Below are 108,771 nucleotides of genomic sequence, written 5' to 3'. Positions count from 1 at the left end.
AGTTCCTTTGGACCCTCGACTTAACTGATCAAGACAGGTAGCATCGCCCAAGAAGCGAAAGCACAAATTGCTATCTGCAGCATCGTACCGAGAAACGGCTGCGGTCTTTTGGTTCGGAGCCAAGGGGGAAGTCTAAACCAGGGGTTCAATGATATTGCGTCGATCTGGTTGACATTTTCTAGACCTCCTGCATCGGATAGAGAACTGTATGGCCGCCCTCAGTAGATCGGGTTTGCACTGTGCGGCGGCGCGGTTACGTCCGCCCATTACCTGCACCTACTTGTCAACTCGTTGCAGTAGATCACCGGTAGAAAATCAGAGCAGAGACTTACCGTACTGCAACTCGCACCAGGCTGCATACAACGTAACTATTCTAAGAATCGGGAAAAGGTCTTAATTTCGAATGAATCCTGGCAAACCGTCGGTATATTCTGAACCTTGAGATGCACACGTCCACTGCTAAGCCCGTGGTAATCTTAACACAGTCATGCACAAACACGTTCATTCACGTTAGCAAGTTTACAGTAACGTATTTCCCTAAATCTGGACAGCTACTAAGCACGGATTGTTCTTAGATGATAACGCTCGCCATACTATTAAGTTTATCGGTGTCTAACGCACTCAAGTTTTTAGTCACCGATCTGCTTAATATGCCACATGAAATTACTGTCTTTTCTCACACACAAAATTACTTAAAAAACCGTAATTTCTAAAACCCACACCGAAATAAATATGCCTGAACTTTAAAACACTTCATAATACAAGACCGTATCATTGAAAGGCTGGGCTCCGACTTCTTACACTCCTGTAAGCATTCTATACCTCCAAGAGGAAAGACGCGCGAAGAATACTCCGTTCTGAATGGTTAGTTTTCTTTAATGCCAGTAGAAAAACATTATTTTCTCGCATTAGTCCGCGCTTTCCATGACTAACCAATCAACAAATAACATCTTCCGAGCTGTACTTTTTCCTGGAATAAATAATTAACATTCTGATATTTTCTATAAGATTTCGGGATTGCAGCCGGATCTCATCGACTTCTTTCCACGATATTTCGGCTGACAACCTTACAGCCATCTTCAGGCGAGTGTTTGACACTGGAGATTGCTAGTGCAAGTCGCTTTATTTATACTTAATAGTGCCGCAGGCGCGCATGCGCAAGTTACCGTAGCATGCGCGCCACCTGTCGATTCCGAGGCCCTCTACAATATTACTGCATCTATGGAGCGCCAACGAATGCGTGAAAAAAGTAAAACATGCACGCAGATGTGTCCAAAACAATAAAAGGAAAATTTCACTATTAAATTTAAATTTACTTGTCGCTCGACATGTCAGAAGCCATAAAAAGTTTTCTTTTGGTTGAAATTAAAAAAATCAACGGGTCCCAGGCCTTATTCAATAAAAAGCCGCCATCACGATTAATGAGATTTTCCGCTAAACGTATTTCGACGGATTCCTTCACAACTGAATCCCAGAAGGATCTCTATGGGGCCAAGATTTTCGTGGCCGAATAATCCATAGTATGTCCTGTGGAAATACAATGTTCGGCTATGGCCGACTTGTTGTTGTTGTTGTTGTGGTCTTCAGTCCTGAGACTGGTTTGATGCAGCTCTCCATGCTACTCTATCCTGTGCAAGCTTCTTCATCTCCCAGTACCTACTGCAACCTACATCCTTCTGAATCTGCTTAGTGTATTCATCTCTTGGTCTCCCCCTACGATTTTTACCCTCCACGCTGCCCTCCAATACTAAATTGGTGATCCCTTGATGCCTCAGAACATGTCCTACCAACCGATCCCTTCTTCTGGTCAAGTTGTGCCACAAACTCCTCTTCTCCCCAATCTACATCTACATCTACATTCATACTCCGCAAGCCACCCAACGGTGTGTGGCGGAGGGCACTTTACGTGCCACTGTCATTACCTCCCTTTCCTGTTCCAGTCGCGTATGGTTCGCGGGAAGAACGACTGTCTGAAAGCCTCCGTGCGCGCTCTAATCTCTCTAATTTTACATTCGTGATCTCCTCGGGAGGTATAAGTAGGGGGAAGCAATATACTCGATACCTCATCCAGAAACGCACCCTCTCGAAACCTGGCGAGCAAGCTACACCGCGATGCAGAGCGCCTCTCTTGCAGAGTCTGCCTATTCAGTACCTCCTCATTAGTTATGTGATCTACCCATCTAATCTTCAGCATTCTTCTGTAGCACCACATTTCGAAAGCTTCTATTCTCTTCTTGTCCAAACTATTTACCGTCCATGTTTCACTTCCATACATGGCTACACTCCATACAAATACTTTCAGAAATGACTTCCTGACACTTAAATCTATACTCAATGTTAACAAATTTCTCATCTTCAGAAACGCTTCTTCAACAGCACTAATAAAATCTGTTAAAGGTAAGGTCCTAGGTGTCGGTGCGAAGTTCAGACCTTTCCCAAGTACCGACAGTGTCACGTTGTCTAAATCCTTATCCGTGAAATTTACCACAGAGCGTCGAAAAACATCTTCTTGTCGTGACGTTGCTGAGAGCCGGTATAACTTCGATGATTGTCTTAAAGAATACTCCTGACGGACCCAGTCTGATTTGGCCCATGTTACACCATCGACCCATACCGAGGAGATGGAAGGAAGATTAGATGCAATCTCCATATGCAAATAAAACAGCTCTTTCGAAACCATGTCCAGTTCCCGGCGAGTAAAGCGCATCCTCTCCTTCACAAGGGCTAAACTTGCTGAACTTCGCAGCGGCGGTCTTGATAAAATGTGTCACTCTGGCGAACTTTGGAATAAGGCCATTATCCCGGCATTTCAGTAAGAAACATAAAGCACTTAACAGTCTCACACGTTTGTTTCGTAACTTATCCAACTTCTGGATGTTAGATGCCATCTCCTCCCCGAAGAGGTATTTGATGTGACTCTTGAAATTCAAGAGTCACATTCTGATGTTTTGCTTATACTTTACGTTATTAACTATTCTGATTTGCACTCGAATTAGCTTACCTTTTACCATAAACTTACTTAACATATTATTATACAAAATTCCCCGTCGTCTGGATTCACACTGTCTTTAAAACTTCCTCACACTAGTTCGTACAGCGTTCATCAACGGAACGATGATCTATATATTTACTTTTGACAACATTCACGTGTCATTCACACTACTAAAAGCATATACAAAACTGAACAAACGTAAATAAACAAAAAAGCCTTCAAGAAAGAAACAGAACAATTGACAAAAATATTCTCTTGGCCTGTTTCTTGAATGTCTCTGTGCACTACTGGAGTCTGGTGGTCAAAATTCTTAACTACGTTACAGTTCAGACCATCTGTCACTTTGCGCGCGTGAGTCATTCTCCTGATACACAGGCTCTAGACAGGAGCGATATAAGGCGCCACGCTTCAGCTGCTCAGAAGAAGCGGCTACTCAGGTAACAGACTATCTGTGGTGTGTACGTATTGTCTTTTTTGTTAGAGGAACACCTCCTTCTGGCCAAAAACAGAGATTAGTCACATCACCGTCAGAGAAGATCTTGAAGATCGGAAAAACAAAATCATTTTAGTAGACTGCAAGAAAATCCACATCGAGGTCCCAGCGTTAGTACCGCTTGTTAAAAGGTAACAATGGCCACACAGTGTTACGAACAAAAAGTTGGCTGGCGCCAGAAGAGAACAGCAACGAAATTCTAAATTCAGAATGGAATATACAGGGTGATTCAAAAAGAATACCACAACTTTAAAAATGTGTATTTAATGAAAGAAACATAATATAACCTTCTGTTATACATCATTACAAAGAGTATTTAAAAAGGTTTTTTTTCACTCAAAAACAAGTTCAGAGATGTTCAATATGGCCCCCTCCAGACACTCGAGCAATATCAACCCGATACTCCAACTCGTTCCACACTCTCTGTAGCATATCAGGCGTAACAGTTTGGATAGCTGCTGTTATTTCTCGTTTCAAATCATCAATGGTGGCTGGGAGAGGTGGCCGAAACACCATATCCTTAACATACCCCCATAAGAAAAAATCGCAGGGGGTAAGATCAGGGCTTCTTGGAGGCCAGTGATGAAGTGCTCTGTCACGGGCTGCCTGGCGGCCGATCCATCGCCTCGGGTAGTTGACGTTCAGGTAGTTACGGACAGATAAGTGCCAATGTGGTGGCGCTCCATCCTGCTGAAATATGAATTGTTGTGCTTCTTGTTCGAGCTGAGGGAACAGCCAATTCTCTAACATCTCCAGATACTGTAGTTCAGTTACAGTAGCACCTTCGAAGAAAAAGGGACCAAAAACTTTATTGGCTGAAATGGCAAGCGAACAAATGTACAACTAAATGAAACTTTATAGCTCCCTTAATTCGCCGACAGATAGTGCTTAGCTCTGCCTTTTGTCGTTGCAGAGTTTTAAATTCCTAAAGTTGTGGTTCAAATGGTTCAAATGGCTCTGAGCACTATGGGACTCAACTGCTGAGGTCATTAGTCCCCTAGAACTTAGAACTAGTTAAACCTAACTAACCTAAGGACATCACAAACATCCATGCCCGAGGCAGGATTCGAACCTGCGACCGTAGCGGTCTTGCGGTTCCAGACTGCAGCGCCTTTAACCGCACGGCCACTTCGGCCGGCCTAAAGTTGTGGTATTCTTTTTGAATCACCCTGTATATCGCAAGGATTGGCTACACGAAAATGGTGTCGGCTTATTCATTGGCACAAAGAACTCGGTGGCATCTAGTGCAGCACAGACTTTAGGTAGAGTGGGGTTTGTGTTTGACCTGTGCGAGCCTGGGCTTATTTTAAACATCCTTTTATTAACAAGTGTATATCACAACAAGGAAGCACATACAAATGTAAATTTTTTTTGCTTGATAACGAAAATATATTCAAATGGATAGTACCAGAAATAAACAATATTCCGTTTAGATGGTAAAAACTAATACTTACAATTAGCCCAGAAACATAATGATGGAAAAACATAAGCATGTCCAAATATTTTTCATCCAGTTATCTAATTTAGTCCAGGACACAAGTGGGCACCAACAAACGAGAATCAGTATCACCACATAATAACCGAGCAAACAGGTACACAATCTTGCTGAATAGCTGAGACAAAATCTCCCACTGAAAGATCTACCTTAATCGACTGTTGACCCCCAAAAACAAACTAGAATCAGTATCACCCCATAATAACCTTACAAACAGGTACACAGAATCACGTTGAATAGCTGAGACAAAACCTCCCACTGAAAGATCTACCGTATGCGGCCGTTGATCACCACCAGCTACCACATCAGTGGCGACGACTTCAGAACTACACAAGACTGACCAGAGAAGAAAATGTTCCACAACAGAGAATAACTTATGTCTACTGAAACGGTGTAGGCAACGAGGAGCTGGGAACAATAAGGCACACGGTAAACGCTCAAATAACATCTGTGCCATGTACGTACTTCATTGTTTTAGCACACTTCCAGCAAGCATGAGAGCTTTAACACATACAGTCAGGCAGATAATAAAATTTTGTAATTTTAAGTTGTGCTATTTAGCATTACTTGATTTTAAGCTCTCCAGTGATTCAATTTCCAGCTGCATTGCGCAAGCACATACTAACTAAAACAAATAGGAAAGCATCTTTATTATGTACTAATAAAACTAACACCAATGGACTTTTAACCACCGGCTGAGACCACACAGTGAGCCACACTTACAAAACACTGAAATAATACTTCGCAGTGATCAAAATATGCTTAAGCAAATTTCACGACAGAACAACCAGCTGATTTCAGTAACAAGTCGTGTGCACTAATGAATTACTTAGAACGGAACGCTCACAGTATTCGATAAGTGGGCAATAACGAAAATATGTACAAAACGTGTACACTAACGGCCAGTTTATCTAAATGGCAAGTAGTGAACAACTACAATTAGTCTGAATCCAAAACTCACCTGTTCCAACCAAGCAAATTAAACAAATGGGCAAAGATAAAAGCCATGAAACGGCCCAGCCGCCTTCCACTAACAGAATATTTGTAGCATAGCAGACGAAACTCTTAATAAAGAATGCCATCTTTTAAAATTTTATCTTCGTGGGGTTCCACATCCTCGATGTGTTTTTAGAATGAAATCATGATCCAAGTAGGCTGTATTGTGGGTACAACCTATTTCGACCATGTTTTCATTCTTAAAGAATAGCACTTGCTTTTTTGCCAATTTAGTAAACAAATATACAGTGAAGCGTCAAATAAACTGGTGTAGGCATGCGTATTCAAATACAGAGATACGCTAACAGAACACGGTGCTGTGATATAAGACGACCAGTGACCGACGCAGTTGTTAGATCGGTTACTGCTGCTGTAATGATAGTCTGAACGTGGTGTTACAGTCGGCAACGAGCGATGGGACACAGCATCTCCGAGGTAGCGATGAAGTGGGCATTTTCCCATACGACCATTTCACGAGTGTACCGTGAATATCAGGAATCCGGTAAAACATCAGATATCCGACATCACTGTAGCAGGAAGCAGATCCTGCAAGATCGGGACCAACGACGACTGGAGAGAATCGTTCAATGTGACAGTAGCGCAACCCTTCCGCAAATTGCCGCAGATTTCAACAAGTGTTTTCATGGGATTTCAGAGCCGAAGGTCCACTCGTGTGCCATTGATGACTCACGACACAAAGTTTTACGCCACGCCTGGGCCCGTCAACACCGACATTGGACTGTTGATGAGTGGAAACATGTTGCCTGATCGGACGAGTCTCGTTTCAAATTGTATCAAGCGGATCGGGTATGGAGACAACTCCATGAATCCATGGACCCTGCTTGTCAGAAGGGGACTGTTGAAGCTGATGGGGGCTCTTTAATGGTGTGGAGCGTGCACTTTGAGTGATATGGGACCCCTGAGACGTCTAGATACGACTGTGATAAATGACACGCACGTAAGCATCCTGTCAGATCACCCGGATCCATTCATGTCCATTGTGCATTCCGACGGACTTAGACAATTCCAGCAGGACGATGCGACACCCCACACGTCCAGAATTGCTACAGAGTGGCTCCAGGAACACTCTTCCGTGTTTAAACACTTCCACTGGCCACCAAACTCTCCAGACGTGAACATTATTGAGGGGTGCCTTGTAACGTGTTATTCAGGAAAGACCTCCACACCATCGTACTCTTACCGATTTATGGACAGCCCTACAAAATTCATTGTTTCAGTTCCCTCCAGCGCTACTTCAGACATTAGACAAATCCATGCCACGTCATGTTGCGGCACTCCTGCGTGTTTGCGGGAGCCCTACACGATGTTAGGCTGGTGTACTAGTTTCTTTGGCTCTTTAGTGTTCATAAATACAGTCTGAAGCAGGACGCTCCAGTGGGTTCGATACAGACAAGAAATCTGAGATTGTCAACACCCTGAAGACGTGCTACAGGCACAATTCAGAATCTTCACCTATTACCACATGTACAAGACGCAAAGGCCACAAACGCACATAATAGTAATGTTAAATCTAATTCTCGAACGTAACTACCGGTAAACACGTCTTAACAAGTGGTTCAACTATAGCACAGAAAACATGCACCCCACAGCACGAAAAGATGCTCACCAAACAAGGCCATATGCTTCCGTCTCTCCACTCTGCCTGCGTATCTGGAGGTGACGAACAGTGGTGTGAAACTAAGGCCATATTGAAATTCGAGCACTGTCTATGCGAGCTATGTGAATCTGGCAATCAAGCCTTCCGAGACTCCAGGTGGTGCCTGCAGTCATAGGTCACCCATAGGTGCCAGTCGGAGCTTCTCAATGGCCTTCCTCCAGCTAGCGGAAAACAGCAACTGAGACCGAGCCAATCCTGCGAGGCATTAGGTCAACGCACCAGGCCGTTTGCATGTCCCCTGGTGGGAGGCTGAGCGGAACGTTGCTTGGATACTGGCAGAGAGGTCACACTCAGGTTTCGATTAGGTATCGAAAGCACGCATGGATGGCGAAGTAACAATCTCTCCATGGGCAATATGACACTAAACCAATCAAATATAACACTCTTTTCACCAGTTGCGACATAGTCGCATATACGAACAGTGATCCAATAATGTCAAATGTTTTTTATTCCAGTCTTTCAAAATGGTTCAAATGGCTCTGAGCACAATGGGACTTAACTTCTGAGGTCATCAGTCCCCTAGAACTCAAAACTACTTAAACCTAACTAACCTAAGGACATCACACACATCCATTCCCGAGGCAGGATTCGAACCTGCAACGGTAGTGGTCGCGAGGTTCCAGACTGTAGCGCCTAGAACCGCTCGGCCACCCCGGCCGGCTATTCCAGTCTTTGATCACAATATCAATTCTTTTGACGATGACCGGTTTCAGTGCGTAATGACCATCCTCAGATCTTTTCTACATCATGTCCTATAGTGATAAGGCCATAATGGCATCGTCAAAACACATAAATGCTGTGCTGACTGTTTTATATGTTTTGACGATGCCATTATGGCCTTATCACTATAGGACATGGCGTAGAAAAGATCTGAGGATGGTCATTACGGACTGAAACCGGTCTTCGTCAAAAGTATTGATATTGTGATCAAAGACTGCAGTAAAAAACATATAACACTCTTATGCTCCATGTCCCAAATGTGTGATACAGGAATTCACTTGAGGAACTTCATAATGGCTTCATCGTGCCTCAAAACCAACACAACACGAACAAGCCTACTTAACCCTCCTCGCCGCACACTGCTTCGCTATGATTTACTGCACCGATAACTGTCATCTTCTTCCCACTAACGGATGTGGCACACAGAATCACCAAGCTTTGTGTTCTGCACGATCTAGCAGTAACCGAACTCGCCTCCGTTTCTTGCCTCTGGCTGTAAGCTGCCGTCTTTTCCTGCACTTTTATTTTTTTGGTCATCAGTCTACTGACTGGTTTGATGCGGCCCGCCACGAATTCCTTTCCTGTGCTAACCTCTTCATCTCAGAGTAGCACTTGCAACGTACGTCCTCAATTATTTGCTTGACGTATTCCAATCTCTGTCTTCCTCTACAGTTTTTGCCCTCTACAGCTCCCTCTAATACCATGGAAGTCATTCCCTCATGTTTTAGCAGGTCCTATCATCCTGTCCCTTCTCCTTATCAGTGTTTTCCACATATTTCTTTCCTCTCCGATTCTGCGTAGAACCTCCTCATTCCTTACCTTATCAGTCCAACTAATTTTCAACATTCGTCTATAGCACCACATCTCAAATGCTTCGATTCTCTTCTGTTCCGGTTTTCCCACAGTCCATGTTTCACTACCATACAATGCTGTACTCCAGACGTACATCCTCAGAAATTTCTTCCTCAAATTAAGGCCGGTATTTGATATTAGTAGACTTCTCTTGGACAGAAATGCCTTTTTTTGCCATAGCGAGTCTGCTTTTCATGTCCTCCTTGCTCCGTCCGTCATTGGTTATTTTATTGCCTAGGTAGCAGACTTCCTTAACTTCATTGACTTCGTGACCATCAATCCTGATGTTAAGTTTCTCGCTGTTCTCATTTCTACTACTTCTCATTGCCTTCGTCTTTCTCCGATTTATTCTCAAACCATACTGTGTACTCATCAGACTGTTCATTCCGTTCAGCAGATCATTTAATTCTTCTTCACTTTCACTCAGGATAGCAATGTCATCAGCGAATCGTATCATTGATATCCTTTCACCTTGTATCTTAATTCCACTCCTGAACCTTTCTTTTATTTCCATCATTGCTTCCTCGATGTACAGATTGAAGAGTAGGGGGGAAAGGCTACAGCCTTGTCTTACACCCTTCTTAATACGAGCACTTCGTTCTTGATCGTCCACTCTCATTATTCCCTCTTGGTTGTTGTACATATTGTATATGACCCGTCTCTCCCTATAGCTTACCCCTACTTTTTTCAGAACCTCGAACAGCTTGCACCATTTTATATTGTCGAACGCTTTTTCCAAATCGACAAATCCTATGAAAGTGTCCTGATTTTTCTTTAGCCTTGCTTCCATTATTAGCCGTAACGTCAGAATTGCCTCTCTCGTCCCTTTACTTTTCCTAAAGCCAAACTGATCGTCACCTAGCGCATCCTCAATTTTCTTTTCCATTCTTCTGTATATTATTCTTGTAAGCAGCTTCGATGCATGAGCTTTTAAGCTGATTGTGCGATAATTCTCGCACTTGTCAGCTCTTGCCGTCTTCGGAATTGCGTGGATGATGCTTTTCCGAAAGTCAGATGGTATGTCGCCAGACTCATATATTCTACACACCAACGTGAATAGTCGTTTTGTTGCCACTTCCCCCAATGATTTTAGAAATTCTGATGGAATGTTATCTATCCCTTCTGCTTTATTTGACCGTAAGTCCTCCAAAGCTCTTTTAAATTCCGATTCTAATACTGGATCCCCTATCTCTTCTAAATCGACTCCTGTTTCTTTTTCTATCACATCAGACAAATCTTCACCCTCATAGAGGCTTTCAATGTATTCTTTCCACCTATCTGCTCTCTCCTCTGCATTTAACAGTGGAATTCCCGTTGCACTCTTAATGTTACCACCGTTGCTTTTAATGTCACCAAAGGCTGTTTTGACTTTCCTGTATGCTGAGTCTGTTCTTCCGACAATCATATCTTTTTCGATGTCTTCACATTTTTCCTGCAGCCATTTTGTCTTAGCTTCCCTGCACTTCCTATTTATTTCATTCCTCAGCGACTTGTATTTCTGTATTCCTGATTTTCCCGGAACATGTTTGTACTTCCTCCTTTCATCAATCAACTGAAGTATTTCTTCTGTTACCCATGGTTTCTTCGCAGTTACCTTCTTTGTACCTATGTTTTCCTTCCCAACTTCTGTGATGGCCCTTTTTAGAGAAGTCCATTCCTCTTCAACTGTACTGCCTACTGCGCTATTCCTTATTGCTGTATCTATAGCGTTGGAGAACTTCAAACGTATCTCGTCATTCCTTAGTACTTCCGTATCCCACTTCTTTGCGTATTGATTCTTCCTGACTAATGTCTTGAACTTCAGCCTACTCTTCATCACTACTATATTGTGATCTGAGTCTATATCTGCTCCTAGGTACGCCTTACAATCCAGTATCTGATTTCGGAATCTCTGTCTTACCATGATGTAATCTAATTGAAATCTTCCCGTATCTCCCGACCTTTTCCAAGTATACCTCCTCCTCTTGTGATTCTTGAACAGGGTATTCGCTATTACTAGCTGAAACTTGTTACAGAAATCAATTAGTCTTTCTCCTCTTTCATTGCTCGTCCCAAGCCCATATTCTCCTGTAAGCTTTTCTTCTACTCTTTCCCCTACAACTGCATTCCAGTCGCCGATGACTATTAGATTTTCGTCCCCCTTTACATACTGCATTACCCTTTCGATATCCTCATACACTTTCTCTATCTGTTCATCTTCAGGTTGCGACGTCGGCATGTATACCTGAACTATCGTTATCGGTGTTGGTCTGCTGTCGATTCTGATTAGAACAACCCAGTCACTGAACTGTTCACAGTAACACACCCTCTGCCCTACCTTCCTATTCATAACGAATCCTACATCTGTTATACCATTTTCTGCTGCTGTTGATATTACCCGATACTCGTCTGACCAGAGACCCTTGTCTTCCTTCCATGTCGTTGATCATTGCTGATTCTTCCGCCTTTAGGGGCAATTTCCCACCCCTAGGACAAGAGAGTGCCCTGAGCCTCTATCCGCTCCTCCGCCCTCTTTGACAAGGCCGTTGGCAAAATGAGGCTGACTTCTTATGCCGGAAGTCGTCGGCCGCCAATGCTGATTATTTATCAAAATTCAGGCAGTGGCGGGGATCGAACCCGGGACCGACGTTTTCGATTACGAATCAAAGACGCTACCCCTAGACCACCTGCACACCAGGAACAAAAGACGCCACATGCTCTCCAAGTTCAAAAGGTCTCTGTACAGCTGTTCACCCCCTGCATTGACCATTACGACCGTGCACAGCACGCTGTGCAGATCCATGGCGCTCTTCATTCCATGTTCCTCGCTTGCTGGCCATCAACGAACTCTAATTGTGGCACTCACTGTGACACGTTCCACAGTTGACTACGGCAAACCCCCTCCGTAGCCACGCCGACAAAAGACAGGTCTGGGCAGACACTGACGCTGCAACACAAGTTGTCTGCCACCGAGCCAGTGGCACGCGGTGCTGGCACAAGGCGATGTCACCTCCCACGCTCCGTACTGTCGCTTCATCTCTGATACAAGAGAAGTAAAAACCTAGATGACAAACAAAAGCTGAACGAAGCGAAAATGAGCGTAAAGAGAGCAATGAGAGAGCGTTCAATGACTTTGCAGGTAAAACTTTGTCAACCGATCTGAGTAAAAACCCCAAGAGGTTTTGGTCGTATGTGAAACTAGTATGTGGGTCAATATCATCTATTGGTTCATTCAGTGACCGTACTGGCACCGAAACGGAAGATAACTCGGATAATGGCGAAATACAGAATTCTGTCTTAAGAAATTGTTTCACCGCGGAAGGTTGTAACATGGTCCCTCGTTTCAATCGACATGCAAACGCCGAAATGGCAGATATTGAGATAACAGATAGAGGAGAAGAAAAAAAAACTGCAATCGCTTAGTAGAGGAAAGGTTTCAGGACCAGATGAGATTCCAATAAGATTCTACAAAGATTATGCGAAAGAACTTTCTCCCCTTCCAGCAGTAATTTGTCGTAGATCGCTTGAGCAATGAAGGGTACCTAGCTACTGGAAGACAGCGCAGGTTGTACTCGTTTTTAATAAGGGCCGTAGGAGAGATGCACACAATTATGGACCTACGCCGTCAACATCAGTCTGTTATAAAATTATGGAACATATTTCATGCTCAAGAATTATGAAGTTTTTGGAGAATGAAAATCTCCTCTATAAAAATCAACATGGATTCCGCAAACAGAGATCCAGCGAAACAAAGCTCGCTCTGTTCCTCCGTAAGATCCACAGCGGCGTATTCAACGGCGCTCAGGTTGATGCCGTGTTCCTAGACTTCAGGAAGGCATTTGGCACCGTCCCACGCTGCTATTTAGTGAAAATATACGAGCTTATCGAGTATCGGAGCAGATTTGTGACTGGATTGAAGACTTCCTTGCATATAGAACTCAACACGTCACTCTTAAGAGAGCGAAATCCACAGATTATTTCCGGAGTACCCCAATGAAGTGTGAGAGGACCGTTACTATTTACAATATATGTAAATGTTCTAGTAGAAAGCGTCGGATGCTCTTTAAGGCTGTTCGCAGATGACAAGGTTGTCTACAACAAAGTAGCAACGCCAAAATATAGTAACGATTTTCAGAATGACTGATGAATGGTGCAGGCTCTGGCAGTTGATCCTGAATGTAAATAAGTGTAACTTATTGCGTATACATAGGAAAAGATATCACCTACTGTACAACAAATCCGTTGATGACAAACAGCTTGAAACAGATCTGCCGTAAAATGTCTAGGAGTAACTCTCCAGAGAGACCTTAAGTGGAATGACGTCATAAAACAAACAGTGCGAAAATCAGATGTCAGAAGAATCTTAAGAAAATGTATATGACCCAGGAAGGAATGAGTAACAAGGCGCTAGTTCGATCGATTCTTGAGTATTGTTCATCAAATTTCGATCCTTACCACGTAGGAAGGGGGGGGGGGGCGGGGGGGTCGCTTAGTCGGCCCAAGAGCGTTACGGAGATCCTCAAAAAACTCCATTGGCAGACGTTACAAGAGAGGTGTTGGGCATCTCGGAGAAATTTCGAGAAAGTACTTCCCGCGAAGAGTCGGACAACATATTGGTTCCACCCACTTACGCCTCGCGGGCTCCACCAGGAAAAAATTCGAGAAATTAGAGGCAGTGCAGAGGCTTGCTGACAATCATTCTTCCAAAGCGCTAATCGCGAGTGGAACAGTGTTGGAGGGCTCAGTCAGTGGTACAAAAAGTACCCTCCGCCACAAACCATTACGTGGTTTGCGGAGTATGACGTAGATGTAGCTGCCATCCCGTGACGACTCTTTGGTCAGCCAAGCCGATACAGAACAAGTATGCCCACTGCACCGTACAAGACCTTTAGTGCTTCACAAGGCCCCCAGTGTTGCCCCAAAAGTCTTCAGCTGCTGCCACAGCGACCGCCAGTGCTGGCCCAAATCGATATTGTGGTGTCACCGCTAGACACCACACTTGCTAGGTGGTAGCTTTAAATCGGCCGCGGTCCATTAGTACATGTCAGACCCGCGTGTCGCCACTGTGTGATCGCAGACCGAGCGCCACCACATGGCAGGTCTAGAGAGACGTACGAGCACTCGCCCCAGTTGTACGGACGACATTGCTAGCGACTACACGTACGAAGCCTTTCTCTCAGTTGCCGAGAGACAGTTAGAATAGCCTTCAGCTAAGTCCATGGCTACGACCTAGCAAGGCGCCATTAACCATATCTGGAGAGAGTCTCACTTGTATTATCAAGAGCGATGTACCGCAGAAGTGAATAAAAGTTAAGTATACGAGAAGCTCCGTTCTTTTCTTTATAGCATTCATAAAGTATCCTGTTTCAGACTTAACGCAAGACGGCGTGAGTTGACGCGTGCCCTTTCGGCTACTTCTCAGTGTGGCGTAGCTAGCTTGTTACGCCACAACAGATATCGTCCGTTTGGCCTGGTACTGCAGACTTCTGTTCCAATTCCAGCAGATACCTGGCCAGGCCACTGAAGGCCACCATTACAATGACGGGCTTCCTGCGATGTGCCGCAGGATGGTCAGCCATTCCCACAGTGTACCCGGTGTTGGCCACAGTCGATGTAGCTGGTTTCTCTCCGTACAGCAGACGGACTTTTGCTGACTTGCACATAACCAGGAAACACCAGGGTTGTGATACTACTGCCCTTGTGTTGCCGCGCACAGTCTCTGGCACGAATCGAGACTCTCACACATGCTGGTGCGATAGACTGAGCCAGTGGGAGGAGAAGCTCCCGCAATACTCAGTTTCACGCCTCAGTACAGAGAGTATGACAGAATCCGAAACGTGAATTGACCTGGGTAAAGGTAAGCATAAGATGTAATCGGATGATTTTATTGGTCACCTGTCTCAATAACCGCGGTGGCAGAGCGCTTCAGAGAATACGTGGAGAATATTGCGAGTAAGTTTGTAAGTAGGCTGTTTAGGTTTTTTTATTGGTAACGCCACCTCTGTATGAAAATCACTGGCTGTGCTGTGTGCAGTCTGTGGCTGCTTTGCATTGTTATAATACTCGCCATTGTAGTGTTAGGCAGCTGGCTGTGAACAGCGCGTAGCGTTGCGCAGTTGGAGGCGAGCCGCCAGCAGTGGTGGATGTGGGGAGAGAGATGGCGGAGTTTTGAAATTTGTCGTGAACTGCTATATTTATATATGATGATATCAAGGTAAATACATTGTTTGTTCTCTATTAATATCTTTCATTTGCTAACTATCCCTATCAGTAGTTAGTGCCTTCAGTAGTTTGAATCTTTTATTTAGCTGGCAGTAGTGCCGTTCGCTGTATTGCAGTAGCTTGAGTAGCGAAGATTTTTGTCAGGGAAGTGATTTGTGAAAGGTATAGTTTAATGTTAGTCAGGGCTATTCTTTTGTAGAGATTTTTGAAAGTCAGATTGCGTTGCGCTAAAAAAATATTGTGTATCAGGTTAAGGACAGTCGTGTATAATTGATCAAAGGGGAAGTTTCAAGTTTTCCGACCATACCGATGTAATAGGGAAAGATTTCAATTTCCCAGCTATATAAAGAGAGAGCCAAGCAATTAAAACTCGTGGCAGAGAGAATATGTCGTGAGAGATCGTTTTGAATGTCTTCTGAGAATTACTTCGAGCAGACAGAGAACCAAACCGTTAGGGTAACATTTTAAATCTCCGATTAACTAAAGCACTCAAGCTTTCCAAGTCAGCTGATGTAGAAGATGGCATCGTACGGCTGTTGTATTATCGATGATTACATGTGTTACATAGTTTGTCAAAAAATGTAGGAAAACAGTTTTGCTTAGCACGAATGAGAGGTAACAAATTCCAAAATATCTGAGTGTTTCTGACACGTTTATAATTGGCTGATCCATGGCACTGGGGGACATAAGTGACAAGACAATACAAAACATCGGTCAGCAGGGCCTTAGGTTATACTGACAAGCAGTAGACTACTGGAATTCAAATGGTTCAAATGGCTCTAAGCACTATGGGACTTAACATCTGAGGTCATCAGTCTCTTAGAACTACTTAAACTAAACTAAACTAAGGATATCATACACATCCATGTCCGAGGCTAGATTCGAACCTGCGACCGTAGCAGCAGCGCGGTTCCCGACTAAAGCGCCTCGAACCGGTCGGCCGCAGCGGCTGGCCCACTGGCATTCTACTCTCTTTTTTTTAAGCTGATTTAAGAACGTAACATTCTGTATAAACTAACCATAACCCATTGTCTTGCCCTAGTACTACTGGCGCTCCACCAAACCTTTGGCCGCAAGGAGATTATCAGTCGCTTTAATGTCGTTTGATGTGAGCTGGAGGCGATCTCTGCTAGATATGTGGCCAAAATGCTGAACATGCATTTGGAAAAAAAAATATATCTTCATCTATGTTTCGCCCAGAAGCTCTTAGCTGTTTTAATTTGATGACGTACTGCTCCTGTATAGACTAAGTGATTATAACGTCTGGCAGATACTTTGTAACATACGGTATACCCTACGTATGCTAGTCTACATATTTCTTCAAATATTGCAGGATCATTGATGTAGTGCCATGGGCATACTGATTAACACAAAATAGTTTCATTTTAATTTAAAAGTTTTCTGAGTACTGCGCTAAGTCATATTGTAAAATAACTACGAGGGCAGTTCAATAAGTAATGCAACACATTTTTTTTCTGAAACAGGGGTTGTTTTATTCAGCATTGAAATACACCAGGTTATTCCCCAATCTTCTAGCTACACAACACTATTTTTCAACGTAATCTCCATTCAATGCTACGGCCTTACGCCACCTTGAAATGAGGGCCTGTATGCCAGCACGGTACCATTCCACTGGTCGATGTCGGAGCCAACGTCGTACTGCATCAATAACTTCTTCATCATCCGCGTAGTGCCTCCCACGGATTGCGTCCTTCATTGGGCCAAACATATGGAAATCCGACGGTGCGAGATCGGGGCTGTAGGGTGCATGAGGAAGAACAGTCCACTGAAGTTTTGTGAGCTCCTCTCGGTGCGAAGACTTGTGTGAGGTCTTGCGTTGTCATGAAGAAGGAGAAGTTCGTTCAGATTTTTGTGCCTACGAACACGCTGAAGTCGTTTCTTCAATTTCTGAAGAGTAGCACAATACACTTCAGAGTTGATCGTTTGACCATGGGGAAGGACATCGAACAGAATAACCCCTTCAGCGTCCCAGAAGACTGTAACCACGACTTTACCGGCTGAGGGTATGGCTTTAAACTTTTTCTTGGTAGGGGAGTGGGTGTGGCGCCACTCCATTGATTGCCGTTTTGTTTCAGGTTCGAAGTGATGAACCCATGTTTCATCGCCTGTAACAATCTTTGACAAGAAATTGTCACCCTCAGCCACATGACGAGCAAGCAATTCCGCACAGATGGTTCTCCTTTGCTCTTTATGGTGTTCGGTTAGACAACGAGGGACCCAGCGGGAACAAACCTTTGAATATCTCAACTGGTGAACAATTGTGACAGCACTACCAACAGAGATGTCAAGTTGAGCACTGAGTTGTTTGATGGTGATCCGTCGATCATCTCGAACGAGTGTGTTCGCACGCTCCGCCATTGCAGGAGTCACAGCTGTGCACGGCCGGCCCGCACGCGGGAGATCAGACAGTCTTGCTTGACCTTGCGGCGATGATGACACACGCTTTGCCCAACGACTCACCGTGCTTTTGTCCACTGCCAGATCACCGTAGACATTCTGCAAGCGCCTATGAATATCTGAGATGCCCTGGTTTTCCGCCAAAAGAAACTCGATCACTGCCCGTTGTATGCAACGCACATCCGTTACAGACGCCATTTTAACAGCTCCGTGCAGCGCTGCCACCTGTCGGAAGTCAATGAAACTATACGAGACGAAGCGGGAATGTTTGAAAATATTCCACAAGAAATTTCCGGTTTTTTCAACCAAAATTGGCCGAGAAAAAAAATGTGTTGCATTACTTATTGAACTGCCCTCGTATCTCTGGATGAAACCGACGTTTCGGCGATCGTCACAGTGGCCTTTTTCTGGGCCTAATGCTGTATTTTGTCTTTCAGGGGCCGGCCGCCGTGGTCTCGCGGTTATAGGCGCGCAGTCCGGAACCGTGTGACTGCTACGGTCGCAGGTTCGAATCCTGCCTCGGGCATGGATGTGTGTGATGTCCTTAGGTTAGTTAGGTTTAAGTAGTTGTAAGTTCTAGGGGACTAATGACCACAGCAGTTGAGTCCCATAGTGCTCAGAGCCATTTGAACCATTTTGTCTTTCAGGGACGAGGAGACTGGTAAGCAGCGTATTTAGCTTTTCTTGTGCTCTCAGTTTAATTCTTAAGTTGTTTGCGTGTCTTTGTGTGCTTGTAAAGTTTAATTAGGTGACTATCGAGTCACATAGTCAACTTTTTCTGTTTGTTTTCATAATTTAATCGTGAAAAATAGTAGTAGTGTTATGAATAGGTTGTGTGCGTACTGCGTGCGGAGCTGATTGCATTTCGTGACAGCTGAAGACGCTTATGGCCACGGTCAGTGGTCTGCAGGCCGCTGCCTCGGAGTATGACAGCAGCGAAGACACTGGTGCGTCACGTGGGATACCTCAGGTGTTACCTGTTTCGCCCACCGATTCTGCTGTCGGAGCACCTTTCAGCCGACACCAGACATCCGCGTTCACTGCCAGGTGAGTAGCCGATTGTTACGAGGTCTCGCCGCTCGAAGTGGAGAGCCAGTGTGGAGGCTGACCGTCTGGCTTCGACCATCCACCCTGTGAGTGGACAGGTGGCCGCTCCTTCAGCAGTGTGCGAGTGGGCACATCGCTGGAGGAGGCATTGCTTGTGGCTGTCGAGCGTGCAGGGTGTTTCGGCTCACATCTGCACCAATCGCCTGGGCTCTGAGGCTACTCGTGTGGGAATTCGTGAAGACTGCTCACCTCGCTTGCCGGGTGCAAACTGAGATCACAATTTGCAGAATCGCACTCAGAGGCGAATGGGATCTTCTGGTTTGGAGCGGAGATAGACACCCTATCGATTCTGTGACAGTCGTGGTTGCTGATTTCTGGACCTGCATTATGGGGTGGAAAGTTTTAGAACTCCCCGGGTGGGTAAGGGGTGCACTGCACAAAAGAAGCAGCTACTCGGGTAGCGAAATTGTTGAAGAGTGCGCATAGGGTTTTTTAGCCTAGGTGGTAATTTTGTGGTGAATGCTCACCAGTCGATACTCGTAGAGGGGAATCAAATCGCATATACAGTAAAGAAACTTCGACTGTCAAAATTTTAACAGTAAATTGTTGAAATATCCGTAATAGATTTCCTGAAGTTACTGCCCTGCAGGAAATCTGTCGCGCTCAAATTATTCTCGAAACCGAGAGGTGGCTCAAGTCCGAAGTAGAAAGCTCTGAAATATTTAGTAAGGCATGGACCATATGTCTAAAAGACAGATTAGACACCATAGCAGGTGGAAAAAAAACATTGTTTGTATCGTAGTCTAAACTAAGTTATCTGGAAACTAGTACCAAGCCTAGGTGAACTCAAGTTAATTATCGAAAGTTTTTACCGCCCAACTGATTCCGGCTTCGGGGTGCACTCAGCCTCGTGTAGCCAATCGAGAAGATACTCGACCGAGCAATAGCGGCTCAGGTCAAAGAAAACCATCATAACGACTGGGAGAGCGGTGTGCTGACCACACGCCCCTTCTCTCTGCATCCTCTACCGAGGATGATACGGCGGTCGGATGGTCCCGATGGGCCACTTGTGGCCTGAAGACGGAGTGCTTAAATGATTCCGGCGTAACAGTTGTAGAATCATTCAAGGGAAGTCTACGCTCAGTGGCGCAGAAGAACCCATATCATGCCATATTAGTTGGAAGCAACTTTAATCTGCCGACTGGGACGTCTATCAGTTCACTACACGTGGCACAAAAAGGCAGTGTTATCAAGAACTTTGGAACACGCTTTCCGGAAACTGCCTTGAACAGCTAGTTACACAACTCACACGCAGTGGAAATATCTTAGACTTTGTACTTACAAACAGGACTGACCTTATCAACAGTGTCAGTATAGTGACAGGGAGTCGTGTTCACGATGTCATCATAACAACGATCGTTAATAAAGTTAATAAATCCGTCAAGAAAGATAGGAGAATATTTATGCTAGAAAAGGCAGATAAGCAGTTGTTAGCATTCCACTTAGAAAATGAATGGACATCATTCATCTCTAAGAAACGGAAGCAGAGGAATGAGGGGCAAAGTTTAAACTTTTTTTATTCGAATTCTGGAGACGTATGTGCCCAGTAAGTGGTTTAAGAATGGAAACGACCCTCGGTGGTTTAATAATAAATTTCAAAAAATTCTGAGGATGCACAGATTGTGCCACAAAAAAAAAAAAAAACACGCGATTGTTGACGGACCAGAGTTAGTAGAAATTTATGTGGCCATAAGAAGATCAATGTGTGAAGCATATAACAACTTCCACAAGTCATATCTTAGCGAAAGATCTTGCCGACAACCTGAGAAAATTCCAGTCACACGTGAAATCAGCAATCCAGCCAAAGACATCTACCCAGTCACCAGTCTGAGGTGGCAATAGAAATCAGCAAAAGGAAAGTTGAAGTTTTAAATTTCGCGTTTAAGAAATCGTTCAATCATGTGGATCATCCAAACATATCTTTGTACAGTCCTCCGCAGGGGGAACAAAGAAATAGGAATCCCTGGCTTAGAGATGCAACTGAAAAAATTGAAAATAAGTAAGGCGCAAGGTCCAGGTGGAATCCCAAATCGGTGTTACAGACAGTACTCTGCAGCACTGACCCATTAATTAGATTGCGTTTATCACGAATCTCTTACCCATCCAAAAGTCCCAAACGATTGGAGAGAAGCGCAAGTGGTTACTGTTTATACGAAAGGTAAAAGAACTGACCTGCGTAATTACGAACCCCTTGTCTAGGGGTAGCGTCTATGATTAGTAATGAAACCGACCGTGGCACCCTTTTAGAAACTCATCATTGTTTAAACTTGGAATAAAAATCATCATCACTGCTGGACGATGACTTCCAGCGTAAGAAACCACCCTCATTCAACCGGTGCCCTTGTCAAAGACGGGGTTGAGGAGCGGACTGACGTTCACGGCACTTTCTTGCCCTTGGAGGTGGGAAACTTCCCTAATAGGCTGAAGAATCAACAATGATCAACGGCATGAGGATGCAGAAGGCAATGGAAACCACTGCGTTAAAGACACACAGTGTGTATCTACAGCTCATGTGGCCCATAATTCAAAAAGCGTCATGACGATCTCTGCATTGAAACTTCCTGGCAGATTAAAACTGTGTGCTGGACCGAGACTCGAACTCGGGACCTTTGCCTTTCGCGGGCAAGTGCTCTACCACTGAGCTACCCAAGTACGATCCACGACCCGTCCCGAATTCGAGTCTCGGCCCAGCACACAGTTTTAATCTGCCAGGAAGTTTCATAGCAGCGCAGACTCCGCTGCAAAGTGAGAATCTCATTCTGATCTCTCCATTGGTAAACGATTCTGGAATAATCCCTCATTCGAGTCTCCGGAAAGGAGATGACCATGAGAAGAAGAATGAATACCCAACGAAAGGATAACGTTCTACGTTTTGGGGTGTGGAATGTCAAAAGTTTGGACGTAGTAGGGAAGCTAGCTGTAGTGGGGCTCAGTGAAGTGAAATGAAAAGAAGGCAAGGATTTCTGGTAGGCCAAGTAGGATTCGTTGTGAATAGGAAGGCAGGACAGAGAGTGGGTTACTGTGAACAGTTTAGTGACAGAGTTATTCTCATCAAAATCGACAACAAACCAACACTGACAACAATAATTCAGGTATGCTGATATTCTTCACGGGTTGTAGACGGATCATGTCGTCGTCCAAACACAGTATCTCATAGTTCAGGTATGCTTGCCGACATCATAAGCAGAAGATGAAGAGGAAGTATATGAGGATATTGAGCGGGTGAGTCAGTGTGTGATGGATGGAAATCTAATAGTCATGAGGGATTGGAACGCGGTTAAGGGGAAGGAGTAGAAGGAAGGTTTAGGGGAGAATATTGGCTTGGTAGTAGGACTAAGAAAGGAGAAAGCCTAACTGAGTTCCGCAAAAAAATTCAAATGGTAGCAGCGAATACTCTGTTCAAGAATTACAAGAGGAAGACGTATACTTGTAAGAGGCCAGAAGATACAGGAAGATTCCAGTTAGATTGCATATCGGTCAGGCAGGGACTACGAAATCAGAAATTATATTGTCAGACGTATCCAGGAGATGGTATAGAGTCACATCACATATTGGTAATGGTGAAGAGTAAGCTGAAGTTCAATAGAGTAGTCAGCTAGAATCAATGCGCAAAGTAGTAGGATACGGAAGTACTAAGGAATGAAGAGATATGTCTGAAGTTCTCTGAGGCTATAGATACAGCGATAGTGAATAGCTCAGTAGACAGTTCAGTTGAAGAGGAATGGATATTTCTAAAAAGGGCAGTCTCGGAAGAAATTTAAGGTGAAAGGATAGTGAAGTTAAGATTCACTTGTGACGTTGCTACCCTCAGTGAAAGTGAAGAAAAATTACAGGATCTGTTGAATGGAATGAACAGTCTGATGGATATAAATATGGACTGAGAGTAAATCGAAGTAAGACGAAAGTAATGAAATGTAGCAGAAATGAGAACAGCGGGGAACTTAACATCATAGTTGGTGATCACGAAGAAGAAGAAGTTAAGGAATTCTGCTACCTGGGTAGCGAAATAACCCATGACAGACGGAATTAGAAGGACATAAAAAGCAGACCAGCACTGGAAAACAATCATTTCTGAACATGAGAAGTCTATTAGTATCAAAATGGTTCAAATGGCTCTGAGCACTATGGGACTCAACTTCTGAGGTCATTAGTCCCCTAGAACTTAGAACTAGTTAAACCTAACTAACCTAAGTACATCACAAACATCCATGCCCGAGGCAGGATTCGAACCTGCGACCGTAGCGGTCTTGCGGTTCCAGACTGCAGCGCCTTTAACCGCACGGCCACTTCGGCCGGCTTTAGTATCAAACATAGACTTTAATTTTATAGAGAAATTTCTGAGAATTTACTTTCGGAGCACAGCATTGCATAGAAGTGAAACATGGACTGCGGGAAAACCGGAACCAAAGATCGAAGCATCTGAGATGTGGTGCCACAGTCGAATGTTGAAAATTAGTTGGGCTGATAAGGTAAGGAAAGAGGAGGTTTCTCCCCAGAAATACGTGGAAAACGCTGGCAAGAAGAAGGGACAGTGAGTAAACTCTGGGTACTAGAGGGAGCTGCAAAGAGTAAAAACTGTAGAGGAAGCAAGAGATTGGAATGTGTACAGTAACTAACTGAGGTCTTAGATCGGACGTGAGATTCTGAGATGAGGAGGTTGACCCAGGACAGAAATTCATGATAGGATGCATCAACCAAATAAGAAGACTGATGACTCAAAAAAAAATATACGCTTTACCGTGTAAGAATGTAAAAGACAGGACACGGTGGTGTCTTGTAGCGCTTACAGGCAAAGCATCGACTGGGCAGTTCTTCACGCCAAGTACACAAGTTTTCGTTTCTTGACTTCGAGGTCGTACATTTCCAGTATTTCCTTGAAGTACATATAGCAAACGTAATTGTAGGGTGTAACTGTAGTGTATCTGCGATGTCGCAACAGTATTTTACCAGTTACACAAGCACTTTACCAATTTCTCGATTTGACATGCTAACAAACCGCCATTTCTTTTTTACCAGTTTTCCTGTTGTACACCCAGTACTACCAATTCCCGGCTTCAGTGCCACTGAACTAGTTTTTGCAGACTATGCAATGACGTCGTTACTTTATACTGCTGTGATTTTTCACTGGTATGTGTGTCTCAAGTGAGACAGCGATGTAGCACAACGTGACGTATATGTGTAGCACATGTGTGATGCCGTCAGACACTTTTGGCCAAAAAAATTGATTTACTATAACTAATATCTGAGCAATGAGCTAGAATGAAGAGCGTACTTCCTCGAAAGCAGTGGGAACCCCTTCATCCTTGAAGTATAAATAGGAAATGATGACACTTTTGCAATAATATTATAAAAAAATTGTTCGAAGGGTGAGGAAGTGAGTTTGAATTCTATTGGCTGACAGAATGATGACAAGGACGAGAGCAACATGCGGGGCAGAGCGCTGGGGGTGGGGGTTGAGGTTCACAGTGGGGGTTAAGGGTGGCCTTGATAATAAGAAGGTGCTTATGTTGATATCAGTTAATTCCTGGCTCTTTCTCTCTCTGGCCTACTGGCGTCTTCAGTTCAAGTTTGATCATTTCTGACTCCCACGGAGGATACTGTATGTCCCAGCAAGAGAGTGTCTCTAATTGTGCAAATTTCACTTGAAGAATCTGACCGTAAATCCGGCCTTCCACACACGCTTGAGTACTTCCCTAACATGCCCTATTTGTTTTGGACAATCCCGACTAAAAATGACTAAATAATCCAAGTAACAATACATGCAAGTGAACTTCATATCAGAGAAAACGTTGTCCAACATGCGTGACAACACCGCTGCCCCGATTGAGAGGCCGAACGGAACCCAATCGTACTCGTAAAGATTTCAGTCGGTCACAAAGATAATTGCTGGCTTAAATTCTCCTGCTAACGGCAGCTGAAAATATGCCTAGTTAAGATCAAATGTTGTATACACTTCAGCTTTCTAGAAGCTCGCAAAGAAAAAGTGTAAATCCGGCAAAGGAAAGGATTGCAAGAAGATTTTCTCATTAAGCACGCGATAATCAACCACTGACCTAACCAACCCTTCAGTTTCAGGACTAAGAAAATGTAAAATGACTTAGATGATCTAATCACACCATCCCTCAAATTTCATCCCCTGCCACCTGTAATGGTTTCACTCAGTTCTATTTTATACTCGGCCAGGTCTAGCCGGTTAGTAAGAACATTCTTAAATTCCCGATATAACTGTTCCAACTGCTCCCGCTTTTCACCGATTAAATTACTTAATTCGAAGATTAGAATCACGACTGATAACCACCGTGGGTACACCAACTTGTACAACATGTTTACAAAATTCAAAATTGCAATGCGGCTCAAACTGAAAGAAAACTCCCTGTCACTTCAGTTAGGGACTACCCCACGCGGTAAACGAAATTCGCCCTCACAATCATTAGTACTGATAATTCTTCCGCCACCAAGACCTGAAAGTGCCATGTAAATTTGTTAATGCATAAGGTTACGTCCAGGTCTCCCAATAAAAACATATTACTTAACTGACTACCTTTGCACACTTCCTCCTTGCGTCATAGGGATCCAAACTTATAAGTCACTTTATCTGTATTATAAAATTCCTTATTAACCAATGTCGCGAAACAGCTCGTGTCCAGCAGTGCACAAACAGGTTCTCATTAATCTCCCTGCATATAAAAGCATCCCGAGGGGAGGGGGCCGCAAATATCTTCTTACAGCCTGAGACGGTTTCTCAGCCCCCTCTTTCTCTGGCGTCATCTGCTAGTGTCTTTCAGCTTGTCAGGACAGTTCCTCACTAAATGACCCTGCCGTTTACACCCACGACACCTTCCTTCCTCCCTCTTATACACCCCAAAGAAAAACCGGTTTACCCTTCTCCTGTGCCAAGACCAAGTTATTTTCCTCGATGCTCGTTCTATCAGCCTTCCTAACTGCTTCGAACAATGGCAAGAGCTGTTCCAGCTGTACAAAATTCGTATTTATCCTCTGGGCACATACATTCTAAGATGTTATTAACCCTTCAGAGAGCGCACTGGCGTTTAAAGTACGCCAAATTCAAATTAAGTTTAATTTGTTCCAGTTTAGATCCTTTGTTAGATATGGGCAACAACTGCTTCGTTATTATTGCTTCGTTCACCGTGCTGATAGGTTGTGTCCATTGTCCTGTAAGAAGTTTAAGCATGAGTGCATCTCGTTTGGCGTATAAAGTGCACCGCGTGCCTAGTCATGTAAGTAAAATTTCTCTTCGTTCTTGAAATCTCCCCTGCGTAAGGAGTACTCCATGAAGTTTCAAGATTGCAGTTAGATTAATTCGACTTCTTGCCACGATATTTCGGCTAACAACCTCCGTTATTGGGTGGAGAACTGTAGGGCCCCCCTAGACAGGTCAGGCGTGCACTACACACCGGAAGCAGCTACTAGGGTAGCAGAGCACGTGTGGCGTGCACACGGGGGTTTTTTAGGTTAGAGGGACCCCCCCTTGGGCGAAACGATAAAATACCTGACGGCTTACCAGAGAGAACATCAGCATCGTTGATAAAGAACGTCCGTCCTCAGAGACCAAAAACAGGAAAGGTTAACGTAATATTGGTAAACTGCAGGAGTATCCAGGGCAAGGTTCCTGAATTAGTATCGCTTATTGAAGGAAATAGTGCGCATATAGTATTAGGAACGGAAAGTTGGTTAAAACCGGAAGTGAACAGTAACGAAATCCTAGACACAGAATGGAATATATACCGCAAGGATAGGATAAACGCCAATGGTGGAGGAGTATTTATAGCAGTAAAGAATTCAATAATATCCAGTGAAGTTATTAGCGAATGCGAATGTGAAATAATCTGGGTTAAGTATCAAAGGTGGGTCAGATATGATAGTCGGATGCTTCTATAGACCACCTGCATCAGCAACCGTAGTAGTTGAGCGCCTCAGAGAGAACCTGCAGAACGTCGTGAAGAAGTTTCGTGATCATACTATTGTAATAGGGGGAGACTTCAATCTACCAGGTATAGAATGGGATAGTCACACAATCAGAACTGGAGCCAGGGACAGAGACTCTTGTGACATTATCCTGACTGCCTTGTCCGAGAATTACTTCGAGCAGATAGTTAGAGAACCAACTCGTGAAGCTAACGTTTTAGACCTCATAGCAACAAATAGACCGGAACTTTTCGACTCCGTGAATGTAGAAGAGGGTATCAGTGATCATAAGTCAGTGGTTGCATCAATGACTACAAGTGTAATAAGAAATGCCAAGAAAGGAAGGAAAATATATTTGCTTAACAAGAGTGATAGGGCACAAATCGCAGAATATCTGAGTGACCACCATCAAACGTTCATTTCTGAGGAAGAGGATGTGGAACAAAAATGGAAAAAATTCAGAAACATCGTCCAGTATGCCTTAGATAAGTTCGTACCGACTAAGGTCCAAAGCGAGGGGAAAGATCCACCGTGGTATAACAATCATGTACGAAAGGTACTACGGAAACAAAGAAAGCTTCATCATATGTTTAAGAGTAGTCGAATCATAGCTGATAAGGAAAAGCTGAACGAAGCGAAAAAGAGCGTAAAGAGAGCAATGAGAGAAGCATTCAACGAATTCGAACATAAAACATTGGCAAACAATCTAAACAAGAACCCTAAAAAGTTTTGGTCATATGTAAAATCGGTAAGCGGATCTAAATCCCCTATTCAGTCACTCGTTGACCACGATGGCACCGAAACAGAGGACGACCGAAGAAAGGCAGAAATACTGAATTCAGTGTTCCGAAACTGTTTCACTGTGGAAAATCGTAACACGGTCCCTGACTTCAGCCGTCGCACGGACGCCAAAATGGAAAATATTGAAATAAACGATATCGGAATTGAAAAACAACTGCTATCACTTAGTAGCGGAAAAGCATCCGGACCAGACGAGATACCCGTAAGATTCTACAGTGATTATGCTAAAGAACTTGCCCCCTTTCTATCAGCAATTTATCGTAGATCTCTGGAAGAACGTAAAGTACCTAGCGACTGGAAGAAAGCGCAGGTCGTTCCCATTTTCAAGAAGGGTCATAAATCAGATGCGAATAATTATAGGCCTATTTCGCTTACGTCAATCTGTTGTAGAATAATGGAACATGTTTTATGTTCTCGTATTATGACGTTCTTAGATAATACAAATCTCCTTCATCATAACCAACATGGATTCCGCAAACAGAGATCATGTGAAACTCAGCTCGCCCTATTTGTCCAAGAAATTCACAGTGCCGTAGACACTGGCGAGCAGATTGATGCCGTATTCCTGGACTTCAGGAAGGCATTTGATACGGTTCCGCACTTACGTTTAGTGAAAAAAATACGAGCTTACGGAATATCGGACCAGGTTTGTGATTGGATTCAGGATTTCCTAGAAGAAAGAACACAACATGTCATTCTTAACGGTTCAAAATCTGCAGATGTAGAGGTAATTTCGGGAGTACCGCAAGGAAGCGTGATAGGACCTTTATTGTTTACAATATACATAAATGACTTAGTTGACAACATCGGTAGCTCCGTGAGGCTATTTGCAGATGACACGGTTGTCTACAAGAAAGTAGCAACATCAGAAGACTCGTACGTACTCCAGGAAGACCTGCAGAGGATTAATGAATGGTGCGACAGCTGGCAGCTTTCCCTAAACGTAGATAAATGTAATATAATGCGCATACATAGGGGCAGAAATCCATTCCAGTACGATTATGCCATAGGTGGTAAATCATTGGAAGCGGTAACGACCGTAAAATACTTAGGAGTTACTATCCGGAGCGATCTGAAGTGGAATGATCACATAAAACAAATAGTGGGAAAAGCAGGCGCCAGGTTGAGATTCATAGGAAGAATTCTAAGAAAATGTGACTCATCGACGAAAGAAGTAGCTTACAAAACGCTTGTTCGTCCGATTCTTGAGTATTGCTCATCAGTATGGGACCCTTACCAGGTTGGATTAATAGAAGAGATAGACATGATCCAGCGAAAAGCAGCGCGATTCGTCATGGGGACATTTAGTCAGCGCGAGAGCGTTACGGAGATGCTGAACAAGCTCCAGTGGCGGACACTTCAAGAAAGGCGTTACGCAATACGGAGAGGTTTATTATCGAAATTACGAGAGAGCACATTCCGGGAAGAGATGGGCAACATATTACTACCGCCCACATATATCTCGCGTAATGATCACAACGAAAAGATCCGAGAAATTAGAGCAAATACGGAGACTTACAAGCAGTCGTTCTTCCCACGCACAAATCGTGAATGGAACAGGGAAGGGGGGATCAGATAGTGGTACAATAAGTACCCTCCGCCACACACCGTAAGGTGGCTCGCGGAGTATAGATGTAGATGTTACGCCATCTTCGGGTGATAAGAGGGCAACTGATTCTGCAGAACTTAAACCAAAAGTCTGCTGGCGACAAGTAGATGATGCTTCCATAGTGTGGCCCCATGGTGAAGGAGAACAGTCACGCATTTTGCAGAATCTGAATTCTATGGACGAAATTATCAAATTTACGATGCAAGTGGAAAAGGGTGGCTGTCTGCTGTTTCTGGACGTCTTTGTCAATCGGAAAGTGGATAAACCATTGGGCATTCCGATTACGGCAAGACAGCACACACAGACCTGTACCTGCAGGGGTCTAGTTGCCACTACCATCAAGAAATGTGGGCGTCCTTCGAACATTGCTGCACCGGCCACAAGTGGTGTTTGATGGAGACAGCCTTGCGAAGAAGCTGGAACACCTACAGTTTGTGTTCAAAGATGACAGATATTCCTCACATCAGCAGAGCTTTAATCATGGATAAACGTAACCATCCAGAAGGTCGAGAAGAGAAGATGTGGCTTCAAGTCCAGGATGTTCCTCCAGTATGTCGGCAATATTTCGTAGAAAATAGGCATAATCTTTACGAAAAAACATGTCGAAGTAATCCACCGCCTACGTGCAAAGGCTGTTTATTATCTGTAATTGCAACGTGGTACCATGTGCGATTTTATTTACGATGAGTCGTAATGACTTGGATATAACTACACTGTAGATAGCTACACAGTAGCTGAAATCGATCCGCAAACAGCGTCCCCAACGAAATAATAAGAAAAGACTTTAAAAAACAGTATTTATAAAGAATACACATTTAAAAATTGAATTATATACATTTTTCTCATGTAGCCGTAAAATAATAATTTCTCTGTGTAAGTTTCGAGGCCAAAGAAATATAACAAAATGATCTAAAGAGACGACAAGATACGCTCTTTTGTTAATTTTTTAGTCGTCTTCACTTCTTCTCTTGTCTTCGTTGCGTGTAGACGGACATCTTGCGAGTGCTGGCAAATGTAAGCATATTTGTACTAATTAAGCATATAATATATTGACTTAATATTATTGTTCACTTTTAAGTTGTAAGAGGTGATCCCGATTTCATGTCCGCCTTCCTTTGAATTAACCTGCATTCGAGTAATTTACATTTCAACAATCGCAGCGGCCGATGCAGCCAACGACGCAATTACGTGGCGATATTAACTTATAAAATTTAGCGGAAGCGAAAACCTCGCCCGCTATTAATATAATATACATTTTTCTCCACAGCCGTCCGACGCTGCAGAAAATACGTAGCTTTAAGACTCATATTTTCAGTATCACAGCCGACAGCCAGAGCCAGGACTCCCGACTACAATGCAATGGTTAACGGAGGTAAGAAAAAATACTCTCGCGCGTGTGTGGGCCGCAATTGTAATTAATAACTAAAGATTTTTTGCTTTAAAGTGAACTGATTAGCCGAAGAAATTAATATGAAAAGCTTATTCCATTGTTCAGCTTATATGCTCATGTTTTAAGATTCAGCGAGTCTAAACTTCGTTAACATAACAAATAATTTATACTGAAGATTAATATTGTTAAAAAAAGAACTTCACAAAAGCATTTAATTGTAAATCAAAACTAAATGAAATATCAGTTTCATTAAGGCCCACCACGTAAGTCGGCAATAATCAGCGTTATCAATAAATAATATATTAAATACCACGGCCGACGGACGCGAGACGCATTAAATAGATTAAAAATATTACCACCGATGCTGCCCTTCCTCCTACCTTGGATGTTATTAAAAAGATTATGGAGTACTCAATTCATGATGAAAACAAATCTGAAGTAAAACTGTCGTTTTGATTATACAGAATTGGAGTATGATGAGTGAGTATGAACCATTTTAATTCCTGTTTCTTGAGATACACAGTAAACCGTTGTGGGAAGCTCATGTTCAGGATCTTGATCAAAAACTAAATGTTACTATAATCACCAACAGAACAGTAGAACAGTAACTCCAATAAATGAGGGTTCAACACGTCAGTTAGTCTACTTTGCTTGTTTTCATTTGCTTATGACGTACGGCATTATATTCTAGAATAACTCCTATCATTCACAAAGAGAATTTTTGGCACAGAGGCGGGTAGTCGTGCTTTACGTGGTGTAAGTTTCTGATATTCGCCTCTCGATACTTATTTTCTTTAAAATCGTTTGTTGTTAACAATATGAGCTGATTCCAAAGAATTAAAAGCTTTCACTCAGTTAATACTACGCAGAAATACAATCTGCGTTTGGATCACATCTCCTTGACTTTTCTGCAGAAGGGCGTGCAGTTTTCTACTGCACCCATTTCCAATAAGCTAAGACAAGAATTAAAAAATATTAGCAGTAACCGTCGCACATTCAGGTACAAACTGAAGAATTTCGTAATGGATCACTCCTTCTAATCTGCCTGGAAGTTTGATTATGCTAATATATACTCGAAGTTTACCATCTGCATACGATTCTTCTACATTTTATTTTATCTATCTCAATTTCATGTACTGACACGTTCCACGAACGTGAAGATTTGTTCCTAAAGTTGGTCCGACGGAGATAGACAAATAAAACAAAGATTTTAAATCTCCTATGTCCCTCTATTAGGGTTCAAGTCGGATGAGTCAATCAGTAGAGCAACGTAAAATGTCCTTCGCCTTTGACTTTAGTCAGTACGAATAACTTTGCTGTTTTTCACGACCGCCATTACTACTAAGTCCAGCATTCTGTGTCTCCCTTCTTATTCGTGACCCCACACCACCGTCCGAAAATACTTGCTTCACACTAGCCGTTGTTTATCGAGAGGGATCATGCCTTTGCCGAGTGTATAAATCACTACCTTCTCGTTGACCTCAAAGTGCTGCGACATACTGTGAACATGTGAAATCATAACACGACATTAGAGGGTAAAGAAAACTGACGAAGGGTAAGAACTACGTAAAATACCAAACTCGGGCTATAAACAGCTGCTTCCATTAGCTAATCACCTGAGCTATAACAATGCCTGTTATTCGTGGAAGACAAATTGCAAGAACTGATGTTTTGCTGGTCTCTTCCTTTCACAATACTGATTGCTTAATCTATTAATAACGAATTGATTACAGGCTAAACAGGAAATGAACTTTGATATTCAAAGGCAAGTAATTAGGCACTTACTGCGAGCAGAGTTACTGCGTGCTTCACTGACCTTTTACTTTTCATTGAGTGAACTGAAATACGTCGCGAAATGAGAATGCACCTAGATTAATCAAATAATTATTGCCATGTTTCTGTACAAATATTTTGGAGTAAATTAAGTATTCTTTGTGAGTTGTGCATAACTGGACGAGTGATGTGCCTCCGGTATTTTCTCCTCCGGCTCTTCACGATTATCGCTGTTATCTGATCAATAACTGAAGATGTTTTTCAAGCTTGTTATCGGTCTGAATGCGCAACTCTTATAAATATATCCATGGCTGTATCTGATGTCGTCAATAAACGTGTGAAAATAAAGACCGTGAGAAATTCAAAGGTGAGCCGTTTGATTGGTGTTGGCCGAAAGTGTTTTCCTCTTGGGTACTTGGTTCGCAGTTAAAAACAGGCTGAAGAATAGTAAGAATACGTTCCTAGCGTTTGTGGACCTACAGAACCGTGGCAGCATAGCATAGATTAAAATGTTCACAGCCCTTAGATCGCAGGTAAAATGTGGAGACAGACGAATAACCTACAACGTGTACAAAACCAAAATAGGTATAATACTCAGGGGTTGGGCAAAAATATGGAAACACCGGCAGAAATGCGTGCCTGAACATAAATTCATATCTTAGCCAAGCCTACGGTTTGCGTTGTTGTGTCTGACCATGGATGGCATATTATGTCGGCTAGTGTGGGAGTCAGCACACCAAACAAGCAAGGACAGAAGTTGCGACGGCTGGTGGCAGGAAACAAAAATGATTTGCACATAACAGTTGTAGATTAACGGAACACTTTATTTCTGAAAACAAAAGAAGCGTAACTTATCTTTATAAAGTGGCTTCCTGTGCCTCATATTAGCAAATACTTTGCCCACTATTACTACTCGCAGGACGCAGGCTAAATAAGATCTTCCTATTACTCAGCACTGATGCTCTCAAAGTCTGTGAATGAAATGGGACGACCAGCGCTGATCAGTGTTGACAGGGGTGCGCTGAACTCTGTCTTCCTGGAGGTGTGGCGCTGATCGCTCCTACCAGAGGAGCGCGGATCAGCGCCTTCTTGATGCCGTTTCGCAGTGCTGCGCTGACTGGTGTGCAGTCGATGCTTCAGGACTGCCCATGGAAAGTGTGCAATGTCCTCAATACGTTACAAGTCTCAGACGTGGTCGGAAATATTCCCTGTGTAGCTCTGGGCGTAGTATATCGGAACTAAGTGAATTAGAACGTGGACAAATGGTTGCTGTTCGGTTGGTTGGTGATACCAAGGTAGCCGAAGCGTTTAGTGTTTCAAGAGCCCATATAGAAGATTTATTCCGCACACAGGAAAAGCGGGAAAACATCATGAGTCACAAGATGACAAAAGTGTTTGTTGACTTTTCGTGACAAATGCTCATTCAAGAGGATTCTCGAACATATTCTCAGTTCAAATATAATGAATTTCCTTGAGACAGAGAAGTTGCTGTCCATGCATCAGCACGGCTTTAGAAAGCATCGCTCCTGCGAAACGCAACTCGCCCTTTTTTCAAATGATATCTTGCGAACAATGGATGAAGGGTTATCAGACGGATGCCATACTCTTTGACTTCCGGAAAGCGTTTGACTCGGTGCCCGACTGCAGACTCCTAACTAAGGTACGAGCATGTGGGATTGGTTCCCAAGTATGTGAGTGGCTCGAAGACTTCTTTAGTAATATAACCCAGTACGTTGTCCTCGACGGTGAGTGTTCATCGGAGGTGAGGGTATCATCTGGAGTGCCCCAGGAAAGTGTGGTAGGTCCGCTGTTGTTTTCTATCTACATAAATGATCTTTTGGATAGGCTGGATAGAAATGTGCGGCTGTTTGCTGATGATGCTGTGGTGTACGGGAAGGTGTCGTCGTTGAGTGACTGTAGGATACAAGATGACTTGGACAGGATTTGTGATTGGTGTAAAGAATGGCAGCTAACTCTAAATATAGATAAAAGTAAATTAATGCAGATGAATAGGAAAAAGAATCCTTTAATGTTTGAATACTCCATTAGTAGTGTAGCGCTTGACACAGTCACGTCGATTAAATATTTGGGCGTGACATTGCGGAGCGATATGAAGTGAGACAAGCATGTAATGGCAGTTGTGGGGAAGGGGGGGTAGCTGTCTTCGGTTCTTTGGTAGAATTTTGGGAAGATGTGGTTCATCTGTAAAAGAGACCGCTTATAAAACACTAATACGACCTATTCTTGAGTACTTCTCCAGCGTTTGGGATCCCTATCAGGTCGGATTGAGGGATGACATAGAAGCAACTCAGAGGCGGGCTGCTAGATTTGTTACTGGTAGGTTTGATCATCACGCGAGTGTTACGGAAATGCTTCAGGAACTCGGGTGGGAGTCTCTAGAGGAAAGGAGACGTTCTTTTCGTGAAGCGCTACTGAGGAAATTTAGAGAACCAGCATTTGAGGCTGACTGCAGTACAATTTTACTGCCGCCAACTTACATTTCGCGGAAAGACCACAAAGATAAGATAAGAGAGATTAGGGCTCGTACAGGGGCATATAGGCAGTCATTTTTCCCTCGTTCTGTTTGGGAGTGCAACAGGGAGAGAAGATGCTAGTTGTGGTACGAGGTACCCTCCGCCATGCACCGTATGGTGGATTGCGGAGTATGTATGTAGATGTAGATGTCGATGTAGATTGTGACAAAAAATAAGAGGACGACAGCTCTTGAGGTCTTTGTTGTTGTTGCGGTCTGCAGTCTGAAAACTGGTCTGATGCAGCTCTCCATGCTACTCTATACTGTGCGAGCCCCTTCATCTCGGAGTAACAATTGCAACCTACACCCTACTGAATCTGCTTACTGCATTCATCTCTTGGTCTCCCTCTACGATTTTCACCCGCCACACATCCCTCCAGTACTAAACTGGTGATTCTTTGATGTCTTAGAATGTGTTCTATCAACCGATCTCTTCTTTTGGTCAAGTTGTGCCACAAATTTCTTGTCTCCCTAGTACTGTTCAGTGCCTCCTCATTAGTAACGTGATCTTCAACGTTCTTCTGTAACGTCACAGGTTAAGGAGAGAGAAACCTACGTTTACAGCATTGTCGACTTAGAGAAAGCTTTCGACAATGTTGATTGGAATAATCTGAAATTCTGAAGGTACCGGAGGTAAAACACAGTACTGCCTCGCCTTTTCCTGATTTTCTCCGAAATCCAAAGTGATCTTCCCAAGGTTGGCTATTACAAGTTTTTCCATTCTTCTGTAAAGAATTGGAGTTAGTATTTTGCAACCATAACTTATTAAATTGATAGTTCGGTAATTTTCACACGCGTCAGCAAATGCTTTCTTTGGCATTGGACTTACTACATTCTTCTTGAAGTTTGAGAGTAATTTGCCTGTCTCATACATCTTTCACACCAGATGGAAGAGTTTTGTCATGGCTGGCTCTCCCAAGGCTATCAGTAGTTCTGATGGAATGTCATCTATCCCCGGTGCCTTATTTCGACTTATATCTTTCATAGCTCTGTCACATTCTTCTCGCAGTATCACATCTCCCATCTTATCATCACCTACGTTCACTTCCCTTTCTATAATGTTGCCTTAAAGTTCTTCTCCCTTGTATAGGCCTTGTATAAACTCCTTCCACTTTTCAACTTTCCCTTCTTTGCTTAGGACTGGTTTTCCATCTGAGTTCTTGATATTCATACAGATACTTCTCTTTCCCTCAAAGGCCTCTTAAATTCTCTTGTGGGCAGTATCTATCTTGCCGCTAGTTATATATGTTTCTAAATCATTACATTTGTCCTCTAGCCACTCTTGCTTAGTCATTTTGCAGTTCCTGTCAATCTAATTTTTTAAAAGTTTGTATACCCTTTCGCCTGCTTCATTTGCTGCATTTTTAATTTTACATCTTTATAGAGTTAAATTCAGTATCTCTTGTGGTGTCTTATGATTTCTACTAGGCCTTGTCTTTTTACTAATTTGATCCTCTGCTGCCATCACTATTCCATCTCTTAACGCTACCCGTTCGTTTTCTACTACATTTTTTTTCCCCTGTTCTAGTCATCTAGTGCCTAATGCCCCAACTGAAACTCTCAACAATCTCTGGTTCTTTTAACTTATCCAGGTCTCATCCCCTTAATTTACAACCTTTTTGCAATTTCTTCAGTTTTAATCTACAGTTCATAACCAACAGATTGGGTTCAGAGTTTACATCTGCCCCTGGAACTGCCTTACAATATAAAACCTGTTTCCCAAAACTCTGTCTAACTACTACATAATCAATCTGCAACCTTTCAGTGTATCTAGGTCTATTTCACATATACAACCTTCTTGTATGATTCTTAAACCAAGTATTGTGGATGATTAAATTATGCTCTGTGCGAAATTCTACCGGGCGGCTTCCTCATTTATTCCTTTTCCACAGTTCATATTCACCTACTATTGTCTTCCTTTTCCTACTATCGAATTCTAGTCGCCCATCAAATTGAACTTCAGTCTCCTTTAACTATCTGAATAATTTCTTTTATCTCACCATATATAGGGTGTTACAAAAAGGTACGGCCAAATTTTCAGGAAACATTCCTCACACACAAATAAAGAAAAGATGTTATGTGGACATGTGTCCGGAAACGCTTAATTTCCATGTTAGAGCTCATTTTAGTTCCGTCAGTATGTACTGTACTTCCTCGATTCTGATGATCAAATTGTAAATTTTCACAATCAACATATGTGGGCTGATGAGAATCCGCACGCAATTGTGCAATCACGTCATCAACACAGATTTTCTGTGAACGTTTGGGCAGGAATTGTTGGTGATGTCTTGATTGGGCCCCATGTTCTTCCACCTACGCTCAATGGAGCACGTTATCATGATTTCATACGGGATACTCTACCTGTGCTGCTAGAACATGTTCCTTTACAAGTACGACACAACATGTGGTTCATGCACGATGGAGCTCCTGCACATTTCAGTCGAAGAGTTCGTACGCTTCTCAACAACAGATTCGGTGCCCGATGAATTGGTAGAGGCGGACCAATTCCAGGGCATCCACGCTCTCCTGACCTCAACCCTCTTGACTTTCATTTATGGGGGCATTTGAAAGCTCTTGTCTACGTAACCCCGGTACCAAATGTAGAGACTCTTCGTGCTCGTATTGTGGACGGCTGTGATACAATACGCCATTCTCCAGGGCTGCATCAGCGCATCAGGGATTCCATGCGACGGAGGGTGGATTCATGTATCCTCGTTAACGGAGGACATTTTGAACATTTCCTGTAGCAAAGTGTTTGAAGTCACGCTGGTACGTTCTGTTGCTGTGTGTTTCCATTCCATGATTAATGTGATTTGAAGAGAAGTAATAAAATGAGCTCTAACATGGAAAGTAATCGTTTCCGGCCACATGTCCACATAACATATTTTCTTTCTTTGTGTGTGAGGAATGTTTCCTGAAAGTTTGGCCGTATCTTTTTGTAACACCCTGTATTTCTTCAATCTCTTCATCATCTGTATCGTTGCCTGAACTTTTCACGGTTTTACAGGAGGAATGGTATACGATTCCGTTGAAAACCATACAGGACCATTCCGGGACGTACACCGTAGTAGACATGGTAACGTGTTGCGTTTTTGGTGTTTCCATATTTTTGCCCACCCCCTGCAGGTAACAACCAGGGAGAAAAGTTCGTGTTAAGGAACGACAAGGTATGCTGTCAGCTTACCTCTGCTGTTGTTCAACGTGTATGTCAAAGAAGCATAGATGGAAGGGAAAGATAATTTGGGAATACAAATTAAATTGCAGGGAGAACAGATAACAGTGTTAGATTCGCAAATGGCATAGCTTTTCCTGGCAGATGTAATGAAAGCTGGCCGGAACTGTTGATTGCACTCAACAACATGCTTAACACAGAGTGTGGTTTGAGGGTACACAAAGGAAATGAGAAAATTATTAAGAATAGTAGAAAGAAAAATAACAGCTAACTTAACCTCGAAACTGGGAACGGCAAAGCAGTGACAAACGTAAAAGAGTTCTTCCACTTAGTAAGATTGCACAAGACGGCCGAAAAAATTAAGGTATCAGAAGTATGAAACTTGAGTTGCTCTTGACGTAAAAGCTTTAGACAACTTTCGGGGATGCAGCTGGATGATGTCTTCGACATCCACCAATATTTCAACAGGTGAACACTGCATCATTATCAAGGCACAAATGCAATGAGAGAGCGATGTGTAATGACATTTAAAACCTCAGTATGCGGGGCTTATGCAGAAAAACAACAGGCACACACACACACTCACTCACTCACACACACCTTAAACACCAACGTCACCGCACAACCAAATGTGACCAACGTCAGAAGTTATAGACAGTAAATATTAAATGTTCAAATGTGTGTGAATTCCTAACGGACCAAACTGCTGAGGTCATCGTTCCCTAGTCTTACACAATGTTTAAACTAACTTATGCTAAGAGCAACACACACACCCATGCCCGAGGGAGGATTCGAACCTCCTGCGGGAGGGGCCGCGCAATCCGTGACATGGCGCCTATAACCGCGCGGCCACACCGCGCGGGAGTAAATATTAATTACCAAGTGGTCAACAAGTAGTATTAACTCTTTATCTCTTCTGTTAGAGCGAGGAAAGAGTGGGATTCCAAGCAGAATTTAAGTAGACGTCTACGTCTCTATTTATACGAGCACTTGCCAATTTCATTTCAGCTGATTTCTTGATAATACTATCCCAATAGCTCCAAGCACGTGCCAGAATCAATGTGTTGTTGTACATTTAATGGTCTATTATAAGCGCGTGTGATGCTTGTGCTGAATACACCAGTCCTCCAGGGTGCTGTTGGTCCGTTCAACGTAATACATGCCACAACTGCAAAGGACACGACAGCTCAGATCATCCTTTACAGACGCTAAAAGACCTTAATCTCCAAAAGGTGTTTCCACAGAATAAGACACATCCTGTTGGAAATACTACCTGAGTAAGACAAGAAGGCCGTAGACTTAGAAGCCACCTTATTAATTCCATCACTCACCTGATTCACGGTTAGTCGATAGTGCAATCCCCGTCTGATCTGTCTTTCGCTGTAACCAATGTGGCCAAAGGTGACTTAGAGGTGGGAAATCACAGCTGTTAAACTTTCAGGGTCAGAGGAGACGTGGGCCCTATGAGCGGAGGAACGAAATACCCCTCCAAGCTGAGACGAATGGTGACAACTATCAGCCTAAAGATACAAATCAGGGTGAGTTGTCCTCCTACAAATAGCATGTCCCAGAGTGCTATCAGCTATCCTCCAGATCAGCACATCAAGGAGGGGAAGGCAGCTATCCTTTCCCATCCACATCCTCAAGCGAATATACGGGTGAACTGAATTCAGATATCTAGCAACATGCTGCAATCTCATTTTTATGACGCCGGTCAACAGAAGTGCCGTCTACTTACGTGAAGAAGCACGCAGGTTTCAATGTTGCCTACTACACGGCGCGTTCTTCGAAATCTTCCACAAACAAATTAGTAATAATAGTTAAAAAAAGAGCTTCTCATTGCAACTCGATCGCAGCAAAGAGATAATTTCAAACATGAGGCTTTATTACAGTTGATGAGTAGCCAATTTTACAAAATGATTAAGTAGAAAGTCCTCTTTCTGTACTTACTGAAAGCAGAAATTTAACACTAGCCTCCAAGGAAAAAATTAAAGTACTTTTCATTTTTTGTTTAGTCTCAGTTGACCATTTTTTAATTATGTAACACGTTTCGATCGCTTTGTATCATATTCAAATTTAAAAGGAAAAAATTAAAGTACTTTTCATTTTTTGTTTAGTCTCAGTTGGCCATTTTTTAAATTATGTAACACGTTTCGATCACTTTGTATCATATTCAAATCTAAGTAGTTGTGTCATCAACCCGTCTTGTCTCTTCATAACCTCATATCAAAGGACTCTGATATGAGGTTCCGAATATATTAGACGGGCTGCTGGCGCATCTACTTAGATATGAGGATGATCCTGAGTGATCGAAACTACTGTATCCACCCGGTAGTCGATTCCTCAGTACACCAAGCAGGCCGTGCGGGCAGCTGCCGCTACAAGAGAACGTGCGTAATCGGCTCTCATCAACACCGAGATACATTTTTAGGAAAAAAAATTAAAATTCCAGAAAAATGGTTGACTTATTTGTATATAACGTGTTGACCCACTTCTGGTCCTTTTGCGAGGCATCGATCGATGGATTTGTTGGGTGTCCTCATGAGGAGTATGGTGCCAAGTTCTGTTCAATTGGCACTTTGGATCATCAAAATCCCGAGCTGGTTGGAGAGCCCTATCATAAAGCTCCAAATATTCTCAATTGAGGAGAGATCTGGTGGCCTTGCTCGACAAGGTAGGGTTTGGCGAGCACGAAGACAAGCATTACAAGCTTTCGTCATGTACGGGTGGGCATTTTCTTGCTGAAATATAGGCCCAGGATGGCTTACGATGAAAGGCAATAATATGGGGCGTAGAATATCGACGATGTACTGCTGTTCTGCAAGGGTTGTGCAGATGACAGCCAAAGGAGCTCTACTGTGAAAAGAAATGGCACTCTCAACCATCACTCATGGTTGTCGAGCTGTACGGCGGGTGACAGTCTCTAGGCACGTATTCTCTAGTCGTCGTCGCTCAGGTCGAAGCGAGACTTATCACTGGGGACAACTCTAATCTAGACATGAGCGTCCAGGCCGAAGACATTATCTGTTGTTTCTGCCTGGTAGTCGACGCCTCTGCACACCAGGCAGACCGTGCCTGCAGCTGCTCAGCCAGCAGCCTATTTGGGCCACTGCCTGACTGTCCGAAGTCCACCATGTCGACGCCAATGGTTTTCCTGGACATGCAAAATACGTACAACAATATTTGGCAGGAAATCTTGTGTACAAAATGCTGACACAGACTACCATGCCACACATCTACACTCCTGGAAATGGAAAAAAGAACACATTGACACCGGTGTGTCAGACCCACCATACTTGCTCCGGACACTGCGAGAGGGCTGTACAAGCAATCATCACACGCACGGCACAGCGGACACACCAGGAACCGCGGTGTTGGCCGTCGAATGGCGCTAGCTGCGCAGCATTGGTGCACCGCCGCCGTCAGTGTCAGCCAGTTTGCCGTGGCATACGGAGCTCCATCGCAGTCTTTAACACTGGTAGCATGCCGCGACAGCGTGGACGTGAACCGTATGTGCAGTTGACGGACTTTGAGCGAGGGCGTATAGTGGGCATGCGGGAGGCCGGGTGGACGTACCGCCGAATTGCTCAACACGTGGGGCGTGAGGTCTCCACAGTACATCGATGTTGTCGCCAGTGGTCGGCGGAAGGTGCACGTGCCCGTCGACCTGGGACCGGACCGCAGCGACGCACGGATGCACGCCAAGACCGTAGGATCCTACGCAGTGCCGTAGGGGACCGCACCGCCACTTCCCAGCAAATTAGGGACACTGTTGCTCCTAGGGTATCGGCGAGGACCATTCGCAACCGTCTCCATGAAGCTGGGCTACGGTCCCGCACACCGTTAGGCCGTCTTCCGCTCACGCCCCAACATCGTGCAGCCCGCCTCCAGTGGTGTCGCGACAGGCGAGCATGTAGGGACGAATGGAGACGTGTCGTCTTCAGCGATGAGAGTCGCTTCTGCCTTGGTGCCAATGATGGTCGTATGCGTGTTTGGCGCCGTGCAGGTGAGCGCCACAATCAGGACTGCATACGACCGAGGCACACAGGGCCAACACCCGGCATCATGGTGTGGGGAGCGATCTCCTACACTGGCCGTACACCACTGGTGATCGTCGAGGGGACACTGAATAGTGCACGGTACATCCAAACCGTCATCGAACCCATCGTTCTACCATTCCTAGACCAGCAAGGGAACTTGCTGTTCCAACAGGACAATGCACGTCCGCATGTATCCCGTGCCACCCAACGTGCTCTAGAAGGTGTAAGTCAACTACCCTGGCCAGCAAGATCTCCGGATCTGTCCCCCATTGAGCATGTTTGGGACTGGATGAAGCGTCGTCTCACGCGGTCTGCACGTCCAGCACGAACGCTGGTCCAACTGAGGCGCCAGGTGGAAATGGCATGGCAAGCCGTTCCACAGGACTACATCCAGCATCTCTACGATCGTCTCCATGGGAGAATAGCAGCCTGCATTGCTGCGAAAGGTGGATATACACTGTACTAGTGCCGAAATTGTGCATGCTCTGTTGCCTGTGTCTATGTGCCTGTGGTTCTGTCAGTGTGATCATGTGATGTATCTGACCCCAGGAATGTGTCAATAAAGTTTCCCCTTGCTGGGACAATGAATTCACGGTGTTCTTATTTCAATTTCCAGGAGTGTATATCAAGATCGTGGATGATTTCCTCCACTATAGAACCTTCTTGTTTCCTCAACGAGGAAAACCCTCGAGCCAACGCAGCATGTAGAAGGGTACCCATCAAAGCTCTGTGTTGGCTCCCATCCTCTTTAAAATACATATTAATGATATGCCAGTCATCCCACACTGGCACCTGGCGCAATACGCCGATGATACGGCGCTCTATACGACCGGTTGCAACACGGACCAGCTCATTGCTCGTCTCCAGAGGCAGGTGGACGAGACGGTCACGTGGTGTCATTCAAACAAGATTACCCTCAATACTGCCAAAACAACGGCAGTCTACTTCACCAAATGACGACCAATCTTCCGCAATAACATCACTACTGCAGGCGTCCAGGGCCGATGGTCCCCTGATACCACATATCTAGGTGTCCAGATGGATAAAAAACTGCTCTTCCATCGCCATGCAGACTACATCACCCAATGAGGACAGAAGCTGATAAAAGCGTTGTAGCCGGTCGCTGTGGCCGAGCGGTTCTAGGTGCTTCAGTCCGGAACCACGCGGCTTCTATGGTCGCAGGTTCGAATCCTGCCTCGGGCATGGATGTGTGTGATGTCCTTAGGTTAGTTAGGTTGAAGTCTAGGGGACTGATGACCTCAGATGTTAAGTCCCATAGTGCTTCGAGCCATTTTATCCATTTGAAAAGCGTTGTTCTCAATCTTCAGCAGCAGGGAACTGAAGTTAAACACCAAACTCCGACTGGACCAAACGGTTGTCCACCTGTCCCTCCTCCGCGTGGACCATGATTAGCGCCTCCCGAATGCAGACTCTCCAGCGCTTGCAAAATAAAGTGCTTTGGTGGAGCCTGCATGCTCCTCTCCTTCACACGTATTGTTACCTTCCACGAGCAAACAAGCATGATAACTCTAGATACGTCCACTCGAGAGAATGCAAGGCGTTTCTATGACAAAGTGTATGCCCTGCGTGACTCGGTCATTGGATTTCACCACATTGGCATCGCCACCCTGTTCCTCTCACCATCCTCGACCATGGCTAACGATAGCCCTGTTATGGCCACTAATGTGTCAGTCAGTCTTGATGCAGTCACTTGATATGTGTCGTCTGTAATATCACCACCAATATCAGTACCTATGTAGTTGTGTTCCCTATTGCCTGCTATATTGAGCTTCCGCCGTCGGAGGATGGTACAGGGCTTCAAGACGCACCGACACAACTTCAACGTGCACTCCAATGATGTCATTGGAATGATGTCACTGTAGGATAGAAAAATTTTGTCCTTACACCAAGGCAGTAAGATCGGGATCCACCAGCGACGCCGTACCCCAGCCTACCACAAATAAAGAGTGCGAAGTTAGTTGCGTCCTACGGCTAGGCACGGCACAGTAGTACCAGCTGTTCCGTCTGGCCGCTTCAGATCTTCAATTCCAACGATACCAGTTGGCACTGCCAGCAGTTTTGTCTGAGCACTCGACGCCGGCAGACCCGACCCAGTTCGTCGGTGTCTCCAGTCAGCAGTCACACGCCGGCAGTACTGTAACAGTAACGTCGCAGGTGTTCACACAGCCGCCTATCACCGAATCTGGGGTTCGTCATGTAAGCACATCACAGACAACTTCACAGGAGACTTACTTCTCTTCTATGTATTTGTGTGGATATTCATTCAAGGACATTATAACTGAGTTTCGTTTTTAATAAATAATTATTCTTTGAAAGTGTCTCAGATCACTGCTCAGTACGAGGATACGTCAGAAACATGTCACATAATTAAAAATGTGCGTCTGAGACTGAACAATAAATTAAGAATACTAAGAGAATTACTTTTAATATCAATACAACTGCCGGTTCTCTCGAGGCGAATATGTCGGCTGTAGTGAACCATTAAAAATCTTCCCGTTCATTACAACTCACACACATCCGGAGGCATTGCAGCTAAACAGTCTACATTTTAGGGAGACGAAAATTTCTGATAGCAGCCTTGACTGCGACTTTAGGAAGAGTAAGAGAACGAAACATAGTACGTAAGCATTCCCGGTGAGAGAGAAATTGAAGAGTTGCCAAAACAGTGCCTCCCACTCCATATTTACTGAGCTTCTTTAGGAGTACCTTATGAGCAATGCAGTAAAACGCCTTTAAAAGGCCTTACTAAGGTCGTAAACTGTCAATACTACAGACTCTTTTCTCTCAAAACTGTGCTTTACCCTAGTAGCCAGATGTAGTGCTGTTGATGTAAACTTGCCTTTCTGGGAACACGATGTCCATCAGTGAAGAGTTTGCTAATTTCGACGTAATTTGATATTTGGTTTTTCATTGCAGTTTCAATTACTTTAGCGAAGATTGGAATTATTGAGATTGGTCTGAAGCTTGCTACTATCGTTCGGTTACCCTTTCTATAAAATGTCACTGTCCATACAAGTTTCGGAAGTCTTGAAATACACAAGTAGTGAAACACTTATCAATTACCATAGTTAATGGTTTGGAAATTTCGTAGCAAATTTTCTTGAGGACATATTTTTGTAATTCCCTCCAATTCATAATTGTGAATCATTTGTCATTTATTACAGCAGCTGCAGGGTCTATACAGACGTCTGGGATTGTACTTATAGTGCTTCCACTATGCCAGTAAAGCAACTAACAGTTGCTGATTGATCATATATCAGGTTGCCTTGCATGGATTGTGAAATCCCTGAATGAACCTATCATTATTTTCTCTTTGGCTTCTACATCATTTCTGTACTGACTTCTTTCTTGTGAATATCTGAGGTAGTACATTTTCTTTATACGGGGATCTATTGTTGTTTTGTAGCGATCATGTAATAACAGTACTACGAATTTTAATTTTTCAGTTTGTCGGTACACCATGTTTTCCTCTTCCACACTATGGCAGTGTTGTGATGTGCTTGTGAGACTTTTTTCGATCTTCTCTGGATAGATACAGTCAAATTTGAATTTGATGATCTGGATAAACTCTTTAAATGCAGTATTGGCTGACATTTCCTGCAACCCAAGCTGTCACTTTACTGCTGATTCTGTTGTCTGAAAAGCATTTCATGTTTCTTTATTCAGGATCCTTTTTCTGAATATATAACTACAATGGCAGGTAACAGTTGGTTGATTTTTATATCATTTTGGGTATGTAGTCCCATAGCTAATCCACTATGGACAGAGATCATTGGGTCTGTAAAGGATGAGCCAGACAATAAGGGATTTTACTTTATTATATGAGCCTCCAACCGGTAACTTCATTTTTCCATCGCGGCCAAGCCACGGCCGGCAGTGTTAGCTGCCTGTAAATTCTTTCGTCCCACGGTCTAGTAACAGGAAGTCAGCACCGAGGAAGGGCACCTTGATCACGCGCCTCTCTCATGTGCTTACGAGGTAACGCCGCCCCAGGCGTCGCTTAGCAGGCAACGCTCTGGAAAGTTCCATGCCGCACGCAGCCCTGATGCCGTGCGCTAAACCTTCACAAAGGAAAAGTCAATTTGTACAGGATGGCGGGTATGGGCAGGCGGTGGGCGTTGTGGAATAATAGGGTAATTTTTAGAGAAAGGCCATTTATTGGCTAAAGCATGATGAAAGGGGATACATAGGCCTAGGGAGGTGAGGGTGAGCCAGAGCTTATAATTTGGCGAACATTGTTCGCGAAGCTACCGAAAGTGGTCGTCTGCCAAAACTAAGTCCACAGTGCCGTAGCACCGGGAGAAGCGGGAGATGTTCAGTGCTACAGGACGCGCATCCGACTCGCGGGTGAGCAAGAATACAAGAGCGCGGGCCCGGCGACGGGCGGCCGGGTATATTCGACGCACCACGCGGCTTCCTCCACCCTGATTGGTCAGGACCGAGCAAACCGTGCGGGCGGCATGGAACTTTGCAGAGCGTTGCCTGCTAAGCGACGCCTGGGGCGGCGTTACCTCGTAAGCACATGAGAGAGGCGCGTCATCAAGGTGCCCTTCCTCGGTGCTGATTTCCTGTTACTAGACCGTGGGACGAAAGAATTTACAGGCAGCTAACACTGCCGGCCGTGGCTTGGCCGCGATGGAAAAATGAAGTTACCGATTGGAAGCTCATATAATAAAGTAAAATCCCTTATTGTCTGGCTCATCCTTTACATTCCTCCCCCTTCCGTGGGAGCGGAGAACGTACGTGAATTCGCTCAATGTAATTATTATTTGAAGGTAAACAAATGTAGCTTGTAAAGCAAAGTAAACATTACTTGATTAAGAATGGCCCTCACGGAAGACGGCAGGGGTCTTAACCTATGGGAGGATATAGAGACTCTAAAGACCTCCTAGGGGTCGCAAAGGGACTTACACATGTCAACAATATTGTGTGCATACAGAATCATCATAAAACATCAAAACATCATAACATCATACACTCCTGGAAATGGAAAAAAGAACACATTGACACCGGTGTGTCAGACCCCCCATACTTGCTCCGGACACTGCGAGAGGGCTGTACAAGCAATGATCACACGCACGGCACAGCGGACACACCAGGAACCGCGGTGTTGGCCGTCGAATGGCGCTAGCTGCGCAGCATTTGTGCACCGCCGCCGTCAGTGTCAGCCAGTTTGCCGTGGCATACGGAGCTCCATCGCAGTCTTTAACACTGGTAGCATGCCGCGACAGCGTGGACGTGAACCGTATGTGCAGTTGACGGACTTTGAGCGAGGGCGTATAGTGGGCATGCGGGAGGCCGGGTGGACGTACCGCCGAATTGCTCAACACGTGGGGCGTGAGGTCTCCACAGTACATCGATGTTGTCGCCAGTGGTCGGCGGAAGGTGCACGTGCCCGTCGACCTGGGACCGGAGCGCAGCGACGCACGGATGCACGCCAAGACCGTAGGATCCTACGCAGTGCCGTAGGGAACAGCACCGCCACTTCCCAGCAAGGCGAGGACCATTCGCAACCGTCTCCATGAAGCTGGGCTACGGTCCCGCACACCGTTAGGCAGTCTTCCGCTCACGCCCCCAACATCGTGCAGCCCGCCTCCAGTGGTGTCGCGACAGGCGTGAATGGAGAGACGAATGGAGACGTGTCGTCTTCAGCGATGAGAGTCGCTTCTGCCTTGGTGCCAATGATGGTCGTATGCGTGTTTGGCGCCGTGCAGGTGAGCGCCACAATCAGGACTGCATACGACCGAGGCACACAGGGCCAAAACCCGGCATCATGGTGTGGGGAGCGATCTCCTACACTGGCCGTACACCACTGATGATCGTCGAGGGGACACTGAATAGTGCACGGTACATCCAAACCGTCATCGAACCCATCGTTCTACCATTCCTAGACCGGCAAGGGAACTTGCTGTTCCAACAGGACAATGCACGTCCGCATGTATCCTGTGCCACCCAACGTGCTCTAGAAGGTGTAAGTCAACTACCCTGGCCAGCAAGATCTCCGGATCTGTCCCCCATTGAGCATGTTTGGGACTGGATGAAGCGTCGTCTCACGCGGTGTGCACGTCCAGCACGAACGCTGGTCCAACTGAGGCGCCAGGTGGAAATGGCATGCAAGCCGTTCCACAGGACTACATCCAGCATCTCTACGATCGTCTCCATGGGAGAATAGCAGCCTGCATTGCTGCGAAAGGTGGATATACACTGTACTAGTGCCGGCATTGTGCATGCTCTGTTGCCTGTGTCTATGTGCCTGTGGTTCTGTCAGTGTGATCATGTGATGTATCTGACCCCAGGAATGTGTCAATAAAGGTTCCCCTTCCTGGGACAATGAATTCACGGTGTTCTTATTTCAATTTCCAGGAGTGTATAACTACAATGCCAGGTAACAGTTGGTTGATTTTTATATCCTTTTGGGTATGTAGTTCCATAGCTAATCCACTATGGACAGAGATCATTGGGTCTACTACAGTCCTCTCATAGTCTCAAATATTTATATTTGTGATTACAGTGTCAAGGCAGGCACCACCTCTGGTTAGCAGATGGTTTGCTACAAATAGCCAATAACTGGCTACTAGGTTCATAAATTCTATCCCCTTAGTGATCTCTTCAGTAAAGTATATATTGAAATTCATCTTACAATGACATTTTTTTCTTCCAAGCGCATTAAGAAGCATAAAAAGTATTGCATTTGGTTGAGAAAATTCTCCAAGTTGCCATTTGGTCAATGGTATATCGAGACAACAACTGTGTTAAGATCTGATAACTCTAAAGCAGCCAACTCTAACTCTAGGTCCACAGAGCAGTTTTTTAAATCAATCTCTTTAATACAGAATTTTCTGTTGAAATATATAGATACACCACTAAGGGAAGTAGTTATTCTGCACCATGCACTTGCCAAATTTAGGTATTCAATGAAGTTGTAGTACTCGAGTTCCTGTGCTGATAACCAGTGATCTACAGATTCAGCACATCTGAATTTCCTTCAACAAGGATTGAAAACACATCAAGTTTAGATCCAACACATTGTACAACGGTACTGATTATAGCTTTAGGATTCACATTCTGAGTAGTACGTAACTCGTTTTCACTTATTTGCTCTTGGTGTCTGTTCGTCACAGAGGAGCCTATTTCACAGGGATTTGGTCATTCTTCGGGATACAATGCGCTTTATCATAATATTTTAGGGCCATATAGCGCTAGTCATTACTTTAACTCTTAGCTCAAAGTCAACACTAACTTTGAAACTGTTATTACACACCTTAGTTTCAATCTCCTCGACTGTAGAGCTTTTATGCTTACGAAATTTCTTTTGCAGGAAGCTAATGACATCTCCTAAAGTTGTCCCACTTCTGACTCTTTTCACATGAAACCGAGCCGTTTTGTCAGCACAGTGTTCCTGGAATCCTGATGGCCATGACAAGGGTGAATAGTTCAAATGCAGTAACTTCGGCAGTCCCCACTGACATGTGTGCCACTGTTTATCTCTGTCGACACCGTATGCACTCCAGCTTTGTATTTGCCTCCATGATTCCACTAAGGACACACGCTGCAGCAAGTCTTCTGGTTTCCTTTGGTCATTGTGCAGCAATATAACGGGGACCACTGACGTTACTTCTGGCACTCCCAAACGCTTATACCCCACTACATGCAGCTCAACACATGTCTGAGTCGCAATCTTCACTTAGATACTCTTTGCGATGAATCAGTGCTATTCTCTTCTTGGCGTTGAAGACAGATCTCCAGCTACCTCCTGGGTACTTTCTCTGCTGTGCTGTGTACTGTTTCTTCCCTGTTACAGCTTTTTCCTATTGGAAGACGTCTCTGAAATGAATAGTTCCGAACAATATGTCTGGCACTCAGTCTCTTCGCACTCATATTCACAGCAAAGTCGTCTGCCTATTCTGCTCATATTCACTATCTGATCAAAAGCATTCGGACACACCTATGTAGTGCGGAATTTGCCAGCAGAAGTCACGAGGGGCAGCCCCCCCCCCCCCCCCATACACAGAGAGACAGGGAGTGCTGTGCTGTCAGCAGACAGGCAGCAACAACAGAGTAGATCGGCCAGGACAGCTCAGTGAATCCGAACGTGGACCAGTCATTGTATGCCCCCTGATTAACGTATCCATCAGGGGTATGTCAACCATTCTAAAGCTGCCAGGTCAACTGCTGTTGATGCGACTGTGAAGTGGAAACGCGAACGAATATCACTGCTAAAGCAAATCCAGGTAGATCTCATGTCCTGATGCTCAGGGACCGTCGAGCACTGAAGAGGGTGGTTGTAAAATTCGCGTGCCTCTCACTACACCGTGTGATAATCCGATGGAAGTGTTTGGGTTTGACGAATATCTGGAGGACGTTACCTGTCACTACTTGTAGTGCCAATAGCGATGTACAGAAGAAGTGGTGGTACAGTATAGAGTTCTTTTTCGTGCGTAGGTTATGGTCCTCTTGCTGCACTTCAGAAGACGCTCAATACGGAAGGATATGAGCACATTTTACAGCTCTGTGTACTCCGTCAAGCTGCGGAACAGTATCAGCATTATAACGCACCCTGTCATCAAGCAGCATCTTTGAGAATGGTCTGTGGACAACAGCGTTCCTGAAATAGACTGGCCTGGGCAGAGTCTTATCCCAATGGAACACCTTTTGGGTGAGTTAGAACGTCAATTTCGCTCCAGAACCCAGTGCCCAACATCACTACCTTCTCTGGTTTCGTCTCTTGAGGAAGATGGGCATTTAGACATCTCATTGAGATTGTCTCCAAACACAAACCATCGTAAGGACGAAGTGTGGACGCATCCTGTGTTAATGTCTGCTATAGGTGACCATATACTCGTACTTTTGATTAGATAGTGTACAAAGATCTATTTTCTGTTAAACCCCAGGATAGTACTCCTGACAGACACTAAAAAAATGGTTCAAATGGTTCTGAGCACTGTGGGGCTTAACTTCTGCGGTCATCAGTCCCCTTGAACTTAGAACTACTTAAACCTAACTAACCTAAGCACATCACACACATCCATGCCCGAGGCAGGATTCGAACCTGCGACCGCAGCGGTTACGTGGTTCCAGACTGTAGCGCCTAGAACCGCTCGCCTACTCCGGGCGGGGGACACTAAAAACCTACCCAAGTTCTACCATGGCAGCTTCCGGAATTGAACCGCCTGTGTCAGTGAGCAGCAGACTCCCAGCTTCAGGGAAATGCTGAACCAGTTTCGGCAAACAGGGAAGCTATCGCCCAAGTCATAATGACATCATGAAGTCAAGAGATACCGTCAAACTAGTGACAAAGCAGAGTTTCGTAAGGAAAGCTAGGCCCAACGCAACAAAAAGCATCCAGGTTTCGAGCCGGCAGAAAAGAGCCTCTGAAAGATAAATCTGAGAAAGATTGAACTCACTAGGAGAGCTGACAGCGAGGAAAAAGCAGGAGACATGTCACAGACATCCCCACTGCCACAGAGCACACGGGAAGTGCCAACATAAATACGTTGACAAATGTCTCATTGCTTATTGCTGAGGGCTGATTGCTGACTGCACAGTGGCTAGCCTCAGCCCTTGTGGCAGTTGCATCTATTCATTGTGACGGGAGGCTATTGAGGTCGGACCACGGCGTACCTGGCTGTCTTCAGTCGTCCATGGAACTATGAGTCCAGTTGGTAGGGCCCTGTTGCTCCCAGCAGCAACTGATGGGGCGCAGAGGCCGCCGCCACCCTGCAGGTCTGCTGGTGGCTTCACCTGCGTGACCTGGACGCCGTCCGTAATCCGCCTTCCAGAGTGGGAGCACTGCAACTGCTCCCCCTGTTCCAGTGGCAGACAGTGATGCTGCCTGCTGCTGTCTCCCAAATGGGAGCTGAGACCTGAGCCTTGTGTGCCAGCGAGTACTTCAGGTGGACCTGAGACCTGACTCCCGAGTGCAAATCTTCAACGTAGACGAGAGCACTTTTGAGATCGATACGCAGAGCTGGAGGCCGCCAAATTCCGCAGGTCGACGGCCGCCCCGTGACGTAGCAGCCGCTACCCTACGTTATGCTGCACTAGCGGAACTAAAGGTCGAGCAAACGCCGGCTTTCCGCTGCTGACGAAGCTCAGTTCCACCTGAACAGCTGAGACGTTGTGCTGTGGAAGATAATACTGTATTAATGCCTAGTAAATCTGTTACTGTCAGTGATGTTCTCTCGGTGTCTACAACGTAACTAAGTCCCCTCCCCCCACGCAAGGCATCCTGGCCAACTCTCTCCTGACGACTGTAGGCGTCTGGGACTGGACACCCATAGTTCTGTAATAAAATGGCTCGTACCTCCCCATCCCAAAATTTACGAGTACTTCATCTCCATCATGTTCTGCAAGCCACCTAACTTTGTGCGGTGCATGGAACTTCTTGTACCACTAACTGATCTCTCCCTAGCTGTTCCATTCACAAATTGCGGGTGGAAAAAATGGTTTATCGGTAAGCCTCTGTAGGCCTATTAGCTCTAATTTCTCGAATTTTCTCGTTGTGGCCACAAAATGTATGTTATTGGAAGTAATATGTTGTCCGACTCTTCTCTGAAAGTACTCTCCCGAAATTTCAACAGTAAACCTTTCTGTGATGCACAACACCTCTCTTGTAGCGTCTGGCTGATGTGTGCACATCGACCTAGCGGTTATCGATCTCGTCTGACATATAGTTTACCTATACAGGGTGTTACAAAAAGGTACGGCCAAACTTTCAGGAAACATTCCTCACACACAAAGAAAAAAAATACACTCCTGGAAATTGAAATAAGAACACCGTGAATTCATTGTCCCAGGAAGGGGAAACTTTATTGACACATTCCTGGGGTCAGATACATCACATGATCACACTGACAGAACCACAGGCACATAGACACAGGCAACAGAGCATGCACAATGTCGGCACTAGTACAGTGTAAATCCACCTTTCTTTTTTCCATTTCCAGGAGTGTATGTTATGTGGACATGTGTCTGGAAACGCTTACTTTCCATGTTAGAGCTCATTTTATTACTTCTCTTCAAATCACATTAATCATGGAATGGAAACACAGCAACAGAACGTACCAGTGTGACTTCAAACACTTTGTTACAGGAAATGTTCAAAATGTCCTCCGTTAGCGAGAATACATAAATCCACCCTCCGTTGCATGAAATCCCTGATGCGCTGATGCAGCCCTGGAGAATGGCGTATTGTATCACAGCTGTCCACAATACGAGCACGAAGAGTCTCTACATTTGGTACCGGGGTTGCGTAGACAAGAGCTATCAAATGCCCCCATAAATGAAAGTCAAGAGGGTTGAGGTCAGCAGAGCGTGGATGCCCTGGAATTGGTCTGCCTCTACCAATCCATCGGTCACCGAATCTCTTGTTGAGAAGCGTACGAACACTTCGACTGAAATGTGCAGGAGCTCCATCGTGCATGAACCTCATGTTATGTCGTACTTGTAAAGGCACAAGTTCTAGCAGCACAGGTAGAGTATCCCGTATGAAATCATGATAACGTGCTCCATTGAGCGTAGGTGGAAGAACATGGGGCCCAATCAAGACATCACCAACAATGCCTGCCCAAACATTCACAGAAAATCTGTGTCGATGACGTGATTGCACAATTGCGTGCGGATTCTCATCAGCCCACACATGTTGATTGTGAAAATTTACAATTTGATCACGTTGGAATGAAGCCTCATCCGTAAAGAGAACATTTGCACTGAAATGAGGCTTTACACATTGTTGGATGAACCATTCGCAGAAGTGTACCCGTGGAGGCCAATCAGCTGCTGATAGTGTCTGCACACGCTGTACACGGTACTGAAACAACTGGTTCTCCCGTAGCACTCTCCATACAGTGACGTGGTCAACGTTACCTTGTACAGCAGTAACTTCTCTGACGCTGACATTAGGGTTATCGTCAACTGCACGAAGAATTGCCTCGTCCATTGCAGGTGTCCTCGTCGTTCTAGGTCTTCCCCAGTCGCGAGTCATAGGCTGGAATGTTCCGTGATCCCTAAGTCGCCGATCAATTGCTTCGAACGTCTTCCTGTCGGGACACCTTCGTTCTGGAAATCTGTCTCGATACAAAAGTACCACGCCACGGCTATTGCCCCGTGCTAATCCATACATCAAATGGGCATCTGCCAAGTCCGCATTTGTAAACATTGCACTGACTGCAAAACCACGTTCGTGATGAACACTAACCTGTTGATGCTACGTACTGATGTGCTTGATGCTAGTACTGTAGAGCAATGAGTCGCATGTCAACGCAAGCACCGAAGTCAACATTACCTTTCTTCAATTGGGCCAACTGGCGGTGAATCGAGGAAGTACAGTACATACTGACGAAACTACAATGAGCTCTAACATGGAAATTAAGTGTCGCATGTCAACGCAAGCACCGAAGTCAACATTACCTTTCTTCAATTGGGCCAACTGGCGGTGAATCGAGGAAGTACAGTACATACTGACGAAACTACAATGAGCTCTAACATGGAAATTAAGTGTTTCCGGACACATGTCCACATAACATCTTTTCTTTATTAGTGTGTGAGGAATGTTTCCTGAAAGTTTGGCCGTACCTTTTTTGTAACACCCTGTAAAGCTCGCGCCTGAGGCGAGGCACTTGAAGAGAGAGTTTGAATTACGGAGCCGCTAGGAGGCGTTAGTTGCCCATGCACTATGTTTGGTTCAAATGGGTCTGAGCACTATGGCACTTAACATCTGAGGCCATCAGTCCCCTAGACTTAGAACTACTTAAACCTAACTAACGTAAGGACATCACACACATCCATGCCCGAGGCAGGACTCGAACCTGCTACCGTAGCAGCAGCGCGGTTCCGGACTGAAGCACTGTGTTTGGAAACACGCTGGGCGGCAGTATAAGCTCGCACCGCGTGGAACTGAGACTGTTGGTATTGTCGTTGGTGATTCTGACGTTCATTGGTTGACGGGACTCTGAGTGGACAGCCTTGTTTCTGCTGGTAACAACGTGATTTAACCTATTGCTGCCTCTTGTTGCCTCATTCGAAATTCTCGTCAGCTACTTCTATCTGTGCTATTGCTATTGCCAACTTCCAGTCCTGGACGATTTCCTTAGCAGTGAAATGTCCATGTTTTGATGGTTTATCAAGTGTGTTTCAATTTTTTACTTTATTTACTGGACCAATTGGTTGCTTGAAGTGTTCCAGGCCATTATTTAAATTGTCATTATTGTCTGGCCTGTATTCCCTGAACCACGTATGGACATGTTTTTGAGGCTTGTTAAATTAACACCATCTCTCTGTGTGTTTTAGGAGCTTGTCTTGTTACTTTGTGTTCTCTCCCGTGTGTGCAACGACCTGTCCGAGGAGACGGGCGAGCTGAGCCTGTTGATTGTTGGAGAGTAAAAGGGCTCGTACCAAGAGCGGCAGTTCACGTGTGATGACAGGGAAGCTGTGTAATCCTGCTTTAAGTATACGCTTCTAATTATAACCACTATCTCTTGATGCATTTGTAGTTGCGTGAGTGGTGGCTTAATTTTAAAACCACGAGTTTTTTTAATGTTGTTTAATGATCCTGTGTTGAATTATTGCAGAAATTACCTCTAAAGTCATTTGCTTGTCAGCTTGAATTTGTTTTTGAGATTTCTATATTTAATTAGAGTAGTGTTTTTATGAGAAACTTTGTCTTAAAATTTTATGCTCTGTGTCTTTTTTTAATAAGTACCAAGGAATGAAACGTGCTCAGAGAGTTATATTGTAATGAAGTCAATCATGTTTGAGAATTGTGGCCTAGTCCTTTCATTAACTGAACCTTACCTGTGCTAGCGTAAAGTTATTTAACTGGCGCTGGAGTTCGTTGCGGATCCCTGTAACGCTCTTGCACCGACAAAACGATACCGTGACGAAACGCGCTGCCCTTCGTTAGATCTTCTCTGTCTCTCCTCTCAGTCCTACCTGGTAGGCATCCCAGATTGGTGAACAACACTCAAGAATCGATCGAACAAGCGCCTTGTAACTCACGCCTTCCTGGGCATTTACATTTTCTTCAGATTCTTCCTATAAATATTAGTCTGGCATCGCTATTCCTACTATTAGTTTTGTTTGATCATTCCACTTAAGGTTACCCTGGATATTTACTCGTAGATATTTTACGGTAGATATTGTTTCCAGCAATTTTTCATCGATAGTGTAGTTGTACAGTAGCGGATTTCTTTTCGTACATATGCGGAATACGTTTCATGGGTGCCGGGACTTACCCCAGTTCACTGCCGATAGCGCCACGTCTCCATAACGCGTCTGTGCGTAGCATAAAGATATTACGCCGTAATGTAAGGATGAAATTAAAAATTGGATTTGCTTTTCCAAACTTTGTCAATATATGCTTCAGTTTATTAACGTTTAATTTGTCAAGTCTCAGATTGATCAGATGAATATCTTTCCCTAAATACATCGTTTTAAGAAAGACATAACTAGCAGTAGTAGCCCCTAAATGACCGCTTTCTCAGACACATATTTTATAACACTGTTCTGTATGAATTCTGAAGCTTCGTAATTTTTGTATGTATAGAGTTAAGTAGGCTTTAATGAAAAAAAAAGTCTTAGGTCGACAGCAATCAAACTTCGCCGTCTAGTATTTCTACTGACAGTAGAACATGACCTCTGAACTATAATTTTAAGAGACCTTGTATTGCTTGTTATTTACATTAAGATATTGAAAGTTGTTGTAGATCTATTCTGTAATGGGTTTCACTAGGTGCTGTAATGAAAACTTTCTATCATTGACATAAATGATACTTAATATACTAGAAATAAGGACGTTTTTGTTCTAAATTTAGTTTTCAGTAAACTACTCGAAAACCATTAGAGGTAGCTCAACGGGGTCACACATATGTAAGGTTTTTGTACAACTGAAGCCTCATAGAAAGTTTTGGATTTCTAGCTTTATTATTTAGAGCCACTTATTTTTCGTGAAAACGTGGATTCTGACTAAAATTTTGTTCCGATCAAGTTGAAACTTCTAAAAGTAAAAGTAAAAGTAAAAGTAAATAATAAACCTATAAAGCCAAACATAGGTCATAATGTGCAAATGTATGTCAAAATCTACTTTTAGAAGTTTCAACTTGATCGGAACAAAATTTTAGTCAGAATCCACGTTTTCACGAAAAATAAGTGACTCTAAATAATAAAGCTAGAAATCCAAAACTTTCTATGAGGCTTCAGTTGTACAAAAACCTTACATATGTGTGACCCCGTTGAGCTACCTCTAATGGTTTTCGAGTAGTTTACTGAAAACTAAATTTAGAACAAAAACGTCCTTATTTCTAGTATATTAAGTATCATTTATGTCAATGATAGAAAGTTTTCATTACAGCACCTAGTGAAACCCATTACAGAATATATCTACAACAACTTTCAATATCTTAATGTAAATAACAAGCAATACAAGGTCTCTTAAAATTATAGTTCAGAGGTCATGTTCTACTGTCAGTAGAAATACTAGACGGCAAAGTTTGATTGCTGTCGACCTAAGACTTTTTCTTTCATTAAAGCCTACTTAACTCTATACATACAAAAATTACGAAGCTTCTGAATTCATACAGAACAGTGTTATAAAATATGTGTCTGAGAAAGCGGTCATTTAGGGGCTACTACTGGGGCATAGAGGGGATGGCAGCAAGTGATCCCTTGGCTGTCCATTGCGCCCGTATATAAATACGGCCGGAGAGGCAACGACTTCACTTCGCACCCAGCTACCTTACGGTCCGTATCAGTGAAACAACGGCTTACGCGCTGCCTCGGGTGACGTCACAGACAGGCTGCTACTAAACGCGCATTTTCAGTAATAATAGAAAGTTATGTCGCGAGGACTGTACACCGTCCTGTATCGCTTAGATTTCACGGAAGTAACTGTTGGTGTGCCGCCCGGGATGTTACCAAAACGCGTGGCGAGTGCTGACATTATTTTCCACTTTATTTATTGGAACCTCACCGTAGAGGTCGCCTCTGAACTGCTCATAGTGCTGTTAATGTCAGAGACTTCAATATTATTATGATAATTATTATCAGGAATATTACACTACTGGCCATTAAAATTGCTACACCACGAAGATGGCGTGCTACAGACACGAAATTTAACTGACAGGAACAAGATGCTGTGATATGCAAATGATTAGCTTTTCAGAGCATTCACACAAGGTTGCCGCCGGTGGCGACACCTACAACGTGCTCACATGAGGAATGTTTCTAACCGATTTCTCATACACAAATAGCAATTGACCGGCGTTGCCTGGTGAAACGTTGTTGTGATGCATCGTTTAAGGAGGAGTAATGCGTGCCATCACGTTTCCGACTTTGATAAAGGTCGGATTGTAGCCTATTGCGATTGCGGTTTATCGTATCGCGACATTGCTGCTCGCGTTGGTCGCGATCCAATGACTGTTAGCAGAATACGGAATCGGTGGGTTTAGGAGGGTAATACGGAACGCTGTGCTGGATCCAAACGGCCTCATATCACTAGCAGTCGAGATGACAGGCATCTTATCCGCATGGCTGTAACGGATCGTGCAGCCACGTCCCGATACCTGAGTCAACAGATTAGGAAGTCTGCAAGACAGCAACCATCTGCACGAACTGTTGGACGACGTTTGCAACAGCATTGACTATCAGCTCATAGACCATGGCTGCAGTTACCCTTGACGCTGCATCACAGACAGGAGCGCCTGCGACGGTGTACTCAACGACGAACCTGGGTGCACGAATGGCAAAACGTCCTTTTTATCTGATGAATCCAGGTTCTGTTTACAGCATCATGATGGTCACATCCGTGTATGGCGTCATCACGGTGAACGCACATTGGCAGCGTGTATTCGTCATCGCCATACTGGCGTATCACCCGGCGTGATGGTAAGGGGTGCCATTGGTTACACGTGTCGGTCACCTCTTGTTCGCATTGACGGCACTTTGAACAGTGGAGGTTACATTTCAGATGTGTTACGATCCGTTGCTCTACCCTAACTTCGATCCCTGCGAAACCCTACATTTCAGCAGGATAATGCACGACCACATGTTGCAGGTCCTGTAACGGGCCCTTCTGGATACAGAAAATGTTCGACTGCTGCCCTGGCCAACTCATTCTCCAGATCTCTCACCAATTGGAAACGTCTGGTCAATGGTGGCCGATGAACTGGCTCGTCGCAATACGCCAGTCGTTACTCTTGATGAACTGTGGTATCGTGTTGAAGCTGCATGGGCAACTGTACCTGTACACGCCATCCAAGCGCTGTTTGACTCAATGCCCAGGCGTGTCAAGGCCGTTATTACGGCCAGACGTGGTTGTTCCGGCTACTGATTTCTCAGGATCTATGCACCCAAATTGCGTGAAAATGTAATCACATGTCAGTTGTAGTATAATATATTTGCCCAATGAATACCCGTTTATCATCTGCATTTCTTCTTGGTGTAGCAATTTTGATGGCCAGTAGTGTACTATGTTGTGCGTGTGAAAGTTTATCAAATAAGTCAGTTAGAGCTTAAAACTTTCAGTTGTAATCACAGTTCCTGATCCCGCTGAGCAAACAGAGAGTAGAAACACTTCTTTCACGGAACAAAAGAAGAATGTGGACTTGCAGACTGGAAACTATGGTCAGTACGTTCTCCGTCACTTTATGGCTGATCACAGAAATAGTTTTCAGGCTGTCGTAGCAGACGGCGCAGCCGCCCTACAAACTGCCAGAGCCTCCACCATTCACCAATCATCTGTAGCTCGTTCTGCAAATCGATACAGTCCTCTGGCGTTGCTACTTATCATTTTATAACAGCCTTAAGCAGCATTCGACGCTTTCTACTGCATCATTTACATACATTGTGAAGAGTAACGATCGTATCACATGTGCTTGGGGTATTCCCAAATTAACTTTATATCTGTCGATTTTATTCCGTTAAGAGGGCCGTATTGAGTTCTATCTGTAGGAAAGTCTTGAATCCAGTAGCAGGCGTGGTCCGATAATCGGTAAGTTAGTATTGTTTGTTCAAACGGCAATGTGGGACGGTTCACATGCCTTCTACATTTGCATAAAATGCCTTCCTGAAGTCAAGGAACACGGCAGCTACCTGAGATCCTTCGGCTACGGCAGTATGGATCCCGTAGAGGAACAGGGCGAGCTGAGTTTTGCAAGATCGTTGCGAAATCGATGTCGATTCTTATAGAGCAGATTTTCGTTATCGAAAGACATCATAATTTTGGAATATAAAATGGTTCAAATGGCTCTGAGCACTATGGGACTTAACATCTTAGGTCATCAGTCCCCTAGAACGTAGAACTACTTAAACCTAACTAACCTAAGGACATCACACACATCCATGCCCGAGGCAGGATTCGAACCTGCGACCGTAGCATGGAACATAAAACATGTTCCATAATTCTACAACAGAGATGGGTTAGGTTAGGTTAGTGTTGTTTAACGTCCCGTCGACAACGAGGTCATTAGAGACGGAGCGCAAGCTCGGGTTAGGGAAGGATGGGGAAGGAAATCGGCCGTGCCCTTTCAAAGGAACCATCCCGGCATTTGCCTGACACGATTTAGGGAAATCACGGAAAACCTAAATCAGGATGGCTGGAGACGGGATTGAACCGTCGTCCTCCCGAATGCGAGTCCAGTGTGCTAACCACTGCGCCACCTCGCTCGGTGCTACAACAGAGAGTCGTCAGCGATATAGGGCCGCAGATTTCACCTTTTCCGCTCTCTGTCGAATAACGTTTAACGAACTTCCACCCCGTATGAAAATGCGCTCAGAACATAACTCGGCAAGTTCTTCATCTCAACACCGCGTGATTGCTAACGACGTGGATTCGGAAATTTCCCTCTGCGTTGGCGCGCTGTTGTAAAAAGAGAAGATTAATATATTATTGATCACTAGTCTCACTTATATGCATCTACAACTTATGGACCAACGCTATATATTTTCGCCAAAATCATCTGACTTAAGTAACAATAAAAATATGCATTATATTATGGCCCTAAACGTGCTGGCATCTAGGAGAAGAGACCAACCGCCTGCGTTTCGAGGAAACCCGGTTACTTAACGAAACCGATTATAAAGGAAAAGCTTCACTTGAAGTTAATGAGCAGTGCTTAAATGCTTTTGTTCTGAAAGCTACATTTTCTTTTTGAAAGGATGTTGCGGAGTGATGAAGAGAAATATTGAACACGTACTTCCTCATGAGACAACTCCTCTATAGTTAACTTCGTTTAGATCACCTATGATAATAGTTCTGAGCGACTAAGAAACAGGCATGCACACGCACGCACGCACACACACACACACACACACACACACACACACAGAATGTCATAGCAAGTACAGGATGTGAAACTGAGAAGAATTTGCCACATAACGATTAGCGGGCCAAAGTCTTTGCCTTTGTATGAATACAGATACCATAGGTGATCTTGCAGCTCTCGAAGAATGAAATTACAATGAAACCCAGACTATTAGCTGCTTACAGGCGTTGATAAATATCAACGGGAACAGTTGAAAATGTGTGCCCCAACGGGGACTCGAACCCAGGATCTCCCGCTTACACGACAGACTCTCTATCCAATTGAGCCATTTTTTAAAATTATTTTCAGAGTGACTTGATACTGTCATGAAACTTCAGTAGACCATAGTCAAATCATCGAGTAATACAAGCTGCAAATGGAGGAAAATTTAATTATGATAGCAACAATAGTAAAAGGAGAAAGGAAAAAACACGAGAACATAGCGGAAAACCACCAACAAGCTCTCATGAAAGGTATAAGCAATTTCTTATAGTTTTTTAACATTTATTCAGTTTTTTATTTTTATTTACACTACTGGCCATTAAAATTGCTACACCACGAAGACGACATGCTACAGACGCGAAATTTAACCGACTGCAAGAAGATGCTATGATATGCAAATGATTAACTTTTCAGAGCATTCACACAAAGTTGATGCCGGTGGCGACACCTACAACGTGCTGACATGAGGAAAGTTTCCAAGCGATTTCTCATACACAAACAGCAGTTGACCGGCGTTGCCTGGTGAAACGTTATTGTGATGCCTCGTGTAAGGAGGTGAAATGCGTACCATCACGTTTCCGACTTTGATAAAGGTCGGATTGTAGCCTAACGCGATTGCGGTTTATCGTATAGCGACATTGTTGCTCGCATTGGTCGAGATCCAATGACAGTTAGCAGAATATGGAATCGGTGGGTTCAGTAGGGTAATACAGAACCCCGTGCTGCATCCCAACGGCCTCGTATTACTAGCAGTTCAGATGGCAGCCATCTTATCCGCATGGCTGTAACGGATTGTACAGCCACGTCTCGATCCCTGAGTCAACAGATGGGGACGTTTCCAAGACAACAACCATCTGTACGAACAGTTCGACGACGTTTGCAGCAGCATGGACTATCAGCTCATAGACCACGGCTGCGGTTACCCTTGGCGCTGCATCTCAGCCAGAAGCGCCTGCGATGGGGTACTCAACGATGAACCTGGGTGCACGAATGGCAAAACGTCATTGTTTCGGATGAATCCAGGTTGTGTTTACAGCATCATGCTGGTAGCATCCGTGTTTGGCGACATCGCGGTGAACGCACATTGGAAGCGTGTATTCGTCATCGCCATACCGGCGTATCACCCGGCGTGATGGTATGGGGTGCCACTGGTTACACGTCTCGGTCACCTCTTGTTCGCATTGACGGCACTTTGAACAGTAGACGTTACGACCCGTGGCTCTACTCTTCATTCGATCCCTGCGAAACCCTACATTTCAGTAGGATAATGCACGACCGCATGTTGCAGGTCCTGTACGGACCTTTCTGGATACAGAAAATGTTCGACTGCTGCCCTGGCCAGCACATTCTCCAGATCTCTCACCAATTGAGAACATCTGGTCAATTGTGGCCGAGCAGCTGGGTCGTCACAATACGCCAGTCACTACTCTTGATGAACTGTGGTATCGTGTTGAAGCTGCATGGGCAGCTGTACCTGTACAGGCCATCCGAACTCTGTTTGACTCAATGCCCAGGCGTATCAAGGCCGTTATTACGGCCAGAGGTGGTTGTTCTGGGTACTGATTTCTCAGGATCTATGCACCCAAACTGTGTGAAAATGTAATCACATGTCGGTTCTAGTATAATACACTCCTGGAAATGGAAAAAAGAACACATTGACACCGGTGTGTCAGACTCACCATACTTGCTCCGGACACTGCGAGAGGGCTGTACAAGCAATCATCACACGCACGGCACAGCGGACACACCAGGAACCGCGGTGTTGGCCGTCGAATGGCGCTAGCTGCGCAGCATTTGTGCACCGCCGCCGTCAGTGTCAGCCAGTTTGCCGTGGCATACGGAGCTCCATCGCAGTCTTTAACACTGGTAGCATGCCGCGACAGCGTGGACGTGAACCGTATGTGCAGTTGACGGACTTTGAGCGAGGGCGTATAGTGGGCATGCGGGAGGCCGGGTGGACGTACCGCCGAATTGCTCAACACGTGGAGCGTGAGGTCTCCACAGTACATCGATGTTGTCGCCAGTGGTCGGCGGAAGGTGCACGTGCCCGTCGACCTGGGACCGGACCGCAGCGACGCACGGATGCACGCCAAGACCGTAGGATCCTACGCAATGCCGTAGGGGACCGCACCGCCACTTCCCAGCAAATTAGGGACACTGTTGCTCCTGGGGTATCGGCGAGGAACATTCGCAACCGTCTCCATGAAGCTGGGCTACGGTCCCGCACACCGTTAGGCAGTCTTCCGCTCACGCCCCAACATCGTGCAGCCCGCCTCCAGTGGTGTCGCGACAGGCGTGAATGGAGGGACGAATGGAGACGTGTCGTCTTCAGCGATGAGAGTCGCTTCTGCCTTGGTGCCAATGATGGTCGTATGCGTGTTTGGCGCCGTGCAGGTGAGCGCCACAATCAGGACTGCATACGACCGAGGCACACAGGGCCAATACCCGGCATCGTGGTGTGGGGAGCGATCTCCTACACTGGCCGTACACCACTGGTGATCGTCGAGGGGACACTGAATAGTGCACGGTACATCCAAACCGTCATCGAACCCATCGTTCTACCATTCCTAGACCGGCAAGGGAACTTGCTGTTCCAACAGGACAATGCACGTCCGCATGTATCCCGTGCCACCCAACGTGCTCTAGAAGGTGTAAGTCAACTACCCTGGCCAGCAAGATCTCCGGATCTGTCCCCCATTGAGCATGTTTGGAACTGGATGAAGCGTCGTCTCACGCGGTCTGCACGTCCAGCACGAACGCTGGTCCAACTGAGGCGCCAGGTGGAAATGGCATGGCAAGCCGTTCCACAGGACTACATCCAGCATCTCTACGATCGTCTCCATGGGAGAATAGCAGCCTGCATTGCTGCGAAAGGTGGATATACACTGTACTAGTGCCGACATTGTGCATGCTCTGTTGCCTGTGTCTATGTGCCTGTGGTTCTGTCAGTGTGATCATGTGATGTATCTGACCCCAGGAATGTGTCAATAAAGTTTCCCCTTCCTCGGACAATGAATTCACGGTGTTCTTATTTCAATTTCCAGGAGTGTATATTTGTCCAATGAATATCCTTGTAAATACCCAGTAGTGTAATTACAAAGAATCAGATTATATTCTAAACAGCAAACTAAGAATATTTCCTAGACGATTTTAAGGATTGTATAAGCTCATGTGTATATATACGTCATCTACATACATTTCACAATAGAACTGTAGCGATAGCCGGCCGAAGTGGCCGTGCGGTTAAAGGCGCTGCAGTCTGGAACCGCAAGACCACTACGGTCGCAGGTTCGAATCCTGCCTCGGGCATGGATGTTTGTGATGTCCTTAGGTTAGTTAGGTTTAACTAGTTCTAAGTTCTAGGGGACTAATGACCTCAGCAGTTGAGTCCCATAGTGCTCAGAGCCATTTGAACCAACTGTAGCGATAATGAGTCAAAACACAAACAAAACAAGCAGGTAAATTGGGAGAGAACATACCGAAGCAAATCAGACGGGAAACATACACAACAAGGAAAAGACCTACAATCAGGATAATGAAATTAACCAACTGCTTGCCGACGGAAAAGGCGAAGAGGTCTCGATATCGAGGCATTCGGAAGCATGTCTAGTAGGCCGGGACCATGTACTGAAGTTCATGTGTTCTTCCCCCTCGCCTTCTACTACATAATGAACTAAGTGTCCCAGTAACCACATAACGATACAGGTTTTCGACCGTAGGAAGAAGGAAGACTCTGGCACCAATATGATGTGCGTAGTGTAGATCCAGTAAGGAAGGCCAATTGCCTCGTAATGAAAGACCAAGATGCCATACAACCTCACAAGTAAAGCGATGGCGTATCGTATCTGTAGAACTACATAAATCCGTGTCGCTACGCCCAATACGGAAAAGTCGTTCGTTCGTTGGAATCAAGTTATTTACTACCTTATATCAATAGGACGCTACGGTATATCGAAAGACTATATTGCACCAAACTATTGCTCAGTTTCTTTGCGGCGGTCTTTCAACGAGGTTCGGGCAAGGGACTGCTTTACAATAAGTCTGTAGGAATTTCATGGTGAGGAAAGTTGTCATCTCCTAAACAGCTTACCGCAAGATAGAAGTCACGAACGTGTTTTAACTTGTAATTTATGCGACCAACGTCAACAGCGCGTTCAAGACAAGCAGGACGTAAACAGATATAAACGAGACGTGAATGTGTGAGTTTCTTGAGTTATCATCAAAACAGTGCGTCGCACAATTATCATTTGCGTCTTCCGTCTTCCTTCGTATGTCAGCCAGCCCCCCCCCCCCCCCCCCGAGGCTTCGTGACCACCTCATGCCGTAAGCGAAAGATATGTGGTTTCCCTAAGAAACGACCAGGCAATTGCTGTAGTTTCTTCGCCATCATCTAGGGAAGCAGATAAATTAGGGCCACGTAAGGGGCTGTGCATAAAACATAGGTATCCATTACTCGGACTTTCTGGAACAGAGTAAGAGAACGTCTTTCACGTTCTAGTATCGCTCCCTGAATTTTTTTCCGTAACAGATTTCCAGTTGAGCCTCGCCATTTTGAGTGGACAACGATGCATTATGATACTGAGAGACGTATGCCGATCCACCATAGTAGCCCATGGAACAATGGCGTCATCAAAATCTCGCAAAGTGAGAAGCCTGCAATTACCTCCATTAAGTACTGCACCAGAATGCCGACAATAATGACCGATTACAGCCTTCAGTCGAGGTATCTCCGGAGAATTGCGGAGTAGGACCATCACGTCATCTGAGTAAGCACGAACAGCTATAGTCCCTCTGGAAAGCTTCCAACCTTTCAGGTGGGATGCTAGCACCCGAAGTAGGGGCTCCAGAGACAACACAAAGTCATTGACAGCGGGCTTCCTTGAGGCACTCCCAGACGGATATTTGTGGGGGGCGTCAGTTGGCCATTAACAACCCCTGAAGCTGAAATCCCCGTAAAGAGATTTGAGAGCACCCGCCTTGTGTCAACAGTGATACCAACTGTGATATGTCTGCGTAAGCAGAAGAAACTAACGATCAAAGTACGAAAACAATTTATTAGACTGTTCAATTAACCAAAACAAATTCTCCAAGTATACACCAACACAAAACAGTGATTCGTCTTCGAATCACAACTACATACAAGAATAACACAGAAAAAAAAATGAAATAATTTCCTAGTAGTCATCGCCAGAGACTTCTCCGATATACTAAGCCTTATCCAGAGATCAGCGAGAATATCCAAGCCGGGCTGCTGGGGGCGGCAGCTACCCACGTCTGCTGGCGGTCGATGAACTGCCGATGTGCGGTTTTTTTTTTCCTTTATTGTAATTTTTATCACCTTACACAAGGCGGGCTGTCAGCAGCTGAGTACGCCGCTCTTCAGCCTTGAGATTTACAATAAGTAATAAATAGAGGGGACACAGAGAATACAATCAAAAATGGCGGGCAAAACAATGTAGACACCAAAAAACAAAAAACACGGATCCGTTCACGCCTGATGAGAAAAACATCACTGACACTAGTGGACATGGCGCACAATACGGGGATGATGGCGATGGTACACGTGAACAGTGGCGGCGTTCCGGCGAACAAACACTAAACACAAACGAAGGCACACACATGAGACACTAATGGCGATGACCTCCGGCGCGCGAATGTTCACTATGCGTGTGCGAGTCCGGGGACCTGCCAAGAGAGGAGGAGGAAGAAGGGGAGTGGGAGAGCAAGAGGGGAGAGCAGAGATACCACGGGCAGGGGAGAAAGGGGGGGAGGGAGGAAGGGGGAGCGGAAGCCCGGGGGAAGAGGGGTGGAGGGAGGGGACGTGGGAAAAGGAAAGAGAAGGGAAGAGAAGGGAGGGAGGGTGCCTAAAGGAAAGGACACCGGAAGTGGGGGGTGGGGCAGGGTCAAAGTTGATAGGAGGGGTAGATGGAGGGGAGGAGGACATCATCAGGGAGGGGGAGCTGGCGGAAGCCACCTTGGGAGAGGGTAAGGAGGGTGGAGAGATGGAGACCGGGTGGGACGTGCAAATACAGGCGCTGCAGCGGGCGGGGGTGGGAGAGGATCGGGGAGACGAGCGGGTGAGGAGGATCGAGTTTGCGGGAGGTGTACAGGATCCGCATCCTTTCAAGGAAAAGGAGGAGGTGGGGGAAGGGGATGAGATTGTACAGGATCCGCGTGGGGGAGGGGAGACGGATGCGATAGGCGAGGCGGAGAGCATGACGTTCAACGATTTGGAGGGATTTATAAAAGGTAGGGGGGGCAGAGATCCAAGCCGGATGGGCATAACAAAGAATAGGGCGGATGAGGGATTTATAGGTGTGGAGGATGGTGGAGGGGTCCAGACCCTACGTACGGCCAGAGAGGAGCTTGAGGAGACTGAGTCGGGAGCGTGCCTTGGCTTGGATTGTCCGGAGGTGGGGAGTCCAGGAGAGGCGACGGTCGAGGGTGACGCCAAGGTACTTAAGGGTGGGAGTGAGGGCGATAGGACGGCCATAGATGGTGAGATAGAAATCAAGGAGGCGGAAGGAAGGGGTGGTTTTGCCCACAATGATCGCCTGGGTTTTGGAGGGATCCGATGTGCGGCCGAGCGCCGGCTTTTATAGCGTTTCGGCGGATGAGTACCTCGGAACTATTTCCCATCACGTGGTTTGATTTGTGAGAATCTGCAGCGACCTCTTCCTTATGTTTATGTGGACCGGTAGTGGCCCCTGGTGGCCGCTGGTGTCTTTGCTGTGGGGTCGTAGTAGTTGTGTCCGTTCATCAATGTTGCCTGTCGGTTGTGTAGTGCTTCGGTGTGCCTGCGGTTCGGGCAACCCACGGCTGCAGGCTGTCAGTTTGGTTGCAGGAACTATAGGCGCCGTGATGTCTGGTGGAGAAGGCCACAGCAAACTGCTTCCAGAATCCGAAGCAAAAATTCGTGGTTAACGTGATCAAACGACTTATTAAAGTCTAGGAAAGCAAGGACACAAGGGACTTACGTTACAGTAGCAACCAAAACCATATTACGACACTCGTCTATAGGAGTAAGAATGGTTCAAATGGCTCTAAGCACTGTGGGACTTAACATCTGAGGTCATCAGTCCACTAGACTTAGAACTACTTAAGCCTAACTAACCTAAAGACATCACACACCTCCATGCCCAAGGCAGGATTCAACCTGCGACCGTAGTAGCAGCGCGGTTCCGGACTGAAGCGCCTAGAACTGCTCTGCCACAACGGCCGGCTAGTAAGATTGGTACGACCAGGTACGCAGCTTTGATGTTTGGCAAACAATCATCTCCATCAGAGCCAACAGCCTACTATTAACTGCTTTCGCCACCGTTTATAATCAAAGTTTAACAAAGTAATTGGGCGAAAGGTATCGGGGGAAGCTTGTTCAGGGCGTTTCGGGAGTAAAAGAATTTTTCCTACTTTGAACGAGTTCTGATTCCACACGATCAACGTTTAAGGAAAGGAACGTGTTGGCTTGGGTCATTTATCACATCTATACAGGGATGTACGGAACATCCGAGCAGAATTAGGTAAACAGCTGAGAGTCAAGGTCCACTGCTGAATCCACAGAGGAATCAGACATCGGGGGTCCAGAACCCCCGTTACCACAACCTTTTTTCTTAGATTTCTTAGGTTGGATACGCTGTTTCTGTCGGCTACGTGGTATGTCGGCCTCTGCAAACGGATGTGTGGGGAGGGATCAGGGGCACAGCTTCCTGCCCCTCAGAACTAGGGTCGTGTAATGCGGTTCCAGTCACTAAGGTGGAAGCATTCTGGTGATACTTGGTCTCAATTTTATTCTCCTCGGGAGTTGATGTAGTCGGCAAATTCAGGAAACAGTCGGCGGCTAAAGACGAAGGATCAGGAGGACACTGCATCGTCTCAGACTGTAACGAAGGACACAAAAACGAATGGTGGAAGGGGGTGGGGGGGCGGATCCGCTGCCTCTCCATAAACAACCAGCTCAGAAGGAGCCACTTCGCGAGCAGGAGGGATACTAAAGGTAGCTTCTTCGCCACTCACCGTACTACGGATGGGAGGTATCGTAGCATCGAGAGAAGCGGGGGACACAATTGATGCGGAGGAAGTTGGTGCAGAACGCACAGCCAAATCTTAACCATCACCATCCTGAATGCGACATCGCTTGTTTGTCACCGTCGCAGGTTCTATCCTGGGGGCAACAGGATTCGGAACCAGTCACGGAGGCAAGGGCGGAAATTCATTAACATGATTATGAAAATTGATTGTTTGTTCATTGTGATCCGAAGCAGTAGTAGGTCCGACGTCGGGAGTGGAAGGAAAAATATCAGCAAACGTCAATTTGCGACGCTGCGCTAATGACGGATTTAATTCAAAAGCCCTCCAAGGGCAATTAGTCCGAACGTGTCCACTTCCATTACATAGGAAGCAGGGTCCCTCTTGGCCGGCCACGGTGGTCTCGCGGTTCTAGGCGCGCAGTCCGGAACCGTGCGACTGCTACGGTCGCAGGTTCGAATCCTGCCTCGGGCATGGATGTGTGTGACGTCCTTAGGTTAGTTAGGTTTAAGTAGTTCTAAGTTCTAGGGGACTTATGACCACAGCAGTTGAGTCCCATAGTGCTCAGAGCCATTTCTGAGGGTCCCTCTTGATCAGTATACATAACACGGACGCGGTAACCACACACTTGTAAATGTGATGGAATACTGCGTTTGGCATGCATTGCCACGGAACGATTTACACTATAACACTGTAATATGCGTTGAGTAGACCAGCGTCCACGACGGACGTTTTTCAAGTCAACGTAAAGAGTCAATATGTCCTTTAGAAAGATGTCATCAACTTCCGATGGGAGGTTGAACACTCGAACATCGGTATATTCGATTTCAGCATCTGCGAGTGACACCATACTAACGGAATTACCGCGATGCTTGAACGGGGCTTGAAAACCACGTTGCGACAGTAACCGTTCAACGTGAAGGGGATTCATAAATTTCAAGTAAAACACGTACTCGTCTGCATCAAAATAAGCGGTGTGAACCTGATCAGAGTTCACATGAATTGTATCAACAAGCCAATCGTGGGTTTCTAGAGACCCAGGTTGCACGTGTCTCGTCGTTTTATCGAAAGCAAAGCTCACAGTACCTTTTTGTGGGGATACATGTGGAAACCATGGCAGCGATAGCGGGGCGGTCGATGCCGCTGCAAGTAGACGAACACTCACATACAACAAGGCAGAGCGGAGGCGCTATGACTCACTCGGCAGACAGAACAACACTAAGAAGGAAAACTTCACACAACCTTCCCACTCGGCATTCGAAGCGGAACTGCGCCATCGAAGACACAGAGGCTAGTGCGACTGCAGGGACGTATCTCTGGCACGTTCCCCGTGAGACCCACTTTTCCTACTTACTGTCCACACACTACATTTGTAATGCTCCTGTGCACCATACTCATTACTCGCGGCAGTCAAGCTACTAATTCCCGTAAGACTTTGAGCAACGTGAGTGCATCCGCACTGAACAAGAGCATTGTCCGGTAAGCCTTATACCATCTTCATATACGATAAGGCTTACTAGCCAATGATCTTCTACAGGGCGGATGTACTCACATTGCTCAAACTCTTACGGGAATCGGTAGATTGACTGCCGCGAGTAATTAGTATAGTGGGCAGGGGAATTACAAAAGTAGTGTGTGGACAGTAAGTTGGAAATGTCGGTCTCAAGAGGAGCGTACCAGAGATAAGCTCCTGCAGTTGCTCTGTCGTCGGGGTCAAAAAAAAAAAAATGTTCAAAATGTGTGTGAAATCTTATGGGACTTAACTGCTAAGGTCATCAGTCCCTAAGCTTACACGCTACTCAACCTAAAGTATCCTAAGGACAAACACACACACCCATGCCCGAGGGAGGACTCGAATCTCCGCCGGGACCAGCCGCATCGTCGGTGTCCGCGATGGCTCACTTGGATAGAGTGTCTGCCAAGTAAGCAGGAGATCCCAGATTCGAGTCCCGGTCGGGGTACACATTTTCAACTGTCCCAGAAGCAGCTAATGGTCTGGATTTCATTGTAATTTCGTTCTTTACATTTAGCCTGACTCGCCCCAGCAATGCCTGATAAGGTAAACAACGCAATTACTGTGTAACTATGTCAAGGCTACTGTTTAACCTGAGTAGTCAAGACTAGTCAGATTTTAAATTTCTGGCCGGCCGGTGTGCCGTGCGGTTCTGGGCGCTTCAGTCTGGAACCGCGTGACTGCTACGGTCGCGGGTTCGAATCCTGCCTTGGGCATGGATGTGTGTGATGCCCTTAGGTTAGTTAGGTTTAAGTAGTTCTAAGTTCTAGGGGACTGATGACCACAGATGTTAAGTCCCATAGTGCTCAGAGCCATTTGAACCATTTTTTTTTTAAATTTCTGTCAATGGTTGGTTTCGTTAAATGCGCCTTCCCTGTTATGTTTACTGGGTAGGGTCCTCTATTAGGAAATGTGGAAACAAGGTGGCAGGACACCTGCAGTTACCTGAAAGTATTCGAGACAAATGCCATTTGAACCATTTTTTTTTTAATTTCTGTCAATGGTTGGTTTCGTTAAATGCGCCTTCTCTGTTATGTTTACTGGGTAGCGTCCACTATTAGGAAATGTGGAAACAAGACGGAAGGACTACTGCAGTTACGTGAAAGTATACGAGACAAGTGTTTCAATAAGCATAATAAGCAAAAAATTTGTGACCCACAGTAGACATCACACTAATACTGGGTAACACTGCCTCTAACCTTGATAATCGCCTCAGCTCATAGAGGAAGAGACTCCATAAGTATCACTAAGTATGCCATGCCAAAGTCACTCGCTGATGACGAAATCCAGTAGAGCTGGTTGACTGCTAAAACAGATCCGCTGTTGCAGATAGTCACGGACATTGCATATGGGATTACTCATACGATGGGGAATCTGGTGTTCGCAGCAGCAGGAACCTACAAACCCCGTCAACATGGCTGTCATCCACAGCATACTTACCATGTAGAAGAGAAGGCAAAACCTGTTCATGGAGGATGCTGAAATAAACTTCCTAGGTCATGGTAACAGCGAACAGAATGAATGGGCCCAAGTCAAGGTACGAAGAACAACCTGGAAGACATCATAGAAGTACCTCCTGACAGAACTGCCCCTCCCCCCCCCCCCCACCCCACCCCGCTCCCCTCCACATACACGTTGTGTAAGTTTCAATGCCTCATTCCGCTATTGGGGCACTCGTCGCAAAGTCGAGGCAAAGTCTCAACGTGTCGGACCACAATACAACCTTCAGTCACCTTCTGCCCAGTGTGCACTGTTTGGATCACTGAAGCTGTGCAGCTGTAGGTTGCACAGAGAGCAACGCCGTTTTTCGTAGTAACTACCCCGAAATGTCCATTGTGTGTAGGTTCCTTCGCAGAGCCCACTTGGAAACTAGTTGAGGTAGATGTGCAGGCAGTGACACCAGCAACTCCTACCAAGTTCGGCAGCGTCTGTCACCGACAATGCGTGACAGCTGCGTCTTGTCCCTGTTGATCGTAACTTTTTTTCTGACAACTGTTCTTTCACCGTATTACATCACTGTAAGCTTTACACCATTGCTTCCAGACCCATGGGACAGTTTTCACTGATACAATGAACTATGCAGCTTCGTTTGTTGTGTGGTGACGAACATCTCAAAACACAACCGCTCCCTTATGACAGCATGTACAGGGTGTTTCAAAAATGACCGGTATATTTGAAACGGCAATACAAACTAAACGAGCAGCGATAGAAATACACCGTTTGTTGCAATATGCTTGGGACAACAGTACATTTTCAGGCAGACAAACTTTCGAAATTACAGTAGTTACAATTGTCAACAACAGATGGCGCTGCGGTCTGGGAAACTCTATAGTACGATATTTTCCACATATCCACCATGCGTAGCAATAATATGGCGTAGTCTCTGAATGAAATTACCCGAAACCTTTGACAACGTGTCTGGCGGAATGGCTTCACATGCAGATGAGATGTACTGCTTCAGCTGTTCAATTGTTTCTGGATTCTGGCGGTACACCACAGAAAGAAGTCACAGGGGTTCATGTCTGGCGAATAGGGAGGCCAATCCACGCCGCCTCCTGTATGTTTCGGATAGCCCAAAGCAATCACACGACCATCGAAATATTCATTCAGGAAATTAAAGACGTCGGCCGTGCGATGTGGCCGGGCACCATCTTGCATAAACCACGAGGTGTTCGCAGTGTCGTCTAAGGCAGTTTGTACCGCCACAAATTCACGAAGAATGTCCAGATAGCGTGATGCAGTAATCGTTTCGGATCTGAAAAATGGGCCAATGATTCCTTTGGAAGAAATGGCGGCCCAGACCAGTACTTTTTGAGGGGGCAGGGACGATGGGACTGCAACATGGGGCTTTTCGGTTCCCCATATGCGCCAGTTCTGTTTATTGACGAAGCCGTCCAGGTAAAAATAAGCTTCGTCAGTAAACCAAATGCTGCCCACATGCATATCGCCGTCATCAATCCTGTGCACTATATCGTTAGCGAATGTCTCTCGTGCAGCAATGCTAGCGGCGCTGAGGGGTTGCCGCGTTTGAATTTTGTATGGATAGAGGTGTAAACTCTGGCGCATGAGACGATACGTGGACGTTGGCGTCATTTGGACCGCAGCTGCAACACGGCGAACGGAAACCCGAGGCCGCTGTCGGATCACCTGCTGCACTAGCTGCGCGTTGCCCTCTGTGGTTGCCGTACGCGGTCGCCCTACCTTTCCAGCACGTTCATCCGTCACGTTCCCAGTCCGTTGAAATTTTGCAAACAGATCCTTTATTGTATCGCTTTTCGGTCCTTTGGTTACATTAAACCTCCGTTGAAAACTTCGTCTTGTTGCAACAACACTGTGTTCTAGGCGGTGGAATTCCAACACCAGAAAAATCCTCTGTTCTAAGGAATAAACCATGTTGTTCACAGCACACGTGCACATTGTGAACAGCGCACGCTTACAGCAGAAAGACGACGTACAGAATGGCGCACTCACAGACTGCGTTGTCTTCTATATCTTTCACATCACTTGCAGCACCATCTGTTGTTGAAAATTGTAACTACTGTAATTTCGAAAGTTTGTCCGCCCGAAAATGTACTGTTGTCCCAAGCATATTGCAACAAACGGTGTATTTCTATCGCTGCTCGTTTAGTTTTTATTGCCGTTTCAAATATACCGGTCATTTTTGAAACACCCTGTATCATCCCTATGTCAATTCATGTTACATCACTAACTCCATACAACTGACTAGCACAAGCACGCCACTTCACTGCCATGAGTCATTTAGCGGTGGAGGGACACGTGGCAGCCTAGTACCAGTCCTACACCACCAACAGTGCTCCAGAGCGACCGGTGTGCTCTGTTATTAGGGTGACTATGTGATCGTACGTCTTTTATGAAGCAACACCCTAACTTTTCGAGTAACTGTTCGTTTTGACCTTTTCAGAACAGATAAATGACCCGATGTCTGAACATTTTGTAATAACAAGACGATCTCTGTACTCGAAAGCAACTTGACTTTTCAGAACAGATAACAGACTGAGAATTTTGTAACAAAGCTTTGTCATATCTCTGTACATTGTATGCCACTTGAGATATGACCTTGGCAAATGTCGAATGTTGACAAAGGTCGCATTGTTCACGGAGCAGTCTGATAGCGCCCGACAAGTGTCTGGGCGGTACAAAGGCGGCCTTCCAACCTGCGCCTCGCACCGGACCTCCGCCACGACGCTCGCAACGCTCGTCATCGCCGCGGCGTGTCTGCTGGCGCCGCCGTCGCTGGCGGCTCCCTGGCTCACAAGGGAACCCCCTCATCGCACCCCGCTCAGATTTAGTTATAAGTTGGCACAGTGATCGCACCCCGCTCAGATTTAGTTATAAGTTGGCACAGTGGATAGGCCTTGAAAAACTGAACACAGATCAATCGAGAAAACAGGAAGAAGTTGTGTGGAACTACGGAAAAAATAAGCAAAATATACAAACTGAGTAGTTCATGTGCAAGATAAGCAACTTCATGGAGAGGTTGAGGGCAGGAGCGCCGTGGTCCCGTGGTTAGCGTGAGCAGCTGCGGAACGAGAGGTTATTGGTTCAAGTCTTCCCTCGAGCGAAAAATTTATTTTCGCAAAGTTATGATCTGTCCGTACGTTCATTGACGTCTCTGTTGACTGTAATAAGTTTAGTGTCTGTGTTTTGCGACCGCACCGCAAAACCGTGCGATTAGTAGACGAAAGGACGTGCCTGTCGAGTGGGAACCGAAAACATTTGATCGCAAGGTCATAGGTCAACCGATTCCCCCCACAGGAAAACACGTCTGATATATTCAATACGACACTGGTGACGGCATGTGCGTCACATGACAGGAATATGTTGTCGACCCACCTAACTTGCACACTTGGCCAATGGCTAAAAAGATTCTTCTACCTTGCTCGATTTAGGTTCTTGTGGATGTGAGAATCACTCCCAAAAAAGTGATGAAAACATAAGAGTTTGTCCAGAAACCAAAAATAAAAAAATTAAACTTTTCATTCGAGGAGAGACTTGAACCAAGGACCTCACGTTCCGGAGCTGCTCACGCTAACCACGGGACCACGGCGCTCCTGAGCTCACACTATCCTTGATGTTACATATCTTGTGCATGGACTACTCAGTTTGTAGATTTTGCTTATTTTTTCATAGTTCCACACAACTTCTTCCTGTTTTCTCGATTGATCTGTGTTCAGTTTTTCAAGGCCTACCCACTGTGCCAACTTATAACTAAATCTGAGGGGGGTGCGAGGGGGAGGTTCCCTTGTCAGGACCCGCGGCCACGGGCGCGTCATCAACGGCACGGCGGCCGACATCGCCGACTTCCCCTGGATGGCCTTCGTGCAGATCCTGGACAACAGTGGGTGCGGCGCGTCGATCATCGGCAGCACGTGGGCGCTGACGGCGCCTCACTGCGTCCTCGCCGGCCAGGAGATGCCCGACGCCTACACGACATTGCGGGTCGGCTCGTCCAGCCGCGCCAGCGGCGGTGTCCGCGTCGACGTCGCGCTGCTGATGAAACACGCTGACTTCCACACGTCCACCGACGACGCCGACAACGATATCGGCGTCATCCAGGTGAGCCGACATTCAAGAGCACGTTTAGGGTACGTTTAATTCAGGGTGTATACGCGGACAAGGAAAAAAAATTCCCGGATTTCCTGGTTAAAAAACACACTTTTTTCCCAGATGAAAATACACTTCTTCCGTGTTAAGTGACAGTATACTTTTCCTCGGACCTGTAAAACTTATCAATCCTTTAAATGGTTACGGTTTTATACACCGGCGTAGAACTTCTCAGCCCTTTAGAACACGAAACTAAGAAAAGACACAGCCTATACCGCAAGCCAACGCATACGAATCTACACTCCTGGAAATGGAAAAAAGAACACATTGACACCGGTGTGTCAGACCCACCATACTTGCTCCGGGCACTGCGAGAGGGCTGTACAAGCAATGATCACACGCACGGCACAGCGGACACACCAGGAACCGCGGTGTTGGCCGTCGAATGGCGCTAGCTGCGCAGCATTTGTGCACCGCCGCCGTCAGTGTCAGCCAGTTTGCCGTGGCATACGGAGCTCCATCGCAGTCTTTAACACTGGTAGCATACCGCGACAGCGTGGACGTGAACCGTATGTGCAGTTGACGGACTTTGAGCGAGGGCGTATAGTGGGCATGCGGGAGGCCAGGTGGACGTACCGCCGAATTGCTCAACACGTGGAGCGTGAGGTCTCCACAGTACATCGATGTTGTCGCCAGTGGTCGGCGGAAGGTGCACGTGCCCGTCGACCTGGGACCGGACCGCAGCGACGCACGGATGCACGCCAAGACCGTAGGATCCTACGCAGTGCCGTAGGGGACCGCACCGCCACTTCCCAGCAAATTAGGGACACTGTTGCTCCTGGGGTATCGGCGAGGACCATTCGCAACCGTCTCCATGAAGCTGGACTACGGTCCCGCACACTGTTAGGCCGTCTTCCGCTCACGCCCCAACATCGTGCAGCCCGCCTCCAGTGGTGTCGCGACAGGCGTGAATGGAGGGACGAATGGAGACGTGTCGTCTTCAGCGATGAGAGTCGCTTCTGCCTTGGTGCCAATGATGGTCGTATGCGTGTTTGGCGCCGTGCAGGTGAGCGCCACAATCAGGACTGCATACGACCGAGGCACACAGGGCCAACACCCGGCATCATGGTGTGGGGAGCGATCTCCTACACTGGCCGTACACCACTGGTGATCGTCGAGGGGACACTGAATAGTGCACGGTACATCCAAACCGTCATCGAACCCATCGTTCTACCATTCCTAGACCGGCAAGGGAACTTGCTGTTCCAACAGGACAATGCACGTCCGCATGTATCCCGTGCCACCCAACGTGCTCTAGAAGGTGTAAGTCAACTACCCTGGCCAGCAAGATCTCCGGATCTGTCCCCCATTGAGCATGTTTGGGACTGGATGAAGCGTCGTCTCACGCGGTCTGCACGTCCAGCACGAACGCTGGTCCAACTGAGGCGCCAGGTGGAAATGGCATGGCAAGCCGTTCCACAGGACTACATCCAGCATCCCTACGATCGTCTCCATGGGAGAATAGCAGCCTGCATTGCTGCGAAAGGTGGATATACACTGTACTAGTGCCGACATTGTTCATGCTCTGTTGCCTGTGTCTATGTGCCTGTGGTTCTGTCAGTGTGATCATGTGATGTATCTGACCCCAGGAATGTGTCAATAAAGTTTCCCCTTCCTGGGACAATGATTTCACGGTGTTCTTATTTCAATTTCCAGGAGTGTATATTTGCAGGCCACAAGCTGCCATCATCCAGCACAATGCGGTAGTGCATTACGTACGCTAGTTCATAGAGTGCGTGTGGTATCTGACTCTGAAAGCCTGCCGAGTGAGATACAACATTTGAAGACAGTCTTCCGTCAAAACGGTTATTCTGAGAGACAAATACGTAATGCATTCAGGCCCAAGCGAGTTCAATCTATGGAGCAGAATGAAGATACGAAGACACCCACCACCTTGGCCTTCTTGCCGTACTTTGGTGCCATGTCGTCAAGAATCGGAAGAGTCCTCGAAAGATATGACATCAAGTGTGTTTTCCGACCATCTGCAAAACTGAGGAACCTATTAGGTTCGGTTAAGGATGATCTCGGTCTGAGGAAACGTGATGTGTACAAGATTACTTGTCAGTGTGGGTCGGCATATATAGCCCAGACATGTCGCACAGTACAAGAACGTTGCAATGAACATCAGCGTCATACACGCCTACGCCAACCGGAGAAGTCGGCAATTGCAGAACACTGTCTGAACACAGGACATCACATGATTTATGAAAAGACGGAAGTTTTATCCCCAGCATCCTCTTTCTGGGATTGCCCCATTAAGGCGGCAATACATATCCGTACAGCTGATAACCTTATCAACAGGGGTGCGGCATTTCAATTGAGTACAGCTTGCAACCCTGCAATGGCTGCTGTTAAATCACGACGAGAAAGCAAAGAGCTTTCGATAATAGACCCGTCATAACTTTGGCAGCATGTCAGTAAACACAGCGTCAGCGTCCGCGCAGAACGGCCGCTCTGCGTCTCCCGGCAGAGGGCGTTTGAGTCTGGCGCTATCTATCTGCAAATTTTTGCGCATGCGTGGTTTCCGCGCCTGCGCAATCTTCACGCGCGTGCTCTATATACAGCGGCGTCGACATGCGGATCTTGTAGTCGTACCTAGCCACCAGCGAGGTTCAACCACCTGATGATGTCGGAGAGTTGCTCCGAAGAAATATTGTGCGATTTGCACAACGTCATCCGGCGACACACCCGTGAAGACTATTTACAGCATTATCACTGTTAGAGCATACACACAAATAGGAAAAGTTAATGGTGTAAATTAATATACATAGTGTTGCTACAAGAAAACCACAGCTTCCACATATGATATTGGTCTCGACGATCAAGAAGCTGCAAGACAAGCTAAACTTTCAATCACGTATAATGTTGATCTTTTTTGCGCGTGTTACACTTTAAAATATATCACACAAATGTGCCAGTAAAATTTTTAATACCGATATAAATGTCTGATCTCCCGGGCTCGAAATTTTTTCTAAAAGGTCTTCCTCAAACAGTTGATTTTTGAATGAGAGTCAAACGCTCTGTGATTTAAGAAATTCATCGCACATTCTCGCACATGGTTCATCTTGCTTAAAAAGAAATTTACTTTGGAAGTAGCGCTTTTCAATCAATCATTCGCAATATTTTCCCGCAACCTGTTAGAAAGAAATTCGGTTCAGCAGTTGCCAGACAGCGCCAGATACACGCTTCACCGCGCTTGCGCAGCTACGATGACGCAGGAATTCCGTATGTTCGTACGTGTAAAACATTGAAAGATCATACATTATGTCATAAAAGAAACAAGACATCGGAGGAATTTCGTGAGCCATACTAAAATGCATAATTCGGCTTAAAGCGCATTTTATTATCTCATGTTTGGTTCTTTAATATGTCATAATGCCATCTGTGCTAGAAGATGAAATGCAAAAAATGGTTCAAATGGCACTGTGGGACTTAACATCTGAGGTCATCAGTCCCCTAGAACTTAGAACAACTTAAACCTAACTAACCTAAGGACATCACACACATCCATGCCCGAGGCAGGATTCGAACCTGCGACCGTACCGGTCGCGCGCTTCCAGACTTAAGCGCTTAGAACCGCTCACCCACCCCGGCCGGCGGAGAAATGCAGCAAACACTTGAAACTAGCCAGTGGTGTGGAATTAAACACTTCGTTTCAAATAAATTGACTACCTCAGCGGAAAAGATGAATAAAGCCATATTTCTTTAGCAAGCCGACAAAAATATCTTCATTGTTCCGCAAGGCGATTAGTGGTTGACTGAAATTGCCACCCGGGGCAGATACCCCGGTTTGCTCCCACTGAATATAGCAGCTTGCGCGCGCAGTAAAATTTTTCCGGGTAGCATCTTGCTGCTTGCCTATACAGTTAACAGTCATACTTTTGTACCCAGAAGCGCATGCATGCGCATGGGCTCGCTCGCAACTGCTCACACGAATCTAATGTAAACAGTTGTGACGTCGTGCTCATCGGAGGCAATTTGTTGTTATGAAGCATTGCAGAGTCTTCCTGAAGCCTTTTCGCTACTGGCAGACGCTTGTATGAGCACTGTGTTTTGTTGTGTACATGGCGCATTTCCTTTGTAACTTAAGTTTTATTTTAGTTTTTTCTCTTGTTCATGTTTTATTGCTGCAGTCCTCTGTTAAATTTAACCGAAAACTAAAACAAAAAGTATGCCTGAATTCTAAAAAATTCCCGGGTTTTTCCCGGTTTTCTCCCGGATGAAAAAATACCCGGGTTATTCCCGGATCTCCCGGTTGTCTCGGGTCCTATACACCCTGGTTTATTCTCCAAATTGCTCGCCAGCATGGCTCAGTGATGATGAAACGAGCCCATTGAATCTTACTGGTGCATTTCACTTGCACGATCGCTGCTCGCCCCGCCATTCACTACGATCCTCAGCAGTTGAGGTTCGTCTTTGGAGCAGCGAGCATCGCTCCCAGTCCTTAAATTTGAGCTGTGGTTCGCTGCTTCAGTGCCGCACTAGCAGAACCATTCTTTAGAGACCTGCACCGCGCTTTACGCGCCTTCTTGTGCACAATACACTAAGGTAACAAACGTCATGCGATTCCTCCTAATACCGTGTTCGACCTGCGCTTGCCCATACTCGACATGGCATGGACTCAACAAGACACTGCAAGTCCCCTGCTGAAACATTGAGCCACACTGCCTCTGTAGCCCTCCATAAAGGTGAAAGTGTTTCCAGTGCAGGATACTGTGCACGAAATGACCTCTCGATTTTGTGCCGTAAATGTTCGATGGGATTCATGTCAGGAGATTGCATGGGGGCTTAATTATAAAGAAATGACTAATATTAATGAATAAATGCAATGATTTTACTACCTGTGTGGCCGGTTACGAAGTTTCGTAACCTGTTGGCCCTGACTATTATTAGCACGCAACCCGACTGCACAAAATAAAAATTGTAAGTAGGCTGTTTCTGTTTTCTTATTGGCAACGTTACGTAGCGCTCTGTATGAAAATCACTGGCTGTGCTGTGTGCAGTCTGTGGCTAGTTTGCATTGTTGTCTGCCATTGTAGTGTTGGGCAGCTGGATGTGAACAGAGCGTAGCGTTGCACAGTTGGAGGTGAGCCGCCAGCAGTGGTGGATGTGGGGAGAGAAAGCTCATTCATTGTCACATAAGAAGAAACACTTGAGTCACAAATTCTTTCTAGGAAGAGTAAATGTTTACACCACATTTCACATATAAAACCGTTTATTGAAAGATAATCTGCTTTTTAACTTTGTATTTGCCATATAACTTTTCACTTTACATTGCTAGTAGACTTTGTCAGACTTAGAATCTGTTAATATGCAACAATGTTTGAAGTTAAATATCCAGTCAAAAACCAAGAGAACTTATTTAAACAGAAATTACGAATGCATTGTTATAGTGAACAGACGACACAGTGTCATTGTATGTGTACATTCTTGCGTATTAGTTGCACGATTACGTAACGACTATAAGGCTTACATACTTAGAACATTTACCAGTACTGCTAATGAGATTTTAATGCAACATTTTGGTTTACTTGAAAATACATTCTGGATTTAAAGTACTTTCTGTGAGATACCAGATGACACAGTGGTTAGTTTATGTGACAGCTACACGATTTTATCACGACGCTACTAATGAGTGACAATACACAATGTAGCTTTTGCAGTGTTTCTGTTTTATTTCTGCACAGTTTTTCTGTATTATTCTGGAAAGTAAAACATGTTTTAGTAGTAACTTTTGTGGTATAGCTACAATGAGACAGCCTTTTTCGTAGCACAACAATACGTTACATTATAGTGCTTTCTTCATCACGGTTAGGTACGTAATAACTACGGTATCCATACGCAAAGCATTTCACTTTCGTTTATGATGAGGTAAGTATATTGACTTCAGCAGAACTTTGCTTACAGAGGACGATAACTACGACACTTCCACAGAATTATCTTACAGCAACAAGCACATTTAGCGCTACAGGACACTTATTTGAGAGATTAATTTTGCACTTAAGCCATTTATTTTTCAAGATTTTTGAATTACAAAGAAAGTTTTCCGTGATACATTTCATTCCATTGCTGTAATCTGTAACACCTGAGGGTATAATTACATTAATCCTCAGGGGGGTACACGCCTACTTTGTGTACCATGTGTTTGGCAAGCACAAGGAGCCCTAGCTAATATGGTATTTGCTTATAAAACTTCACACATCGGTACCATATTTCTCTAACACAGAATTACACAGCTATCTGATCATTTAACTGAGAGAGATAAACATTTTTTTTTACTATATCACTGACACATGTTTACGCAATTACACAGTTGGATAACTTCATACTTATGAAATTGTATTTCGTCTGCACTTTGTGAACTGCTCATATTTTTTCGCAACCATTGTGATACTATGAGAACTTTGAATGATGTATTTGGCATGGGATCATGATTTTTAAAGTACGTTTGAGGTAGATGACACTATTGAAATGAGCAGAGAATTTTTTTTAGGTTTTGAAATTATTGGAGGAAGCTACGACGATTTTTAGAGTTGACTGAGGTGTTATGATGTTATTATTACGATGACTATGTGTATTATTCTGTTGCGGTATGTTTATGATCAATAAGCTGATGCTACATGAGTTATTTGAGTATGCTACGTATCTGTTATGATGAAATATTGAAGAAGTGTCGACGAATAAGGTAAGGAATAATGAGTAGTGGTTAGGGACTCTGGTTTGTGAAAAAGGTTGCTGGAAACCAAGAATCGTACTTTAAGAGTTATGAAATGTATGTAAATGCGTGAATGTATTACAATGCCGACGAAAATTTTTTGGACTCTGTTATGTCAATAGGATTTTGTTTCTACAGATTTGTAACGCAAATTCTTGACCTGTGAAATATTTTTATATGAGACTGCCACTGTAGCGGAAACTGCTGTCGTAAATATTTCCGTAAGAAAGTTAAGTGACCACCAGCACGTAATGCGTCATGGGCACCCAGCTGTGTCAGACGCCTGGAGAAAAAGCCATTAGTGTGTGCCTTTTCAGAGGCACAGGTAGAAAAAAAAAAGGGAGGCCATTATCCTCGCTATTGACATTCCTTTGTAGAAAGCATCGTAAATACGACACCTTCAAACTTGAAAACATATGATTTTACTGTGGAGCTCTTAATTTATGATATTTCCTAAAATGCCTAATTAAACGATGAGAAACATTTCACGGCTATTGTCTTGCTAGTTAAGAGAAATGCTATATGGCTTGCTTTATGTATTTATTTACTCATTTTGTTTAATATCTAGTTTCTAGCTGCACTGCAGCATTGGTTAAAATAAAATTTAATAGATGTACTAATATAAATATTTTATGCCTACAGATCCAGTAAATAGTAACTTTATGATGGAATTAATAAAAAACGAAGGAGCACAAAAAACACATTCCCTTCACAGGAATTGCATACATAATTTTCTTTCCAAGTACTTGGTAATTTCTTTTGTAGAATAAGTTGTGGTGCACCACTTTAATCACATAGACATTAAGATGTGAATATACATTTCCCTTGTCTGCACTGTTGTCTTTAGTGTGATATTTTTTCTGCTTGAGCTTTGTCATATTTAGATATAATTTATTGCATTTGCTTCTGCTGTTTGCCAGGCATAGTACTATTAAATTTCACTTTACATTACTCTGTTAAGCCAGTTTTACTACTGATTTATTTCTCTTGTTTGCTGCTCATTGCGTAATATTAGTTGTAATATTGCTGCTTGCTTGGCCAATTTGAATATTTTGTCATTGCTGTTTGTGTTAATTGTTTTGTACTGCTGCATTGCCTCGTCCCTTAGTATATATATCTGAGCTCAGTAGATTTAAGTTAGCTTAAAATGGGGTAGGCTATATAAGAGAACGAGATGTGATGAATTGGGAGAAATGCATTGAGAAGCTATAAGAATATGGTTTACCCAACAAAGTATTTTGAAAGAGGATATGAACAAAAAAGTAGGTTTTAGAGACAACAAGTTTAGGTAGGATTTTCTTGGAAATAAATGATGTAAGATAATGGAAAATAAATAATGAGGTAAGAAATATATGAACATATAAATATAGAAAGCATGCTTGGATAGGATTTTTCTTGGTGGAAACAAATGTTGACATAAGACGAAAGATCTATGGAATGAAGTTTTGGGTTGGACTGCAGTACCAATGTCACACTGAAAACGAACCATGTCTTTCCTTTTGTATTATTTTGCTATGTGTGTATGTACCATTGTGTATTTGTCTTTTTCCTGTCTTTAAGTGTTTAGCTAATAAGATTTATGATGTAGAATTTTTCAAATACTATGTTATTTACCTTGTAAAGATGCTTAGACATTATTTATTCTGTTTTGTTTTAATGCTCATGTGTGAAGTTTATGTTTCAAAAGTTATTCTGATCTTTATGTATGTACTTATGTCATAATTCTTGTAACAATGATGTGCATTTTTATTTCTATTCTTTTGTAAAGCCTGTTTTACTACAAATGTTATCTGTACTATTATGTTCTTTAATGATGTATTTTGTACCTTTGTTATTGTATTCTTATGTTATAAAATTGTAATTGACACCAGTTCATCAAATTAAGTAACTTGTAAGTTACATTTCACTGCACACGTTTCTGTTGGTCATAGTATATGGACAATATGTGAGAAGTAGGGACTGTTATTGTTTGCACGTATGTTAATAATTCAGCAAGGGACTGGATAACAGCATTGCTGGTTCTAAGGACAATTCCAAAAACTGTGTGAGTGCACAAGTGGTGATTTATGGACTTGCTATACTCTCCGCAAGACTCTTCGATGGTGATTGTGCACCTGCACAGTCGCAGCAGATGGCTGCTGGCCGTCTCTACAAGGACTACAGTGGGTCTGCATCTTTGATGGCCGACCATTACCATTATTTCTACAAGGACTGCAGTGGGTCTGCACCTCTGGTGGCCCACCAATACCGTAATCTCTACCAGGACTACAGTGGGTCTACTCTGTGATGACCTACGTACCAATATTCTTCAAACCTTCGACTGACTCTGCAGTGGGTTTGCTCTGCTGTGGCCCATTACCTGTCTGCATGTCAAGAGTCAGCACTGTCTTTTCGTTGGAAGGACAACACTACTTCTTCAAGACTGTATGGAAATCCACTACTTCCGTGTGCATTTTCTTCTACTGCTCAGACTTTGAGAAAAACACTGCTATTTTACTGTGATGAACGATCAGGACTGTCTTTATGGACTGTAAGAAAAGTTTAGCTTTTGACCAACATTGTATAAATAAGGCTGTGCCTTTGATTTCTTTGTTATTGTAATTATGAAAAACTTTATCAAATCATTATTGGCCACTGCCCAAAACAATTTGTAAAATTTTTTGTGGGGAGCATGGGGGCTATGTAAGTAGGCTGTTTCTGTTTTCTTATTGGCAACGTTACGTAGCGCTCTGTATGAAAATCACTGACTGTGCTGTGTGCAGTCTGTGGCTAGTTTGCATTGTTGTCTGCCATCTTAGTGTTGGGCAGCTGGATGTGAACAGAGCGTAGCGTTGCACAGTTGGAGGTGAGCCGCCAGCAGTGGTGGATCTGGGGAGAGAGATGGCGGAGTTTTGAAATTTGTAAGACTGGATGTCAATTATGACTATTAAGGTAAATACATTGTTTGTTCTCTATTAAAATCTTTCATTTGCTAACTATACCTGTCAGTAGTTAGTGCCTTCCGTAGTTTGAATCTTTTATTTAGCTGGCAGTAGTGGCGCTCGCTGTATTGCAGTAGTTCGAGTAACGAAGATTTTTGTGAATTAAGTGATTTGTGAAAGGTATAGGTTAATGTTAGTCAGGGCCATTCTTTTGTAGGGATTATTGAGAGTCAGATTGCGTTGCGCTAAAAATATTGTGTCAGTTTAAGCACAGTCACGTATAATTGTTCAAAAGGGGACGTTTCAAAACGAAGAATGACAAGGAATTTCCATTAACACAATTGATTAATTAAGTCCCCTGCAACTATAAAAGCTACGAAACAACAAAGCACAAGTGTAACTGTTCTGTGTGTGGTAGTGTGACTCAATGTACATACCGGGTGATCAAAAAGTCAGTATAAATTTGAAAACTGAATAAATCACGGAATAATGTAGATAGAGATGTACAAATTGACACACATGCTTGGAATGACATGGGGTTTTATTAGAACCAAAAAAATAGAAAAGTTCAAAAACGTCCGACAGTTGGCGCTTCATATAATCAGAATATCAATAATTAACATAACAAAGTAAGACAAAGCAAAGATGGTGTTGTTTACAGGAAATGCTCAATATGTACACCATCATTCCTTAACAATAACTGTAGTCGAGGAATAATGTTGTGAACAGCACTGTAAAACATGTCCCGAGTTATGGTGAGGCATTGTCGTGGGATGTTGTCTTTCAGCATCCCTAGAGATGTCGGTTGATCACGATACACTTGCGACTTCAGGTAACCCCAAAGCCAATAATAGCAGGGACTGAGGTCTGGGGTCCTGGGAGGCCAAGCATGACGAAAGTGGCGGCTAAGCACACGATCACCACCAAACGACGCGCGCAAGAGATCTTTCCCGCGTCTAGCAATATGGGTTGGAGCGCCATCCTGCATAAACATCGTACGTTCCAGCACGTGTTTATCAGCCAGGCTGGGGATGATGCGATTCTGTAACATATCGGCGTACCTCTCACCCGTCACGGTAGCAGTTACTGACGATTTGCTGTCTAGCGCCATCTGTCGGAAATTTTGTGAACTTTGTTTTTTTTTTCTAATAAAACCCCATGTCATTCAAAGCAAGTGTGTCAATTTTAACCTCTCTATCGATATTATTCCGTGGTTTATTAAGTTTTCAAATTTATGCTGACTTTTTGATCACTCGGTATATCTGGCTCGGTTCTTTCTCAATAAGACAAAATATTTTAAACACCATTTACAATGAACTAATTGAAAAACCAGAAATACTAAAATTGCACAAAGAAACCAGAATTACAAGTCTAATAAATGAACATGAGCCATATGCTTCGTTGACTGTACCTGTGAGCAAGAGGGATTGTTATTAAAGAAAACTGTAATACCTTTTTACCTCATTATATATTGACGAAAATATTCCATTACACCAGCATCATAAATCAAAAGCCCATCTCCTTTCTCAAATATATTCTGACAATTGCATCTTCTTCCATCTATACATTACACCAACCGAACAGTACAACATTTCAGTCAACACTCAGGTCGTCTACTCTCTCGCCCAACAGAACAACGACTGCTCTCTACATCCTCTGAACTACTACTGGGCCCACTGGAGGCGGCGGAGTAGTAATCTTTGGCGGAAGCTCTGGCGCTGTGACTCAGTGTAGCCACCTTTCAAGATCTGGGCAGCCAAGTCATTCGCTTGAACTATCCAGAATGCCCTTCAAACCAGCTGTGAACAACTGTGGCCCAGTAACATGGTCCATTGTCATTCATAAAAATTCCATTACTATTTCGGAACATGAAGTCCATGAATGGCTGCATATGATTTCTAGGTAGCCTAGCATAACAATTCCCAGTCAGTCCTCGATTTAGCTGGACCAGAGTACGCAGTTCATTCCGTGTAAACACAGCCTATGATCTTGTGGATCCACCACCAGCTTGGCCGGTCGCTGTGGCCGAGTGGTTCTAGGCGCCTCAGTCCGGGGTTAGGTTGTTTGGGGGAAGAGACCAAACAACTTGGTCATCGGTCTCATCGGATTAGGGAAGGACGGGGAAGGAAGTCGGCCGTGCCCTTTCAAAGGAACCATCCCGGCATTTGCCTGGAGCGATTTAGGGAAATCACGGAAAACCTAAATCAGGATGGCCGGACGCGGGATTGAACCGTCGTCCTCCCGAATGCGAGTCCAGTGTGCTAACCACTGTGCCACCTCGCTCCCTCAGTCCGGAATCGCGCTGCTGCTATGCTCGCAGGTTCGAACCCTGCCTCGGGCATGGATGTGTGTGATGTCCTTAGGTTAGTTAGGTTTAGGTAGTTCAAAGTTCTAGGGGACTGAAGACCTCAGATATTAAGACCCATAGTGCTCAGAGCCATTTGAACCACCAGCTTGCACAGCTCCTTGTTCACAACCGAGGTCCGTGTCTTCGTGAGGTCTGCGCCATACTACGAGGGCAGTTCAATAAGTAATGCAACACATTTTTTTTCTCGGCCAATTTTGGTTGAAAAAACCGGAAATTTCTTGTGGAATATTTTCAAACATTCCCGCTTCGTCTCGTATAGTTTCATTGACTTCCGACGGGTGATAGCGCTGTACGGAGCTGTTAAAATGGCGTCTGTAACGGATGTGCGTTGCAAACAACGGGCAGTGATCGAGTTTCTTTTGGCGGAAAACCAGGGCATCTCAGATATGCATAGGCGCTTGCAGAATGTCTACGGTGATCTGGCAGTGGACAAAAGCACGGTGAGTCGTTGGGCAAAGTGTGTGTCATCATCGCCGCAAGGTCAAGCAAGACTGTCTGATCTCCCGCGTGCGGGCCGGCCGTGCACAGCTGTGACTCCTGCAATGGCGGAGCGTGCGAACACACTCGTTCGAGATGATCGACGGATCACCATCAAACAACTCAGTGCTCAACTTGACATCTCTGTTGGTAGTGCTGTCACAATTGTTCACCAGTTGGGATATTCAAAGGTTTGTTCCCGCTGGGTCCCTCGTTGTCTAACCGAACACCATAAAGAGCAAAGGAGAACCATCTGTGCGGAATTGCTTGCTCGTCATGTGGCTGAGGGTGACAATTTCTTGTCAAAGATTGTTACAGGCGATGAAACATGGGTTCATCACTTCGAACCTGAAACAAAACGGCAATCAATGGAGTGGCGCCACACCCACTCCCCTACCAAGAAAAAGTTTAAAGCCATACCCTCAGCCGGTAAAGTCATGGTTACAGTCTTCTGGGACGCTGAAGGGGTTATTCTGTTCGATGTCCTTCCCCATGGTCAAACGATCAACTCTGAAGTGTATTGTGCTACTCTTCAGAAATTGAAGAAACGACTTCAGCGTGTTCGTAGGCACAAAAATCTGAACGAACTTCTCCTTCTTCATGACAACGCAAGACCTCACACAAGTCTTCGCACCCGAGAGGAGCTCACAAAACTTCAGTGGACTGTTCTTCCTCATGCACCCTACAGCCCCGATCTCGCACCGTCGGATTTCCATATGTTTGGCCCAATGAAGGACGCAATCCGTGGGATGCACTACGCGGATGATGAAGAAGTTATTGATGCAGTACGACGTTGGCTCCGACATCGACCATTGGAATGGTACCGTGCAGGCATACAGGCCCTCATTTCAAGGTGGCGTAAGGCCGTAGCATTGAATGGAGATTACGTTGAAAAATAGTGTTGTGTAGCTAAAAGATTGGGGAATAACCTGGTGTATTTCAATGCTGAATAAAACAACCCCTGTTTCAGAAAAGAAATGTGTTGCATTACTTATTGAACTGCCCTCGTAGAACCCTACCATCAGCTCTTACCAGCTGAAATCCGGCATCATCTTTCCATGCTAGTTTTACAGTAGTCTAGGGTCCAACCGATATGGTCACGCGCTGAGGAGAGGCGCTGCAAGCGACGTCGTCCTATTTAAAAAGACACTCGCGTCGCTCATCTGTTGCCATAGCCCATTAACGCCGAATTTTGCCGTACTGTCCGGACGAATACGTTCGGCGTACGTCCCACATTAATACCTGCGGTTATTTCACGCGTTGTCACTTGTCTGTTGGCACTGACAACTCTATGCAAACACCACTGCTCTCGGTCGTTAAGTGGAGGCCGTCGGCCACGGCACAGTTTGTGCTGACGGGTAATGCCTGAAATTTGCTGTTCTCGGCACACTCTCGACACTGTGCATCGCGGAATATTGAATCCCTAAAGCTTTCCGAAACTGGATGTTCTATGCAGCTGGCTCAAATTAGCATTCCGCTTTCAAAGGTTGTTGAGTTACGTCATAATTATGTTGGAAATTTTGTGTTAGCAGTACAGCCAACACCGTGTTACGAGTGGAGGCCGAAATGCACGCGTTTTAGCTCACGCAGGCTGGCGTGAAGAGGGAAGAACTATACTGACGTGAAGTCTGGGACATGACAAGGAATGAGAATCCAGAAAGCGGACATAATTAATTTGATACTTAACTTTAATCCATTAATGATGAACGTAGCTCTTGACGGTACATGATTCACAATATTATCTGTTCAGAATACATTCTTGAAGATAGTACTTATAATAACTGAATATGGCGCCTTGCTAGGTCGTAGCAAATGACGTAACTGAAGGCTATGCTAAACTGTCGTCTCTGCAAATGAGAGTGTATGTAGACAGTGAACCATCGCTAGAAGAGTCGGTTGTACAACTGGGGAGAGTGCTACGGAGTCTCTCTAGACTAGACCTGCCGTGTGGCGGCGCTCGGTCTGCAATCACTGATAGTGGCGACACGCGGGTCCGACGTATACTAACGGACCGCGGCCGATTTAAAGCCTACCACCTAGCAAGTTGGTTTCTGGCGGTGACACCACAGGAAATCTTTTCACGTCAATCATCTGAGTGAAAATGACACCTCCATCAATACACTCCCCTTTTATACCTTATGACCTCGATACTACCGCGATCTGTATATGTGCATATCGCTATCCCATGAATTTTGTCACATCGCTGTACTTGTACTTTTACGTTCTCAGCTGCACCTGTACCCTTCACAGCACTGTGAACTGTATGGCACAGAGTAGTTATCACTGAAACTCATATTAAACCCCCTTCCTATACTATTCGTGTAAGGAGCGCGGGAAAAACAACTCCGTAAATGCCTCTGTACAAAACGTAATTATTTTAGTCTTACCTACACAATCATAGTGAGAACAATACGTAGGAAGTTCTAGTACTCGTACATTTTTTTTAATTCCTTACTTGATTCTGGCACTTGAGGTTTTGTAAGTAGTGTTACAAGAGACAGTGTCTGTCTAACTTCAAGCAATTGTCAGAGGTTTTGATGGATGAGTTTTCGAGTATCAAAATACGCTACTGGCCATTAAAATTGCTACACCAAGGACAAATGCAGATGATAAACGGGTATTCGTTAGACAAATATATTATACTAGAACTGACATGTGATTACAGTTTCACGCAATTTGGGTGCATACATCCTGAGAAATCAGTACCCAGAACAACCACCTCTGGCCGTAATAACGGCCTTCATACGCCTGGGCATTGACTCAAACAGAGCTTGGATGGCGTGTACAGGTACAGCTGCCCATGCAGCTTCAACACGATACCACAGTTCATCAAGAGTAGTGACTGGCGTACTCTGGCGAGCCAGCTGCGCGGCCACCATTGACCAGGCGTTTTCATTTGGTGATAGATCTGGAGAATGTGCTGGCCAGGGCAGCAGTCGAATGTTTTCTGTATCCAGAAAGGCCCGTACACGACCTGCAACATGCGGTCGTGCATTATCCTGCTGAAATGTAGGATTTCTCAGTGATTGAATGAAGGGTAGAGCCACGGGTCGTAACACATCTGAAATGTAACGTCCACTGTTCAATGTGCCGTCATTGCGAACAAGAGGTGTCCGAGACGTGTAACCAATGGCACCCCATACCATCACGCCGGGTGATACGCCAGTGTGGTGATGACGAATAGACGCTTCCAATGTGCGTTCACCGCGATGTCGCCAAACACGGATGCTACCATCATGATGCTGTAAACAGAACCTGGATTCATCCGAAACAATGACGTTTCGCCATTCGTGCACCCAGGTTGGTCGTTGAGTACACCATCGCAGGCGCTCCTGTCTGTGATGCAGCGTCAAGGGTAACCGCAGCCATGGTATCCTAGCTGATAGTCCATGCTGGTGCAAACGTCTTCGAACTGTTCGTGCAGATGGTTGTTATCTTGCAAACGTCCTCATCTGTTGACTCGGGGATCGAGACGTGGCTGCACGATCCGTTACACCCGTGCGGAAAAGATGCCTATCATCTCGACTGCTAGTGATACGAGGCCGTTGGGATCCAGCACGGCGTTCCGTATTACCCTCCTGAACCCACCGATTCCATATTCTGCTAACAGTCATTGGATCTCGACCAACGCAAGCAGCAATGTCGCGATACGATAAACCGCAATCGCGATAGGCTACAATGCGACCTTTATCAAAGTGGGAAACGTGATGGTAAGCATTTCTCCTCCTTAGACGAGGCATCACAACAACGTTTCACCAGGCAACGCCGGTCAACTGCTGTTTGTGTATGAGAAATCGGTTGGAAACTTTCCTCATGTCAGCACGTTGCAGGTGTCGCCACCGGCGCCAACCTTGTGTGAATGCTCTGAAAAGCTAATCATTTGCATATCACAGCATCTTCTTCCCGTCGATTAAATTTCGCGTCTGTAGCACGTAATCTTCGTGGTGTAGCGATGTTAATGGCCAGTAGTGTATGTGACATAAATAGCCGTACCTTTTAATTGCATTGACTTACAAGCTTAAAGGTGTATCATAGTATTTTAACTTGATGACTCGACGCATACCCGAGAAAAACAAGTCTGAACAAACGGACGGACGGACAGACTGACAACAAAGTAATCCTAAAACGGTTCCTTTTCCTTACGATTCAGGTACGCAACATTAAAAACTGAAACCACCTGTTAATTAATACCAAACTAGACCAGTAGGCTCAGAAATATTACCGTTATACAGGGTGAGTCACCAACTACTGACACCTAGAATAACTCAAAGTATGGTCGTACCTGAATAGTTTGTGGGACAAATGTTGCATGGGACAAAGGGAGCCATAATATGACGTTGGTTTTTTGTTGCTAGGTGGGGTTGCGTCCGAAATGTGAAGGTTAACTTCGGAACGGTAAGACAAGTATCGTCGAATCAAGCGAATGTGAATGACGTATTCCTTCGAAGAACAAGTCGATATGCTTCTCATTTACGGAGAATGCCAACGATATTCAGTGAGAGCTAGAGACCTATACGCTGAAAGATATCCTCAACGTACTCACCCTACACCTCGTACATTTAAATATGTGTATGATAAATTAAGAACAACTGGATATTTAACGCATCGGAAAGGAAAGTTACTAACAAGAAAGCGGAAATTGGTACTCTTGCCACTGTGTTAGAGATCCTCGTGTTAGTTCGCGTCAAATCGCAAGGGAATCTCGCATGAGCCAGAGTCGTGTTGTTCGTTTTCTGCATCGCCATAAATATCATCCTTACCATATCAGAAATAACTGATAAGGATTGTATGCGTCGCATTGAATTCTGCCGACGAGCTCAACGTCAGATTCAGAGGGATGAGATATTTATTAATTTGATTTTATTTACTGATGAGATTATATTCACGTACCGCGGAAATGTTAATTTGCATAACATGCGTTATTGGGCAACTGAAGATCCATGTTCGCTCCGGAACGTTTCACACCAAAAACCGCGGTCGGTGAATGTATGGTGTGGGATTCTGGAGGACAGAATTATAGGCCCCTATTTCATCGAAGGAAATCTTAATGGTAGGAAGTACATCACATTCCTGCAAGAAACATTAGGTCTGTTACTGGGAGAAATACCTTTTGGAACAAGGAACAGAATGTGGTATCAACACGATGGGTGTCCCGCACATTTTTCGCTGATGGCTAGAAATGAGTTGCAGAGACTATTCCCAAATCGTTGGATTGGACGCGGAGGAGATGTGTCGCGGCCGGTTCTTTCGCCAGACTTGACGCCTCTGGATTTTTTCTTGTGGGGATTCGTAAAAGACATCGTTTGTAAAGATGTTCCAACTACACCTGAAGCTATGCGAGAGAGAATTGTCAGAGCATGTGCTTCGATAAGTGCCGATGTGATAAGGAATACCAATCAGTCCATGCTAAGAAGATGCAGCACTGCATTGATAATACCGACGGTCATCACTACGAACACCTTCTGTAAATGGACGTTCATGCTACCTTTAGGACCTTCTTGACCTTCAAAACCCCTACTGTTACAAATCATTGGATTCACCTCGATAGCCACTGTCAGAAAATAAGTACCAAACTGTAGCATTCCATTAAAAAAAATTGACTTCATATCTCTGACGCGACCCCACCTAGCAACAAAAAAACGTCATATTATGGCCCCCGTTGTCCCATGCAACTTTTGTCCCACAAACTTTTCAGCTCCTATAATTCTTTCGGTGTTATTCTTGGTGGCAATAGTTATTGACTCACCCTGTATACTCACGCGTCTTGAAGCAAAACAGTTTGACCTTTCACAATTTTGGACGGAAGACGTCTTCCCTGGGAAGTAGTGGGGGAAGCTTACTATTAGTCGGTGTCAACTGGAATTTATTTTAAGGAAAAGTTGCATCTTCTACACACCCTGCGTCTACCGATAACTTCCGACTATCACAATGCCGTTACGTTGGCACAGCTGAGGCACACAGATGTTACCTCCTGGTTCCTCACGGGGCTTTCAAAACAGACCGCTTTATTCACGGAATCAGATAGGGTACATAGCAAGGAAGGTCAATTAATAGGGTACCAATACATAACAAGTAAACACATTTTGCAGCTAATTTTTCCTCCAGAGGATGGTCATAACCGTAAAAGAGTGAAATGCCTTGCGACTCACGTATTAATATAACGTTCGGAAATTCTCACTGACAAATGTTATGGAATAGAATTGACGGTACCGTTTCAGTACCGCTGGTAAGTGTACTTAATGTATTGATTAAATTCGTGAAATAGTCCTTCCATTTTCTGAATTATCTCCATTTCCTGACCGAATATGTTGACCAATCAGAAGGCGGCCTGCCTTTTGAACTTTGTTCTCTCTCCATTCGCACAGTCGCTACTCGTCACGATAAATGGTGACGTTTTGGGTTCTCTAGTTTTCTATCGCGTGAGTGAGAGATTGTGAATTTTTGGTTGCCGCATCACTTTTCTATCGCCTGGGTCGCAGTAGGTTCTAAACAACATGAACATACCCTGACTGAAAAAAATCACACCACCAAAAAATAATAAATGTACATTAATGAAATTTCGGGAGTAACACACGTAAGTGATAAATATTGCAAGATTTCAGGTTAATGTAAGTACGAGATACGCCATTTCAAATGTGAAATGCTGATACATTATTAACCAGCGTAACCCCAGAATGTTCATTGCAAGCATGCAAACGTGCAATCATCGTATTGTATGGGTGCCGGAAGTCAGTTTCAGGGTGAAGTTCCGTGGCTGTTCCACGTTGTCGATCAACACAGGGACGGTTAATGCTGGCTGTGGATGACGTTGGAGTTGTCGACCGATGATGTCCCTTATCGTCCGATGATGTCCCATGAGTGTTCGATTGGAGACAGATCTGGTGATCGAGCAGGACAAGGCATCATGTGTACACTCTGCAGAGCTAGAATGCTGGTCATGAATGTTAGCGCAACAGGTCGAATCACCAGACCGACATACAAAACTGCGTTCAGGGGCGTGGCATAACTGTCAGAGTGCTCCCGCTGTCATACGAAATCACACCCCACACCATATCTCCAGATCTAGGTCCAATGTGTCTAGTACGGAGACAAATTGGTTGCATGCCATAAACTGGCCTCCTCTTAACCAACACACGGACGTCACTGGCGCCAGGGCAGACCTGTTTCTCTACTTTTTAAAAAGAAAACCTTTTAAATAATAAAACATGACCTATACAAAGACTCTGATTATACCTGTTAGTTATGGACAAAAAAAATTGGCATAGTCTTCGTCAGAACGTGCAGAATCTTATGTGAAACCAATAAGACGTCAATTTTAATCTAAATATGGTATGCCAATGTTTACATAATAAAAAATAAATTAGGTAATTCAGTACAATTATTATATAGATGCGATAATCACTTTAACGGGGCCAAATGAAGAATTAAAGTCAATATAATTCCAGTAAACCTGCAAAAGTAAAAACAAATTATTGTAGGGGCCTACATAGACATCGCGCATCTGCTAGATGTCCACGAAATACGTAATTTTGTTTTGAAGCTGACAGCCAATGAGAAAATAGGTGGAGTTTTCAAGCAGTAGTGGCCGACACCATCAGCTGGTAATACATGTAATTTTATGGTAGCTAATTTTACTACACAAAAAATAAAATATGTACTCCCTCCAAAAGAAGTTACAAACAAACATTAAAATAAAATTATAATGAGCAGCAAAATGTGTGAGAAGAATTTTGAAAGAAAATTATTAATTGAACTTTAATTCGGCAGGTTTTCAACACTGTCAACAAGACGAAATAATGGAAATAATATTGATTGTAACTTAACAAAATTGAGATATTGTGACAGTATTTTTAAAATAGTTGATTTAACTGCAATTGTCCTTAATTTTGAAATGAGAGAGAGCGTAATAATTTTCTTTTAATGTCTTCACTGTTGCTGCAGGCAGTGCGATGACGTCAGCGGTGGTCCGCGCGGACGATGTGTGAAGTGAATCCTGGTTCGTGGCGTGAAGATAATGATGGATCCTCCTGTTTCATTAACATTCCAGTTACGGCGGTGGTCCACGTCTCCGTTGTAGTCGAATCAGCTGGCAGCACTGGCGCGATAATAATAGTTCCATTATGTGCGTTGTCGTTACGCGCGCGACGTTTTATTGTTAAGGATTTATTAATCACGCGGTGCGGATAGGTCGAAATTATGCAATGTCTTTAGTATTTACGATATATATCCGGTTAATGCCAATACTTCGCACAGTTATTTCACCGTGTTGTCACAGGAAAACAGTCACATGTGTTTATCACTATAACAGTCCGTTAAACATCAGTTTAAATTTACGCCGTCGTCTTTAAGACAGTTTGGACGATGTAATAAATGTTTCTTGATCAAATCAGAGCACTGTTCTTTTACTTAACAGTTTTGGTTTGTTCCACTTCCACGCAATTCTAACAAAAAAAAATGGCTCTGAGCACTATGGGACTCAACTGCTGTGGTCATTAGTCCCCTAGAACTTAGAACTACTTGAACCTAACTAACCTAAGGACATCACACACATCCATGCCCGAAGCAGGATTCGAACCTGCGACCGTAGCAGTCGCACGGTTCCGGACTGCGCGCCTAGAAGCGCGAGACCACCGCGGCCGGCGCAATTCTAACAGTGTCTCCACACGACAATGGTGTCTGATTCATGGCTAATTGTCACAAGTTCACACAGTTTGTAAAAGCGTCGCCGCAAACACTCGATATACTTTTCAGGTTTTACTGTTCACTTAATAATGCACGATCTCCTATTAACACAGCAGAGGCACTGTAATTAATGGTTCCCCCGCGTATCACAGTCTTTCACATCGAACTTGGCCACGTTTTTCCACCCGTGAACCGGCCACGTATCACAACAAATCGCACGCTCTCTATCGATAGTCGTTCGCTCTCTCTCTCTGACACAGTACTTCTCCTACCGTAACCAAAGATTTACAAGGCATATAGAACCAGAACATTCATGTTCGTACAATATAAAATATAAAACAGTAGCAAAATGAATGAAGAAACAATGTGACGTATTAACAAATAAAGAACAAAGAAATAAATGATACATACGTACTATGACAAGGTAAAGCACAAGAGAAAAAAAATATTATCGACTTTCGGAGAAAGCAATGTCTTTACAACCTCCACCTTGCCCTCCCATGAGCTCTCGCTTGACCCTACTGAAGTCGCAAATAGAAGTGGTTTGGAGTCAGTGGAATGCACATTATGGGGTGTCTGGCTCGCGGCTGTCCTTGAAGAAACCGGTGTGTAACAGTTCGTTGTGTCACTGTGGTGCCAACTGGTGCTCAAACTGCTTCTGCAGATCCAGTTACGATGCGCCAAAGCCATACGCCGAACACGATGGTCTTCCTTCTGGGCAATGCAACGTGGTTATCGGGAGCCCGGCCTTCTTGCGACTGCACATTCCCGTTACCGCCGCTGCCAGAAGTTATGTACAGTGGCTGCATTCCTGCCAAGTCTTTCTACATTATCACAGAAGGAACAACCAGCTTCTCGTATCCCAATTACACGACCTCGTTCAATCTCACTGAGGTGTTGATAATGGCGTTTTCGTCGCCATAAGTGTAGTCTTGACTAACGTCAACTCACCACGTCCCATCTCAAAGGAAGCTATCGCTCATGACCGTTCCAGTGTGCATTTAAAGCAAACGTGATTTGCATCCTCACAGGGCGCTCATAATGCCATTCTCACGCGACTGGCGTGAAATTGGAATAGATACCATATTTCAGATGTAGAAACACGCCTACCAACTTTTGCTTATGTCGCACACTTCTTCTTGGCTTTGCGATTTTTTTCCTTCAGTGACTTTTAGTATAATTGTTTGTGGCAGCTGGAAGAATGAAAGGGGGTTCATTAATTAGATATGCAGGTGGCTACCGAACTGAATCGTGTGTATAAGCCAACCTTTGCACTGTGTCCTATTCATAGAGGGCTATACTTAGTAATCTTAAATGATAAAACTCAGTTTAAACACTGCAACCAACTGATTCATTCCAAAGTCTCGAAAGTGTGGACAGTCATCGTGCGATTTCCCTACCGTTGGCGAGAAACTGTAACGTCCAGAACGTTCTAGTACATTACCAATACCGCAGCCATTGGGAAAGAGCTGTCTGATTTGGACTTTAGACAGGAGATTGCAGATGCGTATGTCTTGGGTATAAGGTGTTTAAAACGCTGTTCTTCCATTGAGCTTGTGTGTGTGTGCAAACCGTAATCTGCAGAATCCGGCAGTCCGAGATCTGCTATGTATTAATCAAGCGCTGGCCGGAGTGACCGTGCGGTTCTAGGCGCTACATTCTGGAACCGCGAGACCGCTACGGTCGCAGGTTCGAATCCTGCCTCGGGCATTGAAGTGTGTGATGTCCTTAGGGTAGTTAGGTTTAAGTAGTTGTAAGTCTAGGGGACTGATGACCTCAGATGTTAAGTCCCACTGTGCTTAGAGCCAATTTTTTTCTTCAATTTAGGATGCAGTTTTTTGTTTTAAACACGACAGGCTCAGTGTGGAATGCAGGAATGTGATTAGTTGGATCCATTTTTGGTGTAGTCTGGTATTTTTTTAGACGCACAGGGCTAGCTGGACCGTTGGCTCAAACCCCAGGGCGATCAGTGGTTTTGGATGGAGACGAGCCGTTGTCCTGCGTTCCACCAGCCCGTTTGCAAAGAGCTTTTGCGTCTCCTGACACCCTCAGCCAGAGGGTTTGACAGACGCTCCACTCCTGCATCCGACTTTGCGTCAGTTTTGAGTGTAGCTACAAAACCTCTCAACAAGCTTGTGGTCTTCTTAGACATGTGCTCCGTTCTATTACAGTGTTAAAAATGCACCCTTACAAGTTCCCTAAACGTTAAAATTGCGAGTAACTGTATCTAGTAGACAAAAACAGGAAAGGGCACTTCCACACAAGGAAAGGTACGTCTAACGCAAATTTTGCTCAGTACAATCGAATCCGAATGTCCTTATGGTTTCCATTCATATATTTGCTCCTCTGTCCCACTGTAGGAACTCCTATTCATTCCCTTCTTCTTCTGCGTCTTCTTTCTTCTTCTTCTTCTTCGTCTTCTTCTTCTTTATATCCTTTTCGTCTCTTCCATTTACCCCTCTTTATCCGCCGTGCATCTTCCCCTGTTCATATCCCCTTTGTCACTGCTGCTTTTACTGGGTAGAAGAGACACGTTGTGCCAACCTGAAGTTTCTTTGCTGTTTTTAGGAGCCACTGTTGGCCTAGAGAGTAGTTTCTCTGGCTTTCCGTTTGCCGTCGGTAGCGGATATTAGTATCTTCCTCCACTATCTTTGCGTTAGGGTCCAATTCAAGCTCATTTAATTGCTCAGAAATGTATTCTCTATAAGTTTAGGCAAGTAATCACCGAACAAACATCCAAAATAGGGAAAATCGTTGATCATAACTATTTTTTAGTCAACACATAATACTTTTCATAAAACAAGAGAATCATACAGAGTAGTGGTATACGCAATTCACGTTAACCTAAATATTGTGGCGGAACAAAAAACTACAGAGAAATACATTATTCTTTCATACGTCTGCAAAATTGCATATATTTATAACTACAACATAGTTATTAAACTGAACGTCGTACTAAGTTCAGTGTTACCTGGCAGAAGCCTATAATGCTTGCAGGTAGCCCACGTACCTTTTACATTAAACACATGGAGCAATAATAACATCCATGTCATAATTAGTCAATTAAGTTTTGATAACGAGCAGCCGACACCGATACAGCATCGCCTCGTTGCAGACCAGAAGATGAAGACGAACGTACATTTATGTACAGTTAACACTCAACTGCAGTATGTGAAAGTAGCAGTTTGATCTTGAATCACTATTTCGTTTAGGAAATTATTAAATTACACAAAAGAAATTATGGGAGCGACCAAACTGGTTCAAATATTGACGTTTTATCAGAGGTATCAGACTGATAGACTCTCAGTTTATTTAAGTGCAGGTAAGAGCTGGACGGTGTGGCCGAGCGGTTCTAGGCGTTTCAGTCTGGAACCGCGCGACCGCTACGGTCGCAGGTTCGAATCCTGCCTCGGGCATGGATGTGTGTGATGTCCTTCGGTTAGTTACGTTTAAGTAGTTCGAAGTTCTAGGGGACTGATGACCTCAGATGTTAAGTCCCGTAGTGGTCAGAGCCATTTGAACCATTTGAACTCACAACAACCCTCCACATAAATTCTGCTGCCGTAATGTGTGTCCATTGCCTGAGGCTGTGACGTAATGGGTAGTGATGTAATGGGCAGTGACGTACATCAGAATTGCGACGTATCTAATGGTTCTAAATAAGTATGCTGTTGATCTAAGCTATGTCGATAGCTAGTAAAGCAGACAGTTCACTGCATCCAAGTGGCACTGGTAAACCCTAAAAAATTTGCCAATTCTGGTGGCATGAAAACGGTGTTTGCGATGTTTTGATTCAAGCGGCTTAAAAATCGTTAGAAGGGCTAAAATGTATCAGAAAATTATTAAAAAATACTGGAATAAAGGTTAAACAGAATATATCATGATGTACGTTTAATAACTCCGACTGATCAGAGAACTGCAAAAAAAAAAAAAAATGGTTCAAATGGCTCTGAGCACTATGGGACTCAACTGCTGAGGTCATTAGTCCCCTAGAACTTAGAACTAGTTAAACCGAACTAACCTAAGGACATCACAAACATCCATGCCCGAGGCAGGATTCGAACCCGCGACCGTAGCGGTCTTGCGGTTCCAGACTGCAGCGCCTTTAACCGCACGGCCACTTCGGCTGGCGAACTGCAAAACTGTAATTAAATTTTGTGTGGCCAAAGTCTTATGAAAGTTACTGATTTGCCTTTAACAATGTTCTAATTAATTAATAGTGATTATAACAGCGGCTTTCGAGTGAGATTACTTGCCAGAACAGAGGTATTTTGATCTCCTGCTTGGACTGAAATACATCGACTGCTTAAGAAGGCTTTTCTAGAAGAAAGTCAAAATTACGGTGAGCCGTGTTCTCGTATCAGGATTTGGAAGATTAACTCAGGGAGGCCATCCCTCACAAAACCTGTTACGTCGCTGTAAATAAGAGGTGGTTGTGACTTCCAATACATGTTAGCAAAGCTGGCGATAGTTTCTAAAAGACAAACCAAATGTGATAACATTAAACAGCATGCCTAGGAGAACTTCTGCAATGTTTACCTTCATTACAAATGACCAAAGACAGTGCTGTGTCGGAATAAGGCGGAGATGAAACAGATGAAACATGTCCAAAGACAATGGTACAACAAGACAGAAAAAATGCAATATTTTCCACTGAAATACAATTACCTCTCATAATAAGAAACGATATAGAGTACAAAACACACACACTCAGGTTGTTTATAATAATATGCAAGTATAATTATTGACCCCTGTTCACAAATTTGGTTTCCCTAGTTCACTTAAGTCAAATGCTATGATGGTTCCTTTGAAAACGACACTGTCAAATTCCTATCGTATCATTCCTCAATTCAGTCCTGTGCTCCATCTCTAATACCATCATCATCAACGTTACTTTAAGCCTTTCCTTCCTTGCGTCTGTCACCAATTATACAGCCATGAACAAATGTGCTTTATCCACTGTCCGTCCACCTGACACAAAAATTGCCTGCGCACAACTGATTACTCTGATGATTTTAATACATGTGACATGATAGGCTGTTCCATTTGTCATGATGATGGTGTCACTGTGGCTCTAATATACCAGGTGTCACGCAGTCAATTGATCACTAACGTACACTAATGTTGGTGAAAATGGCGACACGGTGAAAGAATAGTCCGAATACATACAGACTTGGAGGTTGGGTATAATAGTTTGTCGGTTTTAAGCGACTGGGATTAGGGTGATAAAGAGTACACACCAGGTTATTCAAAAATGGATACAATTTAATAAAATTTTATTTCATGAAATACTAATTTTATATGAGTAACTTATGTTAGTAGGAAACAGGTAGTTTTAAAGTACACAACCACAGGTTACCAGTGTATCTACACACATCAAAGAAAGTTTTGCATCACCTCGGTTCCGAGAGTTCCGGATCCTGTACAGAAAATTGGAATACATTATCAACATAAACATCATTTCCGCCCTTTTTATTGCTCGTGAAAACCACACATTGCATGTTGTACCACCATACAGCGAGACCTTCAGAGGTGGTGGTCCAGATTGCTCTACACACCAGCACCTCTAACACCCAGTAGCACGTCCTCCTGCATTGATGCATGCCTGTATTCGTCGTGGCATACTATCCACAGGTTCATCAAGGCACTGTTGGTCCAGATTATCCCACTCCTAAACGGCGAATCGGCGTAGATCCTTCAGAGTGGTTGGTAGGGTCACGTCACCCATTAACAACCCTTTTCAATCTATCCCAGGCATGTTCGATAGGGTTCATGTCTGGAGAACATGCTAGCCACTCTAGTCGAGCGATGTCATTATCCTGAAGGAAGTCATGTGCACGATGGGGACGCAAATTGTCGTCCATGAATACGAATGCCTCGCTAGTATGCTGCCGATATGGTTGCGCTGCCGGTCGGAGGATGGCATTCACGTATCGTACAGCCGTTACGGCCCCTTCCATGACCACCAGCGGCGTACGTCGGCCCCACATAGTGCCACCCTAAAACACCAGGGAACCTCCAGCTTGCTGCACTCGGTGGACAGTGTGCCTAAAGCGTTCAGCCTGACCAGGTTGCCTCCAAACACGTTTCCGACTATTGTCTGATTGAAGGCATATGCGACACTCATCACTGATGAGAACGTGATGCCAATCCTGAGCGGTCGATTGGGCAAGCCCACCTGTACCACGCTGCATGGCGTAGTGGTTGCAAAGATTGATCTCGCAATGGACGTCGGGAGTGAAGTGCGCATCATGCAGCCTATTGCGGACCGTTTGAGTCGTAACACGACGTCCTGCGGCTGCACGAAAAGCGTTATTCAACATGGTGCCGCTGCTGTCTGGGTTCCTCCAACCCATAACACGTAGGCAGCGGTCATCCACTGCAGTAGTAGCCCCTGGGTGGCTGGGCGAGCCATGTCTTCGACAGCTCCTGTCTCTCCCTACCTCCTCCATGTCCGAACAACATCGCTCTGGTTCACTCCGAGACGCCTGGACACTTACCTTGTTGAGAGCCCTTCCTGGCACAAAGTAACAATGCGGACGCGATTGAACAGCAGTATTGACCGTCTAGGCATGGTTGAACTACAGACAACACGAGTCGTGTACCTCCTTCCTTGTGGAATGATTGGAACTGATCGGCTGTCGAACACACTCCGTCTAATAGGCGCTGCTCATGCATGGTTGTTTACGTATTTGGGCGGGTTTAGTGACATCTCTGAACAGTTAGAGCAACTGTGTCTGTGATACAATATCCACAGTCAACGCCTATCTTCAGAAGTTCTGGGAACTGGGTGATGCAAAACTTTTTTTGATGAGTGTAATATCGCAGTCCGTTGCTCTCACGTCCTCATCTGACACATGACACCAGTCTGCGCTTCTTGCTACGCATGGACATCCAGTTTCTAGAAACTGCTTAAACCAGTAGCTTATACTTTTCCTGGTTGATGTTTCAGTAACAAGTAGAAGGCGAAATGCCCATTTTACTGAATTGACGACTCAACTCTTCTGAAGTCAAGAACGCAGACTGCCTGGTAGCCTATTTATTTACAAGTGCTGTGAAATGGTTGCCTGTCGGCATGAGCACTCAAGCTGTCGTTTACGCAACTATCAGCGCGCTGGATGTGGTAATAGGAACTTTAGATCCTCGTCTTTTCAATGGCTTGTAGGTTATTGATATCCATTTTTGGGGTACTTGAAATTCAAATTAACTGGTACAAATATGTAAAATATTTTAAGATAGTGCCTCGTTTGTTTCCCAAAGCCGGCCGCGGTGGTCTCGCGGTTCTAGGCGCGTAGTCCGGAACCGTGCGACTGCTACGGTCGCAGGTTCGAATCCTGCCTCGGGCATGGATGTGTGTGATGTCCTTAGGTTAGTTAGGTTTATGTAGCTCTAAGTTCTAGGGGACTAATGACCACAGCAGTTGAGTCCCATAGTGCTCAGAGCCAATTGAACCATTTTTTGTTTCCCAAACTAGAATTACACTTGGTGCAAAAGTCGCTGCATTTGAGTGTTTGAAAATGTTAGTAATATTTTCTGCTGTTTGAAAACCTCATCAATTTGTATCCCAAAAATATGGCTCATTATAACATTTTCACCAGCTGTTCATGAACTATATTAGTTGTTGGTATTATTGTACTTGCTGTATATAATTAAATAAATTAAGGGAGGGTTTATTTGTTAATAAAAACATATTACCTTTTAGAAAAAATACTATCAATAATTTCTTCTACATTTTGGTCATTTGTAGCATTTGTATCAGCTACAGAATGTACCAGTTTATGTGATTACTTAGGCTTTCCCGGCGTAATAAGTCTTGAAAGTCTCTTCGGGTTTGCTGCCGGATCCTAAAATCAACTTCACTCGATATTTCGGCGATCCAACTGGTCGCCATCTTCAGGAAATGCTGCTTCTGCTGATGAGTCCCGCTGAGAGTTCTCAGCTGGATCGCCGAAATATCGAGTCAAGTTGATTTTAGGATTCGGCAGCAAACCCGAAGAGTCTTTCAAGGAATGTTCCAGTTTATTCCCAGCGTTCCCAGTATTTCATTAATACGTTTTCGTACCTGCAGTAGACATGATTTCTTTTTTTCTGTACTCAGGCTTCTGAGCCGTTCCCACTAGGCTCGAACATACAAGTGGTCAACCTCCCTGCCGATGGATACGACGCTCCAGCAGGCCTGCCAGTCACTATCTCGGGCTGGGGCGTCACCGCGACCGAATTCAACCCCGTCTACCTGCAGCGGGCGGACATGCACGTCTTGGACCGCGACACCTGCCGGGACATGATGGCCGACGTTGCTACAGTAACGCTGGGCATGGTGTGTGCGGGGGACCCCACCATGGCCATCTGCTATGGGGATTCTGGGAGCCCCCTGGTCTATGGGGACATGCAGATTGGCATTGCATCCTGGACCCGGCCTGGCTGCATCAGCACTACCTCCGTCTATGCCAGTGTGGGCAACTTCCGAACCTGGATCAGGAACAACACAGGAGTTTAACCCCTGGATGCATAACAGGGATCTTTCGGACCTGACAACCTTTAATTTTATCAACAAACTGTATTAAAAATTGCTTATTTTTGTTTAAGTTCAGTGTAATTCTTGGAAATACAACTGACTGTTTAGGAAAAACATTGTTTGGTGCTGATCAAATTAATTATTTTTTTTTTTTAATTTTAGTTTTGTAATCCATCGCGTCTAATGCATGACAAGGGTCTTCCAGACACTTTACCCGAAAATCCATTTCTCGAATAGTTTATTCATCTGAATCTGATGAAACACAATGTAGGCAAGATAACTGACAACAGTTAACAGTACGGGACACCTACACTCATTGTCGAAAAGTCAGAAGTACTGCAAAGGCTACAATAGAGTATTATTTTGAAGATAAGTGTATTTCTTTACGCCGAAATTGATTCACGTGATTCTTGAAACGCATCCTTGTTGATTTCTGAACATTTTTCAACACATACAAAACTGTTCAGGAAAAATAGCTATACAGCAAAATATATCCCTTAGGAATGAAATAAATAGGAAGTGCAGGGCATCAAATGCGAAATGTTTGTATGAAAGATCTGAAGAAACTGATAGAAAAATGATCGTCAGAAGAACTGACTCAGCGTATATAAATATCAAAACAAACATCGGTGAAATTTAAAAAAAGGGTAGTTTCATTAAGAATCCAATGGCCAATGGGAATTCCACTGTTAAACGAAGCAGAGAGGGCGGATGGACGAAAAGATTACGTTGAAGGCCTCTATGAAGGGCTGGATTTGTCCGATGACGTGAAAGAAGAAGGAACTGGAATCGATGTGGAAGACATAGGAGATCCAGTATTAGCATTTAGAAGCTCTGTGGGAGACTTGAGGTCAAATAAGGCAAAAAGAATAGACAACATTCTATCAGAATTTCTGTACTCATGGAAGGAACTGGCAACAAAATGACTGTTCAAGTTGGTGTGTAGAGCAGGATATGAGGCTGGCGTTGTAAGATAGACTTTCGGAAAAATATCGTTCACACAATTCCAAAAACAACAAGGACAGATTAGTGAGACAACTGTCGCACAACAAGCTTAACAGCTCATGCATCCGCCGCAATGAAAAACGCCTTTGTTTTAATGATCGCCACTCCAATTCACGTATCATGTCTGTGGCACTATCTCTCCTACTTCGCGATGATGAAAAGCGACCTGCCCTTCTTTGTACTTTTTCGATGTTATCCGTCAATCCCATATGTTTCGTATCCCACACCGCACAGCATTACCCCAGAATATGGCGGACAAGCGTGGTGTAAGCGGTCTCTTTAGTGGTCCTGTTGCGCCTTCCAATGAATCGCAGTCTTTGGTTGGCTCGACCCACGAAACTATCTATGTGATCGTTCCAATTTAGGGTATTTGTAATTGTAATTCCTAAGTATTTAGTTGAATTTAGAGCCTACAGATTTGTGTGGCTTACCGCCGAAATTTAGCGGGTTTCTTTTAGTACTGATGTGAATAACTTCACACTTCTCTTTATTCAGGATCAGTTGCCACTTTTCGCACCATACAGATATCTCATCTAAATCATTTTGAAATTCGTTTTGGTCATCTGATGACTTTACAAGACGATAAATGACAGCATCTGCAAACAATCTAAGACGGCTACTCAGATTTTCTTCTATGTCGTTAATATAGATCAGGAACAATAGAGGGCCTATAACACTTACTTGGGGAACGCCGGATATTATTCCTGTTTTAGTCGATGACTTTCCGTCTATTACTACGAACTGTGACCTTTCTGACAGGAAATCACGAATCCAGTCACACAACTGAGGCGATCTTCCATAGGCACTCAGTTTGGTTAGAAGATGCCTATGAGGAACGGTGCCGAATGCCTTCTGGGAATACAAAATATGAAATATGGAAATCTAAAATATGGAATCATGTCTGTGGCACTATCTCCCCTACTTCACGAGTATAAAGAGCTAGTTGTGTTTCGCAAGAAAGATATTTTCTGAATCCGTGCTGACCACATGCCAATAAATCGTTTTGTTCGAGGTACTTTATAATGTTCGAATACAGTATTCTTTCCAAATCCCTTCTGCAAATCGACGTTAGTGATATGGGCCTGTAATTCAACGGATTATTCCTACTTCCCTTTTTGGGTATTGGTGTGACTTGAGCAATTTTCCAGTCTTTATATACGGATCTTTCTGTGAGCGAGCAGATGCACATAA

The 108,771-nt window shown here is 44.7% G+C and overlaps 1 protein-coding gene across 1 annotated transcript; it reads left to right on the top strand.

The window, feature by feature from the left end:
• Positions 1-26,142: 26,142 nt before the first annotated feature.
• On the top strand, positions 26,143-106,557 carry LOC126203541 (trypsin 3A1-like). Its single transcript, XM_049937865.1, has 4 exons — positions 26,143-26,190; positions 55,505-55,593; positions 76,543-76,849; positions 106,159-106,557. Exons 1-4 carry the CDS (start codon positions 26,143-26,145, stop codon positions 106,555-106,557), a joined length of 843 nt encoding a protein of 280 aa, XP_049793822.1.
• Positions 106,558-108,771: the final 2,214 nt, after the last annotated feature.

The sequence above is a fragment of the Schistocerca nitens genome, chromosome 9 (assembly GCF_023898315.1).
Source record: "Schistocerca nitens isolate TAMUIC-IGC-003100 chromosome 9, iqSchNite1.1, whole genome shotgun sequence".
Taxonomy (NCBI): Eukaryota; Metazoa; Arthropoda; class Insecta; order Orthoptera; family Acrididae; genus Schistocerca; species Schistocerca nitens.
This window is presented reverse-complemented; position numbering and strand designations above follow the sequence as displayed.

Bases quoted from the DNA above. Each gene is read 5' to 3' on its own strand.
- LOC126203541 (XM_049937865.1), top strand. From the start codon at position 26,143: ATGAGTGCATCTCGTTTGGCGTATAAAGTGCACCGCGTGCCTAGTCAT. The intron at 26,191-55,504 runs GTAAGTAAAATT...TGTGTGTTTTAG, and splicing joins TGCACCGCGTGCCTAGTCAT to GAGCTTGTCTTGTTACTTTG. The intron at 55,594-76,542 runs GTAAAAGGGCTC...TTCCCTTGTCAG, and splicing joins AGCCTGTTGATTGTTGGAGA to GACCCGCGGCCACGGGCGCG.